The sequence below is a fragment of the Grampus griseus genome, assembly GCF_964374135.1.
Source record: "Grampus griseus genome assembly, chromosome: 16".
In the NCBI taxonomy this organism is placed as follows: Eukaryota; Metazoa; Chordata; class Mammalia; order Artiodactyla; family Delphinidae; genus Grampus; species Grampus griseus.
This window is the reverse complement of record NC_139010.1, coordinates 43,974,690-44,118,868: the sequence shown is the minus strand read 5'-3', so window position 1 is coordinate 44,118,868 and position 144,179 is coordinate 43,974,690. Positions and strand designations below refer to the sequence as shown.

Genomic DNA, 144,179 nt, shown 5'->3' with positions numbered 1-144,179 from the left:
AGTTCCTACAAACCAGTGACTAATGTATACCCCACATGTTCTCCCATTTTTCAAAGGAGAATGCAATTCTATTCATCCTGTCTCTGTTCTACCATGTATATTCAGCATATGAGGACAAATATCTTTTTTTTTTTTAAGTTAATACATCTACAGATGGAGAGAAGCAACTCAATGGGCTGAAACAGAGACAAAGATTATAATTTGGTATAGCAAATAATATTAGCTTTATAACAAAGGGAACAAAACCATTTCTGCAAATTTGAGTTTATATCTTATCTTAGCAAAGCTTACACAGAGCCAGCAATTTATAAAAACTTTTTGTGGGCAATCGGTGGAATAATGCATTAGACTTTGAACAGTAATTTGTTTAGACTAAGATTGCATTGTTCCATTCTAATTTTAAGTGCTTTAATGTATACCAAACTCACTTATAATTAGGCTTCTTAACAATGCTCTATCTTGTTTTTTGAAATTCTGATGCACTGAAGCCTCTTTTTGCTTAGAAATGTCCCCAAATATAAAGCATTTTCCTTCCTCCAAAAACATTTTCTAAGTTATGTTTAACTTTGTATCTCAGTCATTAACAAAGAAAAGTGTTAGTATAAAATCACCCTGAAAGTTTTGAAGTTGAAAGAATTGTGAATGCCAGACTCTACATTTCTATATACTTCAGAGATACTTAGACATGGCAAGGCTATTTTGACCAATCTGCCATCTATTTGGCATTTTCAAACATATTTAAGTGTGAGCTTTTGACACACGTTGAAGTTTATGCCTTGCTTGAATTCTATTTTCAGATACAGAAAATCCCTGGCTTGTTAGCAGTCTCTGTTTTCCTGATTCTTACATTCCATAACCAAGATCTCTTTGTATTATCTAAAATTCACAGCAAATGTCCATTACAAAAATTATCCCTCCTTAAAAGTCACAGTAAGAATATATAGACTTTGATTTTAAGGGTTCCAAAGCAGGCAGGATAACCTTGAAACATGAAGGCTAATTACATTAAAAGAGTGGATCAGATATTCTCTCTTGTTGGGTTCTTTCTTATCCAGGAAAAGTAGGTTTAACTCAACATGACGGATTTTAGAAAATCACACATTAGAAAGGAGTACAGCAGTCAAATTGTCATAGTTATTCCCCAGAAATTACTAAAGTGAATGTACACATAAGATAAAGAGAGAAGCCAATGATTTCCACTTATTTTAAAGGAATTCCCAAGGATGACATTAATAAAAGAAAGAAGACGGAGTGGGCTTCTGGCAGATCGTTACTGTGAATTTATATATAAAATTCAAGACCCACTGTACTTATTCACTTTTGATAAATCAGGTAGTTATTGAGTTAAAATGTGCTTAAGCTCATGTCTGGAAAATAAATAAGAAGGCCAATAGAATTTCTCCAGGTTTTTATGAAATATTTATGTCAAACTTGAAGATTCAGATGAAAGCCAAAATATGAAGCCTAACTGCTATTCGTAAGGTGAAAGAAACTATTGTTCACTAGCCATAAAAAATAATATTAACATATGTATCACTCTTTTAACTTTGCTAGTGAAAATTCTTCAAATTCTCAAAGCTAGAAATTATTTCTATTAGCAAGTAGAGAAAGAGTCATAATCCATGATATATAGAGAGCTCATATAAAGCAATAATCAAAAAAATCAGCAACCCAAAAAAAATATGGTTGTAAGGAGGAGCTTCAAGATGGCAGAAGAATAAGACATGAAGATCACCTTCCTCCCCACAAATACAACACAAATACATCTACATGTGGAATATCTCCTATGGATCACCTACTGAACGCTGGCAGAAGACCTCAGACCTCCCAAAAGGCAAGAAACTCCCCACGTACCTGGGTAGGGCAAAAGAAAGAAGAAAAAACAGAGACAAAAGAATAAGGACGGGACCTGCACCAGTGGGAGGGAGCTGTGAAGGAGGAAAGGTTTCCACACACTAGGAAGGCCCTTTGTGGGTGGAGACTGCAGGTGGCGGAGCAGGGAGCTCCGGAGCCACAGATGAGAGTGCAGCAACAGTGGTGCGGAGGGCAAAGCGGAGAGATTCCCACACAGAGGATGGGTGCCGACCAGCACTCACCAGCCCAAAAGGCTTGTCTGCTCACCCGATGGGACGGGTGGGGGCTGGGGGCGGAGACTCGGCTTCAGAGGTCGGATCCCAGGGATAGGACTGGGGTTGGCTGCGTGAACACAGCCTGAAGGGCGCTAGTGCGCCACAGCTAGACTGGAGGAAGTCCAGGAAAAAGGGACCTGCCGAAGAGGCAAGAGACTTTTTCTTGCCTCTTTGTTTCCTGGTGCGTGAGGAGAGGGGCTTAAGAGCGCTGCTTAAAGGAGCTCCAGAGACGGGTGCGAGCCGCGGCTAACAGCGCGGGCCCCAGAAACGGGCATGAGAAGCTAAGGCTGCTGCCGCCACCACCAAGAAGCCTGTGAGAAAGCACAGATTACTATCCACAACTTCCATCCTGGGCCCCCGTGCAGCCCACCACTGCCAGGGTCCAGTGATCCAGGGACAACTTCCCTGGGAGGACACACAGCGCCTCAGGCTGGTGGAACATCACCCTGGCCTCTCCCGCCGCAGGCTCTCCTGGAACTGCGTACCTATCCCTCACCCAGGCCTGAGTGACCCAGAGCCCCCGAATCAGCTGCTCCTTTAACCCCGTCCTGTCTGAGAGAAGAACAAATGCCCTCAGGGGACCTACATGCAGAGGCAGTGCCAAATCCAAAGCTGAACCCCAGGAGCTGTACGAACAAAGAAGAGAAAGGGAAATTTCTCCCAGAAGCCTCAGGAGCAGCGGATTAAATCTCCACAATCAACTTGATGTACCCTGCATCTGTGGAATACCTGAATAAACAACGAATCATCCCAAAATGAGGAGGTAGACTTTGGGAGCAACAATATACATATATTTTTCCCTTTCTCTCTTTTTGTGAGTGTGTATGTGTATGCTTCTTTGTGTGATTTTGTCTGTATAGCTTTGCTTTTACCATTTGTCCTAGGGTTCTGTATGTCCGTTTTTCTGTGTGTGCTTTTTGTATTTTTTAGTACAGTTTTTAGCGCTTGTTATCATTGGTGGATTTGTGTTTTGGTTTGGTTGCTCTCTCTTTCTTTCTTTCTTTTTTATATTACTTAAATTTTTTTTTAACAATTATTTATTTTTATTTCAATAATTTTACTTTATTTTATGTTATGTTATTTTATTTTATATTCTTTCTTTCTTTCTTTTTCTCCCTTTTATTCTGAGTCCTGTGGATGACAGGCTCTTGGTGCTCCAGCCAGGCATCAGGGCTGTGCCTCTAAGGTGGGAGAGCCAAGTTCAGGACATTGGTCCACAAGAGACCTCCCAGCTCCACGTAATATCAAACGGTGAAAATCTCCCAGAGATCTCCATCTCAACACCAAGACCAAGCTCCACTCAACGACCAGCAAGATACAGTGCTGGACACCCTATGCCAAAAAACTAGCAAGACAGGGACACAACCCCACCCATTAGCAGAGAGGCTGCCTAAAATCATAATAAGGCCACAGACACCCCAAAACACACCACCAGACGTGGATCTGCTGACCAGAAAGACAATATCCAGCCTCATCCACCAGAAGAGAGGCACTAGTTCCCTCCACCAGGAAGCCTACACAACTCACTAAACCAAACATAGCCACTGGGGGCAGACAACAAAAATAACGGCGACTACGAACTTGCAGCCTGTGAAAAGGAGACCCCAAACACAGTAAGTTAAGCAAAATGAGAAGACAGAGAAACACACAGCAGATGAAGGAGCAAGGTAAAAACCCACTAGACCTAACAAATGAAGAGGAAATAGGCAGTCTACCTAAAAAAGAATTCAGAAAAATGATAGTAAAGATGTTCCAAAATCTTGGAAATAGAATGGAGGAAGTATAAGAAACACTTAACAAGGACCTAGAACAACTAAAGAGCAAAGAAACAGTGATGAACAGCACAATAAAAGAAATTAAAAATCCTCTAGAAGGGAACAATAGCAAAATAACTGAGGCAGAAAAATGGATAAGTGACCTGGAAGATAAAATAGTGGATATAACTACTGCAGCGCAGAATAAAGAAAGAAGAATGAAAAGAACTGAGGACAGTCTCAGACACTTCTGGGACAACATTAAATGCACCAACATACGAATTATAGGGGTCCCAGAAGAAGAAGAGAAAAAGAAACGGACTGCAAAAATATTTCAGAGATTATAGTTGAAAATTTGCCTACTATGGGAAAGGAAATAGTTAATCAAGTCCAGGAAGCACAGAGAGTCCCATACAGGATAAATCCAAGGAGAAACACGCCAAGACACATATTAATCAAACTATCAAAAATTAAATACAAAGAAAATATATTAAAAGCAGCAAGGGAAAAATAACACACAAGGGAATCCCCATAAGGTTAACAGCTGATCTTTCAGCAGAAACTCTGCAAGCCAGAAGGGAATGGCAGGACATACTGAAAGTGATGAAGGAGAAAAACCTACAACCAAGATTACTCTACCCAGCAAGGATCTCATTCAGATTTGATGGAGAAATTAAAACCTTTACAGACAAGCAAAAGCTGAGAGAGTTCGGCACCACCAAACCAGCTTTACAACAAATGCTAAAGGAACTTCTCTAGGCAAGAAACACAAGAGAAGGAAAAGACCCACAGTAACAAACCCAAAACAATTAAGAAAATGGGAATAGGAACATACATATCGATAATTACCTTAAATGTAAATGGATTAAATGCTCCCACCAAAAGATACAGACTGGCTGAATGGATACAAAAACAAGACCCATATATATGCTGTCTACAAGAGACCCACTTCAGACCTATGGACACATACAGACTGAAAGTGAGGGGATGGAATAAGTTATTCCATGCAAGTGGATATCAAAAGAAAGCTGCAGTAGCAATTCTCATATCAGACAAAATAGACTTTAAAACAAAGACTATTACAAAAGACACAGAAGGACACTACATAATGATGAAGGGATCAATCCAAGAAGAAGATATAACAATTGTAAATATTTATGCACACAACATGGGAGCACCTTAATACATAAGGCAAATAATAACAGCCATAAAAGTGGAGATCGACATTAACAAGATCATAGAGGGGACTTTAAATCCCACTTTCACCAAATGGACAGATCATCCAAAATGATAATAAATAAGGAAACACAAGCTTTAAATGATACAATAAACAAGATGGACTTAATTGATATTTATTGGACATTCCATCCAAAAACAACAGAATACACTTTCCTCTCAAGTGCTCATGGAACATTCTCCAGGATAGATCATATCTTGGGTCACAAATCAAGCTTTGGTAAATTTAAGAAAATTGAAATTGTATCAAGTATCTTTTCCGACCACAACGCTATGAGACTAGATATCAATTACAGGAAAAAAATCTGTAAAAAATACAAACACATGGAGGCTAAACAATACACTACTCCATAACCAAGAGATCACTGAAGAAATCAAAGAGGAAATCAAAAAATACCTAGAAACGAATGACAATGAAAACACGATGACCCAAAACCTATGGGATGAGGCAAAAGCAGTTCTAAGAGGGAAGTTTATAGCCACACAATCCTACATTAAGAAACAAGAAACATCTCGAATAAACAACCTAACCTTACACCTAAAACAATTAGAAGAAGAACAAAAATTCCCCAAAGTTAGCAGAAGGAAAGAAATCATAAAGATCAGAGCAGAAATAAATCAAAAAGAAATGAAGGAAACAATAGCAAAGATCAATAAAACTAAAAGCTGGTTATTTGAGAAGATAAACGAAATTGATAAACTATTAGCCAGACTGATCAAGAAAAAAAGGAGACTCAAGTCAATAGAATTAGAAATGAAAAAGGAGAAGTAACAACTGACACTGCAGAAATACAAAGCATCCTAAGAGACTACTACAAGCAACTGTATGTCAATAAAATGGACAACCTGGAAGAAATGGACAAATTCTTAGAAATACACAACCTACCAAGACTGAACCAGGAAGAAATAGAAAATATGAACAGAACAATCACAAGCACTGAAATTGAAACTGTGATTAAAAACCTTCCAACAAACAAAAGCCCAGGACCAGATGTCTTCACAAGTGAATTCTATCAAACATTTAAAGAAGAGCTAACACCTATCCTTCTCAAACTCTTCCAAAATATAGCAGAGGGAGGAACACTCCCAAACTCATTCTACGAGGCCACCATCATCCTGATACCAAAACCAGACAAAGATGTCACAAAGAAAGAAAATTACAGGCCAATATCACGATAAACATAGATGCAAAATCCTCAACAAAATACTAGCAAACAGAATCCAACAGCACTTTAAAAGGATCATACACCATGATCAAGTGGGGTATATTCCAGGAATGCAAGGATTCTTCAATATACGCAAATCAATCAATGTGATACACCATATTAACGAACTGAAGAAGAAAAACCATATGATCATCTCAACAGATGCAGAGAAAGCTTTTGACAAAATTCAACACCCATTTTTGATAAAAACCCTGCAGAAAGTAAGCATAGAGGGAACTTTCCTCAACATAATAAAGGCCATATATGACAAACCCACAGCCAACATCGTCCTCAATGGTGAAAAACTGAAACCACTTCCACTAAGATCAGGAACAAGACAAGGTTGCCAACTCTCATCACTACTACTCAACACAGTTTGGAAGTTTTAGCCACAGCAATCAGAGAAGAAAAAGAAATAAAAGGAATCCAAATCAGAAAAGAAGAAGTAAAGCTGTCACTGTTTGCAGATGACATTATACTATACATAGAGAATCCTAAAGATGCTACCAGAAAACTACTAGAGCTAATCAATGAATTTGGTAAAGTAGCAGGATACAAAATTAATGCACAGAAATCTCTGGCATTCCTATATACTAATGATGAAAAATCTGAAAGTGAAATCAAGAAAACACTCCCATTTACCACTGCAACAAAAAGAATAAAATATCTAGGAATAAACCTACCTAAGGAGACAAAAGACCTGTATGCAGAAAATTATAAGACACTGATGAAAGAAATTAAAAATGATACAAAGAGATGGAGAGACACACCATGTTCCTGGATCGGAATAATTAACATTGTGAAAATGACTGTACTACCCAAAGCAATCTACAGATTCAATGCAATCCCTATCAAACTACCACTGGCATTTTGCACAGAACTAGAACAAAAAATTTCACAATTGGTATGGAAACACAAAAGACCCCGAATAGCCAAAGCAATCTTGACAAAGAAAAACAGAGCTGGATGAATCATGCTCCCTGACTTCAGACTATACTACAAAGCTACAGTAATCAAGACAGTATGGTACTGGCACAAAAACAGAAAAATAGATCAATGGAACAGGATAGAAAGTCCAGAGATAAACCCATGCACATATGGTCACCTTATCTTTGATAAAGGAGGCAAGAATATACAGTGGAGAAAAGACAGCCTCTTCAGTAAGTGGTGCTGGGAAAACTGGACAGGTACATGTAGAAGTATGAAATTAGAACACTCCCTAACACCATACACAAAAATAAACTCAAAATGGATTAAAGACCTATATGTAAGGCCAGACACTATCAAACTCTTAGAGGAAAACATAGGTAGAACACTCTATGACATAAATCACAGCAAGATCCTTTTTGACCCACCTCCTAGAGAAATGGAAATAAAAACAAAAATAAACAAATGGGACCTAATGAAACTTCAAAGCTTTTGCACAGCAAAGGAAACCATAAACAAGACCAAAAGACAGCCCTCAGAATGGGAGAAAATATATGCAAATGAAGCAACTGACAAAGGATTAATCTCCAAAATTTACAAGCAGGTCATGCAGCTCAATAACAAAAAAACAAACAACCCAATCCAAAAATGGGCAGAAGACCTAAATAGACATTTCTCCAAAGAAGATATACAAACTGCCAACAAACACATGAAAGAATGCTCAACATCATTAATCATTAGAGAAATGCAAATCAAAACTGCAATGAGGTATCACATCACCCCGGTCAGAATGGCCATCATCATAAAATCTAGGAACAGTAAATGCTGGAGAGGGTGTGGAGAGAAGGGAACACTTTTGCACTGTTGGTGGGAATGTAAATTGATACAGCCACTATAGAGAACAGTATGGAGGTTCCTTAAAAAAATACAAATAGAACTACCATATGACCCAGCAATCCCACTACTGGGCATATACCCTGAGAAAACCATAATTCAAAAAGAGTCATGTACCAAAATGTTCATTGCAGCTCTATTTACAATAGCCAGGACATGGAAACAACCTAAGTGTCCATCGATAGATGAATGGATAAAGAAGATGTGGCACATATACACAATGGAATATAACTCAGCCAGAAAAAGAAACGAAATTGAGTTATTTGTAGTGAGGTGGATGGATCTAGAGTTTGTCATACAGAGTGAAGTAAGTCAGAAAGAGAAAAACAAATACCGTATGCTAACACATATATACGGAATCTAAGAAAAAAAAGGAAAAAAAAAGGTCATGAAGAACCTAGGGGTAAGATGGGAATAAAGACACAGACCTACTAAAGAACGGACTTGAGGATATGGGGAGGGGGAAGGGGAAGCTGTGACAAAGTGAGAGAGTGGCATGGACATATATACACTACCAAACGTAAAATAGATAGCTAGTGGGAAGCAGCCGCATAGAACAGGGAGATCAGCTCGGTGGTTTGTGACCATCTAGAGGGGTGGGATAGGGAGGGTAGGAGGGAGGGAGATGCAAGAGAGAAGAGATATGGGAACATATGTATATGTATAACTGATTCACTGTGTTATAAAGCAGAAACACACCATTGTAAAGCAATTATACTCCAATAAAGATGTTAAAAAAAAAGAAAGTTAATAATAAAATAAGTAACGAGATACTTGTATTTATATATATTTTATATGTCTGTATATTAGGAAAGCAATGCTACCTTTCTTAGACTGTCATCTTGATATTGACAAACTTCCTCACATAGTCCCTGAATATAATGAGAAGTCTGGCATTTTCAGTAATAAACTCTAAGGAAATACTAAAAAGTGGGAACAGAGGTGAATAGAAGCAGGTAATATAATTAATATTTAGAATACGGTGTAGCTAAATGGCACCCTTACTGTTCATTTATCACAGTAACCAGTGAAGTGCCAAGAAGTATGGGTTGAACATCTCCCTTGCACATTCATTCAAATACCGGTATCACATGATCACTAATTCTTGGCATGGGAAGATTACTGCCCATAGTTCTATAAAAGTACCAGGAAGGCAGGTTATGGTGAAAACCTGATCACAGTGTGGAATTTGTTTAAGGTCATGCTTTAGTATTTTAATTTCTAAGAAAATGTAGTTTGTTAGCAAACAAAAGGTTTTTATATTTAGAATCTTCACCAGTAAATATTAAAGGTTGTTATTAAAATGCTAATAATTGATTGGGCTTTAAAATAAGAACCAGACTGTACTACATTAAATTTAGGTATAATGTAGCATAATATCAATGGACAGTGACTTCACTCAATAATATGTTTCATAATTTTAATAAGAAAAATAACCCTAATTTTAGACTCTAAAATCTGTTACATTAATTGTCATATAAGATTTTAAAATATTTAATTAAAGGTTAAAAGCATGCTTGTATCCTTGTAAAATGTCAACAGAATAATTATGGTAATCTGATACATATTCTAATACTTCATGAATAGAAATATATTGGGTTAGTTTAAAAAGCATTATGATAAGACTTTAACCATGCAAGCTGTAATCTAGGTCAAAACACTGCACCCGTAGGAACCTCAGCAGCCTCTTTTGTAAAATGAAGGGTTTTATCTGTGGTCTCTAAGGATCCTCCTTTGAAAAGGTAGCATTTTAGATTCTAGAGGAGGAAATTACACATTTCTAATAAGAACTGAGTTGAATAATAATATTTTATCTAATAGTTAATCTAACTAAAATAAGAACATTTCAGATTTTATATGGCAAATTTAGCCAAATTTTTTCAAGTTAATTTGTCAATACTGATTGGATGATTATTATAAATATAATGGGTGCCCTGTCCAGAATGCTGGAGGTGAATTACTGAAGATCTTGCCCCTTGAGAAAATTATAGTAAAGCAGTCACACATACAAGTTAATCATCTAAATTAGTCTGTATGAATCTATTCTAGACAGGTGAATAGATGAATATAGATTGATACACCAAATTTTGTTCTATTTTTTCATATACCAAGGCTTTTTCCAGCAGTAAAATTCTAAACTCTTTAAAATATAAAAATCTGAATATAAAGTCCTTTGGTTGATCTTAGTAACGTGTAATATATTTTATCTGAACTTTAGTTTTGTTCTTTTGTCTTCAAAGTTTCAACAGGCTTCTTTCAACTTCAGACCTTAAGTTTTAAAACCTACACTTTAGTAGTTAAATTCTTCTCATTTAATTTAATCTATATCTATCTTTGAAAAAGCTGTAGTGAAAGCACCTGATTATATATCAGTGAAAGTTTTACTTGTCTTTGAAAGTAATATAACTTATGATTCAATTTATTCTTGGGTTCATTCCAGGTTAACAGTGTAATTTACACATAAGCTATAAAGTAGGGCCCTGAAAACAGGTTCAATCCAATAAAATTCATCATTTGTTTTTCTTGTCTGCTATAGGTATTTGTAAGGTTGGTTTGGGTTTTTGGGGGGCTTTTTTGGTCATTTTTTTGTCAATTTGGCTGGACAATGAGGTGTCCAGATATTTGGTCAAACGTTATTCTGGGTGTTTCTCTGTGGGTGTTTTTAGATGATAGTGACATTTCATTTAGTAGTTAATGTTTGGTAGTCTTTGAGTAAAGCAGATTGCCTTCCATAATGTAGGCCTCATCCAATCAGTTGAAAGTCTGAACGAAACAAAAAGCCCAGCCTCCCCAGAGAAACAAAGAATTCTTCAGCAGATTGCCTTCAGACTTCACCTGCAACATTTGTTTACTGTTTCTATAGCAGATAGGCTTCAGACTTGAATTGGAACATCAGCTGTCCTAGGTCTCCAGCTTTTTGGCCAATCCTGCAGATTTTGGATGTTGGACTTACCAGCCTTCATAATTGTGTGAGCCAATTTGTTTAAAATAAATCTATCTATATCTGTATCTATATTTATATCTACAGCTATAGCTATATCCTATTGCTTCTGTGTCTCTGAAGAAACCTAATACAGATTTGGTACAGAGAGAGTGATTATAGAGGAATGAAATCTTAAGGATGAACTTTCAAATTAGTTCTGGGTGTTCTGGATCCTACAAAGTAGAAAGGGATAGTACAATAATGAGAAAACAAAGAAAATTGAAGTTTTCCTTATGATAAGTATGGTAGGCAAATTTCAAAATCCTCTCCTGTCTCTTGCTACCACAACTTTATTTAATCCCCTTCAATTTGTGTTTAATCTGTACCTAACCACTTGCTTCTCTCAAAAAGAATAAATTATAAGTAAAGGGATATCACTTTCATGTTTAGGTTACAAAAGACTAGATAGTCCAGGCCTCCCCGGTGGCACAGTGGTTAAGAATCTGTCTGCCAATGCAGGGGACACGGGTTTGAGCCCTGGTTCAGGAATATCCCACATGCTGCAGAGCAAATAAGCCTATGCGCCACAACTACTGAGCCTGCGCTCTAGAGCCCATGAGCCACAACCACTGAGCTTGCGTGCCACAACTACTGAAGCCCACACACCTAGAGCCCATGCTCCACAAGAGAATCCACCACAATGAGAAACCCATGTACCGCAACAGAGTAGCCCCAGCTCGCTGCAACTAGAGAAAGCCCACACGCAGCAACAAAGACCCAATGCAGCCAAAAAACATAATAATTAATTAATTAATTAATGAAATTTATTTAAAAAAAGTATAGATAGTCCTCTTACTAGAATCCCCTCTAAATTTTGCTGGCATTCTCCCTTGCCTTCTTGCTTACTTGCTCTGATGAAGATACTTGCCTTTTTTCGTGTGTGTGTGTGTGTGTTACGCGGGCCTCTCACTGTTGTGGCCTCTCCCGTTTCGGAGCACAGGCTCTGGACGCGCAGGCTCAGTGGCCACAGCTCACGGGCCCAGGCGCTCCGCGGCATGTGGGATCTTCCCGGACTGGGGCACGAACCCGTGTCCCCTGCATCGGCCGGCGGACTCTCAACCACTGTGCCACCAGGGAAGCCCTACTTGCCATTTTTTGAGACGCTCCATGGAGAAGTTCATGTGGCAAGGAACTGAAAGAGACCTCCATCCCATACATTCTGAATAACTGAGGCCTTAATCCAACAAAACACTAGAAACTGAATCCTGTCAACAACTATGTGAATGATCTTGGAAGTGGATCTTCTCCAGTGGAGACTTCAGATGAAACTACATCCCTGGTTAACACCTTGACTGCACCTTTGAGAGACACAGGCATCTAGCTAAGTTGTGTCCAGATTCCTGACCCACAGAAACTTTGAGATAATGTGTTTGTTTTTTAAAACACTAAATTTTTGCATAACATGTATTTATTATGCATTAATAGATATACTATTATATTAATAGAAAACATAATACATAACTTAAAACAGGTTATTTCAAATGTATTTAAACATATGTAATTTGTTCCTCATTTGTAGAATGGTTAACTGGTAAAATAAATTATTTACACTGGAAAACAATACCTCATTTAAATTAAATAATTTGTAATGCATTAAATTTGTGCTTGAGTACAGGGTTAGATGAGTAACAGCCTTTGAATGCCCACCCTTATTTTCTACTCCCATTTTAAACACTGATTATTAATTTTAAATAGTTATTATTATTAATCAGAGAAAACAATTTCATGATAGGCAAATGTTTTCAAATTATTTTTCTGTAGCAATTTTTTATGCTATATTGAGTGGGAACAATAATTAAAGTTAAAATACAGTCAGTATTATCCCAAAAACATGCAGAGGAAAACTAATTATTCTAGGTTTAATGAAGATAATCTGGTAGGTATGTAAATGTTTAATTGGACCTGATGTCCTGTTAAAAACAGAAGAAAAACAGAGGAAATTGATACTTTTAATTCCAGAAAATACTTGCTCAGTTTTTTTTTACTAATCTTCTGTTACTATAACCTGGTTTAGAGTTTGTAGAATTCTATGTAAATAAAATTATGGATTCTGTACATTTGTGTCTTCTTTCATTCAGAAAAATTATTTTGGGATTCATCTACCTCATTGTGTGTGTCATTAAGTCCATTCCTTATTATTGCTGAAAAGTTTTTAATCGTATGACTATACTACACTTTGTTTATCCATCTACCTTTTCATTGGCATCTGAGTTGTTTTCAGGTTTTAGCTAGCAAAAATAAACCTGCTATAAATATCCATGTACAAGTCTTTGTATGGATATATGATTTTATTTTTCATGAGTAAACACTTCAGAGTGGAATGATTACAGTAGATGCTAAGCATGTTTAAATATTTTACAATATAAGAAACTGCCTCACCTTTTTTCAAAGTGGTTGTACTACTTTACATTTCCATCATATATCTATATCTATATCTACATCTAAATTTATACGTGTGCGTGTGTTTTTATTTGGTAAATTTGGCAACCCTACCTGAGTTTAAATTCTGCCCTAAACTTAACACAATGTTATATTAACAAGTTACTTATTTTCTTTAATATTCATTTTCCTAATGGTATAATAAGGAGATAAAAACATATTTTGTTGTAATAAGTTTATGATATGTTATAGAATTAATATTTTCTAAGAACTAAATAATAAATTTCATATAAATCTTATCACAGTGTATGACACAATAACTAATACTGAATTGTAGGCATCATGGTATTCTTAAGCTCTCACAACATTATTTTTCCTTAATTATAAAAAAAAATGCCTATTTTTCTTCAAGAATAATGGAAAACATAATGAATTATATATAAAATAGCAATGGGCATCAGATCCTGCTGACTTCTGTATACTTTCTGCTACTAGTAAGACTTCAGTATACTTTCTCCCAAACTGTTACCATGCCTCTATTTTCAAATTTACGTCATTTGTTAGAAACCACTTAAATCTTTTTCTGGTTGTAGGCATCATTATATTTTTTCACACTTTGATAACTTCTCTTAAGAATTGTATTTTTTTTTTAACATCTTTATTGGGGTATAATTGCTCTACAATGGTGTGTCATCCTCTGCTCTATAACAAAGCGAATCAGTCATACATATACATATGTTCCCATATCTCTTCCCTCTTGCGTCTCCCTCCCTCCCACCCTCCCTATCCCACCCTTCCAGGCGGTCACAAAGCACGGAGCCAATATCCCTGTGCCATGCGGCTGCTTCCCACTAGCTATCTACCTTACGTTTGTTAGTGGGTATATGTCCACGACTCTCTCTCGCCCTGTCACAGCTCACCCTTCCCCCTCCCCAAATCCTCAAGTCCGTTGTCCAGTGGGTCTGTGTCATTATTCCTGTCTTACCCCTAGGTTCTTCATAACATTTTTTTTTCTTAAATTCCATATATATGTGTTAGCATACAGTATTTGTCTTTTTCTTTCTGACTTACTTCACTCTGTATGACAGACTCTAGGTCTATCCACCTCATTACAAATAGCTCAATTTCGTTTCTTTTTATGGCTGAGTAATATTCCACTGTATATATGTGCCACATCTTCTTTATCCATTCATCCGATGATGGGCACTTAGGTTGTTTCCATCTCTGGGCTATTGTAAATAGAGATGCAATGAACATTTTGGTACATGACTCTTTTTGAATTTTGGTTTTCTCAGGGTATATGCCCAGTAGTGGGATTGCTGGGTCATATGGTAGTTCTATTTGTATTTTTTTAAGGAACCTCCATACTGTTCTCCATAGTGGCTGAACCAATTTACATTCCCACCAGCAGTGCAAGAGTGTTCCCTTTTCTCCACACCCTCTCCAGCATTTATTGTTTGTAGATTTTTTGATGATGGCCATTCTGACTGGTGTGAGATGATATCTCATGGTAGTTTTGATTTGCATTTCTCTAATGATTAATGATGTTGAGCATTCTTTCATGTGTTTGTTGGCAGTCTGTATATCTTCTTTGGAGAAATGTCTATTTAGGTCTTCTGCCCATTTTTGGATTGGGTTGTTTTTTTGTTATTGAGCTGCAGGAGCTGCTTGTAAATTTTGGAGATTAATCCTTTGTCAGTTGCTTCATTTGCAAATATTTTCTCCCATTCTGAGGGCTGTCTTTTGGTCTTGTTTATGGTTTCCTTTGCTGTGCAAAAGCTTTGAAGTTTCATTAGGTCCCATTTGTTTATTTTTGTTTTCATTTCCATTACTCTAGGAGGTGGGTCAAAAAGGATCTTGCTGTGTTTATGTCATAGATTGTTCTACCTATGTTTTCCTCTAAGAGTTTGATAGTTTCTGGCCTTACATTTAGGTCTTTATCCATTTTGAGCTTATTTTTGTGCATGGTGTTAGGGAGTGACCTAATCTCATACTTTTACATGTATCTGTCCAGTTTTCCCAGCACCACTTATTGAAGAGGCTGTCCTTTCTCCACTGTACATTCCTGCCACCTTTATCAAAGATAAGGTGTCCATATGTGCATGGGTTTATCTCTGGACTTTCTATCCTGTTCCATTGATCTATCTTTCTGTTTTTGTGCCAGTACCATACTGTCTTGATTACTGTAGCTTTGTAGTATAGTCTGAAGTCAGGGAGCCTGATTCCTCCAGCTCCTTTTTTCTTTCTCAAGATTGTTTTGGCTATTCGGGGTCTTTTGTGTTTCCATACAAATGTGAAATTTTTTGTTCTAGTTCTGTGCAAAATGCCAGTGGTAGTTTGATAGGGATTGCATTGAATCTATAGATTGCTTTGGGTAGTAGAGTTATTTTCACAATTTTGATTCTTCCAATCCAACAACATGGTATATCTCTCCATCTATTTGTATCATCTTTAATTTCTTTCATCAGTGTCTTATAATTTTCTGCATATAGGTCTTTTGTCTCCTTAGGTAGGTTTATTCCTAGATATTTTATTCTTTTTGTTGCAATGGTAAATGGGAGTGTTTTCTTGATTTCACTTTCAGATTTTTCATCATTAGTATATAGGAATGCCAGAGATTTCTGTGCATTAATTTTGTATCCTGCTACTTTACCAAATTCATTGATTAGCTCTAGTAGTTTTCTGGTAGCATCTTTAGGATTCTCTATGTATAGTATAATGTCATCTGCAAACAGTGACAGCTTTACTTCTTCTTTTCCGATATGGATTCCTTTTATTTCTTTTTCTTCTCTGATTGCTGTGGCTAAAACTTCCAAAACTATGTTGAATAAGAGTGGTGAGAGTGGGCAATCTTGTCTTGTTCCTGATCGTAGTGGAAATGCTTCCAGTTTTTCACCATTGAGGATGATGTTGGCTGTGGGCTTGTCATATATAGCCTTTATTATGTTGAGGAAAGTTCCCTCTATGCCTACTTTCTGCAGGGTTTTTATCAAAAATGGGTGTTGAATTTTGTCAAAAGCTTTCTCTGCATCTATTGAGATGATCATATGGTTTTTCTCCTTCAATTTGTTAATATGGTTTATCACATTGATAGATTTGCATATATTGAAGAATCCTTGCATTCCTGGAATAAACCCCACTTGATCATGGTGTATCATCCTTTTATGTGCTGTTGGATTCTGTTTGCTAGTATTTTGTTGAGGATTTTTGCATCTATGTTCATCAGTGATATTGGCCTGTAGTTTTCTTTCTTTGTGACATCCTTGTCTGGTTTTGGTATCAAGGTGATGGTGGCCTCGTAGAAGGAATAAGAACTGTATTTTTTGATAATTGTGGTAATAGTGATAAAAGTTAATATATAGTGAATGTTCACTAAGTGCTTTATCCCTTTCATTAATTTGTAAGTTGAACACTATAATTGGATTATTTCATTTGATCTCATGACCAATATATTTTCCTTGACTATTATCTTTCATTTTCTGGTTGTTCTTTTATTTCCATTTTACATTTGATTGAAAATATTTTATTAGTTTCAAGTGTACAACATAGCAATTTGATATTTTTATATGTTATGAAATGTTCATTATGAGTCTAGTTATTTTTAGAAATGCAGCCTCTTCCTACAAAGTCACTCATATTAACTGATTATTTAATTATTAGAAATACATATATTTTCCAGTAATTAAATATTATATATATAATGTATTCATTTTGTATACATATGTATAAAACACACACATATACTCACACACACACACATATTTAAGACTCTTGCCAAGTGGAATTTAATCATGTCATTCTCAATAAACCCCAATCATAGTTTTCTTTTTTACAATCTGTATATTGTTCCAGTACTATTAAAATTAACCTACTTAGAAGTGCAGAGATCACGCACATTTTTCACTTGAAATTTGTTAGAGTACATAGAGCCATTTTATCCACAAAAGTAGGTTGGTGGAGTTAGGGTTCACTATCAATGATTAGTATTACAACATCCACGAGTAAGATGACTGTCAACATATTAACTTCAGTGTATACCAGAGAGAAGCCGCAAATCAAACAAAATGTCAGTGTGAAGCAGAGCATGCTATAAAAATGTTGAGTATTAATTCAGAGCATAGCATTAATACATAATGTGATATAGAGAAATATAGCATTATTCCACATGAAAAATGACTTAGATTTTTAGATGATCAAAGGTTAAGTATGTGCAACGTATAACAAAACTGCTACAAGCTTACATAGACCGAACATTTACAATAGGTTAAAGTAGAGTAACTAATGTGAGTGGGATTTTGAAGCCTTATATAGAAATGATCCCTGAGGAAATCAAGATTTAGTCTCAAAAGGAATAGAAGTCCTCCCTGGGAGTAAGTTGTAAAATTTTTACTTAACTAATTATGTTTCCCTTGACAAGTTATTAAACTTTTCATTAGTACAATCAAATGTGTGGATGATATGATTTATAAGCTCCCCTGAAACTCTAAAATTAGACAATAATTATGACACAATTTTGAAGAGCACTCACTTAGAAATGAAGTAGACTATTTCTTTCATTCTTTAAAATATGTATTAAATGACAAGAAAGTACAAAGCAGAGGTCTGCACATAAGGGAAATTGAGAATGATGAGCAAAGCTGTCTGCACTCATAAAACCTAGAATAAATAAGGGGATGAACAGCAGTATACAGCAGTAAAATTCCTATGAAGTATTATGTCATTTAGTTCTAGAAAAGAGCATGGCCTTCCCCTTATACAACCTCCATCTCCCATAGTTAAATGATAAGTTAGACTGAGGAAGTGAATGTTTGGTGTTGGGAGAGGTATAGAAGAGTGGAATGGGACTAAAGAAGTTTATATAAATTTAGAGCTTATGAAATGGATAAAAAGCCCCCATACCGAGCAATATTTGGTAGGGAATTTTACATAAAACCAGTAATTGGCGATTATCTGTAGTTAATAAAATCTCCTAAGATTCTGTTGACGAAATGGTTGCTTTTTTCATTTATCCTGCTCCAGGAAATTACAGAAGTTCTTTATTACTTCACATAAAACTATATTTTGACTATTTACTTCATGTGGCCTTGGTTTTCATTTCAAAATAAACTAAATATATACCTATATAGAGACAAACTCTGTTTCATGATTGTTTTCTATTTTTCAGAATAGTTTTAAACACATAGTAGGCACTTAATAAATACCTGTGGTCCCTCCAGAAATCCCTCTCAAGCAAAGAATTTTTTTAAAAAACTAATGAATCTACTCTCTATACTGTATCATTAACATGTGCTAATTTCTAAACTGTCCTGTAAAGAATCGTGTGTGTGTGTGTGTGTGTGTGTGTGTGTGTGTCTGTATTTTGGAAGAAGTTGTTTATTACTAAATTTTAAAAATCTATTTGCTTATTTTACAAAAGTGATCTCTTCCCCATTATCTAATTATAATAGTACTATTTCTAGATAAAGCCTAGTTTATTATTGTTATCTAAGCTCTATACTCCTCAGTAGCATTAAGCATACAAGAATCAACTATAAATAGTTGTATTTTGTCATAAAAATCGTATTAAATTTAAAACTAGTGATTAAGTTTGGAAGCATTACCTCTTATGTAGTATAATTAACATGTTCATTTTGAGTAATTTACAGAAGGAAACGGTGTGTGTGTGTGTCTGTCTGTCTGTTTGGACTTGAGGTGCACAACAAAGAAGAAAGGAATGGTGGTCACAAAGAAAAGCAATGGACATTTGAACTTCATGTTGTTTTGTTAAGCTTTATAGTAAAGAGGCATGAATAGTGAGAACCACAAGTAGGTGATTAGTGATATTTCAGGCTCTAAACCACAGTGCCTATCAAACAGTTGATATTTTAAAAATATTTTAAATAAAATAATGCACCAACGTGTATCCTCAAAAAGTTCCAAAAGATTCATAGTCCTCTTATAGTGTTGCTTTTTAAAAGTGTTCAGATATTTTTTAAAAAAATATATAGGGGAGATTAAATTTTAAGAAAAAGATACTGTTGTTATGAGGAGCAAAAATTGGATCTTTTATTACAAAGATAATTATACTACAGAATGGTAGAATTGTTCCTATGGCAATGATTTATTTTTTCATATGCTTTTATATAAAATATCAGAGTCTAGCAATTAGTTCATCTTTTTTATATTTTTCCATAAAGAATTTAGCATATTTAGAAAAGAAGGAAGATGCAAAGATATTTGTTAGACACCCGTGTTTAAATCAAGATGCCCTGTGAGGTCACTGGTGCCTCCAAATGATTGGCAGTCAAAAATAAAGACAGCTTTTGTTCTGGGAAGATCTATGAATTTCAGTATTTAGGATTAGTTATTTTGTATTAGGATGTGAATGCTATTTATAAATTAGAGAATGTCTTCTAAATAGTACTAATTTTGTTATTGATGGTATTAATAGGCAGACAAACCTGAAGGGTAAGAAGCAATTTGTTACAGTTACTTGAGTAGAAGGGAATTTCAGGCAGTAGAGATAGCCTCTGTAATTGTTTAAATGAGTAAGAAAAATTGGGACACACCAAGAATCACAAATAGTTCTGTATAGCACATGTCAGCGTGGCTATGGACTAAACTGTAAAAACAGGAAAACAAATGGCTGTGGGAAGTAATGGTTGCCCAAACAAAATATAATCTTTTAACCCATTTAAGAGTTAACATAATCTTTTTCTTTTTTTTTTTTGATGTATAATTGATTTACGTTATGTTAGTTTCAGGCATACAGCAAAGTGATTCAGTTATACATACATACATATATATATATAGCTTTTCAGATTATTTTCCATTATAGGTTATTACTAGATATTGAATATAGTTCCCTGTGCTATACAGTAGTTCCTTGTGTGTTTCTATTTTATTTTATTTAGTTCTGTGCAGCATTTACACTGTTCTTTTTTGGGGGAATTTTATTTTATTTATTTTTTTATACAGCAGGTTCTTATTAGTTATCTATTTTATACATATTAGTGTATACATGTCAATCCCAATCTAATTCATCACACCACCACCTCCCCTCCCTGCTGCTTTCCCCCCTTGGTGTCCACACATTTGTTCTCTACATCTGTGTCTCTACATTTGTTCTCTACATCTGTGTCCATACATTTGTTCACTACATCTGTGTCTCTATTTCTGCCCTGCAAATCAGTTCATCTGTACCATTTTTCTAGGTTCCACATATATGCGTTAATATATATTTGTTTTTCTCTTTTTGACTTACTTCACTCTGTATGACAGTCTCTAGATCCATCCACGTCTATACAAATGACCCAATTTCATTCCTTTTTATGGCTGAGTAATATTCCATTGTATCTATGTACCACATCTTCATTATCCATTCATCTGTCGATGGGCATTTAGGTTGTCAATTTTATATATATAGTAGTGTGTATCTGTTAATCCCAAACTCCTAATTTAACCCTCCCCACCCCCACTCCACTTCCCCTTTGGTAACTGTAAGTTTGTTTTCTATGTCTGTTAGTCTATTTCTGTTTTGTAAATAACTTCATATGTATAATATTTTAGATTCCACATCTAAGTGATATCATATATTATTTGTCTTTCTCTGTCTTCACTCAGTATGATAATCACTAGGTCCATCCATGTTGCTACAAATGGTATTATTTCATTCTTTCTTATGACTGAGTAATATTCCATTGTGTGTGTGTGTGTGTGTGTGTGTGTGTGTATATCCTGTAATTTAGAAACATTAATTACATAGAAGTGTATTAATAGTTACACTTCTAAAGATTTACTCTGAAAGTGAAACAAAGCAAATTATTTTCTGAAGTTATCTGAAAAAAAGAAAAGTATATACATGTCAAATGCAGTGTTACATGTAATAACAAGGAAAAAGGACAGCAAATGTCAAAAATAGGGTTATACTGTGCACATAATAATAGCCCCAAAGATGTCAATCTCCTAACCCCAAAACCTGTTATTATAGTGTCTTACATGGTAAAAGGAACTTTACAGGTGAGATTTAATCAAGAATTTTGAAATTAGGAGATTGTTCTGGATTATTCCAGGATAATCAGGTCGCCTGATACAATCTCCAAGGGTCTTTATGAGAGGGAGGCAGATCAGAGAAGAAAATATGCTAGGCTGTTGGCTTTGAAGATGGAGAAAGGGGTCACAAGCTAAGGAATGCAGGCTGCCTCTAAAGTGATAAACGCAAGGAAACTGGTTCTCCTCTACAGTCTCCAGAAGAAATGCCAGGTTCTAAACTCACTTTATTCTTTTGACTCCCATAACTGTATAAGAATAAATTTATGTTGTATTAAATTACTAAGTTTTTGGTAATTTGTTACTGGCTATATAAGTTTTTGTGGTCATGATATACTGTTTATGAGAACTTTAAAAATTATATGACGTGCTTACATTACACAGCTAAGTGAAAAATAAATTATTGTATTTGTGAGCTACACCAGTACTAAATAGTAAAAATTATAGATGTACCACAAACTTGGAAATCTACTGTAACATTGTATTTATAATTGAGAAGTAGAATAATGGGTACTTTAAATTTCTTCTTTATATCTTCAATATTTATCATTTTTCTCTAATGAGTATAATAAATAATACAGCAAGTCATGAATAACTCTAAGATTCTTAAGAAGAGACTAAAGACACCTGGTAACTTATGTGTGAATTGATTATTTATCAGTTGGGCCTTTTCTAACCCCTTTACCTTTAAATCATTTAAGTGCCTGATAATTAAATAAGCAAAATCTCACCTTATCTGTAGGGGGTCAAAGTACTAAACATGTTAGGAAGGTGATTTTTTTCTCAATATTTAATATCAGTGTATTTAATATCAGCCTTGCCAAAACTACACTTCTACTGTGATAATACATTTCTCACTTCCCCAGAGGAGACAGGTCTCTACCAAAAGGATCATCTACTTCCTATGACATACATTATTTTTCAGGAATAGAAGCTAAAAATTATAGCATTCTGACACTTACTAAAAAATAAATGAGGATGCTGAGACTTGAGAGGTTAATTGACTTGGTCAAGGATTCTTGTTAAGAAAAACTACTTCTACCAAATATTATAAGATGTTGTGAGTCTCAGAACAGCAACTGGTGCTGAGAAGGATATATAGTCAGCAAGAGATGTGATTGCAATCTGGCCAGTCCAAAACAGCAGATTGTGCAATTTAGCTTAAGCAAGGATTCTAAGACTGTCCAGGGGAAACTGGTCTGATTAGCTTTTCTATGATTTATTCACTTTAAGTTGTCACTAAGACCTTGGCGAATTCAGAGTGGCAATGCTTTGCTAGTGGAGATTCCAGGCCATCTGATTTTTACCTTAATTGACATGACATTTCAGCCAAAGCATTTGGACACATTATACTACTAGGTATAATCAACACATATCTTAAACCATCTCTCCATGGAATGGAATTTTTTTCTAAATAAATGGATGAAAGATGAATGAATAACACATTTGAAAAATCATTAATTTTACTTCTTACACTTAATTACAAATTGATGCATAATTTAACCTGGTATTTTCTATAAGTGAGTTTATTTTGATCATTTAAATATTGTACTTACCTAATAAATTAATTTTTGTTAATTTTTAAATACTGCTCTTACTACCTGAATATCAAATGAATTTTACAACTCTGAGTTAGCTAAACATTTTTCTAAATTTGGCCATGTTACTGCCATGAAGAACATGTTCCAGATTTAAGATCAATCTAGGCTTGTCTATATTTTAGTCAGACATGTTTTATTTGAACATTATTTATGTTTTATAAAAATTAGGTCAATTAAAAAAATTAAGATTTTCACTTAGAATAGAGACTTCTAGTTTTTCTTGAAAAACTGGAATTTCTGGCAACATACAGCTCACAAAGAAGTATAGCCACAATCAGAACACAAAGAAAACTTTCATGTCTTAAAAGACAAGTACACACATTCACACTCAAGTTTCCTTCAATGACCATCATTCATACTACATATGTGCACAGTTAATTTATTATCTACCTGATCCTTATAGGCTTGCATTTTATAGTTGTTTACATTTGGCATCTTAAAGTATCACAATGAATAAGGATACAAAAGGTGAAGGGAGATTTGCAAAAGAGTATGTAAAGGTTCCAAATAAAAACTTAACCTTCTTTGCAATTTTGTATTACTCTTCATTTGTCAGAAAGCATCAGGCATGGATTTGACATTTGCAGAGAGCTGACACTGTCTCTCTCAAATGGTCTTAGAAAAGTTCTGTCAATAAGGAGTTAGACTACTACCTGTACCTTTCTTTATTCTTTTTTTTTGTCTGATCAAGAATTGACATTGCTTTTGGGCCCTGACCTTTCAATTCACCAAATAGGCAAGCATAAGTTCAACTGCAGGGTCTTAAAGAGAGTATTTCTGTTAGAAATGGTCATTCTTAATACATAACACTAAAGTAGTTGACAAAAATGCTATGGAATTTCTCAATTATATTTTTAATAACACACATTGCCACCATATGTTAGTCAACAATTCACTGAAATGAAAGATATAAAAATATATAAATGTGACAATTCCTTAACTGCAAAGGAGAGTTCACAAAATCTACACTGTGCAAAATACAGACATGTCAAGAGATCTGGAGAAACAGATGACACACTTTAATTTTATAGTAAAGGAAAGACAGTGCCACTTGACAAGGCTTTGGGGTTGTGGTATATCTGTGCAGGGTGGAGGAGTTTGCTCTCCAAGTTTCACTGATTGGAATTTAAGTGATAATTTCATTACAAGGAAACATCTAATTTACATAATCAAAACTAACAAAATAATGTTTTTTCCTACAAAGTGAATATTTGTATTTATCAAGAAACACAATGAATCTGTATTTTTTGTTTACATACTGTTTTCACTTATAATATCCCATTTCATGTAATTCTTAAAAACACTGAAGGCAAAACTACACAGAAATGTCTACATTTTGGAAATATACTTTCTACGAAGACTATCACAAAAATAATTCAAAAGGTAGAAAGACGGTAAATAAATTCCTGGGTGATATTTCAGTGAGGTGTTGAGACCGACTATGTATTATCTGGTCTAGATTACAATTCTTCTAGGGTCAAAAATCTATCTTATAGATTTTTATTTAGTAGAGATTCAAATAAGTTCTGTCCAGTGGAACAGATAACTCCAATGGTAATAGTTTATTGGTCTTTTTGGCTTAAATTTTCCAGATTAACTTTCTATGATGTTCAAAAAATTTGCCTGGTAACACTTTTACTTCACAGTTTTCTTGATCTTGAGAGCAACATACAACTCTATCAGGGAGACACTATTACCATCTCCATTTTATGAATGAAAAATTAAAACTCAGAGAGGTGAAGTAATTTACCAAGATCATACAGCTAGTGACTAGCAGAGCCATATTAAATAAGGTTCTAGAATCAGACTACATGAATTTGAATTTTTGACCTGAATGACAGTTGTAGGCAGCCTTTAAAATGTACCCCTGGGACATTATTGCTTCCCGGCATTCATTCCTTGTGTAGTTTTCTCCCTCTCTGAATAGGGCTGACCTGTGTAACCAACAGGATACTATAAAAATGACAGATCTGACTTCTGAAGCTAGGTCATAAAAGTCATTGTGGCTTACGCCTTGTTTTCTTGGGTCACTTGCTCTAGAGATGATTAGTTGCATGTCATGAGGACACTCAAAAAGTACTATGGAAATCCCCACATGGCAAGGAACTGAGGCTTCCTGTCAACAGCATGACTAACTTGCCAGGCATTTTGAATGAATCACCTTGGAAAAAGACCTTCCAGTCCCAGTTAAACCTTCAAATAACTTCAGCTCCAGCCAACATCTTCACTGCAAACACATGAGAGACCCTAAGACATAATTATTCAGTTAGCTACTCCTAAATTCTTAACCAACAAATACTGTGAGAGATAATAAATGCTTGTATTTTTGAAGTATTTCTTTAATTTAAGCTTATTTTTTTCTTTCCTCATCAAGACTTTGAGAGTCTCAAAATTAAAATGTACTGATGCTATGATAATATTGCAATATATTGCCATTGTCAATTTATATAAATTTATATGAAACAGCTTGGTGTGATTTTGAAAGATTAAAATATAAGACATTTATTAAGCCACAATCTATTGAGTGATATTATTGTGTGGACAGTATCTCTAGTGGGTTTTTAGACCATAAAGCCAAAAAAATTCATAAGTTATTGAAAACCTTACCACAGAAGTCAGTCAATAATTCAGTTAAAAAAATATTGTAATTTGTGACTTTATTAGGAAGTGATAGAAGCTATAGGTGAATAGAGGAGGGATATACAAATCAAACTGGCAACTGAAAATTGGCTTGGGAAGTACTGCTAAATGGGTCACTATTACCTGGTCAAGGAGGCTGTGCATATTTGGGGGCAGGGGTATACAGGAACTCTGCACTTTCAATTTTGCTATGAACCTAAAATTTCTCAAGGAAAAATTATATTAAAAAAATAGGTATGTCAGGTGGTGGTGTAATATACCAATGAAACCATATCATATGTGTATCTATCTGCCTACATATGTATATATATATAGACTTTATATATTATTATATGATTATTCATATATAATAATATACATTATATACAGAGAGAGACATTCATTCACTATATATATTGACATTGATGGTTATTATATATTATATAATACCATTATGTAGATAAATATATATATATACACACATAAAATAGATATATATGAGTTATATGCTATATATCTATTATATATTTAATTCAGTTGAACAATACAGTTATATATGAAAACTAAAATAATCTGAAATTATAAACAGAAGGAAAACAATACTGATGGGAAAACTCAGAAAACTTGATATAACTGCTTATAGCACAAGACCATGCATAAAACCTAAAGGCCAGTAGATGTCTGAAAAATGAAAATATTTTTAAATATATTAGAACATAGCCTCTGTTTATGCATTTTGACTTATTTGTATATTGCACCTCAAAACTCTTTCTACTTCCTTGGAATTTCTTTGATCTTTCCTTTCCTTGATCAGGAAAACTGAAAGAGTATCAGTGGCACCTGGACACCTCCAATGTCACTCCCACCCCTCTCCAAAATGATGCACCACCCTGGCTGGCACCAGTGCCCCCCAAATGAGGCCTTCGCTCCAGGAGTCCAGCTTCACATAACAATTGCCAGCAACAGTCATGACATGGCTTCACAGCCAGCCATGCTGAGGAAAAGCCCCACACGAGTGCTCATGCAGCAGTTGATGCCGGGTATTGCACAGCCAGCCCAGGAACAAGCCCACCCACCAACGTGCCCACAGAAGTCATGGGCAGTCCTCACAGACAGGTAAACTGGGGGCCAACGCCAGCGTGCTCACAACAATTACAGGCCAAACACAACAGGAAGGTACACAGGGTCTTCAGAATTGAAAGAGAGATATCAAGTTTCCTGGACAAGCAAAAGCTAAAGGAGTTCATCAGTACTAAACTAGCCTCTTCAATAAATGGTGTTGAGAAAACTGGACAGCAACCTCTAAAAGAATCAAACTGGACCACTTTCTTATCAAATATTAAACTCAAAATGGGTTAAAGACTTAAATGTAAGACCTGAAAGGATAAAACTCCTAGGAAAAAAAAACCCAAAAACCTAGGTGGTATGCTCTTTGACATCGATCTAAGAAATATTTTTTGGATCTATCTACCCAGGCAAGGGCAACAAATGCAAAAAAATAAAAAATAAATGGGACTACATCAATCTAAAAAGCTTTTGTACAGCAAAGAAAACCATTAATAAAAGAAAAGGCAACCTACTGAATGGGAGAAAATATTTGCAAATACTATATCCTATAAGGTGTTTATATTCAAAATTTATAAAGAATTCATACAACTCAATATCAAAAACAACAAACAATCTGATTAAAAAATAAGCAGAGGACCTGAATAGACATTTTTCCAAAGAAAATATACAGATGGCCAACAGGCACATGAAAAGATGCTCAGTATAACTATTCATCAGGGAAATGCATATTAAAACCACAATGAGGGGCTTCCCTGGTGGTGTGGTGGTTAAGAATCTGCCTGCCAATGCAGGGGACATGGGTTCAAGCCCTGGTCCAGGAAGATCCCCCATGCCATGGAGCAACTAAGAACATGTGCCACAACTACTGAGCCTGCGCTCTAGAGCCCAAGAACCACAACTACTGAGCCCACACACCACAACTACTGAAGCCCGCGTGCCTAGAGCCCATACTCTGCCACCAGAGAAGCCACCGCAATGAGAAGCCCGCTCACCACAGCAAAGAGTATCCCCCGCTTGCCACAACTAGAAAAAAGCCCATGTGCAGCAATGAAGACCCAATGCAGCCAAAAATAAATAAATATACATAAATAAATATACAGTTTAGAAAAAAAAGAGATATCACTTCACACCTGTCAGAATGGCTAATAAAAAGACATGTAACAAGTATTGGTGAATATGTGGAGAAAAGGGAACTCTCATGCACTGTTAGTGGGAATGTAAATTGGTGCAGTCACTATAGAAGACAGTATGGAATTTCCTTAAAAAATTAAAAATTAAACTACCATATGATCCATAGTTTCTACGTCTGGGTATTTATCAAAAAAAAACCACAAAAACATGAATTCAAAAAGGTAAATGCACCCCTATGTTCACTGAACCCTTATTTACAATAACCAAGATATGGAAGCAACCTAAGTGTCCATCAGTTGATAAATGGATAAGGAAGATGTGTATGTGTATATATATACACATACACACACACACATACACACACACACACACACATATATACAATGGAATATTACTCAGTCACAGAAAGAATGAAATTTTGTCATTTGCAACAACATGGATGGATCTAGAGGGTATTATGCTAAGTGAAATAAGTCAAACAGACAAATAGAATATGATTTCACTTACATGTGGAATCTAAAAAACAAAACAAATGAACAAACAAAATAAAGCCAAAACAGACTCATGGTGGTTGACAAAGGGGTGGGGATTTGGGTGAAATAGGTGAAGTGGATTAAGAGGTGTAAACTTCCAGTTATAAAATAAGTATAAGTGAACACTAATTTGAAAAGATACATGAACCCTGATGTTCATAGCAGCATTATTTACAACAGCCAAGATATGGAAGCAGTCTAAGTGTTCATCAAGAGATGAATGGATAAAGATGTGGGGTACATACACACACACACACACACACACACACACACACAATATTACTCAGCCATAAAAAAGTATGTAATTTTGCCATTTGCAACAACATGGATGGACCTGGAGGGTATTATGCTCAGTGAGGTAGGTCAGACAGAGAAAGACATATACTGTATGTTTTCACTTATATGCGGAATCTAAAAAATGAAATGAATGAATATAACAAAATAGAAACAGACTCACAGATACAGAGAAAAAACTAGTGATTATCAGCGGGGAGATGAGTACATGGGAGGAGCAAGGTAGGGGAAGGGGATTAAGAAGTACAAACTACTATGTATAAAATAAATAAGCTACAAGGATATATTGTACAGCACAGGGACTAAAGCCGATATTTTACAATAACTATCAATGGAGTATAATCTATAAAAATTTTGAATCACTATGTTGTATACTGAGACTAATATTATATTGTAAATCAACTGTACCTCAATAACAAAATAAGTCAGAAGAATGTAATGTACAGCATAGGTAATATAGTTCATAATATTGTAATAACTTTATATGGTGACAGATGATTAGTAGGCTTATCATGGTGATCAATTCATAACGTATATAAATGTCAAATCACTATGTTGTACAGCTGGAACTAACATATAGTTGACTCTTGAACAACAGGGGTTTAAACTTCCTGGTACCACTCATACATGTATTTTTTTAATAGTAAATACTACAGTACTACAGAATCCGAAATTGGTTGAATCTGCAGATGTGGAACCACAGACAAGTAGGAACCATGTATAATGAGGAACAGAGTGCACTGAAGGCCAACTATAAGTTATAGTTGCATGGAGGGTTGGCACCCTAACCCATGTGTTGTTCAAGGGTCAACTGTAATATTGTAAGTCAACTATACTTCAGTTAAAAAAAAGGAAAAAAAGAAAATAAAAGAAAGAGTAACTTAAGAGTGACCTCTTCAGAAACACTTCCCCAATCTATGAAACCATGAATGTAAATCAGCTAGCAGCTTCTACTATCTTTGAGGGCCTACTCTATTTAAGGTGAATTATGTGACTAATTTAAGGGGTCCCTGAAATATACCTAATCCTTATACTAAGGGATAAATGATATCAGAAAGAGAAACAACTTTGCTGAACTCTGATATATTCTCATATCACTACTGGAAATTAAATGATTTGATTCTATAGCTATTAAACTTTGCATATTAATAAGGTAAGTATAAAATGTGCACCTCCATTTTAGACAGATGCATTAAGTTTTGCCAGTAAGTGGAAAAGATAAGTTAAAATTTTAACATTTCCCTTTTGGCAATATATGCACAGGGGTGCCAGACTGGATACAAATATTATCAGAAAATTATAATATCCTACTTGTCCAATAAAAGAGGAAATAGATGACACATTCAACAATTCAAGTTACTTTTGTTTTCATAAATGCTCTTATTGCTACAGTTTAAAACACAGAGTGCCAAAGTATTAATTTCAATAAAAAATTAATTTCAAGTGCAGTAGATACCCAGATTTGCTTATTTGCATGTCTTTGTCTTCTAGAAAAATTTCCATCAAGAAATCAAACTATCATCAGTGTTTGGATAATGAACATGAATGTAGAATCAGGAGAGTTGATTTATCATTCTTAATGAATTATTTAAAAACATGATGGTACTCTATGCATTCATTCTACTCTAGAGAAAACCTGTGAGACACAAAAGATCTTCCTTTTTATAGTTCTTGGATATTTTTTTTTTCACAGAGAGTGTTAAATTTAAAGACCCATACTCTTCTATGAATGTTTTATATCTCTTACAATTGAATTTCAGCCCTAAACCTTTGGTCTCATTTCCTTTTCTCTAAATATTTGCACAATTCTGACATAAGAGTGAAAGTTACTTTGACAGCTAACCTTCTCTTTATCAAAGACACCAAGCTTGTTTGACATGAAGAAGTGTTAGAAAGGCAATCACTAAATTTCACAGGAGACTGACAAAGAAGATTCCATACTCAAGGATAAACTAAGTAGTTCATTTAGGTGACCATCATGCTTCCAATCTCTTGAGTTCTAAAAATAAACAGCAATGCTGGTGAATATAACTGGTGAATATAAACACAAGACATTATCTATTGTCTTTTGTTTCATGTTTCTTTTAATTTCTCTATAGTTCCTAAAGCTTCTGTAAATCAAAATCCTGTTGTATAGTACATTTTTATTTCCTTTTATAAGATGTTGAACAATGTAATTCTGAAATATTTTTAATTGAAAAAATTGACTCTGGGGAATTGAATTTTTAAAAAATCTAACTTTAGTTTAAATGCCACTTGGAAAATATCAAAGCTGCATTTTTATTTAATATGTGCTTCAAGACACATGATGAATACTTCATACCGAAAGGTATGGCAAGAAGGTAGAGTGCCTATATCACTAATATTTTATTCTATTGTCTAAGTACTTCCATAGTATTCTACAAAAAAGAAAAAGTATATATTACATGTTACAAAAAATAACTGTATATTATACGCTTTGATATGTTTAAAGAGTAATAGACTACTTCTGACATTGATCTTTTTAGTTTTATATTAAATGCTATAAACATCAAAGGGAATCAAAATTATCTGTGCATATTTCTATCTACTTTAACATATATATATATATATATTTTTGTACTTATTTCTTATATGCAATGATGAGAGAGATCTGAAAGCCACTGACTGACCTCCCATTCAAAACTCTGATGATATTAATGTCAGAGTAGTAAATACATTCCATGCTGGTGATGATTTTGAAATATAATAGAGATTGATTTATTACTGTATTGATGTTAACATTTTATTCTAATTATGTTTTAAAAAATATTATTTTGGATGCTGGGCATTAAGATTTGTTTTTCAAATGAAGAAAAGAATGTTACCACGTAAGAGATTCATACCATACTAAAATAAGAACTTGGCAAAGTGACCCATTATGATAAACATTAAAACATTATACAGGTTGTGATGTCACATGTTATTTTTCAAAATTTAATATAATGAACTTTTAAAAGTAGTCCTGCTCTCAAATGAGATACTCAGAGGTATCCTCTATTCCATTTATGCAAGTTATAATGATAAAAAGCATAAAGGGAGAAAACTAATACTGTTGGGATTTAGAGGGAAAATAAATCAATTGTCTTAGAACTCTGTAATTTCTTAGAGTGACCTTTCTTGGTTATTTCAAATTCCAATGAGATCTATGAATAAACACTTATCCTGTCATTTAAACTGCGAAAAACTGAACATTAGGTAACATTTTTGCATAACTTGAAGATGTTATCAAGAGGAAAAAAAAGGCACAGAAAAACCCAAACTGAGTTTAAGAAATGTAGCAAAATTGTCACCAAGGGTGAACACATCATCTGTCCTCTCAGTTTTCTCTATGCCTTTCAAGAGATATTCAGATTCCACAAGCCAGTGTGAACTGTCCTCCTCTCAGAATAACAAAGCATTAGTTTGTACAGTGTTATCAAACAATCTAAGATGTAAAATATTACTGAGTTAGTTATTACAAATACAAAGCAGCAGCAGACTTGGAGAAAATTAAGAATTTAAACCGAATAAGGGAGTAAAATAACATGAATGACTAAAACTAAAATTAGTTGTGTCTTCAGAGAATCAGAGATTCAAATATCAGCGTTATTTGACACTGTGAATCCTAACCATCTAAATAAGGGGTTGCCAAAACTTCTGCTCTGAAGGGCTAGCTATTAAACATTTTAGGTTTTGTGGGCCCTATGATCAATGTTGCAATTACCTAACTAAGCTCCTGTACCACAAAAGCAGCCATAGGAAATACCTACAGGGATGCACATGGTTGTGTTCCACTAAAAGTTTCTTCACAAAAACAGACTTGTTCCCATGTGTAGTAACTTCATCCCTGATATACATGAATAAATTTTGATCATAAACTTTAATCTTGGGTCTGTCATGTGTAGACCTAGCCTTTATTCCTTTTAATTGTAATCTTCCTACAATTTAGCAAACACAACATACACACATGCACACACACACATACTATACATACACATAAATATTTATTATACATATATTATATTAACATGATATATGTGCACACATATATTATAAATTTATACACACACACACACACACACACACACACACACACACTATACCTGTTTGCAATATATTTAACTAAAAGTTAGGACAGTAATTTTTCTCTAAAATATGGGAGAGGTTCAGTTTCAAATATTTAACCAGTGGCCTGTTCATATCTTTTGCCCATTCTCTAATTGTATAGTTTAGTTTTTACCATTGGATATTGGTAGTTCTTGATATGTTCTAGATACTGAGTCTTTACAGGATTTGTAGTTTGCAAGTATTTTCTCCCAATATGTAGCTTGGCCTTTCATCCATCTCACATAAGCTTTCACCTAATAAAAGTTTTTAATTTTTATGGGAGTCAGAACCTGGACAGCATAAGAAAGGCATGCGTATAGGGGGAGGGAGATAATATGTAGGCTGAGGAGGACCAGCCCGCAGAGGGTAGGATCAGCATGGGGTCTCAGAGAAGGATGAGTAATGCATCCACATGGAGAGGTAGCCTAGGGCCTGAATATATAAGGGGAGGGAGTGTAATGGCAATCCCAGGATTTGGCTACATATATACAGGTAGAGTTGCCAGATAAAACACAGAACAGATAAATTTGTTTATCTGTATTTCAGATAAACAAATGCAACTGGCAGCCTTGATAAGTGGAGTAATGAGAGCTGGGTTTCTAGAGGTACAGAAGAAATTGCAAATATGGAAAGAAAGAAAACTACAATGATACTGTAGCAGAGTTGGGAATATTGGTGTATAATACACAGCTTTTCAGTATATATAAGTGAATGCACTTGCAATATATATATTTTTTCCCTAACTCTTTTCATTCAGAAGATCTGGGAGCAGTGGCAACCCGACAGCAATGTGTAGAACTAGCTCCAGATCTTGACTTGTAAATACCATTCTGCATCAAAAGGAATCAAGGATACCTTTAGAAATGGTTATTTCCCGGCCTGGGACAAAGAAAATATAAGATGAATTGGACATATTTTGCTCTGCCAGGAATAAAAAGGATGTAGCAAAAATTTATGAGGATCATTTTAAAGGAGTTGTGACTGTACATATATGGGAAATATTCATTATCAAAATGATAATTATATTAATAGACTGTTATTCTCTGTATAACATAGGAAACGATGAGTTCATGTTGATATAAATTAATAAAGTTTAAATTGAAAGTTTGATAGGAATAAAATATTTATATCATCTCAAAGTATCTCCTCAAAAAAAAATTAATTACAAAGCAAAAGGGAATACATTTTACATCAGAGAAGCCCTGCAGACACCACCTACTGGAAATGATGAAAGTAAACATCCTCATTAACAGGGCAAGTCAAAATCTGGGAAGCAACAAGAGAAGCAAAGAATCATTTCTCTGACATTCCTGCCGACGCACAGCTTTAACCTAATGGTGAAGAAAGAAGACAAAAACCCAAATTGAAGGGAGATCTATATAAATGTCCCATAATTTTTTCAGGTGTCAAGGTGATAAAAGTTAAAAGAAAAAGACATTCTGAATTTGATCTATTAGATATGTAAGATGTTATATTGACACTAGGCAAAACTCCAGTGGTGTATAAGGATTAGAAGATAGTAGTGTATTAATGCTGATTTCCTGATTCTAGTGGTTACATTGCAGTTGTGTAGAAGAATATCCTTGTTTGTAGGAAATATACACCGAAGTCTTCAAGAGTTATGGGTTATCATGTTGCCAACTTACTTCCAAATGATACAGAAAATATAAATAAGTTTTGTAACTTTTAACTTTTCTACAGGTTTGATTTTAGTTCATTTTTTTATCTGCAAAAAATTATATAAGCAAAGGAAATATCAAACATTTGTTGCAGGATTTTTTAAATCCTAATTTTGCTATGATATAATGTGTCAAATATGACCTGACTCCTGACATTTCTGATTACCTCTGAAGAAAACATACTGGATTAGCCAAGATATGATGGGTACTTATAAACATTGGAGTCTCATACTTTTATTTTTCTCAACAATTTGTCTATAGATGTAAAGCAGTTTGCATCCTGCATTTCTCAGATATCTGTCATAGTAAAGGAAACCTGATGGTTCAAAGGAAGACAAAACCTGCCTTCTCAGTCATGATGAAACATGCTCTTTTCTCTTATTTACTTGCTAACACAGTTTTCCTTAATGACAGTGCTGAGTTTCATTGTTGTTGTTTATTGCTGCTATAATTGTGATTCTTGTAAATTAGGCAGATGTGAACCTTTCTGCTTGTCATTCAGAGAATATTGTTTGTTACATCTGCTAAGCTTGCCCTTAAGGATGGAAAGCCCAAAGAATGCTATTCATAATCACCAGCTCATTCACCTCTAGTCTTACGATATTTCACATTTACCCAGAAGAAATGAAATAAAAGCTTTTCACCACACAAACACAACAGAAGTTGTGGACAGGCAACAGAGAAGCATCTGGATGGTTCAGGAAGCATCCAGTACCCACAACACCTGGATGATCTGACATAAACTTCACACCCTTGCTTTGTGCGCATTGTGTTTCCGTTTCTCTCTGGTAGTATTCTTGGTAGTTATTTTGAGTAAATGTGACTATTAAATAAGCTTTACTCTTAATCAGTCAAAAAGAAATCGAAAGGTATACAACAAGAAGTTTTTGAAGAAGGGCTGGAATAGAGAAGAGTGACTACGAGTTGAACTGTTAGTCCTTGAAACACATTTTTCATGGAGGGGGGATGTAGAGACTTGAACTTGGGTTTAACATGAACAGATACTTATTTCCATAAATAATTATAGAATAAAATTTCCTCCTTCCATTCCATCTCTTTCTTTCCCACTCTTCCTCCTCTCCTTTCCTACTTGCTACTCTTTTCTCTCCCTGCCTGCTCCTCCCGTTCTCCCTTCTTCCCGCCCTCCCTGTATTCCCTCTTTTCTCTCTTTCTTTCCTTCTTTTTCTCTCTTTTTTCTTTAAATATAAGCAGAAGAATTTATGGGAGAGTTATAATGAACTCATCTCAGTATAATTCATTTAGATTAAAGCTTGAACCCCTGCTTTATTTACTTCTTAGTATAACCTACTTTTCCCTAAAGGACTGTCTGCATTTGAGAACGTATTTTTCCATAAGGCAAGGATGCAAGTCTATTTGAAGATGATCAAGTGAAGGGAAGACATTGGTGGTTGACTGTTTTTTCCATTTACTTTTTTGCAATATAAGAGCAAAAAAAAATTGAAGGTAAATATAAGGCAAACATGCTGAGAAATTTAAGTTCATGTGTTATTTAAGCAATATCTATGTAAATCACTCTATCACTGATGTCTTAATAGACAATTAATAAGAATATACCAGAATAAAATCTCAATCACTATTGGAAAATATTAGACTCAAAAAATGAAAATAAGAATTTTAGCCTTTAGATTGTAGAAGTCCATAATTAGCATAAGAAATAAATATTATTAATCAGTGGACATTCAAATTAAGAGCTGTAACTGGAGTAACTGGATCAATACTTCCAAATTAAAAAAAAAAAAAAAAACTATATATCTTTAGTCTCTGTACACAATAGCCAAAAATGTTGGCAATGTCTTTTCTGTCCCTTATAGTAATTTCGTGTTTGAAGTAATAATTATTTAATATGCAATTAAGCAAACACTATTTTAAGAAGTCATTAAAAAGATAACATCTAAACTTTTCCTACAGTCTTCCATACTACAACCACCAGAGTTGATTTAACTAGATTGAGGCAATTACTTCAAATAGAAGAGTGAAATTTTAAAAAATGGTTTTTAATTTCTTGAACTTCAAAAGAATGGGTGTACTCCAGTTCACCATTTTTATGGTTAAAAGGATGATTGTTTTTATAACTAAAACTGTTTCCTAATTCTAAGCTATCCTAAGATTCTGTGTTATTTAGTATAGGGAACATTTTTGAATTCTGACTTTTCTGGGAAATCCAAAGAAGTGGCCATCTAAGAAGTAAGTATTAATGAATGAATAAATGTTTCAATGCTAGTTTAAGTTTAATGATATATGCAGCCTTCAAAATGTATTTGTGATTCTGATTGTTTTTCTTTGTTTCCTTTAAATAATTCCATGAAATATTAGGATGATAAGATGTTTATTATAGATACTTAATAATTCATTTTATCTCATTATAATATACATTTAATTGATAGTTATTTCAATTATGAATGCATCTACCTGCAACTGCTTACATGTGATATAAATTTAAAATGTCAAGATTTTGAAGGTAAAATTAATTTGGTTCTTATAATTCCTAATTTGGATTATTTTTTGTTTTATTTATGCTTGACTTTTCATGTGTATAACAAAAGAAGCCAAAAGAAAAATTATTTTAGTTGTTTGACAAAAGCATGGTAGTTCTAGGTGCAGAGGAAAATAGTGGAGAAGGGTTGAGAAATGGAAGGCTTTGCAAAATTTTTTTTCTTAAAATAACTTCATATCTAAGAAGCAGATCATGGCACAAGTTTTAACCTTTCTTCTCTACATTCCCTTCTTACTTTTATCTCATTTCATAAAATTTATTCACATAAAAATAGTTGACATCTGTAAAATTGTGTATTCCTTTACACACCATTCCATTACAATTCCATTACAGTGTGAAACTTCTTTGGGGAAAATAGCCCTAAGTCTACCCTACTTATGACATCACTCTATGCACATTTATATCACGATTACTTTAGGATATACTCAGATCAGTTTTTCTTAGTATTTTCATGCTACCTCTCTGGGCATGGAAAAGGGAAAAGCCTTCATTCACAGTTCTCATAACTTTCAAACAGTTCACAATCCCCATGATACTATCAAGAACAAGTTAGTCCTATACAACAAACTAGTGAATATAACATAAAAGAAGCAGACTCACAGATATAGAGAACAAATTAGTGGTTACCAGTTGGGGGGGAGGGGCAATAAAGGATGGGGAAGTGGGAGGTACAAACTACTGGGTGTACGATAGGCTCAAGGATGTATTGTACCACACAGAATACAGCCAATATTTTGTAGTAACTGTAAATGGAAAATAAACCTTTAAAAATTATACAAAAATAAAATATTTTAAATAAATAAATAAATGCAAAAAAAGAACAGGTCAGTCTTTCTCTTTTTATCTTCTTTCATCAATAAACTTCAAATAAATATGATACATATTGATATATGATCATTCATCTAATGCTCAAACATGAATATCTGTGAAATTATTCATTTTACTTATTTAAAAACAAAATAATTCAAACATAGAGAATATAAGAAACAGGGTTACACTGTTAGCAAGTGGTTGAGTCAGAATTTGAATTTAAGCCTCCGTACTGCAGCCCCCTCCTGTCAGAGGACAGCCATGGCTCTTTACGACCAGACCCCCACAGTCCAGACCTCCCTCTTTAGCTGGGGTGTTTCCTAGCATGTCCCTTGCCAGAGCATCCACATGGATTCTTGCATTCCACTTCTCATTCCATGCTAATTTAAGAAACCCTGATGCTCTCTTCCTCTCCATCAAGACTACTGACTCCTTGAGTAAAGATACCCTTCATCTATTTCTCCTAGTCACACTGTATTGAAATCATTTTTTATCCTGTGGATACGAGCTACTGCAAGCCTCTTAATTTCCAAAAATGTAGAGACGTTAGTATCAAATATGCATCCACGTTACAGTCAGGAAGGATAAGGGGAAGCTTACATGCAAAATATCCTCTTGACTTTGTATTTCTGCTTGTGATTCTTTTATGAGAGCTGCAGCACAAGGAAACTTCTAGCTGAAAACATGCCCAGGAATTTAAATATTTTTGTTGTTTTCTTCTCGTTTTTTTGTTTTGTATTGTTTTTCCAGTGACTCATTCCTCCTCCCTTCAACCAAAATAAGGTTTGTTTTTAGAAAATTAGGTGAGGCTAGTCATTAAGTATAGAAGGCGATCAACTGCCTTAGTCCATTTGGGCTGCTATACCACAAATACCATAGACTGAGGGGCTTAAACAAGAAACATTTATTTCTTATAGTTTTGGAGGCTGTGAAGTCCAAGATCAAGGCACCAGCAGTTTTTGGTGTCTGGTGAGAGCCTATTTCCTGTTTGCAGACTGCCTGCCATCTTCTTGCTGTGTCCTCAAAGGCAGAAGGGGCAAGAAAGCTCTCTGGGGTCTCTTTTATAAGGGCACTAATTCCATTGAATAGGGCTCCACTCTCATGACCTGTCTAACCTATCAAAGTCCACACCTCCTAGTTGCCATCAGTTTGGGGGTTAGGATGTCAACACATGAATTCTGGAGGTGAGAAATATCCAATCCATAACATCAACTCCTTTGCTTGTTTAAACTTTCTTAATGAAATATCACAACTTAAAATACCATAAACACCATAAAACCAATTCTTACTCAGCCCTTTTAGCCATTACTGTAACTTTATTATTTTTAAATTCTATTTATTATTCATGTTGCTCACAAGGCCACGTGGTGGTAGAGGCCCTGCATGTTCCTCATGTTCCATATATATTAAATTTGCCTAACAATCAATTTTACTGTCTTTTTCTCTAACCTAAGTTCTTTTAGCCTTTATATAATGTATTTAATTTTCAGACCATTTAATTTCCTTGAAGGCCCTCCTCTGAATCCTTTCGTGGTACTTGAGCTCTCTCTATTTACAGAGGCCAGAAAAGAACAATCATCACTTCTCTCAGGTGTTTAAAGATACATGAATGAAAATAAATGAAGCACTTGAAATTCCTAAGGCTGTCTCTTTGTAATGTAATTTCCATATATATTAACAGATGTGATTCTAAAAGAATATTGTGACATTGCTGGAAACAGGGTTATTAAATTAAGCACATTTGTTAAACATAAAGAAAACATAAAGGTAGGGTCATTTCACACAGGGTCGAAGGCCAAGTTATACAAGAAACCAAGACTAGATTCCAGGCTTTGCTTCTGTTGCTAAATTCTTTTCTAGAACATGTTGAAGTTAATGTTTTGTCTATTGCATTCTTAGTAATAGGGCTCATATAAGAAGCATAGGCTAGGTTCTTTCTTTGGCACTTATTTAACTATGGGATAAATCTATATTAAATGTTTGATTATATAAATGAAACAACAATGTATTTAATTATTTTCAAATTTACAATCATGACATTTGTAAGTAACTCTTAAAACAACTTTAAATAACTAATCTGTGTAGCATTAATATCAGAAGTATACTTTTCTCCAGTATATACTTTTTTGGTTTATTTCACCATTTGGCACCTCCCTATGGGGCAAAAAAGAACTATGATTGGATAACCAAAAAAACATAACAAAACAAAAAGAAAACAAAAAAAAACACACAGACAAAAAAACTAATGTGATGCACTTGCTCTGTGTGTGTATGTGTGTAATCTCTGAAAATATTACCTCATATTCATAGTGTTTGTTACAGTTTTCCAAACACTTGCAAATAAAACACATTGATGGGCATGGAAGGCAGACAGTAGCTATTCTTTTATGCCTTTTGAATACATTAAAACTGATTCATGCCCAGATAATTTAAGTAACTCATTCAAAATCTAACTTAGGTCTGTGCACCTATTTTTTTGGTAAATGCCTGAGACAAATATTCATTGATTTCCTTCTATGTGCCAGGCAGTATTCTAGTCCCCTGGAATACAGCAGTGGAAAAAGAAAGAATAGTGGCTTTAATCACTTTGCCAAAGCCATGGACATATCTCTCAGACAGAGAAGGTGGTTAAGCAGATTTAACAGATACCTGTACACAACCCAGGTCTGTACAACTAGGCAATAGTCTGGTATTCCTAGTCTAAACCCTTATTTATATGTGAGTAAAATCAATTATATGTATTTAAGAGAAACTGAACATATCTTCAATCTCAACCCCCACTGAATATGTCTCAAAATCTAAGCAAGTTTTTTCCCCTGCCTTGGGGCTTGAGTACTTAATTTTTATTTTATCATTTTTATTCTTAAAGTGATATAAAATTATAATATTTCCAAGGACTATCATATCTGAATTCAGACTGTCTGATACTTTATGGAATTCAAATTGGTATGGATGTTCATTGAAGAGAGCAGACATTAAAGATCACTAAGTAAAATGCTACACTGGACCAGGAAGATCAAGATAGTGCAGAAGGAGGATGTTGAACTCACCTCCTCCATAAACACATCAAAAATACATGTTAAGCAAGTCTCACTGAAAATTAACTGGAGACTGGCAGTGAGACACTTGTACAATGAAGGCTGTAAGAAAGATCCACACGGAATCGGGAAGGAAGGGAAAAGAAGCAATCAGGTCAGGACCTGTGCCCCTGAGAGGGTACACAGCTAAGAAAACTAGACTCTTCTCTTGAAGAGCGCACACTCACTTACCTACTCCCGAAACAAGGCTGAGAAAGCATATTGAAACTGCACAAGACTCTGGTTGGTTCCCTGCAATCACTCTGGCGCAGGCAACAGTCTAAGCCTAGCACCCCCTCCAGCCCCACGTGCTTCAGGATGCAGCTCCATACAAGGGCAAGGGCTGGAGCAGCCAAGGGGAGTGTTCAGCTGTGAGGGACAGAGTCAGCTCAGACCCAGGAGGGAAAGTGAAAGGGGCAGCGGCAGCCATTTCTGGCACTTATGGAGGCAGTACATCAGGGGCAGTCTGGAACTCTGACTGGGTCCAGGGCTACCTCAGTCTGCACCCTGACCCACACTGAGAGCCAGCTCTACGCCCTCTTACTCCAGCAATGCTTCCCTCTGGAGCGAGGGTGCCAGTGCTGGAAAGAGCACACACTTAGAGGGAATGTTACCAACTCAGACCGGACCCTCAGGGATTCTGCTCCAGCAACTTAGGACCCATCCCGACTCCCAGGGGAGTAGTGTTAGCCACTGAGCAGAGAAGGAGCCCCAGCCAACAAATAGCTCTGGCTCTAGCCCCTCCATCTCCAGCCCCACCTCCTACCAAGGTAACAGCTGCTAGCCCATCCTGGGGAAAGACGTGATTGGTGAGCACATCAGATATAGCTCTCCCACCAAAGCCATTGGTCACATGCAGACTACATAGGGATGCTCCCACACAAGGATACCCCTTCAAGACCACAACAGCCAAGACACAAGACATTGCTTAAAGAAAATAATTAAGGTATAAATATTTGGAGAAGTATGTCAAGTTCATTGGTAAAAAGACTCAATAGTGTAAAGACATGTATTCTTTCAAAATAGAGTTATTTCAGCATACTTTTTTCCAGATATTCACAAGCCAACACTAACATTTTTATAGGGAAATAATACTTTGTAAAGGCAGATCAAGTTCAGGGAATTAATGCTATGTAAATTTGTCTTACTATAAAGCTAAAATAAGGGAGTGTAGCATTGGCATAGAAAAATCAAAGAGTTCAATAAAACAGAAAACACATTCCCACTCTGTGGTTAAATATTTAACAAAGACACTAATTCAACTAAGTGAGAAAGAAAAAAAATCAACAAATGAAACTGTATCTACTAGCTTTTTTTTAAGGAAAGGGGCTTAACCTTGCATCATATTATACATAAAAAATTAACACAAAAATATACAAGCTAAAATTATAGCTCCTAAAAGAAAACATAGATGGATACTTAAGTAAACAATCATAAAAAACAACATGCTTATCAAAAGATCCTGTTAAAGGAAATGAAAAAGCAAGCCACAGATTGAGAAGAAATATTCACATATACATTTCTGATATAAACTTATATATCCAGAATACATAAGAACATGCAACAAATCAATAAAAATAAAAGAAAACCAATGGGCAAAAAAACTTGGACAGGCTCCACAAAAAAATAAAATATATAAATGGCTAATAGCTAATAAGCATGAAAATGATGGTCAATATCACTATTCATCAGAGAAATGCCAATAAATTTCACAATAAGATACCACAGTGCACCACTACTGTGGAAAAAAAGACTAATGAGTAATAAGCAAATATCAGAAGATGTACTAAGTAATTTGATTTTCACACATTACAGGTGGGATGTAAACTTGTACAACAACTTTGGAAAACTGTTTTTTTTTAAGTTTATCATATACATTTTATGATGCAACAATTCAATCCAAATGTTATTTTTAGAAAAATAAAAATATATACCCACAAATATAGATTGATTACAAGAATGGTCATTGCAGCTTTATTCTTAAAAGTAATATTTTGAAACAACTCAAATGTCCCTCACAGGAGAATAGATAAACAGATTGTGATATATTCATATAATGCAATATTACTCAAATTATGAGAAATGAACTACTGATTCACACAATAGCATGAAAACAATTATTTAAATGCTGAGTGAAAGAATTCAAAACAAAAGACTGCATACATTCTGAGTCCATTTCCATAAAGTTTAAGTAATCTAAAGAGATAGATACAAATCAGCATAGTGATTGTCCCTGTGAGATAAGAAGAAAGGAATGGGGGGAATCTCCAGAGTGAAGGCAATATTCTATACCTTAATTTGTGTGATGCTTAAACATGTGTATACATTTGGCAAAACTCTCAGAACTGTCTCCTTAATACATGGGCATTTTATAATATATAAACATATATCAATTTTAAAAATTAAAAAATAAGAGTTGACAATATACATATCTACTTTCATTTATTAAATAATTATCACTGGTATTAAGCAGCTAGTTAATTTCTGCTCATTTGCTCTTCTTATGTGGTTGATACATTTAAAGTTCAATTTGTGGTCTCTGAATGTGTCCAACAGCATATCCTTCTATGTTTTAGAATCCCTGACACTAACTCCATAATGCCTTATAGGTCTCCCTAGTTACATGCAGCTCATTCCAATGTTCTTATTTATTGCTGAGTTTATTAGAACGCTCTCTGTGTTTCCTACATTGCTTTCTCTAACTTGTCCTGGTACTTCCCCATGGACAAAAAGGAAGTGTTTGAAATTATTAATAAATACTTTAAAGAGAATGTTTCACCTCTATCTAGAAATGTGTCTCCTTAATTTATAATAATATAAATGCACCTCATATCAAGCTGTCTCTTCTAAAGCAACTAAACAATATTTTCTAACATTTTGTCCCCCTTTCTAGAATGTGAGAGCCAAATTAATTTTTCCCTTTCAAAGTGTTAACAGCTTGAGAAATTGGACTCAGTGAGATAGTCTGGACAAGCCGTATAAACTTCTTCCCCCAACCAAACATTCTTCTATTTAAGTGTACTATGCGCTGTATTTCAGAACCACAGAGCTCTGCAGAGACAGGAGGGGATAAAAAAGGAAGAAAAGGAAAAGAAAACACACGCAAGAAGGACTTGTATTTAAATAGAGATAACTAAAGTTAGCGTAAGAAATAATCAGAATAAGAAATTGCAGGATAGCCATGAAGAATGCACAATCTATATAATTTTGAAAACAACAATAAAACCCAGTTTTGCATATTTGAATGTCCCCCTTATGGAAGAGAAAGGACTTTCATGTAGTTTTTTTATCATTATTCAATATCAATATGAATTGGAAAATGACATGTTAAAGTGTTTCCATTTATAGGAATATAAACAAGACTGTAAAGTGTTTACATTTATAGGAATAAAAACAAAGTACAGGTAAATGTTATTGGAGGAAAAACATGGTTCATATCAGCCAGTGTCTCCACATTAGTACACTCATTTGGAACAGGGATTTTTTCCCCCAAATCTGCACAACTTCATGCAAATAAAATGAATATGGAGCAGAATGGTTGAGATTTGTAGATGTTCATATTAATAACTGCAAGATTGAGAAGTTGAGATACAATTTTATCTAAATGAGTACTTCATATAAAAACCAAATTGTAGGGCTTCCCTGGTGGCGCAGTGGTTGAGAGTCCGCCTGCCGATGCAGGGGACACAGGTTCGTGCCCCGGTCTGGGAAGATCCCACATGCCGCGGGGCGGCTGGGCCCGTGACCCATGGCCGCTGAGCCTGCGCGTGCTGAGCCTGTGCTCCGCAACGGGAGAGCCGACAACGAGAGGCTCACGTACCGCAAAAAAAAAAAAAAAAAAAAAAAAAAAAAAATTCGTAAGCTACCAGCCACAGAAGCCCTTTAATGAGTGGTCAATATATCTGAACTCTGTAAAATTGCTTTTATTTATAAATATTCTAACTGGATAACTCTGTTCTTAAGAATGCAAAAATTGACCAAATCAAACTTTTCTGAGAAAAGCTTTCACACAATCTGCCCAAGTGTACAGAGCAAGGCAGACTGCTATTGTAGGCCTTTTTTTCCTCCTTTTTTTTTTTTGTATGCCTGCTCTATCTAACTTGATACAGAAGAAAAAATAGGAAACAAAATAATTGTCTGTTATCTTAATTGCTTCTGGTATTATGTGGACTCCTTCTATCCCTGAGCTATTTCAGTGTGGGCAGAAAAATCAGTTGACATATTACCCAGTGGTATCACTTGAACACTGACACCTTCCTCTTGCATTCTGTCCAACTCTTTACACTCAACAGGAGACACAGGATTCTGAATAGAAATGCTGGCACAATCTGATGAATGCTGTCAGAGCTCACCAGTGTGAAGTCCATGGGTACTAATGATCATGCCACAAGCTGCTGGTGGGAAATTATTAACAATATTGCCTGAGATCTGCAAACCTCTGGCATATCAATTAGCAGAAGCATACACCGTCAATTTTAACCTCCAGATTAAACACCCAGAATAAAAGAGAATCTTATATGAGGGGCATGGCGATTTTCTGGATATTCTGAGCATTTGGTATTGGTATCATGTTTGTTTCATACTATTATAATTACTGTGAAATGGCTCAAATTAGTCTGATTCCTCAAATCCAATTTTGATGATTTACTGATTTTGAGGATACCAAGGGGGTGGTGTTAGGAGCAGGTTGGGAGGGGTCTAGGGGGTGACTAAGAAAGATGCTTATAATAATTTAAGGAGATTCTCTCCCTTTTAGGAAAATAGCTACAGATAAGGGCACTTAGAGTTCATGATAAATTTGTTCAAATTGCTTCTTGATCCTTCTTCGTTACCTACCACAATCATTTGCACATAGACTGCACAAACACCTGCAATTCCTTGCTTGGTAAACATTCACTAAGTGCCTTCTCAATTTCAGACATGGTCCTAGTGTTTGTGATAGGAAATAGGTAAGTAAGGCAAGGTTCTAACACTGAGAAGTTTACAATTGGGTTTTTGCTTTTTTCCCCACAAATTAATAAGTTGAAACAACCAGCGTTAAACCATCTCAATGACCCCTCTTTCCAACTGTGGACTTATTTCTGTATACTGAAATACATTTTCAATCCATAAACCCCTCCATTCTACAACAGGCTACACATGCAGAGGCCGGGGGTGGCTGTGGTTCATGGTGGGGACAAGGACATTGGCAGCAGTAGTTATGGGAAGTATTCCCTGGCGTGAGCCCTCCCAGAGTCTGTCATTAGCCCCATCAGAGAGCCCAGGTGGTCTCCAGTGTTGGGTTGCCTCAGGCCAAACAACCAACAGATAGGGAACCCAGCCCCACCCATCAACAGTCAAGTGGATTAAAGTTTTACTGAGCTCTGCCCACCAGAGCAACATTCAGCTCTACCCACCACCAGTCCCTCCCATCAGGAAACTTACACAAGCCTCTTAGATAGCCTCATCCAACAGAGGGCAGACAGCAGAAGCAAGAAGAACCACAATCCTGCAGCCTGTGGAACAAAAACCACATTCGCAGAAAGATAGACAAGATGAAAAGGCAGAGGGCTATGTACCAGATGAAGGAACAAGATAAAACCCCAGAAAAACAACTAAATGAAGTGGAGATAGGCAACCTTCAATAAAAAAGAATTCAGAATAATGATAGTGAAGATGATCCAGGAGGATCGAGAATATGCAAGAAATGTTTAACAGAGACCTAGAAGAATTAAAGAACAAAGAAACAGAGATGAACAATACAGTAACTGAAATGAAAACTACACTAGAAGGAATCAATAGCAGAATAACTGAGGCAGAAGAACGGATAAGTGACCTGGAAGACAGAATGGTGGAATTCACTGCTGCAGAACAGAATAAAGAAAAAAGAATGAAAAGAAATGAAGACAGCCTAAGAGACCTCTGGAACAACATTAAACACAACAACATTCGCATTATAGGGGTCCCAGAAGGAGAAGAGAGAGAGAAAGGACCCAAGAAAATATTTGAAGAGAATATAGTCAAAAACTTCCCTAATATGGGAAAGGAAATAGCCGCCCAAGTCCAGGAAGTGCAGAGAGTCCCATACAGGATAAACCCAAGCAGAAACATGCCAAGACACATAATAATCAAATTGGCAAAAATTAAAGACAAAGAAAAATTATTGAAAGCAGCAAGGGAAAAACGACAAATAACATATAAGGGAACTCCCATAAGGTTAACAGCTGATTTCTCAGCAGAAACTCTACAAGCCAGAAGGGAGTGGCATGATATACTTAAAGTGATGAAAGAGAAGAAGCTAAAACCAAGATCACTCCACCCAGCGAGGATATCATTCAGATTCGATGGAGAAATAAAAAGCTTTACAGACAAGCAAAAGCTAAGAGAATTCAGCACCACCAAACCAGCTCTACAACAAATGCTAAAGGAACTTCTCTAAGTGGGAAACACAAGAGAAGAAAAGGACCTACAAAAACAAACCCAAAACAATTAAGAAAATGGTCATAGGAATATACATAGCGATAATTACCTTAAACGTGAATGGATTAAATGCTCCAACCAAAAGACACAGGCTTGCTGAATGGATACAAAAACAAGACCCATATATATGCTGTCTACATGAGACCCACTTCAGACCTATGGACACATACAGACTGAAAGTGAGGGGATGGAAAAAGGTATTCCATGCAAATGTTAATAAAAAGAAAGCTGGAATAACAATACTCATATCAGATAGAATAGACTTTAAAATAAAGAATGTTACAAGAGACAAGGAAGGACACTACATAATGATCAAGGGATCAATCCAAGAAGAAGATATAACAATTATAAATATATATGCACCCAACATAGGAGCACCTCAATACATAAGGTTACTGCTAACAGCTATAAAAGAGGAAATCGACAGTAACACAATAATAGTGGGGGACTTTAACACCTCACTTACACCAATGGACAGATCATCCAAAATGAAAATAAATAAGGAAACAGAAGCTTTAAATGCCACAATAGACCAGATAAATTTAATTGATATTTATAGGACATTCCATCCAAAAACAGCAGATTACACTTTCTTCTCAAGTGCGCACAGAACATTCTCCAGGATAGATCACATATTGGGTCACAAATCAAGCCACAGTAAATTTAAGAAAATTGAAATCATATCAAGCATCTTTTCTGACCACAATGCTATGAGATTAGAAATGAATTACAGGTAAAAAACGGTAAAAAACACAAACACATGGAGGCTAAACAATACGTTACTAAATGAAAAGAGATCACTGAAGAAATCAAAGAGGAAATCAAAAAATACCTAGAGACAAATGACAATGAAAACACAACGATCCAAAACCTATGGGATGAGGGAAAAGCAGTTCTAAGAGGGAAGTTTATAGCTATACAAGCTTACCTCAAGAAACAAGAAAAATCTCAAATAAACAATCTAACCTTACACCTAAAGGAACTAGAGAAAGAAGAACAAACAAAACCCAAAGTTAGCAGAAGGAAAGAAATCATAAAGATCAGAGCAGAAATAAATGAAATAGAAACAAAGAAAACAATAGCAAAGACCAATAAAACTAAAAGCTGGTTCTTTGAGAAGATAAACGAAATTGATAAACCATTAGCCAGACTCATCAAGAAAAAGAGGGAGAGGACCCAAATCACGAAAATTAGAAATGAAAAAGGAGAAGTTACAACAGACACCGCAGAAATACAAAGCATCCTGAGACTACTACAAGCAACTCTATGCCAATAAAATGGACATCCTGGATAAATGGACAAATTCTTACAAAGGTATAACCTTCCAAGACTGAACCAGGAAGAAACAGAAAATATGAACAGAACAATCACAAGTAATGAAATTGAAACTGTGATTTAAAATCTTCTGACAAACAAAAGTCCCGGACCAGGTGGCTTCACAGGGGAATTCTATCAAACATTTAGAGACGAGCTAACACCCATCCTTCTCAAACTCTTCCAAAAAATTGCAGAGGAAGGAACACTCCCAAACTCATTCTATGAGGCCACCATCACCCTGATACCAAAACCAGACAAAGATACTACAAAAAAAGAAAATTACAGACCAATAGCTCTGATGAATATAGATGCAAAAATCCTCAACAAAATACTAGCAAACAGAATCCAACAACACATTAAAAGGATAATACACCAGGATCAAGTGGGATTTATCCCAGGGATGCAAGGATTCTTCAATATACGTAAATCTATCAATGTGATAAACCATATTAACAAATTAAAGAATAAAAACCATACGAAAACCTCAATAGATGCAGAAAAAGTTTTTGACAAAATTCAATACCATTTATGATAAAAACTCTGCAGAAAGTGGGCATAGAGGGAACCTACCTCAACATAATAAAGGCCATATATGACAAACCCACAGCAAACATCATTCTCAATGGTAGAAACTGAAACCATTTCTTCTAAGATCAGGAATAAGACAAGGTTGCCCACTCTCACCACAATTTTTCAACATAGTTTTGGAAGTCCTAGCCACAGCAAGCAGAGAAGGAAAAGAAATAAAAGGAATACAAATTGGAAAAGAAGAAGTAAAACTGTTACTGTTTGCAGATGACATGATACTATACATAGAGAATCCTAAAGATGCCACCAGAAAACTACTAGAGCTAATCAATGAATTTGGTAAAAGTTGCAGGATACAAAATTAATGCACAGAAAACTCTTGCATTCCTATACACTAATGATGAAAAATCTGAAAGAGAAATTAAGGAAACACTCCCATTTACCACTGCAACAAAAAGAATAAAATACCTAGGAATAAACCTACCTAGGGAGGCAAAAGACCTGTATGCAGAAAACTATAAGACACTGATGAAAGAAATTAAAGATGATACCAACAGATGGAGAGATATACCATGTTCTTTAGTGGAAGAATCAATATTGTGAAAATGCCTATACTACCCAAAGCAATCTAGATTCAATGCAATCCCTATCAAATTACCAATGGCATTTTTTACAGAACTAGAACAAAAAATCTTAAAATTTTTTATGGAGATGCAGTCATAAAAAGGAAACACAAAAAACACTTGTGGCAATGGAAGTGTTTAGTATCTTGACTGTAGTGATGAATACATGAAACTACACATGACAGAACTGTATAGAACTATATACACACACACGTAAAAGTAAAACTGGAAATATCTGCATAAAATTATTTGATTATATCAATGCCAATATCCTGGTTGTGACATTATACTATAGTCTGAATGTGGTTATACATTCTTTCAAAAAAGTTCAGTTAAATATAAAAATGATAATATTTCAAATATATTTCCCAGAACTAAAACATAGACATTTTTTAGATTATAATGGTAATCTGAGTTCTTCCCAAATTGAATGAAAGTTAATCCACACAATATTCCATCAATATGAAATTTCAGAACTCAGTACAAAGAAAATATGTTCCAATTATATAATTTCATACAAAGGATCATGAATCAGAATGGCATTGGAATAATAGCAGCGCTAAAAGCTAGAACATAATGGAACATGCCTTCTGTATTCTGTGGGAAAATTGTTTCCAACCTACATGTCAATATTCAACCAAACTCCCTTTATATGTTTGGCATGTAAAATATCTATAAATAGGGCTTCCCTGGTGGTGCAGTGGTTGAGAATCTTCCTGCTAATGCAGGGGACACGGGTTCGAGCCCTGGTCTGGGAAGATCCCACATGCCGCGGAGCAACTAGGCCTGTGAGCCACAACTACCGAGCCTGCGCGTCTGGAGCCTGTGCTCCACAACAAGAGAGGCCACGATAGTGAGAGGCCCGCGCACCACGATGAAGAGTGGCCCCCGCTTACCACAACTAGAGAAAGCCCTTGCACAGAAGCGAAGACCCAACACAGCCAAAAAAATAAAAAATAAATAAACAAATGTTGGGTTTAAAAAAAAAATCTATAAATAGTATCTTCTATGTTTGAGGTGGGCATATAGTGATATTTTCAAACTATTAAGTTTCAGAAACTTTGCTACCCAATGACCGTGTCTCGGTATCATATTAGAGGATGTTTCACACCGTAATAAAGAAATAAATGAGAATAAAGAAGTCACGGGCCTCAGGAAACAGGCAATTCAAATACATAACAGACAAGAGCAATTCCCAGAATAAGGTTGGAGGAACATATCTCTATGACAACTCTTCATCAAGCCTAGGAAGCCATTGTATGAGAGTCAAATGGTCAGAGGGCCCTCGGAGAGATTTCTTCAAAAAGAAAAAAAATAATGGATTATCTAATCTATCAACACATATTACAAAGAAGCTTTACAAAACTGAGAATCATGAGTTGAATTTGTGATATGGACATAGAAAACTATGTAAGTGGAAACATAAAAGACCACTGTAACCAAGAAACAAAATGATGTAAAGGAAATAAAGAGCAATCATAGGATACTGCATGGCATAGATCTGTATAGCTTTTCTTTGGAAACAATATAATAAAATTGCACAGTGACTAAATTTATGATATAGTGATAGAGGGAAGATTAGTACAGGAAAGTATGTGTGGAGTAGTTAAGGGATGCTAAATCCTAATCTTCCATAGGAGAAAATCAATACATAATATTTATAAGTTAAAAATAAAAAAGTAGAAATGGAGGGACATTGTTCAAAGATATGAAAGGATACGAAAATCAACTAAAGGATTTGAAAATGATTGCCTCTGAGGAAAAGGAAATGGTAAAGGAAGGAAACATATGACAGTACAGCTTTATTAAAACATCATTTAATTATTTGATACTTTATATATTCTGAAATCCATATATCTCTATCTATATATCTATATCTAGATATACACATATATACATATATACACACACATTTAGATATTAATGCACGTATAGATATACATATTAACATTTAATATATCTTACAAATTTCAATTCATTCTAAGAACATTTTAAATTCATCAGAAATTAACTTGTCTTACATAAGGCTATATGAATTTCACATTTTAGTTATAACTTTAAGAACATAATACTAAAAATATTTACTTTCCCATAAAAAGAAAAAGGCTTTTAAAGCTACTGAAACACAAGTCAAATAGGATGTTTATTACTAAAGAAAATATAACAGAATTAAATGACAGTAATTTTTACCAAAATGGATGGAAAATTGATATAAGATAAATGGATTTATATACATAATAACCCATTCATAAAATATTAAAAAGAATATGCCTATGGGAAAATGTTATGAAAATAATCTACCTTCCCTATTTCACAGTTAAGCAGAATTATGGATGGTACTGAGAGATGTCGCATATCAAAGCTGTGCCCTGCAATGTTCACTATAGCATTCAAATAAAAACTAACATTGAAAATATCATTCATCATCAAGGAATTCAGAAAGTATTTCTGAGGTTATCTGCAATATTTTGATCTGATGTCCTCATAGAAACTTCATTTGGAAGACTGGTAGAGAAAAGTATCTGAATTATAGCTAATAACTTTATATTTTAATGTCAGCTTTAAATTTTATAAAGGTATCAAATATTCATAAAATTAAAAATATGCTTATATTTTTTGAGCAACTAAATTTTAAGTGCTTTTATTAGGCAGAATGATTTTTACAACAAATAACTGCCACAATCTGTTTTCTTTTCTTTTCTTTTTTTTTTGATAATACTTATAAAAAGAAATCACCTGAAATGCATGGAAAATTTTAATTCATAATGAAAACAATATAATCAATAGTTATAAACAAAAGGTACACTTAGAAGACTTCTGTCTCTGCTAACAATAGATCATTTGGTATTGAATCTATCCTCATATCAAAAACAACTGGAAAAATATGTAAAAAGTTACAGACTCTGTAAACCATGCATTTTTCACAGAAACAGAACATGAACTGTAAAATTTGTATGGAATCACAAAAGACCTTGAATAGCCAAAACAATCATGAGAAAGAAGAACAAAGCTGGAAGTACCACACTCCCTGATTTCAAAACTATAATTATCAAAATAGTATGATATTGGCATAAAAAAAGGACACATAGATCAATGCAACAGAATAGAAAGCTCAGAAATAAACCCAGGCTTATATGGTAAATTAATTTACAACAAAGGAGCCAGGAACATACAATGAGGAAAAGACGGCCTCTTCAATAAATGGTGTTGGGAAAACTAGACAGCCACATGAAAAAGAATGAAACTAGACTAAAACCTTATACCACACACAAAAGTTAACTAAAATTGAATTAAAGACTTGAATGTAAGGCCTGAAACCATAAAACTCCTAGAAGGAAACATAGATGATAATGTCCTTAACATAGGTTTTAGCAATAATGTTTTGAATCTGACACCAAAAACAAAAGCAGCAAAAAAAAAATAATAAAGTGGGACTATATAAACCTAAAAATCTGCTGCACAGCAAAGGAAATCATGAACAAAATGAAAAGGCAACCTACAAAATGGAGAAAATATTTGTGAATCGTATATCCAATAAGGGGTTAATATTCAAAATATATAACAAACTCATACAACTCAATAGTAAAACAACAATCTGCTTAAAAAAATGTACAGAGGACCTGAATAAACATTTTTCCAAAGATATACAGATAGCTAACAGGCACATTAAAAGATGCTCAACATGACCAATCGTCAGAGAAATGCAACTCAAAACCACAATGAGATATCACCTCACACTTGTCAGAATTATAAAAAAAGACAACAAATAACGAGTGCTGAAGAGGGTGTGGAGAAAAGGGAACCCTTGAACACTGTTAGTGGGAATGTAACTTGGTGCAGCCACCATGAAAAACAGCATTAAGTTTCCTCAAAAAATTAAAAATAGAACTACCATATAATAAAGCATTCCATTTCTGGGCATTTATCCAAAGAGAACAAAAACTGTAATTTAAAAAGATATATGCACATCCATGTTCACTGCAGCATTATTTACAATAGCCAAGATATGGAAACAACCTAAATGCCCACTGTTGGATGAATGGATAAAGAAGATGGACTACTACTTAGCCACAAAAAAGAATGGAATCTTGCCATTTGTAACAACATGCTGGACCTTGAGGGCATTATGCTAAGTGAAATAAATCGGAGAAAGACAAATACTATATGATTTCACTTACATGTAGAATCTAAAACAACAAAATAGAAAAACAAAGCAAAACAACAACAAAACACAATCTCATAGATACAGACAACAGACTGGTAGTTGCCAGAGGGGAGGGGGGTGGGGGTGGGCAAAGTGGGTGAAGCAGGTCAAAAGGTGCAAATTTCCAGGTATAAAATAAATAAGTCATAAGGATGTGAGGTATAGCATGTACTGCAGTGCATATTTGAAAGTTGCTAAGAGAATAAATCTTAAAAATTTTCATCATAAGAAAAAACTTTTGTAACTATGTATGGTAAGGGATGGTAACTAGACTTATTGTGGTGATCATTTTGCAATGTACCCCAATACAAAATCATTACGTTGTACACCTGAAACTAATATAATGTTATATATCTATTATATCTCAATTTTTTAACTATTAAATTATATCATTTCACAGGTGATAGAAAGATCCTCTTCTCCTTAAGTATGTCTCCCACAGTTCTTGAAATGCCACCATTAGGTATCACTTATGATAGGAAACAAGACAAGAATGAAACGTGAATTTAAAGACTGCACATTGTTCTAAATTATTTTTCATCTAGGTAAAGATAGGATCATGATAAGTACCAACAGGAAAGAATGAATTATGCAAGTATAAGTAGAAAACTCCCCAAAGCAAGATACCCTATTTCACATATTTTTAACACTGATTCCAGTCATATGATAAAGGACCATCACAGACACTCGCTTTTAATATTTGTAAGAGGAAATCTAGAATCTCAGACACAGATAAGGATGAACAGTTCAAAGTACTCCCAGGTCAGATTTAATTGTTTAGATTCTCTTACAGGTGAGGCCATTGAAACTTCTGTGGCTCCAACTAAAAATTTACCCAAGAATGGGGAATCCAGCATCTCAGAAATAATAGAGGTAGACGTGAGGTTGTATTTTTTTTTTAACCTCTGTTTTGTTTTTTTTTCCTCTCTAGGAAGAACTCTTAAGAACATCTGTAATTACTCAGCAACTGTTCATATTCCTCTTTTCTTATCAGAATGGCCTGGAATGGGGAAAAAACTAGAAGAGAAAGAACCACGTCTGGAACAAAGTGAGCAAACACACTGAACTTGTGTTGCAACTTATCACACTTTGCCATGGCAGACACTGCTAATCCACCTCTGCAGTGGTTCCTACTGGGCTCCTGTTCAGTGACACAATCTTTATTAACACATTCACCAGGAAGCACCTACACATCAGGGGCGCTGGTGCCCAAGAGATTAAATAATTTTTCTACTTCAGCTCATGTATGAAGTTTGACTTAATTATAAAACTGGAATGTATCAAAAGTGTATTCCTATTCTTGGCAATAAAGTTTAATCATCACTGTACTTCCTTCACATCCACCATCAAAAGAAAGCAGAAGTTCATGTGGACCTAAAAGTACCAGCAGTCTATACCTTGCAATATATTTGTTAATTATTAACAATAACTAACCTGGGGAGAATTTGTGCTTTCAAGTGCTATACCAAGTAATTTCATGGATTATATCAAGTATTACTCACAAGAATATTATGAGAGAGGAAACCTAGAATAAGAGAATTTATAGATGAAGAAACCTAGAAGAAGAGAAATTATTTGACTTCGTGAAAATAATACAGATATTGAGTGGTGGAATCATCATATTAATCTGGTCAGTCTAAGTCCAAAGCTTTCATTCTTAAGATTTTGAGGTTTCATTAACAACTGCTATTTTGAAAATTTGCACCCTGATTATGTTTTTTAAATCTCTCTCTCTCTCTCTCTCTCTCTCTCTCTATGTGTGTCTCCTTCTCTCTCTCTCACTCTTTACATATATAAATACTTCTATCATTTCTTCAGTTAAAAAAAAAAAACACTCTGTACCTGAATTTTATAATCGAGAAACTGGAAAAAAGCAAAACAAATTATAAGACAAAGGACTGTAGAGGTGAAATTCTCCTTTAATGTTTAATCTCAAAAGTGCTATTTTCTAAATAGGATTATGAATGCTGGAACTTTGTTCAATAAAACATTTATCAGGCCAAGGTGACCGAAGCCACACTCATAAAGTGCTCTTCATACAAAACATACTGCACAACACCTAAATAAAATGGAATGTAAACACGGTTTCCATACAGACAAATCAAAGAGACCTAAAAAGATGTGACAAAATAATAGAGTGAAAGAAAACATCATGAAAATACAGAATGGTCTGAACGAAGGCCTTTATCTTTTATTTGTACCTATGAACAAACGAGGCAGGCTTACTGTGAAGAGATAAATCGTCTTGAAATGAGTGATCCTCAAAGAAAAACAACAATTAATAGCTATTATGCTTTTAGAAGATTTTTATCTTCTGTTTGGACATTTAAACAGAACAAAGTATGGTGAATTTGCGAAGCCCCAAAAATTACCTCAAATTTCAACTTGAAGTACTTATCATTTATATTAATTCTGACTCACTGAGGACATTAACTCTGAAAGAGATTGTAAATACTGGATTTATAATTGTTTTTTGGAAACAACAGATTAAGGAAGAGCTTAAAATGAGCAATATTCGCTTTGATTTTTTTTCGGGGGAGGGTGCTGCGCTCTACAGCATGCAGGATCTTAGTTCCCCCACCAGGGATGGAAACCATGCCCCCTGCAGTGGAAGTGCAGAGTCTTAACACTGGACCACCAGGGAAGTCCCTGCTTTGCTTCTTGAAATCAAGATTTTTTAAATACCACAAATATGTAAAACAGCTAGAGATAATTAATTATATTATGAATGATTATTAACCACGGTGGAGAAAAAGAAGAAAATATAAAACATGACTTCATTAGTTGACATATCATTTGTTCCAAAATGCCTCCTACTATTTAAAAGAGAAACCACCACATCTGCTTAACTGGATATTTTACTATGCTTGCCCTTGTTTTTCAAAACAGCAACAACATAGACACACACAAAGATTTGAGGACAAACATTTAATTTTCATCACTGGCATTAGTAAACCTCAGTGGGGCAGATATATTAGAAATCGGATACTCCTTATCCATCTGGGAGAAGGGTATTATTTTCCTAGAGGGTAGAAAATGTTTTTAGATCTATTTCTAAAGGTGTGAATGGACAAGCTCAGAGCTGTGAGCTCAGATTGATGCAAGAGGTTAAACTCTAAAACGAAAATGATAACCTCTTATTAGAATGGCAGGTCTAAAACAGATAATCATGGAAAAACTTCAGCTTTTTAGAGCTGAAGCCCTTTCTTTGAATGTGCCCAATATTTAGAGGCTTGATATTTCATTTTTTACCCAATTTGGGGAGAATGTAGAGATATAACACAGACTGATAGAGTAATGCAGAAAGGCTTATTAGAACTTAGAATGTGATGTAACAGCTAGATTCATCTGCGAAAACAGTTGTTATATTATCGTCTGAGAGCTCTGCTGCTTTGTATTTTAGGGGTGTAAGGCCTGTTTTTCTGGATTGAAGTGATCTATGTTAATTTCTTTTCATACCTGTATGCTACTAATCTATTTGAGAATGAACCTTTGGTGGGATGGGACTTAGATTAAACGAGAGATTTAAGACTTAGTTACTACTAATCACTGTAAATACCTGCCAAAGGCTGGCAGCTTCTCAAGCGCATAAAGTCCAGAGAAACAGCCTTATCAAGAGTATTATGAATTTAGAACTCCATAAGATATCTTTTCAGAAAGTAGAAATTTGAGATCACCTAGGACTAGGCAATATCTCTGCAAGTTAGAAATCACAAAGGTTGAATGTGGTCAAGATACTATGTTTCAAAACAATTGCTCACTGCTACACACAGCAGTCCCAAGGCACCTCTACACCTCAGGATATAGTTCTCAGCATTCCTTGCTGAATTGTTTTTCATCTAGATTCTTCTCCTTAGGAGACTAATGCTGGAAGTTTTCCCCAAGCCAAATAGAAAGAAAAGACGTTTTTGCTTTCTGTCATTTGACACACCAACCTCAAACTTCTTTTTAGATATTTTCTCACATGTGTGTTGTTTTCATTCTCTGTGGTATTTTTATCTGGCATTTAAAATTCCCAGCTGCAAACCAGTTTTCTGGAGAAAGCTCAGCGCTGTGTCTCTGAATTTCCTATTTATTTTTCTTTCTCTCACAGATATAATTTCATTATCGAGAGGACAGGAAAGGACATTTGATAATAATATTCATTAAAACATATTACCTTCTAGACGACAATCTAAATAAAATTAATTTACATGAATATTTAGTTTTATTGCTAAAATATGAATATGAATAGAACAAAGCTTTATTAAGGAAGATGAATGTCATATAATGCAGAATGGTGAAATGCTATTGTAAAGCTGTCTTTTGTTAAAGTCTGAGAAGAGTGTGAAAAAATAAAAACAGATTCATTACAACTAAGCTGTCTAAGCGATAGCTGCCAGTAGGAGAACTGTAGACACAGACATTAGATATCTGATGAAGTTACCCAACTGCCCATTTTCTCTTGTAATGTTGATGCCAAAAACATTTTTCCTTTAGTGTAACACTTTGCTTTCTCTTGTATGTGAGAATCTGAGTTATTCTTTTATGATGTCAAGATAGTTATCTGTGTAGTAGCTTCTGATAATCATTTACTTATATTTAGCTTTTCATGTATTTGTGTCTTTAGTCTCTAAACCAAACTATCTCAAAGTTTATAGGCTCTCGAATTTTTTTCTTTATTTTAATTTCCCTTACCACCTAGGAAGGTGGCTTGCACATCACAGCTTCTGATATTTTTGTTTGGTGTTTGAGGACATGTTTTATATTTCCAGGATAAATGTATTTCCTCTACTAAATGCTACTTCTTGATTAAATGTTCCTGTATTCATACATTTTTGACACTGCCTATTCTATGAAACCCTAACATTTCAGAACAAACTGGTATTTTGTCCTATCAGGTTAAATTTAGCTGTCTAGAGTCTAAACTCTGGGATTTACCCCCAAATTTAGTAATCCTTTACTTTTGTTTGCTGTGAAGACATCTGATGAAAATAATATCAGGGCTCTCTAGACTGTATGTTTAAAAGGATTTGGCTAGGATAACAAAATTTCACCTTTCTAAATAAAATTATAAATATTACATTCATCTTTGGCCTTAGTATCCTTTCATTGATTTAATTCTGTTTTTGAAAACCATTTTAGACTTTGTGATTTCCCTAATGGATATTCACCCATTCTTAAACTTCTGAACAAAAAGTGTAACCTGGTGTCCCTCAATTCAGAGTAACCTGGTAGTCCTAAGAGTATTACTAATTTTCAACTCACAAAACTCAGGCTGCAGTATTATCCCTACTGAGGCTTTATCAACTTGTCAGATCAAGTGAGCACTTAATTTGTAAAGCACAATAACAAATTCCTTTATATAACCATCTAACAAGAATTATCACCATTCTATACAATATAATGGGCTCTTGACTTTGTTCACCCCATCTGGTAATGATAACCTGGAAATATATCCTCTGGTAAAATTAGTTCAAAATGATATCTGGATAGTGTCAATGAAATCAAGTCTTTATAAAGTAGGCTGGGTCACAAGGCAGAATATTATATTGATCTTGAAGCCTATATATTAATTTTTGCTATTTCATAGTTGAATAATCTACACATGCAATAAATTGATCATTCAAAGAGCAAATTTATTTTCGGTCCTCACAAGAAATTATGTCCTACAAATGTGTAATCTTCCAAGGGACTCATTTTCTGAATGGTGGTTTACTTTTATATCTTGAGCATTTATCCCAAGCATGCATTTCCTCACTCCCTTGCATTTCTGTCAGAAATACATCCAAGTGACCTGCTTGGTTTTTATTTCTATTTTTGAGTTCTAAGTAAATAAAGTATTCACAAAATAAAGGTAACTTATTTGACAGCTCTATCAAAATATGGGAAGAGGAAAGTCCCCAAATCCATTTCCAACAATGTCCACCCCGTCCTGATTAGTTTTGGAGACTGACTTACCTACAGGGTCAGGTCAAACCCAGAATGTGTAGCTTTTAAGAGCAACATAGATGAGAGACAGCAGGAAAGGGGGCATGGGTCTAGCAAAATTATATTGATTACTGAATGAATCATGGATCATTAGTTAATAATCTGTTTTTTGAGGCAAAAGTTAGTAATGATTTAAAAATGAACTATAATATAAAAATTGGGTATTGAAATGTAATCAGCACAAATCTGATTAGTTTGAAAGGTCAAAGCCTTTCAAACCTGGAAGTGGCTTAAAGTTAGTATAACAGAGTACTTTTCTAGAAATTAAGACAGCTTCTATTAAAGAAACATGCTTCCAGAACAAAAACAGAAAAAAACAGACAACTCTTTAAAAAACTATAAGTATAAAAGTTGAAGGATAAATACTTTCTAATTTTTGAAGATTGGCCTGAAGCCTCATGTCTCTCATTAAAATCTATGTTCTTCAGTGTTCATAAGTGAATCTCGAAGGTCACCAAATTACAACTTGCAAGAAAGAGATACGGTCTCCTAGGACAAAGAATTAAAGTTGCAACAAGCTCTGCCTTTCCTAATAAAGGTACTCTCAGTCCCTCCCATCTCCACAGGCCATGCCGATACATATCCAGAGGCCAATTCCGTTGTTTGTAAGAAAAAGAATATAAATAATGATAGGAAACTTAGGAGTTATTTTAATGTTAGACTTTGCAAAATCTAGTAAAATCCTCTCTAGGTCCATTTTGATACAGACTTTACTTGACTACTATAGCATGGTGAACACTTTGTGGTCAATCAAATATTCTGAAATTTTGATGAACAAATGGTCTCTGTCTTAACTACAGGAACCCAGAAAGCATTACTATGAAAGAGACTGAAGATAGGGAAGAGGTCTAGGTCCTGCATAGCCACACTGCAATTACAGGATCTATAACTGATGACTTGTGACTTGTAGACCATTACCTTTTAATTCTTATTTAAATAAAAATTTGTTCAGTGTTTGAGAAAATGAGATACCATGCTAAGCGGTGTCACATGTAAATAAGAAATGGATCAGAAATGTTAAATCTGGAAATATAACACATTAGTGCATTAAGTGAAAGAGATAGAACAATGTAGAAGTGGAAAAATAGAGAAAAAAGAGATGCAACAAGGTTTACACAAGTAAAACTGAATATATTTACTAATTTCATGAATACTGAATTTCAAAATCTTCTGGAGTATTACTTTTACATATAGCATCAACTGTTTTTCTGGTCCCTGGGTCAGTTTTTACAGCTTCAGAGCAATTCGACTCATGACTGAGTAGAGAATCATAGCAGCTTTAAGGACCAATGTTTCCTTTCTAAACTTATGTAGCCAAGAGTCTCTCCACGTGATGTGCAACCTGAAAGCAGTCCTGACTCAGGGCATGCAGGAAATGGACAACTAAGTTATTCGACAATAAGCAATATCACAATGACTGATTATTCCAATATATCTTATGCATATGTATACTTGTGAAAGGATGACTTAAACACCTCCATTTTTCTACTTTGTACTACTCTCTGCTCCTAGTTTTGACATCCATAAGCTATCCCCTGATGATTCATTCAGCTCCCTCACATAAACACCAAATAATTGCCCTTTTTGACTATACTTCATTTATGAAACTTACTGAATTTTGCTCTTCTTCATAAACAGTAATCCCACGTTCCATTCCTAAAAGATTTCTCCATAGAAAACATCTAATTTTTAAATCAATGAGAATATATAAGCATTGCCTCACAAAGATTGTTTCCTCTAGAAAATGCAAAATTATAATGTAGAAATAGGGCATTTTGACAAACCATTAAAATCCACTGAATAAATATCTTAGGCAACAGGGCTCTTTAGAAGCCATTACATCACACACTCTAATAATCTTCCTATATAAGACTCATGCTGCTTACCTACCCCACAATTAAATCAAATTCTTATTATGAAAATCACTCCCTACAAATCATTTTGAGAGTACAACTTAAAAATAACAATCTATTACAGAATCATCATTAATGAAAGATATTTATATCCCATGATCTTAATACATACCATGATCTTAATTTTTTTCTAAATGTTTAATTTTTTAAAATTTGTCATTAAATTGCATCCCAGAGATACAAGGATTTAAAAATAAAGCTTCAAGCAGGCTATCAAAACTCTAGGAAATAATATAGTATATATGTAGTAATCTTCAGTGAGGAAACTATGGAAAAGAGAGTGAAAGTAGCTTGTTCCAATTTAACTAAAAACTTGAATGTCCCTCCATACTTATTCAAAAGTACTATAAACTCTAGGCCTCAGTATTAAAACATGGCTTTGATTTGCCACTTCCTACTTTTTCCCCAATCTCTCTCCATTCCACTCCCTTACAGTCAGTTAATGTTATTGAATGTTTTCAATTTTAAAGTAGAAATGTAGTTTGAAAATATAATAATGAAATACCCTATAAGCACTGCAAAAATCAATCAAGGAACCAAAATTAAATTGAGTTTTTCTAAATATTGCCACTAAAAAATTTGTATCAAAACTTTAAAAAAAACTCCTTATGATGCACAACAGAAAATGGAATCCATACTTTTTGGGAAAATACATAAGCTCCCTCTGTAATGGGCAAGCACAGTCCACAAGCTAAGCTATAGCTTTGATTCTAAAGAGGAATGCCTGAGTTTTTATACCTGGGAAGTATATAAAATTAGGAGAAAAAAATGTGTTTTCACTTTAGTATTTATCTACCACATAAGTACAATTTATATATTTGTTATTTCCACAGTTATGTCTGTACATCACTTCTACCCAAGAAAAAAGTAAATTAAAATGTTAAACATATGAATGACCAGCACAGTATAGGCACATTCTCTATATAAGCTATTTACCCATATTTCACTGATCTATGTGTTTTCTATACTGTGTCTTAAAGAAAAGATGTTTTATATTATATATTTCATCAAGTTAGTGTTATTTAATGTCTTTTAAAGAAAAAGAAAATCTTAACATATAATATTTAGAAACAAAGGGGAATTTAGTGAAATCTTGTTTTCCATATAATTTTTTAGTAAGAAATAAGTTATAGTGAACTAGGTAAAGGTAAACAGTAATTGATAAAGTGTACAGATGATATTTTTAAAAATCCTTAAGAAGATAGTTGGGGAGAGAAAAAGAAAAAACAAAATGGGGAAGTGCTATCAATCCAGGCTGGCATCATACTTTTAGGAGAAAAAATGTACAGGTGATCACTGATGGCTGCAATTAATCTGTAATCATTGTCTATTACTTGTAATGGATTTGTATCTCCTCAAAATTAATATTTAAAAATACTGATTGTAGGCATTTAGAAGTCTTTTAGTGAAGGGACAAAGTCAGAGAACAAATGAAAAATGATGAACTTCATTATTCATCAGCCCTCTCACTTTTCTCTGCAATTACTTATTCAACTCTCCACCCTTCATATTTTCATCATCCTGCAATGTGTCCAAAATTCATAAAGTTCTCCACAATGCAATCTTCTTCTTCTTCTGACAGCAATAGTGATATACTCCCTTTGTTATAATTTGCTTGTTTCTCTGACTATACTGAACACGTAACTGTGAGACCGTCATGATGCTAAGGGATTTAAACCCAAGACTGTGCAAGACTTAAGTCTTAGTAGGATTTAAATCCAAGCATAAGAGGTATTTCAACTATCCTAATGTTACAATGTCAAACTTGAAAACAAAAAGTTATCACCACTTACTTAACTATTGGATCTATGAAAATGTTATGTCCCCTTGAACCTCTGATTGTGACTTTGTTTGAAAAAAAGAGCATCCTAGATTAGGGTGTGCCCTAAACCAGAAATGAGAGAAAACACATAAAGGAGAAGGCCACATGAAGACAGAGGCAGAGACTGGTGTGATGCTGTCGCAAGACAAGAACACCTGGATCCATGAGGAGCTAGAAGAGGCAACAAGGAAGTGCAGCCCTGCCCGTGTGACTTCAGACTTCTGACTCCAGAACAATAAGAGAACACATTTCTGATATATTAAGCTACCAATTTTATCATAATCTGTTATGGAATCCCTAAGAAACTAATATACAACATACTTCCATTATAAAGTAAACAGAACTAAAACAAATATTTGGCACATTTGGCAAGTGGGATCATGTATGTCACTGTGCTTTGAGAGCCATCAACATAAAACTAATCTAGATAGCGAATAGCTAGTGTTTTGGTGAGAGAAAATTGTGGCCTGGACATTTGTTTGGGGAGTGGAAATAGAGAGAAACCTGATAAATACTTAGGAGGCAGAAGTATCAGGATATGATGATTACTGCGATGCCCAAGTTTGAGGAAGAAGGACATATCAAGAATGACTCTCAGGCGTCTGTATTGAGGAAAGTTAGATATATTTAAATTATACACCCACTACTCAGTGTGTACATGACAAATTAATGTTACACCAAAGAGTAAATTGTGTGGTGGTAGGTAATATGCCATACTCCATAAAACATCAAGTTTAGAGAACTTTTAAGGAAAACAGGAATAGCAGTTATGCTTTGGACCATTTGGCTGAACAGTTGCATATTTAATATCACCTTTGATTTCCTCAGAAACATTGCTTTAGCTCTGGAACAATGGTCTGAACACAGATATTTTATTTAACATTTGAAAATCCCATTGTATTTTATTATTTTTGTGCGGCTGAAATTTTAAGAATTTATATTGTTAATGTAAATGTTATTCCTCTTCATTGAGTAGGACCTTTGCTCATTCCTAATGCTTAATGCATTACAGCATGACAGAACATATCTAAATAATGCTCTGCATCTGACCCTTGTTTCAGAACATTCACATATGCACAGCGCAGAGGTAAATCAAAGGCTCCTTGTTGTAAGCACTACAGAAAGCATTGAAAAAGAGTGAAATAAAGCTTAAAATTAGGCTTCTACTAAAGAGATTTAGATATAATCTAGTTAATAATCATACAGCAGCATCAGTTTGCTAAGCTAGTCAAGAACCCTGCAGGTGTAGTGTATGAATGAAGGTTATCTCCCGGGAAAGCACCTGATGACAAGTACTTCTCCTACCTGATCTAATCATTAAAGAAGAAAAAGAAAAAAATAATGATGTGAAGCCTTACAATGCAAGCTTAGAAAAACAAAACAAAGTTGGACAGCATTCCCTTAGAGAATTATTAATAAGATAGAAAAAACTGTTCCACTTTTCCCAGTTACTATTTTTAATTCTGAGTCTACTCTGACTCTACTCTCCTTCTGCACATTCATTTTACCTCCCACTTGCCTTCAGAAATTCACCGATGCCTCGCAAAAGTGAAGTCAGTTGTATTTTCTATTTACTTATCCCAAAGAAATCACTTGCAGGTTTTTATTGTTATTATCAGTTTACTTGTCTTTTTTTTCTAAAGTGAAAGTATCCTTAAGGCTTCACTCCTCTATTCCCAATCCCTAACACAATACCTGGTGTTTATTGGCCATTCAATAGGTATCTGCTAATTTGAAGTAAAGGCAATTCCCTTCTTATTCCATGAGATGGTCTGCTTCCATTCTTTTGTTCTTTATACCTCTAGTTCATCCTGAATATATTCTTAGAACTACCCAGGTTCATAGTGACTTAGCTCTCCACCAGCCTCTTAGAATTATAGCAACTACTGATCTTAGATTTTCCAAGACAATCCTAATTTTATTTAAGTTTACTATCTATGTAAATAAACTAACAAATGTGTTGCTTCATCTTTATCTGCTATTGCATTACACAAAAATTACTGAACAGATTTTACTAAATCTATTTGACTCTCAGATCAAATTAAACTAAGGGTCCAGTCAGAAACATCATATTAATCAGTAGTCAAATACTGCAGCATTTAACCTGAATGAAAGACAGAGACAAGAAACTGGAGTTTAAAGGAGGGATTGGTAGTCAGAGAAGAATGTAAATCAAGAAATAAAATATTTGGAACAAAGGGGAGTCTGAGAAATTGAACCCAAATATGCAAACTGATGTGGGTGTGTGGTTATATGTACTCCAACCAGCTCTGAATGTTAGTACAAGGCATAAGGCACTTTCAGATAATAGTATGATTACAGAAGTTCTTAGAACTGTACCAGATTTAACTGTTTTACCTCCATCTATAGCTGCTCTGTCCAATATAGTAACCATTAGCCACACATGGCTATTGAGCACTTGAACTATGAGTAGTATGAACTAAGAGGTACCATATGTATAGAACATATATATTTTTTGAGGACTTTGTACTAAAAAATAATTCATAATATTGCATTAATAATTTTATACTGCTAATGTGTTTGATAGATAATATTTTAGATACATATTTACTTTCTAATATAGCTACAGGAAAATTTTCAATTACATGTCTAGCTGGTATTATATTTCTATTTGACAATACTAGATCAGAGAGCAGCTCAATCTTCCAAAATAACTTCTTCCCTAAGTAATTCATTTGATTTCAGATGTACTTAACAAAAATATCATTAAGAACATAAAAATGTATGCATTATAATAATGGTTCCATATAAATTATATTTTAACAAAACTGGAGGAAAGATATACATTTTTATTTGAAACAGGCCTATTTTACCAAAAATTCCCCTAATAATTGCATACAAATTAAAACTTAGACATTTTATAATGGTTCTTAGAACAAATAATATTAGTTATATACTACAATTTTCTTTTTTTTTCATCAGTTGGAAATATTTTATCCAGAGTGGGGATATATGTATACTACAATTTTCTTTAATTACTAAAATCAAAGAATTCAACATAATAAAATTTCTGAGTAAAGTTCTGTTAAACAACAGAAGTGAAAGGAGAGAAAGTTCCGTAGTGAAACATAAAAACCCTGAGAGAGCCAAATTCAGAAATGGAATATTTCAATAAAGCGAAGAATAACTTAATGCAAATATTGTATGTAATTCAATCTAGGTATGAACAATTTAGGCCTCAAAGAAGAAAACTCTCATTAGTTTTAGTTGAATTCACTGTGAGTGATATGGTTCATTTGATCTTGAAAAACATAATATAATACGAGTTTGAAACCCATGAAAATCAATTTGGGAAAAATCCTTTTAAGAGGGTGTTTCATGTTTTTACATAGTCATGCTTGATGTGTTTTGGGGTTAAGGTAAAAGTATTCTGCTTCTCTTGGTTTATGGCAAACTTCCTCATTACCATTTTCTTTCTGTAACATACAGTCTCTCACATCCTTGGAAAAAAATAACAGGTTGATTTTGTTTTAGTTTGATAGCCATCAGTTTCATAATTTGATTCTATATTCACATGCAAATGGCCAAAGTTTTCCATAACTAGGTATAAATATGAGTGAACATCTGAACGAAACATAACTAAATGACAAAGGTAAATGAAAATATATGTTAATAAAGAGGGCTAATATCAAGAATATTCCATTTAAATATGAGTCTTTTCTAGATAAAGCAACTTTGTTATTTAAAAATAAATATATAAATAGCAAAAAAGCCAATTTTCCCCTGCGGTCAAGAGGTAAATTCAGATGTAATTATCTGACATCATAGAAATTGATTTTTTAGGCTACTAAGGCCCCTATCATTACACTAATAAATGACTTTCACACAAATTTCTCAAAGGACATTTAAATATAATTAATTAAAATTAAAATACAATTTGTAAAACTGCTTTATATTGTGCTTTAGGGGAACATGATAATTACTATATTTATCCAGAATTTATTTTCTATAGAAGTAATGAATAAGTAGATATTAAAGATGCATTTTTACATAAGCCACACGCTTAACCATGAGGAAAACATGAGTTTCCTTGGTAGAAGTATGCATTGGAATAAATCAGGACCAGGATCAGGGTTAGAGGAAGTGACTGTCCCCAGAATAGCTGTAATCCCAGAAGTGAGCAGCAGGACATGTTTATGCATAACATGGGTTGATGCCAATATCCAAAACAGCAGATCTGGTAGCTAGGTACTCCACATTATCGTCAATATTCGTAAGCAGGAAGATGGGCCAGTCTTTCTCTCTGGGTCCTGAACCCAGTGTAAAGACCATAGCCAACAGCAATAGACACAAACTGTGATCTCCATGAGACCAGATGCTTTAGCAGAACTTTTTGCCACGGTTTATTTTAGAGCAGGATTGCATTTTGTTTTGAGTATTAATAAGATTAAAAACTGAAAGTCAGCTCAACCCAAGATTATCCAAAGAGAGTATTCAACCTTCAACTAATTTCTTTACCAATTCTCAGAAAGTTCTGGATGCAGCCTTCTGAATTCACTTGTAGAGATTCCTTAGTGAAGTTCATTGGTCTGAAGTTAGAAAACGTGGACTGAAATATAACTGTCATCACTTCTTGATCCTCATTTCCCTCATAGAGAATTAAAAGATAACACTGACCTGTATATATATACCAAGAGGGTTTATAAGGGCAATATGAAAAACTTATGCAAAATCACTTTGTCTAGGCAATTTTTTACAAATCTGCAATACTTTTCATTACTACTATTGTCGCGACTATGATAATGGTGATTTTGCTGCTAGACACCAGCTAATAAACCTGTCAATATAAATAACTAATTTTGCATGAACTTAAATAAATGTTTTATTCTATCATACCTTTTTCTAATCTTTTACTTTTAAGTAATAAGTTACCTATTTACTTGTCATAGTGTTTGTGTGGAGTAGGGGAGAAAAAGTGGTTTGCTTGGTGATCTTAAAAAGAGAACACAGATACCTCCTCCACAATTTTTTTAGTGTCTAGAGCCCACCCATGGGATTCAGTCTGCCTATTAATGGCTGCTTTCAGAGTATAGCCCTGACAATTTGATTAATGAAAAATGTTTGATTTTGAATGCTCAATCTGTGATGAAGACAATATAGAGCAAAGGCAAAATCTTTAAATTAGAGCACATAGCAAATTTACTTGACATTATAAGAAGGGTATAGACAAAAGCAAGAATGGAGAATAAATGGGACAAGAGTACAAAGGGTGGATAATGGGCAGTGATTACAAAGCACTGGAGAAAGTACAAGGTAAGGAAATGAGAACAGTTCTGGAGACAGCACCAACAATGTGAACCTACTAAGCATGTTGTTCTTATATATGGCCCAACCAACTTCACTTAGCAAGAGGTGAGTTCTTTATAAAGGGGTTAATGAAGGCCAGAGTATCAGATGCTCACTTAGCATGACAAATACATCTCTCAAGTCAAATCTAGAGGCTTCTTTTACCTTAAAGATTTCTCTTAAGGAATGCTGCCTACATCACATCTTAAAATCCAGGACTTTTGGCAAGCAGATTTTCAGGTTAAATACACTTCCAGAGAGAAAAAGACCACTTAACCTAAGTATATCATGAGAGTACTTTGGAAAGAGAACTATTTCCTCACAATCTAAACTATTTAAAAGGATGTCTATAAAATACAATTTATAAAAGCAAATAGATGGCTTCTTGGGTTGTCCAGGGGATGTAAATAAAGGCCAATTCTATCAATTTTGAAAATCACCATAGTTAAGTTTTCACTCTAATAAAATGCTTTGCTAGAATAGGATGCAGAAATAGTATTGTAACAAAGAAGAACCCTCACTGATCCAGCAAATCTGTTCTTCTGCATAAAATTAATATTAATTTGTTTATGCATCTATGACCAGAGAATATAACTATAAATCATTACTTATGAACACTTTAATACAAGTACAGACTGTTGTCAAAATATTTAAACATGGACAAAAGCTGTATTTATACGAAATACTTCAAACCTAACAGCTAACTAAAATTAAGTCACCAGTGCTGAAATAACAATGTCCTGTAGATGACCAACCAACACAGGTTGCCTGGGACTAAGATTCCCAGTTCAGCAGACTTTTCATGCTAAAATCAGGAAAGTCTTGGGCCAACTGGAACAAGCTGATTACCCTAGTGGTGCAATGCGTTAGTCAGATGTCTGTATCATGAAATCAACTTCAAAACACTGCCTATAACTGTAATCAGAAACATTATTTCTGTTTTATTTTGGTCTTTGTAAACTATTTTATATACTAAGCTGGAGTCACATGATGCTGTCAAAGATTTGAAATGACTGTGCTCCAACTCAATTTGCCCTAAAAGCAATCAATTTTGCATATTCTGAAATGATCAGAATACTCATAAACTTCTTTTTCCCAAAATACAGTGAAATCTCTGCCACATTTATTCAGGCAAGGGTCAGAACTGTTTAGAGAAAAATGCTAGAAATAGATAATATATATTTGATATTTAAGAACTGGAATCAACAATTGATACTTATAGCAATCCCTTATAGCCACTCTCAATGTATCTATTACAAAAGCTTCCTCTCCCTTGACAGTTTGAGTGATATATACCATTAGATTCTTTTCTCCATTAATCTTGAAAAAACTCATGAATCTAAATAGGATTATTTTTTGTGCCATGCCTTGTGCTATGAATATGGTATGATGTAATGAATAAGGCATTTGTTCAACTAACATTTATAGAGCTTTTGTACACATCACTGGACTACACACAGTTTTGTGCTTGGCACTTAGGTAAATTATCCAATAGATAGGGAGCCCTTGATACATAGCTGTTGGTACAATAAATGGTTCCCTAAAGAAATACAAAGTACTAATTTCATCTTTCAAAATCTTATAATTCCCCTGGAGAAACATATCATCCATTAAAACCAGGTTTTCTCAACTTCAGCACTACAGGTACTGACATTTTGGGCCAGATAATTCTTTATTGTGGTGGGCTGTTTAGTGCATTATAGGCTATTTAGCAGCATCCCTGGCCTCTACCCACTGGATGCCATTATCCACCCCCCCCTCAAACAACAATAATGTTTCAACATCCAAAAGTATCTCCAGACATTGTTAAATATTTCCTGGGTGAAAAAATCACCCCAGATAGAGAACCAGTAGTATAAAAAGTAAGTTACTAAGTCTGAGAAAATAGACTAAGGACAGTGTACTCCTACTCTGAATCTAATGTGAGCCCTTAGAGGGCCACTTGACTTTGGACAGTAGTGAACGAAGAAAGGGATCAATCTGTGTTGCAGGACCTGGGGAGAAATATCTCAAAACCAAGGGGAATAACCAAGTTAGTTCAAAATCTTCTGGGGCTGGGCAGGGGAATAATTTATAACATCATATCTTCTGTCAAGGGTCAATTTCTAAATTTATTTTGAAACGGCAATTTTTGCATATGTCAAAATTATTCTTAAAAATACTTAGAACATTACTACTCTAAAGGCCAATATTCTATACTATTTCTCAATAAATCTAACACAGCCAGTGTTGTTTTGTTTTCCCCAGCATTGGCACAGTTTACTCTTTCTTCAAGTATCAGCACATAAAGTAGTTGGCTTGATCTTAGTAGTTATGCTGAATTTAAAAGTGAGAGTTACATTCTAGGGCATAAATGCTTTAGGTGGGATAGTGACTAGAACTACCCACACTATTTAACACATTTTTCATTTTTTCATTTTTTTTCTTTATGGTTGATGATATAGAGCTTCATTTGTGCAAGTAGTATGTCTTTGATGTAATTTTCTGTGTGGGATAGAGTATTGAATAAAAGACTACAATCTAGGCCAAGAAAGATCAAAGCTGAGAGTGCAAAGTAGAGCCTGGGGGAATTCCCAGCATTGGGGAGATGCTACAGGCTGTTGTCAAATGTACTCCAGTGGTCTTGGTTAATGTGAGGATGGAACTATTAAATTTGCTGATCTAGTCAGAATAACAATGCAGGTACATGGCCCATTTGAGTGAAGGGAGAGAGTAGTATGACCTGAAGGGCTTAATGAAATTCTGTTTAACAGACTTAGAAGAGGTTTATATTTAGATCACGAAGAATGTGTTTGGGAAAAATTGCAAGCAACAACAAAATCAAGAATGCCAAAGCAAATCTATGAAGAGAAGCATATTTTGGTTCTTTTGAAAAATCATTGTATAGGAGTTAGGAAGGGTGGTATAAAAGAAAAATCTTGCACAAGACACTTATTAAAAACAAGATAGATTTTATTCAAGGTATTGCAGTAGAGGAGAGAGGATTCACTATATAACTAAGCTCAACTCTGAATACAGCAAAGACAGCTGAGGATTTATAGTCAGTGAACAGAGTAAAGGTGTTGGTGGATGGAAAATTACTAAGAGGAACTTGATTAGATATGAAGGAGGGGGGTACGTTTGCTAAAGGTGAATTAATAGATTTCTTGCTAAAGCCAGGCCAAGGACTTAGATATCAATGGTGAGGGATAAGGAACTTGATTAGAAATCAAGAGTGGGGGAATTCTTGATTAACTGCTTAACAGGATTTTTTGTTAACCTGGGCTCAGCAGGTCAAGCATGGGCAGGAGGCCAAGGTCAACGCCTAGCTGGCAAGAGGGCTCAAAGAATTTGAATAAAGTTTGGTCTAGGAGGGAGCCCTCATCAGTAGGCTGGGACCTGATGACAGATAGCTTTACAGTCAGGAAGCAGCTTCAGCTGTGCAACTACAGAAAAGTTTTCCTTCCTTTATTCAGGTGGTTATGTTTGCCCCTGGATATCACCCTGAAAATTAGACTTTCCCCATTTTTTTCTCTTCCCTGTTACCTGTCTTCTAGTAATCCCAGTTTCTATACCTTGTTTCTGACATCCAAGATACTGAACTTATTTATACCCACATTCTTGTATAACACTAAGATTGAGAATTTGCTCTATAGACAATGGGAGCAAGCAGAATGATTTTAAGAAGATTATGGGCAGTGATAGGCCATTACAAATTTTAAACAAATATCAGCATGAATTACATAAATATCAACTAATTGTTGATCAAAAAGTACTTTTATGCTAAATTTATTTAAATTCCTATTGCTTGGAATTCCCAATTCCTTAAGGCAACACAATAGAAATAACGTAGACTTTGATAATAGGTCTGGATTGACACTGGATCCACAGACAAACTGGCCCTTCCTTTGTCAAAATTCTGCACTACAAACAAACAAAAAATGGCAAGATTGGGCCTGAAAGAATCCAATACTTTTTAAAAATCTTTTCCAAAAAGGGAATGTTTTCTTTTTGCCCAGGTATAAACTTTATAAATTTTTATTGTAATAAATAATTCAGAAAACTCAAGAATACAAATTTAAATATGAAGGTGTTAATCTTCCAAAATCACACCCTCAGTAGATACTCAAGAAATATATTATTTTACATCCTTGGAGTATTTTCAATGCCTATATATTTAATATAAGGAGGAAAGAGATGTTTATATGTTGCCCTGTAACTTGCTGTTTCCATTTAACAATATATTTTTCTCTATCCAGATGTATATATCATCTGTATTTTTAATCACTAAATATTATTTTATTGCATCAATATAGTATAGTTTATATAGTTTATAGTCCATAGACGGACATGAGATTTTTTTTAATTTTGAACTTTATTCTAAATACTTCAATGAATACACTACTATGTAGGTAATTTGCATATTTGCACACATGTCCTAGAAGTAGAATTCTTTTTGTCAAGTCTCACTTTTCCCTGGGTAGTTCCTCTGAACATCCTAGCCCACAATGAATTCCTACATTTATATACTAATAAAAATCTTAAAGTGTTTATAATATAATATAAAATAGCAACAATATTTACAAAAATTACAAATTTTTTGTTAATCTTCTACCATGACCTATGGTAAAACAGGTTAAGAGAGGATACAGGTCAGACTGCCTGGAATATACTAGTTATATGACCTCAAGCAAATATTTAAATTCTCAAAGTTCTCTCATCTCTAAATAGAGAAAACAGTAGTTTCTATCTCATTTCACGATAAAAGAATGAAATTATATAATACATATAAAATGATTAGTACAGTGACTGGAACATAGTAAGCGCTCAGTAAATGTTATTTATAAATTTTATGATACAGGAATTGAAGAGCAGAGAATCTAAGACACATTCCTAGGAAGCAGTGGGATGGAGTGTCTAACTCAGATCATCTTAGCTTCGAAGATCGCACTCGTTTTATCATTTTCTGCTGGCTCCTTGTACTGAATTAGTATTTGCTGTTTCACAATGTTCAGACACTGAATAGCCTTGTAGTTTCGAGCACTAACTGCAAAGTTGTACTGATGGGGTTAAAAATCTCAGCTCCACACCTATGGGTTGTGAAGCTTTAAGTAAATTACTTAATATCACACTGTCTCAGTTTTCTCACCTGCAAAATGTGGCTCATGTCAACTAAAATTTTGGTGGGAATTATACATATAAATGTTATACATTAATTAATTATATATATGAATAGTACCTATCATATACTTAGTATGGGTAAAAAAATGGCAGTTATTATTATTATCAGTGACCTTTTTCTCTTTGGTATATGGTCAGTGTTTACCACTATGTAACATATTCATTAATAGCAGAAGTTTTATCTCATACAGTATTGTCATACTCTTAAAACTGGTAAGTACATAGCATTTTCTCACTAAATATTTACTGATCTGCATCAATGACTAGATTCATCGATAATGATTCATATCCTACATAGGGACACCAATTCTAGAAATACTTAATTTTATTTCTTGACCCTAAGGACATCATAGAATGGTATTAAAGTCATTTCCTAAATATATACCTCTGGGCCTTAAAATTAATATTCTATTTTCTTAAAAATAAGAATTGATCTCAGTGCTATTTTACAATTCCATCATCCATTAGTAATGTTCACACTCTCATTCTTGAAATCACATTACCTCAATGCTTAAAAATTAGCTAATATATTCCTCCAAAAATTTCTGATTTTAATAGTGAGGTGAGCTTAGGAACAAAAAGAATGTTTTTCTTGAGAATTAAGTTTAAATAAATAAATTTCTTAGTTTCACATACATACACACAAACACACAGGAGGAAAGATTTTTTTAAAGAATTGAATTAGTCAGTCTTTCCCCAAGAAATAGCCCCTTTGAGAGTTCTTAGTAGTGAAGCTGGTAAACAGGAAAGACTAAAGGTATGCCGCACAAAAGAAACTGGATATGTTAAAGCCTAGAATGAATTATGTGCTACCAGTGGCTATTTCTTAGAGGTGGAATCAAAGCTTCCCAAAAGCTTAACAAGAAACTGCCAAAAGTCCTGAACTTGGGCAAGTTCATATACCAAGACTCCAGAGGAAAACAGAGAAACACTGAAAGAAATGCCTTAAGCTGAAAAATCACCTTCTGCCCCAGCAGGAATCCTGTTCTTTCATTTAAGATGGAAAAAGCAAAACAAGTTCATCTTTTGTTTATTATTTAATTCACTTGTTGAAAGGAAGGGAATAATAGGGGCTCAGAGAGTTCAAATACTGGTCTTATTAAAATAACATTTAGGTGGAAGAAAAAACATTCAGCATGAAAAATGCAGGAATCACAACCTAGAAAGAGTACCTACCCATTTCACTTGGAGGAAGAGAAACATAGGCTCATAAAATGGTGGATTATCAACAATATAGGGGAAAAAATAAACACTAAACACCTGGGCTACAATCCCATCAAATACTAAAAGGAAAAACTGTCTAATTTTGTTATAACTTCAAAAGACACATATATTGCTTTTAAATACTATTTGAAAATAATTAAACAAAATAAAAACATTTAAATGAGAAGGAATAGGTTAGTCAATAAAAGGCAAAATCACACCCTAAGGTGAGGTAAAAAATGGGGACTATTTGGGGAAACCATAAATGTAGAGTTAGAAACTTTTATATTTTCCACACAAGTGTCCTTACATTTTCCAGTACTACAGAATTATACCTTAGATATAGCCTTTTTTCAAAAATACCTGAGACAATTACCTGAGACAACTGTCCTTCTCACATTAGCCTCACTGAACAAAATATTTTTCTCTTTCTATAAATCTACCACCTGCTTTATGAACTATTGCTTTATCTTGCTGAAGGTTGGCATAAGCAATCCACAAATCTCAAAGAAAGGTCAATAAAACAATAAAAAAAAATGTATGTACATTGTTAAAATCCACTGGACCAGAAACTTTAGTTAAAAATAATGATATATTTTTGTTTTCCTCCTGGAAGTATATCTTAACATTTCCCTAAATTACGCTTTCACAAATAAGACAGATCATGGAATTGGCTTGCAGTGAAGTTACATTACCTTTTATTTTTCTTCTCCTACTGCTGTTATCACAAAACTCTCATGTAGGTTGCTCTTTCATAAATGTTTTGCCTACATGGACAAATGCAACTTCCTTAACATAACTACTGTTTTCCGGCCAATGAAAACTGCTTGACCGCGGTCATATTTTAGATGGCTGTTGACATGTTTAACAAGATGCAAACATATTCCTCCACATTTTATTTCATATTCTGAGGGAAACTTCTATTCTCAATCAGTTTTAGCTTCTGCATTACATATTTGCTAATATGTAATGCCTTACATATGTGCTAATATTTCATTTTTCTTCCAGGACAAGTTTTCCATAGTAAAAAAAATTTTATATATATATATATATATATATATGTGTATATATATAAATTATATATATATATAATCTCTATTTGCATTCTTCAGCATCAAAATAACATTTTTAACAATTCTTTGAGTAATCATCAGGCATTAGTCTGGTGATACCTAAATATGCTGGTCCTTCAAGTGATTATTATTAATATGTACTTACCATAGTATAAGCCTTTGAACACATTTCAAGTGAAGAATAATTGAGAGATGTAGGTAATTGAGAGATGTAGGTAAAAACAACAATGTATAAAAAGTATGACCAAGTGGGATTTAGTCCAGATATTCAAGTTTGGTTCAATATCCAAAAAAATAAAAAATTGACCCCATTAACAGCCTAAAGAAAAATCATGTGATGATATCAACTGATGCAGAAGAGACATCTGAGAGGATCCAACACTCATTCACAAAAAAAAAAAAAAAAAAAAAATCCCAGTAAATGAGTATAAAGAATATCTTCAAAATTCCACAGCTAACCACATACTAAATGGTGAAAAAAAATGAATGCTACTCTCTGAAGAGCAGGAGGAAGGTAAGGATGCCCTCTGCCACCAAACCAATTCAACAATGGACTGCAAATCCTAGCTAGTGCAAGAAAACAGACCAAAAAAAAGAGGAAATAACAGTATATTCTTTCATATATGACATGACTGTCTATGTAGAAAACCTCAAAGAAAACCAAAAAAACTTGCAATATAAACAAAAATAGCAAGGTTGCAAGATACATGGTCAATATACAAAATTTATTGTTTTCTTATGTATCAACAATGAATAAGTTGACTTTGAAATTTTAGAAAATATTCTTTACAATAGTACAAAAAATGAAATACTTAGGTATAACTATAAAAAAGTGCAAAAAGGTTCTATGTGCAAATACTGCAAAATTGATGAAGAATCTCAAAGAAGATCTAAGATATCAAATAAATATCTTTCATGTTCATGAGTCAAAAGAGTCACTACTACTGATATCATTTCTTCCCCACTTAATCTCTAGACTCAATGAAATCCAAATCAAAATTCCAGAAATCTATTGTGTAAATACTGACAATCTGATTCTCAAGTTTATACGAAAAGGGAAAAGGCAGAATAGGCAATACAATACTGATGAACAGAAACAAAGTTGGATGATTCATCTTATCTGATAAAAGTAGAAAAATCAAGACAGTATAGTACTGGTGAAAAAAAAAATAGGCACATAACTCAATGGACTAGAATAGAGAATCAAGAAATGACCCCTACAAATATAGTCAACTAATTCTTTTTTTTTTTTTTTTTTTTTTTTTTTTTTGCTGTACGCAGGCCTCTCACTGTTGTGGCCTCTCCTGTTGCGGAGCACAGGCTCCGGACATGCAGGCTCAGGGGCCATGGCTCACGGACCTAGCTGCTCCGTGGCATGTGGGATCTTCCCGGACCGGGGCACAAACCCGTGTCCCCTGCATCGGCAGGCGGACTCTCAACCACTGCGCCACCAGGGAAGCCCTCAACTAATTCTTGACAAAGGAACAAAGACAATTTAATGGAGAAAGAAGGCTTGTCAACAATTGGAGCTGGAAGAATTGGGTCTCTGTATGTAGAAAAATGAACCTAGATACAGACCTTATACATTTTATAAAAAAAAATCTCAAAAAGGATCAATCGGGCTTCCCTGGTGGCGCAATGGTTGAGAGTCCGCCTGCCGATGCAGGGAACACGGGTTCGTGCCCCGGTCCGGGAAGAGCCCACATGCCGCAGAGCAGCTGGGCCTGTGAGCCATGGCCGCTGAGCCTGCGCGTCCGGAGCCTGTGCTCCGCAATGGGAGAGGCCACAACAGTGAGAGGCCCGTGTACCGCAAAAAAAAAAAAAAAAAAAAAGTATCAATCACAGACCTAAATGTAAAATGCAACACTATAAAACTAAAAGAAAACATGGAAGAAAATCTGTATAACCATAAGTTTGATAATGAGTTCTTAAATACAGTATCAAAAGCATAATCCATGAAAGAAAAGAAAAAGATAAATTGTTTTTTGTACAATTAAAAACTTCTACTCTGTGAAAGACACTGATGAATGACTGAAAACACAAACCACAGACTGAGAAAAAATATTTTCAAAACACGTATCTCATAAAGTACTTGAATCCAAAATATACAAATACCCTTAAAACACACAATAATAAAAACAAAAAAGCATGTAAATTGGCAAAAAATTCTGACCAGGCAACTCACCAAAGAAGATATTCAAATGGAAAATAAGCATATGAAAAGATGCTCACATCTTTTGTCATTAAGGAACTGCAAATCAAAACAATGAGATACCACTACAAAACTATTAGATTGGCTAAATTCCAAAAGACTGACAGTACCAACTGCTAACAAGGATTCAGACCAACAGAAATTCTCATTCATTGCTGGTGGGAATGAAAAATGGTACAATCACTTTTGAAGAACATTTGTTAATGTCTTGCAAGCTAAACATAGTCATATAATCCAGCAATCATGCTCCTAGGTGCTTATTCAATGGATTTGAAAATTTATGTACCCAACAAACTTGCACATTAATATTTGTAACAGCTTTATTCATAATTCCAAAGAACTGGAAGCAACCAGGATTTCCTTCAAGGAGTGAAAGGACAAACTGCTACAACTGTATAAAGACTACCATTCAGTGATAAAAAGAATAAAAATATGACAACAAATAACAAGTGTTGGCAAGGATATGGAGAAAGGGAACCCACATGCACTGTTGGTGGGGATGTCAATTGGTGCAGCCACTATGGAAAACAGTATGGAGGTTACTCAAAAAATTAAAAATAGAACTACGGTATGATCCAGCAATTCCACTTCTGGGTATTTTTCCAAAGAAAACAAAAACACTAATTTAAAAAGTTATATGCACCCATATGTTCACTGCAGCATTATTTATAATAGCCAAGATATGGAAGTAACCTAAATACATGTGTGTATGTATATATATATATATATATACACACACACACACAATGGAATATTAGCCATAATAAAGAATGAAATCTTACCATTTGCTACATGTATGGACCTAGAGGGCATTATGCTAAGTGAGATTCAGACAGAGAACAACAAATACTATGTTTTCACTTAAATGTGGAATCTAAAAAATAAAACAAATGAACAAACACAACAAAATGAAAACAGAGTTATAGATATAAAGAATGAAACAGGTGGTTGCCAGATTGGGGGGGGTGGGGAGGAGGAAAGAAATAGGTGAGGGGATTAAGAGGTGCAAACTTCCACCTGCAAGATAAATAAGTCACGGGTATGAAATATACAGTGTGGGGAGTACAGTCAATAACTGTAATACCTTTGTATGGTGACATATCATAACTAGATCTACAGTGGTGATCATTTTGAAATGTAGAGAAATATCAAATCACTATGTTGCACAACAGGAACTAACATAATGTAGTAGGTCAATTATACCTCAAAAACAAATAAACTCACAGAGTTACCAGCGAGTGGAGTGGGGGGAAGGGAAATGGATGAAGGCAGTCAAGGGGTACAAGCTTCCAGTTATAAATAAGTACTAAGGATGCAATGTACAACATGATAAATATAATTAACACTGCTGTATGTTAATATATGAAAGTTAAAGTTAAACTCTAAGAGTTCTCATCACAAGGAAAAATTTTTTTCTATTTATTTAATGTTGTATCTATATGAGATGAATGCTCACTAAACTCACTGTGATAATTATTTATTATTTCATGGTGTATGTAAGTCAAATCATTATGCTGTACACCTTAAACTTATACTGTGCTGTACGTCAATTATATCTCAATAAAATTAGGTTACTGTGAGGGTGACATATAATCAAAATGCAACTCAAAAAATCAAAATATGAAATACAAATTGTTTGCCAGTTTAGGTTTTTATGTTTCCCAAGTCCATTTATTCTTTCTCTCCAAAGAAGTAACACTTGTTTAAAAAAAATATTCAAAATATAAAACCATGAGAAGACCTGTATGAAACTTGAATGTATATTTCTACACAAAAGAGTCAATTTGAACAAGGCTACATATTGTATAATTTTGATATTATAACATTCTGGAAAGACAAAACTAAAGAGATGGTAAAAAGGTGAATGGAGGCTAGGGTTCCCAAGGGAAGTAGGGAGAGCTTAACAGATGAAGCATGAAAGATTTTTGGTGTTGAAACTGTTCTGTATGAACAGAAATGTTGGATAATAATAACCATTTATCAAAATCCTTAGAACTTCACAGCACAAAGAGTGAACTATAATGTATGCAAATTTTAAAATAATCATTTAAAAGGCCAGAGGATCCCAGGATCAAATGTGGAGCTATAAAACAAACTGTACTATAACTACATACAACAACATCACTGAATGGCAAAGGGGAAAAGGGTGCCAACCTAAATAACTTTGGAAATGAGTGGAGTTTGTAAAACTAAATGCAAAAGAAAATGTGCAATAAGCACTGTACTCTAGTTGAGGAGGTTGATTGCCACAGCGATACGAGTTAACAATTCTGATACCACTATACACGTACACTGAAACTTAAAAACTAATAAATGAAAAAAATTGAAGAGCCAAAATTCATACTGCTGGAGTGGGGAGTTACGTGGAAGTAAGGGGAAGAGACTAGAATCATCCATGCAGTGATGTCTTAGAATTGGAGACATCAGCATGAACTCATGTTTAGCTTTACATAGTACAGATAGTTAGACATAAACATATTTATAGATATGTGTGTATGCACGGGCTACTATGCTCACACGTATTTTCTTGCTCTGTCAGCTTAAAGGGCCTAGAGCAACACAACTCCAGTCAAAATTAACACATCCAGTGCCCAGATCTTGGTTTCTAATACAATTCTCCAGTAAAAGGAACCAGTTTTGGGGAAAATGTCTGATTCTCATACTGGGCAGGAAATACAGGAAGTACTCAAAACACATACCAACAAACCCCACACTGATAGAGGTATGTCAAATGGGCACTGAAGCAAACTGAAAGAGCTCTCAATGGCCAGAAATGGACCCATTTTAGCAGCAAAATAAAGTAGTATTGGATTATAACAACATTAAAATAAATATCCATGAGTCCATGGAAATAAATAAATTATTAAATAGATAAATAAATTGGAGAAAGAGGAAAAATCACCCAGCACAATGAGATATCACCTCACACTTGTTATAATGACTATCATCAAAAAGACAAGAGATAACAAATGCTGGTGAAGATGCGAAGGAAAGGGAATCCTTGTACACTGTTGGTAAGAATGTATACTAGTACAGCCAGTATGGAAAACAGTATACAGGTTTCTTAAAAAATCAAAAATAGAACTACCATATGCCTCAGAAATCTCACTTCTGTGTATATATCCAAGGAAATGAAACCATCATCTTGAAGATTCATCTGTACTTCCATGTTAATTGCAACATTATTCACAATAGACAGGATATGGAAATAACCTAGGAATTTGTTCACAGATAAATGGATCAAAAAATGTGGACGATATATATGGTGGAATATAATTCAGCCTTAAAAAGGAAGGAATTCCTGTCATTTAGGGCAGCAGGAGTGAAACTGAAGGGCATTATGCTAAGTGAAATAAGCCAGACAGAGAAAGATAAATATTCATGGTATTACTTATATGTGAAATCTAAAAAAAAAAAAAAAAAAAAAAAGTTGAGCTCATAGGAACAGGGAGTAGAGAAGAGGTTGCCAGGGGTTGGGAGTGAGGGAAATAGGGAAAGTTTGGTAAAAGAGTATAGACTTTCAGTTTTAAGATGAATAAAGTCTAAGGATCTAATGTACAGCATGGTGACTAAAGTTGATAACACTGTATAGTATAATTGAAATTTGCTGAGAGTAGAACTTAAATGTTCTCATAAAAAAGGGGAGGGGTTTTAAAAAAGGTAAAAAAAAAAATCTCCAGGGCAGAATGTTTCCAAATAATTTATATAGATAGTCCACTCTCAAAAGGTAGAGCATAACGTCACACTTCCTATGCGAGGGCTGTGCAGTGACTTCCTTCCAAAAAGTACAGTAAGAAAAAAGGGAGGAGTAACTATATAGAAGACAAACCTCACAAATGCTATCTGAGTCAGATGTCAAGGTTTACATCAACAATGACACATCTTATTGATAGTATATACCTTTGAGATGATGTGATGAAAATGATAACCTATCTCTATTGTCTTCCTCCCCAAAGCATTCAACCCCATTATAGCTATGAGAAAATATCAGACATATATCAGTTGAGGGACATTCTACAAACTATTTGGCCAGGAATCCTCAAAAACATCAAGGTGATCAAAATCTAGGAAAGTCTGAGAAACTGTCAGAGCAAAAAGGAGTATTAGGAGACAGATAACTAAGTGTAATGTGACATATTGGATGTGATATCCCTAACATAATACCATATTAGGAATGGATATGATGTCCGTGATAATCAAGACTGCCGTTTTGTTGGACGTTCATGGTTTAAACTTTTATCACTGAGGTTTTCAGTTTTAGGATTGAAGTCTCTTTGGTTATCCCAAGTGATAATGTAGATAATAATGTGAAGAAATTAAGACATTAATGAAGTAGTCATTATTACCTTAGTATTTAAACTTCACTTGTATAAATCAACTGAAAACTAGCTGAAACTTTGGAAAATAGAGGACAAAACTGACAGTATAATATTCAAAGCAAACACATTGCAGTAGAGAGAAAGGAATACGTCTTGATCTAGATAAGAAAGTGTAATGGTACCTTTTAATAGTAGGGCTTCTGTAGAAAGAAGATAAGTTTAAAATTTGATCCAGTTAAATAAAGGACAGGAAAGGATGTACAAAATTGACAAAATACCATGTTCTCCATTGACAAACATTTCCTTGCATTTCAATTTTACCTGAGGATGGTTCTGCTGGGATTTTAGAAGTATAAATGAGGCAATTCACTTTTTTTTTTTTTTTTTTTTTGTGGTACGCGGGCCTTTCACTGTTGTGGCCTCTCCCGTTGCGGAGCACCGGCTCCGAACGTGCAGGCCCAGTGGCCATGGCTCATGGGCCTAGCCGCTCCACTGCATGTGGGATCTTCCCGGACCGGGGCACAAACCCGTGTCCCCTGCATCAGCAGGCGGACTCTCAACCACTGCGCCACCAGGTAAGCTCTCATTTTATTAATGAAAAATAATAGTAATATATGATGAAATGCTTCTACACACATATAATTTTATTTGGTAAAAAGCCTTTGGAAGATGTAAGAAAAACCGATGGATGCAAGTATTTAAGTATATTTTAAGTGTTTGGTTGAGTTATTCAAATTAATATGATAAAGAAGAAAAATTTGCATTGGTTATTGGCACATAAAACTAAATTACATTATACAGTTGTGCCCTCAAGACTGAAATAAGCGGAGTTTTCCTGGATTAAGTGTCTCTTGACCAAGTTAATGATAATATAAAGGTTTACCTATCAGCTCAATTAATTAAACAGTAATTATTGACTGATCATAGGTGGAATAACAATCTCATCCTTTGTCAAATGTCTTGACAAGAGTTTGTGAGGAACTGTGAGGAGCAGAAGATGCTATCTCAAGGGGATGAACACACATTGTAAATAAAAAATTGTTGAGCCTGTTTCCTTGAGAAATTCTGGGGTATAATAAAGGTGAGTTATTTCTTCCACTGATTGAACACAGTCAGTGTAAAGAAAACAAGCAATCTTGTGGATCCTTGTTAGCCCAACTATTCTTCCTGTCAGTTTTGTTATATGGAAAGGAACATGTTCTGAAACACAATAGAAATTACTCAGTCTTGTGTCTGTGCGAATTGCTGAACAAGCATAGCAAACAGTGGAGACTACTTTATAAGGTGTTTTCCTGTTTCTTGCTTTTGCCAGAGGGTCAAGTCCCCTTCAAAAAGTGGCTGTAAGTACAGAACGCAAGGTCAACATGCTATAATTTTAAGTTTCAGTTTAAAAAAAACAAAAAGAAATCTTTCATGAGCTTAGGGAAATTGGAGAAATATACTCCAAGTAACTTGGGTTTCTAAAGATCTTTTTAGAAAATCAATAGCAATATCAGGCAGTACTATACTAAGAGAAATTTCTAAAGCATTTATAAAATCCTATATCTTTCAATAGAGAGCTTTGATGTTAAGTCCCTGTCCCATTGATGCAATGTATTGATTTTTCTTCCCACTGTTCATGAGGTCCTTTTATTTTTATAAGAATACCACTAAAATGTGTCCATCAGTTCAGGAAAAGAGGGTGAATATACAAAACTACAGTCCAGAAAAATCTTCACTCTGTAAAAATATGAAAGAATATAACCTATGCTTTCACACTTTATGGTCAGTCTATATATTTATGACACATAAGTACTGTGTGGTTGGTCTAATAGGAAACTAATTACTTTTATCATTCCTCCAGGACCGAAGGCAAAAAAAAACACTCACTGATCATTAGAGAAACGCAAATCAAAACTACAATGAGGAATCACCTCACACTGGTCAGAATGGCCACAATTAAAAAATCTAGAAAACAATAAGTGCTGGAGAGGGTATGGTGAAAAGGGAACCCTCCTGAACTCTTGGTGGAAATGTAAATTGATATAGCCACTACGGAGAACAGTATGGAGGTTCCTTAAAAAACTAAAAATAGAACTACCATATGACCCAGCAATCCCACTACTGAGCATATAGCCTGACAAAACCATAATTCAAAAAGAGTCATGTACACAATGCTCATTGCAGCACTATTTACAATAGCCAGGACATGGAAGCAACCTAAATGTCCATTGACAGATGAATAGATAAAGAAGATGTGGCACATATATACAATGAAATATTACTCAGCCATAAAAAGAAACGAAATTGAGTTATTTGTAGTGAGTCTGATGGACCTAGAGTCTGTCATACAGGGTGAACTAAGTCCAAAAAAGAAAAACAAATACCGTATGCTAACGCATATATATGGAATTAAAAAAAATGGTATTGATGAACCTACTGGCAGGGCAGGAATAAAGATGCAGACATAGAGAATGGACTTGAGGACACAGTGGGGGGAAGGGGGAAGTTACGGCGAAGTGAGAGTAGCATGACATATATACACTACCAAATGTAAAATCAGCAATCCCACTACTGGGCATATACCCTGAGAAAACCATAATTCAAAAAGAGTCATGTACCACAATGTTCATTGCAGCTCTATTTACAATAGCCAGGAGTTGGAAACCTAAGTGTCCATCATCGGATGAATGGATAAAGATGTGGCACATATATACAATGGAATATTACTCAGCCATAAAAAGAAATGAAATTGAGTTATTTGTAGTGAGGTGGATGGACCTAGAGTCTGTCATACAGAGTGAAGTAAGTCAGAAAGAGAAAGACAAATACTGTATGCTAACACATATAGATGGAATCTAAGAAAAAAAAAAGGTCATGAAGAACCTAGGGGTAAGACAGGAATAAAGAAACAGACCTACTAGAGAATGGACTTGAGGATATGGGAAGGGGGAAGGGTAAGCTGTGACAAAGTGAGAGAGTGGCATGGACATATATACACTACCAAACGTAAAATAGATAGCTAGTGGGAAGCAGCCGCATAGCACAGGGAGATCAACCCGGTGGTTTGTGACCACCTAGAGGTGTGGGATAGGGAGGGTGGGAGGGAGGGAGACGCAAGAGGGAAGAGATATGGGAACATATGTATATGTATAACTGATTCACTTTGTTATAAAGCAGAAACTAACACACCATTGTAAAGCAATTATACTCCAACAAAGATGTAAAAAAAATAAATAAAGTAATTTGGATATTAAAAAAAAAAATAGCTAGTGGGAAGCAGCAGCATAGCACAGGGAGATCATCTCTGTGCTTTGTGACGACCTAGAGGGGTGGGATAGGGTGGCTGGGAGAGAGGCTCAAGAGAGAGGGAATATGGGGATATGTGTATGAGTACAGCTGATTCACTTTGTTGTACAACAGAAACTAATACAGCATTGTGAAGCAATTATACTCCAATAAAGAGGTATAATAAATAAATAAATAAATAAATGTAAAAGAAAGAGAGTCCAGAAATTAAAGGCAAGTGTGTTGCTCTAAACCCTATCCTTCACTTCACCAGTGGCCACAACTGAGCATGATGCAATTTCAATTTTTTAAAAAATTCTTAATTCATGGTTTAAAGACTTATGTTAGTTCTGATGCCCTTAGGTAAAAAAGATTTGCAAACCTCTGGACTAAATTACCTGTTTTTTTTCTTTTTTAAAATAAATCTAGACCTACAGGAAACATTTCTCTGGAACTATCTTAATCTTAAACCACTGTTTCCAAGAACTAAGAGATGCTAAGTTCTGTCGTATTCCCTGCCTCATCTCTCTGTTCTTGTTCTATTTTCTCAAGACCAAATAAGAGACTGTAAAATAATTCCTACTAACTGCCAGAAGGTAAGGAGAGTCTCTCTTTTTAACTGACCATTCTCTTCTCTGGTGGTCTTCCTCTAGGACCTTCAACTCTGCTGACATTTGTAATCTCTTGAAAGAAGTATGGTATGAAGATAAAGAAGGTATACATATGCAAAGACCAGGGCTTTAAAACATAGTTTTGGCACTTAAAAGCTTTTAATTTGCCTAGCAGTGTCATCTGGATTATATGTTTTATATTGAGTTATTCTTATTTCTATTTTAACATAGTGATTGAAAAAGTTCAATTTTGAAGGACTAAACAATATTTTATGAGACTATCTGATAGTTTCTTAAAATATGTTATATTTGGGCATATAGAAATATTTTACATAGTCTAATTAATTTGAAATTTGAATTTAATGAAAGCAAAAATATATTTTAAAGTATATTTTCATTTTAAATGGTATAATATTTTTAAATGATAGAAAAATATAAAGAAAATAAAAACCTGTTTATAACCATCCCAACTGGAAATTATGATAATTTTTAATTCTTGAAATATTTAGCCTATTTGTATATGTGACAAAAGTTGGAAACATATTTAACATACATTTTTGAAAATGGCTATTTTCATTTAACAAAATATTGTATTCTCATGTAATTAAAATAGTTTCTAAACCGTGTTTTAGTGACTAATATTAACTTTATATGACTATAACTCAATTTTTTAACTATCATCTATTTCTAGGCACTATTAGTGTCTAGTTTGTTCTCAAGTTTCTACCTTATAAAAATAATGCTGCAACTTTCAGTTTCCAGTTCCTCATGTAAGGAGCTTGGAAGTTGCCACTGCATCTTAACAATATGTAAATGTTGGACCAACAAAAAAATCTATAAAAATTCTTGGATCCCTAAAAGAGGGGAGGGCACAAGGCACACCATTACTCCCAAGATTAGAGAGACAGACAGGTGAATACATAAAGTCAAGGTAGGATTAACAGAGCAGAGACTCATAAGCAGAAACCACCGAGGGAACCAGTGCCAGGGTAGGCAAACCTGAACTATAACTGGCAAATTGCTGGAGGCTCAGTGTAGACAAGTCTGAAAATTTAAAATTCCCGAGGTACTCAGTGATAGAAAGGATCCCACAATATTGAGAACTAGTAAGCAATACAACAGATTGCAGGATACAATTTTAATATGCAATAGTCAATCACATTCCTATATACCAGCAATAAACAAACGGAATTTGAAATTAAAAACATAATACCATTTACACGAGCTGCGAAAACACCCAAAATATTTAGGTATAATTCTAACAAGATATGTACAAGACCTATATACAAAAAAACTACAAACCTCTGGTGGATGAAATCAAAGAACTAAGTAAAGGGAGAGCTCTTCTATGTTCATGGATAGAAAGATTCACTGCCATCAAGATGTCAGTTCTTCCCAACTTGACTCAGTACAATCCGACCAAAATCCCAGCAAGTTATTTTGTGGATATCAACAAACTGATCCTAAAGTTTGTCTGGAGAGGCAAAAGACTCAGAATAGTCAACACAATATTATAAGAACAAAATTGGAGGACTAATGCTATCTGACTTCGGTCTTACTATAAAGCTACAGTAATCAAGTGATATTGTCTATAGAATAGACAAATAGATCAATAGAACAGAATAGAAAGCTCAGAAATAGACTCCCATAAATATAGCTAATTGATATTTAACAAAGGGCAAAGGCAAGACAATTGGGCAAAGATAGTCTTTTCAACAAATGGTGCTAAACAACTGACAACGGGACATACACATGCAAAAAAAAATTTTATATATATATATAGACACAGATTTACTCCCTTCACAAGAATTTACTCAAAATGGATGACAGATATAAATGTAAAACGTAAACCTAAAAAACACCTGGAAGATAACATAGGAGAAAACCTAGATGACTTTGAGTATGGCAATGGCTATTTAGATACAATACCAAAGGCGTGATCCATGAAATAAATAATTGATAAACAGAACTCTGTTAAGATTTAAACCTTCTGCTTTGCAAGACAATGTCAAGAAAATGGGAAGACAAGACAGACTGAGAGAAAATATTTGCAAAGGAAACATCTGATAATGTACTATTATCAAAATATTCAAAGAACTCTTAAAACTTGATAAGAAAATAAACAACCCAGTTTTAAAAAATGGACAAAAGACCTTAACAGACACTCTATCAAAAAAGATACACAGATGGCATATAAGTATATGAAAATACATTCTACGTCATATGTTATCAGGAAAACACAAATTAAAAGAAATGGAATAACATTACATACCTAATAGAATGGCCAAAAAATTGAACATTGGCAACAGCAAATGCTGGTGAGGATGTGGAGCAACAGCAACTGGTAGGAATGCAGAATGGTACAGCCATTTTGGAAAACAGTGTGGCCGTTTCTTACAAAACTAAACATACTCAGACCATATGATCCAGCAATTGTGCTCCTTTGTATTTACCTAAAGGAGTTGAAAATGTATATCCAGACAAAAGTATGCATATGGGTGTTTATTGCAGCATTATTCATAATGGTCAAAACTTGGAAGCAGCAAAGATGTCCTTCAGCTGGCATGAATAAACAAACTGTGGTATATATAGGGAATGGAATTCTATTCAGCCCTAAAAAGAAATGAGCTATAAAGCCATGAAAATACACAAAGGAACTTTAAATACATATTACTAAGTGAAAAAAGTCAATCTGAAAAGGCTACATATTTTATGATTCTAACTATATGACATTCTGAAAAAGGCAAAACTATGAACACAGTAAAAAGATCAGTGGTTGCCAGAGGTTAGGGGAGGCTGAGAGGAATAAATAGGCAGAGCACAGAGGTTCAGGCAGTAAAAATATTCTTCAAGATACCATAATGATGGATACATGATATACATTTTTCCAAACCAATAGAATGTATAACACCAAGGGTGAATCGTAATACAAATTATGGACTTTTGATGATTATGATGTGTCAATGTAGGTTCATTAATTGTAACAAATGTACCATGCTGGTGGGGTATGTTAAGAATGGAAGAGACTGCATGATGTGTGGGAGCAGCAGGTATATGACAGATCTCTGTACCTTCTTCTCTAATTTGCTGTGAACCTTAAAGTGCTATTAAAAAAAATCAAGTTAAAAAAGTAATAATGCTGCAAGAAATGTGATTTACATAAACTTTACCCAACTTTTCTGATATTTTGTTAGAGTTCTATTACCAGTCGTATTACTTTCCCTCAAAATTCCTACGTCAAAGCCCTAACTGCCAGTACCTTAGGAGTTAAAGGTATTTGGAGACAGAGCCTTTAAAGAGGTGATTCAAGTAAAGTGAGGCCCTTTGGATAAGCTCTAAACTACTTTTATTGGTGTCTTTATGAGAAAAGGAAATTTGAACACATAAAAAAGAAACACCAGGGATGCATTCATACAGAGGAAAAGCCATGTGAGGACACCAGAAGGCAGATATCAGCAATCCATGGAGAAAGACCTCAGAAGAAACCCAAACTGCTGACATCCAGCCTCCAGAGCTGTGAGAAAATAAATTTCTATTGTTTAAGCCACATTAGTCTGTGGCATTTTGTTTAGGCAGCTCTATCAGTCAAGATTCTACCTTTCATCTGATATATTTGTTCTATCTATAACACAGCCCAAAGCAATTTCTTTTCTAATAATGAACACATGGAATAACTACAGCTTACTCATACACAGAACATAGGGCAAGGAGTTATACAGATCTCCCTTCCTAATAATTACAATGTACAGAATTTACAAACATCAAAAAGATAATAAATATTATGTGACCCTTTGAAAGGAATCTCATCAGGCAATCAAGTAAGACTTGCCTGTTCAAGGATAAACAGTGGCAAATAAACTTATATTTTAAAAAATGCCTTACTTTATACTGTAGTGAACTATGATTGGTCCTTTCCCAGAACTATGAGAATCTGAAGAATTATCACACCTACTTTTGTATAAAACGTTATGATCTAAGGCAGTGAAGTAGAAGAGAAAGGGGAAATAATTAGCCAATAAAACCTTGGAGGTAGATTTTTGAGAATATAAACTGAATTTTTATGGTATAATGGATATTGCTATTTCTTATATTCTTACTATGTTTCTCAAATGTCACTGCTTTAATAATTTAGAACTAAACCTGGTAGTTAAGTATTATGCTGGCAATGTAATGCAATCTCTAATTTTACAAAATCAATAATGGAGTAGACATATTTAAATGAGTGTTTGAGGACTGAGAAAATATTTGAAGAGATTATAGTTGAAAACTTCCCTAATATGGGAAAGGAAATAGTTAATCAGGTCCAGGAAGCACAGAGAGTCCCATACAGGATAAATCCAAGGAGAAATACGCCAAGACACATATTAATCAAACTGTCAAAAATTAAATACAAAGAAAACATATTAAAAGCAGCAAGGGAAAAACAACAAATAACACACAAGGGAATCCCCATAAGGTTAACAGCTGATCTTTCAGCAGAAACTCTGCAAGCCAGAAGGGAGTGGCAGGACATATTGAAAGTGTTGAAGGAGAAAAACCTGCAACCAAGATTACTCTATCCAGCAAGGATCTCATTCAGATTTGATGGAGAAATTAAAACCTTTAGAGACAAGCAAAAGCTGAGAGAGTTCAGCACCACCAAACCAGCTCTACAACAACTGCTAAAGGAACTTCTCTAGGCAAGAAACACAAAAGAAGGAAAAGACCTACAATAACAAACCCAAAACAATTAAGAAAATGGGAATGGGAACACACATATCGATAATTACCTTAAATGTAAATGGACTAAATGCTCCCACCAAAAGACACAGATTGGCTGAATGGATACAAAAACAAGACCCATATATTTGCTGTCTACAAGAGACCCGTATGCTAACACATATATATGGAATTTAAGAAAAAAAAAAAAAATGTCATGAAAAACCTAGGGGTGAAACAGGAATAAAGACACAGACTTACTAGAGAATGGACTTGAGGCTATGGGGAGGGGGAAGGGTAAACGGTGACAAAGCAATAAAGAGGCATGGACATGTATACACTACCAAACGTAAGGTAGATAGCTAGTGGGAAGCAGCCGCATAGCACAGGGAGATCAGCTCGGTGCTGTGTGACCGCCTGGAGGGGTGGGATAGGGAGGGTGGGAGGGAGGGTGACGCAAGCGGGAAGAGATATGGGAACATATGTATATATATAACTGATTCATTTTGTTGTGAAGCTGAAACTAACATACCATTGTAAAGCAATTATGCTCCAATAAAGATGTTTAAAAAAAAAAAAAAAATGAGTGTTTGAATTTCAAGAAGTTTGCTTGAGGGAGAATCTTTTTTTTTTTTTTTGCGGTACGCGGGCCTCTCACCGCTGTGGCCTCTCCTGCCGCAGAGCACAGGCTCCGGACCGCAGGTTCAGCGGCCATGGCCCACGGGCCCAGCTGCCCTGCAGCACGTGGGATCCCCCCGGACCGGGGCACGAACCCGGGCCCCTTGCATCGGCAGGCGAACCTTCAACCACTGTGCCACCAGGGAAGCCCGAGGGAGAATCTTTTTATAGTCAAAAAGTGATAAAGTAAGTTAACATTTGTATTATAGGGACGTGAGTACAATATTAGATCTAGATGCACTAGAAGATGCTACATTATTATTAACAGTATACTAGTCCTAAGGCATGTTAATTACACGATTTTATGTTACTTTGTAGATGTGATAAGGCAATTAATTTTTATTTTTAAGCCGACAACTATGCTCAAAAGTAATGATTTTATACTGTTTTTGTCATTTTATAAAGCTGAAATAAGTTTTCCAATAATAAATATTTACTTACAGTGTTATTGTTTTATGTAACTGCATTTAGTTTTAATTCTACACTAATAGGACAGAATTGTATCAACAGTCTTTTCTTATCTTCAGCTCACAATATATTCATTCTAGAACTATACATTGCATAGTGTTTATAGTTATGTAGAAATTTTATGTTTTAGCAACATTTACTTTTTACTTGAAATATTTTTACTTGGTAGATGTTTTATGAAAAAGGGCCCCATGATGAAACAAATTTGGAAATTCTGGAAAAAAGCAGTTAACCAGTTTTTCTTTTTCCTTGAAGGAATTCTCAGAATCACTAATATGTTAAAATACATTGGAAATCCCCAAAGAAGATAGACTTTTCATTACTTGCCAAAGGTCAGGCTGATAGTGTTAATAACTGTCCCATGAGATTTTGATCCTAACCCTATTGAATTTATTTTATCACTGTTAAACACATAACACTTAAAATTGTGTTCTATTGATACTACCTAGGAAATAGCTCTAAATTCTGTCAATTCTGTTTTCACCCCCACTGTTATTATTCCGGTTCTAGCCCTACTTACCTTATTGCTGGCTTATACAACAGCTCTGCAAACATGCTCCTCCCACTGAAATCAATTCTTCCCACAAATTATCTTTCTAAAGTTAGATATCATCAAGTAGCTTTTGACACTTTCAAGGAAAAGTCTCAATATAGCAATTGGCATAACTGCAACATGGCCTCTATCATCTTTGGCAGGAGCATCTCTCCATACTCTGCCCTTAGTCAACCCCATATTTTGGTCCCTCATATTTACTAATGATTTTCTAACAGTACAACAAACTTTCATGCCTTTGTGCTTTTGTTCTGAAACATGACTACCTCGCTTGACCCCTCATATTTCAAGGGTTAACTGAAAGGTAATCCTGTGATGCCTTCATCTTCATTCCTCCTTTTGAATTAACTGATTTTTAAAATATCTTTTTGTAGCATTTTATATTTACCTTATCATAAAACGTACCGCAGAGCTACATGTCTCTCTTAGTATACTGTAAGGGTATGCCAGCCAGCAGATAGGATATTTTAGGGAGAAGATGTCTTTAAAAGACATCTGGTTCATTATGATTTTTTTACTAATTCTACTGCAAAAACACTTCCCTTATTTTTAAATTCTAGTTTCACCTACTGTCATATCCTAAACTTTGAGATGAGATATCTGCGTAATTAGAGTAGGGAGACCTGGGTATAGAAAGTAGGGAAATGAAGAATAAATAAAAATGGAGTTATAATCATACTAGTTTGATTATTTATTGGGTGCTTCCTATATGCTAGGCAACTTGGTAAGCACTTCATATACACTATCATATTTATGAAATATAGAAAGACAAGAAAACACTAATAAAAGGTGAAATAAGAGGGCATCCTATTTGGACCTCAGAGTGCTGCAGTCCAGTCCTACATTCACATAACCATATGAATTTTTGAGCTTTCACTAGGTGTCAGGCACTATGCCAAGGGCTAGTGATAAAAAAATGAGTAATTCCAACCTTCACAGAGCACACAAACTAATGTTATGTGAAGGCTATTATATAAGAGGTCCATAAAAAAAAACGTTATGAATGACCATAGAAGCTGACTGTTATTGGATGAATTGCGTCTCCTCACAAAAATATGTTGATATCTTAACCCCCAGTACTTCATAATGTGACCTTATTTGGAAATAAGGTCACTGCACATGAAATTAGCTAAATTAAGATGAGGTCATACTGGATTAAGATGGCCTCCTCATCTACTATGACTGTTGTCCTTGTAAGAGGAGGAGAAGAAACAGAGCCCAATACATGAGGGGGAAATTCCATGTGACAACAGAGGCAGAAATTATTTTTGTGTCACTAGCTCTTGGCGTAGTGCCTGACAGAATTTTAATAGCACATTTTCTTTCCTACAGTTTCTGCTATATAAGAACATTTAAAAACTGCTTCGTAAGGTTTAGTCTGCAGAAGGTTAACAGCTTTTTGCTTTCCAGACTAAAAAGTCTTCGTTGTATTTACCTTGTCATTAATCAGTGCAAGCACATAAGGTAAATGTTCATGGGTACTTATTGCTTGATGGCGTTTATACAATTCTTGGAATACAATTGACATTTGTGTTATTTTTCCTTCTTATTTATAATTTACTGTAACCTTTGCTTTTCAGTTTCTGTTTTTTTGGGGGGGTTGGGTTTTTTTTTTAGAAATTTCCTTATATTTACTGGCTAGTGTTAATATGCTTCATTTGTCAGTTCTTAAATCATCAAGTAACCATGTAGAAATAGGAAGCAAATTATTTAAATAGTATCATATCAGCATCCATTTCGGAATGACATTTTATAACATCTTGCCTAAAACTGTCATCTGTTCTTTCATGTCCCTCAAAATGTCAAAGGTGAAATTAGAACTTGCCATATTTAAGTAAAGGTGTAATTGAAAACATTTGATTTATTTCCATCTGATCATGGCATAATGAAAAGGCCTTCCTTGCTTCCACTGAATGTTCCTTTGCTTAAAGGCACACTCCATATATGGTTTGGCAGCACAGATTCTGTCAGGCAATATGCTGTATACAGCAAAGAAGCAGGATATGAAGTCCTAGTATTTGATGTCAAGGTATATTCATTGGGGTGATCTCACTTAGCTTCCTAGTAACTACACTATTTGTTGTATCTAGAAGGAAAAATATAGTTCAAAGACTTCTTTGTTAATTTTTTAAAAATATAATTTACATAAAATAAAAATCAATTTTAAGTGTACAATTGAATGAGCTTTGACTACTGCATATAACTGTGTGATATAGAACTTCAAAGGATATAGTATGACACAAACAATTTTGAAAAACAAGACCAAAATTGGAAGACTTAAACTGTCTGAGTACACTGCTTATTATAAAGGTACAATAATTAAGACTTCATGCTATTGATTTAAGAAAAATGCATAGACTAATGCAATAGAATAAAATCTAAGAATTAGATCTATACATGTGGAATCAATCATATTTTTTACACAGATGAAAAGAGAAATCATTTAGTGAATAATAATCTTTTCAACAAATAGGGCTGGAATAATTGTATATCATGTGAAAATAAAATAAAACATAAAAAATCACCTATCTAGACTCACACGTCATGCCACATTAAAAAACTAACTGTAAGTAAGTCCTAGACCTAAGTAAAAGGATTAAAACTGTAAAATACCTGGAAGAAAAATTTTAAGTATAATGACTTTGAGTTAAAGAAATGTTTCATAAACATAAAAGAATGAAAGAAAGATTGATAAATTGTACTTTATAAAAAAGACATGTTAAGAAAATAAATTGACTACCCACATAATGAGAAAAAATGATTGTAAAACATAGAGGTCTTATTTCTAAATAGATAAAGAATACTTTTAACTCCATAATAAAAAAACACAAATAATTAAAAACGCAATGAATTTAAATGAATCTTTCACCAAAGATTATACATGGATTGGAAATATGTAGGTGCAAAGATCTTTAATCATTAGAGAAATAGCTATTAAATCTACAAGACACTACTATACACCACTATAATGGCTAAAATTTAACAGACTGACAATGCCAAATACTGGCAAGGATATTAAGTGGATGAACCTTTCATATACTGCTTTTGGGAATGCAAAATGGTACAGCCACTTTGGAACATAATTATGCAGTCTCTAATAATGGCAAATGTACACTGACTTCTCATCCTCTCCACTCTCCTCCCAAGAAAATAAACCTGATGTGTGCATACATATCAATATCAGGTTTATTCATAAAAGCCTAAAACGTGAAATAATGCAACTATCCATTGGATGGTGAATGCTGCTCAACAATAAAAAAATGTATGTACTGATACATGCAACAAAATAGATGTATCTTCAAAGCATTATGCTAAGCAAAGAAATCCAGGTATAGCCACTAAATAAAGTCATATAACACACCCTTTGCCTTCATGGGAAAGCCCACACTCCACTCACCTGTATTAGACTTCGGTCTCAGTACACCGGCATCTCACATAGTGCTCAAAAGAGAACATTTCCTGATGGAGGAGCTTGGGTGAAGGGTCCAGCTACCCAATTGCAGGGTGCTGGGCAACTCAGCTGTTTCAGAAAAAGAGAGCAATGACCTGAGGCTGTTCTTCAGAGAAGAGGCGGCAGTGGTCTCCTAGGACAAATCCTAGATACCTCTCCGCTGCCAGTAGAAACAACTGCACACAGCGCGTGCAGTGGAACAGCACAGTTCGGGTTGTTGCGGCGCTGGACCTTGGCAGACATAGCACTGCGGCCCCACGTTCTGCGCCAGAAGGCCGCATCACTGTCCGGGAGTGGAAGGCTAAAGATTTGGGGCCCAAGCATGAGCAGTTCACTCCCCCTGCTCTGGTCTATGGCTGACGGTCCTGCTTCTACACAGCCTTTGGGCCACAGCCTGTTCTCACCCGGCCAGTCCCCTGTGGCGAGGCTCTGCTGCGCTGAGACTCTGGAGGTGGCAGACAGTGTCCGTAAGGATTGGGGTTTGCTTTATAGACTATGTGAACCAGACTCCTTACAGATGAGTCTTGACGAGGGGCCTCTGGAAGCTGTGACATCTGCACGTTTCTCATCCCAGGACTCCCCTTACGCCCACGTAGAATTCCCAAGATCCCGCGAGATCGAACTTCCCTGGGAAGAACGGTTGCTGAGCGCCGCGTCGCGCCGTGTCGCGCTGCGTCGCGCCGCGTCGCGCCTGATTCCTCCGGAATTCTTTGAGCCCCTGACGGCTCTGGGCATCCAAGCCCATCTTCACCCTGCCCCATCAGGACCCACAGTTACCACCCCCTACACACCCAAAGCTTCACAGCACACCTTGTGGGCTCTAACTGAGCTCTCTTTGCCTTCCTGGAAAACCTGCACACCACCCACCTGGACCAGGACTCACCCCTGTCTGTGGTCAGTGAGTGTCCCCATTGGCGCTCAAAAGAGAACATTTCCTTGTGGAGGAGCTTGGGTGAAGGGCACAGCTTCCCCCATCACATGGTGAAAAAAAATTTTTTTTTTTTTAGCTATCAACAAATGTCTAAAAACTGTTATTTCCTTTTCTTCTTCTGGTTTACTAATTGTTTAAGGCAGGAGGGTAACCCTGTTATTTTTCCATAACTATAAGTCCAAGTCGTAAGGGCATATTTTAAGACTGAGATTTTTTCTATTGCTTTGTATATTTATTACTAAACTTATACTTCTATTTTGAATCATCTGTAATCAGTGCAAGTAAATCTGTTCTGTGCCTTGACTTCATGACTTCCTTTAATGTTTGCTGTACATATACTTACTGAAAATATTTTATATTAGACAAATATATCAATATTTCATGTGTTCTATGCTGAAATTTAGTGAAAAAATATTTTACAACTACTTAGTAAAAATATAAGAGAATGTAATGTTGGCATACAATACTAAATAATTTCATATCAATAAAATTCTTTACCCTAGTATGATACTTAACATAATAAAATTGACTTAATTAGAAGTTCTCATATTCACCAATAGTAAAATGCTGGTAACACCAGTTATCTCTAGGAGATAAATTCAATGAATCTCCTGTCATGTGAGCCTGTAAACATAGTACTGGCAATTAATATAATAGGCTTAGATTTGTCATACATATATGACTGAGCAATATGTGTTACAGGATAAGTTGATAAATATGTGATCAGATAAACTGATCGTATTGACATGTCTACCTGTAAGTGTATAGTATATGATTGTAACTCTGCTAAAACCTAAGAAATTATTTTGCTGAAAAGATTTTTGACCCAATAAGGCAGATTTGACAAAATCCACTGCAAAAAGGCAAATAAAAAATATTTCTTTACAAATAAAACATAGAGACCTCATAGGGTACTGATTTACTTTAACTTTGTATACAGTGCTAATAAACTTGGATATTTGGTTTTCCTGAGTTTCCAAATTAAAGAAAGCTAGCTAACTGAAATGACAGGGGAATTGAAGAATTAAAAAGTGATCTTTTAAAGCAATAGAAGAGATTAAAATTCTACATAACTTTGACCCAACAATCCCTATGTAATTTGAGATTGTTAGCATAGCATTAATCAGCATTATTCACATTACTCTCAGAGGTGTCACTTATTTTATTGCTGTTACAACACAGTGCTACAAAATTATATATTTCTTTGGTAAAGAGTCATAAAAAAACAATAAATATAACATAGCATTGCCGTTATACCCTTCTGAAAAAGCAACAATTGCTTTGGATAAATCCTAGACAAGTTGAAATAACTTTCTGGCACAAAAGACAGTAACACTTTGTCTAAAAATGTACATATGTGCCATTATGCAGGAATTTCAGGAAAATATAAAAATATGCATACGCTTTTATATGAGCAAACTATTAGAGAAGAAATAGCTAGATTTGAATTTTCATATTAATAGGTGGTTAAACTGATATAATTCTCACAGGTTCCTTAATAACAAAAGATCTCCAAAGTATTGATTTCTTTTTGTCATTAAAAATTTATAAAGTAATAAACTATATCCTGGCTTGTTATCTATCATTAACTGCTTATGTATATAAAACATCTGTTTCTAAATTCAAACTGAATTTCTGAACTGGATTTATTGGATAAATCATCATTTTGCCAAGGGAGAAACTCCTCTAAATATCATACTCAATGTGTAAAATTGGTTAGTTTTCTTATTTCCCTGACATTCCTCACATTTTAAATAGCAAAGTTTTAGTGATACATATTATTTCACCATTTCTGGTGCTCTTTTCCAAATCTTTTAAAAATTCAGAATAATGTAAAACTGATAAATTGAAACAATATTTTCATTTTAGGCTGATCTTGCAATTTTAGATACTCAACCTACTCTCATTGATAGCTTATAGTAGAATGGCCGAAAACTTTCTCAGTATAATACTTTAAATTTATTTTTAATCTCATCATTGTTCTTGTGCTAATATATTGAACTAATATATTTATTGAGTTTATTCACATTTTTCACCTTTCAGGAAATAGCTATTAGATATGAAGTTTATAAATTCCACGTAGCAAAAGTGAAGCCTAGTTTTATAAGACAAATGAGAAATACTGAAAATTTTGTTCAAAAAATTAGTTCTTCCAGATTTCTTGGAATTCACTACCAAAAAAAATGACTATAGATTACATTTGTAGCACCTTTTTCTTATACTGAAGGAAAACCGTCCAATTATTTTGTTCCTCTGTAATTTCTCACAATTGAATAAACAATAAACCGTAAACTTATTTAGATAATCTTCCTTCCAAATGAAAAGGTCACAGAAATTGTACTGGTACAAAGAGGATATACTATTTGTATTTAGTTTTCTACAGCTAAGGATTCTGATATAAAACGTGACCAGAAAATTTCCGTGAGCTTTCAGGAGACTGGGATTTACCCTGTGGCTCTACATGTGAGCACTATGGCAAGAATAATTTCTAGTCTATGCACCTCATGTCTTACCAACCGATTTTCAACAATAATATATTATTTAACCTTGTAGTTTGTAAGTAACACTATCCAGCATAATAGAATTTATTTTCTATCCCAAATGGTTTCTTAATGTTTATACAAAAAGCTCTGAAATGCACACACTCTACTGGGAAGGTGAACCAGAATTGACTTTGGGATAAGGTAATCCTAAAGTGCCAGTTTCACCTCTGTCATTCCTTGTTCACTTCCCTTATGTTCATCTACTCCATTGGCTTTATTCTCTCAATTGGCTATGTAATATTTTGCTCACCTGCCTTCTTAATTTGCCTCTCCACCCTGCCCTAAACTGCCCAGGGAGAGACATAATTGTAGCCCCCTCTCACTTCAGTCTAGATAAGAAGACTTTGATTCTGGGAAGAGGGCCTGTCTTGATGATTTAGGAATGACCTGGAGGACTTCCAGGGTGTAATGCATCTGCTAAGCCTAAAACCTGGCTCTTCCTCTGAATGCTAATGCTTTAGCTCATAATATAAAATTCAAAACCTAAGGTTATTTAATAAATTAAGCATCACATTTCAAGAAACAGAAGATGATGAACCACAGGCTAGGTAACACTTGATTCCTATGGGCAATGTTTTGGAGTGGCCTACCTATCCCTCTTCCATTGGAGTTAGATCAGTTAAATCAAGAGTCCATGGAAATAAATTGGCTTGATGTGATGGAGAGAGGAACAGCCATTTCTCCATCTAGTACACATTGGGCCTAAATGATGGTGGTAGCTTTAAGAGAATTAAGAGATCACAAGAGAAGAAAAAAGATTGAATGAGAAGCATAAACATAATAAGTATTGACTGTATAAGGATGATGTGGCAAGCAGCTAAACTGAGATGTTTACAGTCCACAGCACAAAAAAAAGGTGGTTGGGATAGAATTATGGTTGTTACTTAATAGCCATTTCCTCATCTTGTTTTATTTGCAAAGACCCTTTTTTTTTTTTTTCTTCACCAGGGAACTCAGGGGGTAAATCCTGATGATTCAGACTGTTAGGCTGTTCCTATTCTCTTTGACAACAATAGGTGCTGTACTAAAAGTCTAGATAGAGTGAGTGTCTGAATTAAACAGTCTTCCAAAGTGACTTTTGTTAATCATAATACTGACTTTTATGAGCAAGTTCTGTTAGACCTGCTTTTCTCCACATATCAGGGTCATACCAATGATTTATCTTTCCCTTAAAGGCCTGATTCAGAGGTGGTCTCTTCTGTGGAGACTCCCACATGCTCCTTTCCCCCTGAGGCTAAATGTTGCCCTATAGTATGTAGCCCATTTGTAGACCAAACAATGACCCCTAAAGATGTCTATGTCCCATATCATCTGAGTGGACCCAATGTAATCACAAGGGAACTTATAAGAGGCATGCAGTAGGCAAAAGTGAGTAGTAGAACATGTGACAAAGGAAGCAAAAAGTTGAAGTGATACAAGGAGTAGATCATAAACCAAAAGAATGCAGGAGGCCTCTACTAACTGAAAAACGCAGTCTCAAGAAGGAATGCAGTCCTGCCAACACCTTGATTATAGAATTCCAATCTCCACAACTATAAGAGAATAAATTTATATTTATTTAAGCTACTAAGTTTGTGGTCAATGTGTTATAGCAGAAATAGGAAACAAATACACCAATATAATTATTTTATTTATATCCATATCACATATTACCATAATTACTTATTTGCATGTCTGTGACCCCATTCAATCTGAGCTACTACACCTAGGGATCCAACCTTATTGGCCATTTTCTGTAGACTAAACATATTTTCTAGTACAAGGTAGTCCCAAAATTGTCTTTTCAGTAAATGTTTATTTGATAAGATCATCTAGTGTTACCTCGGGGCACACTGGATTATGTATAAGGTCAGATAATTCAATGGAAGATATAAACGATACAGAATATAGTAGTTCTAATTCCTGAGTGGTTAGAAAACACAGTGGAACCAATTTAATTATATTCATAGTCTTCTCCACAAATTTTCTCTATTTGCTAACCCTGTGATGTCCATATGTTGGGATGTTCCTGAGGAAGGAAAGGAGCATTAAAAGATTAATGACAATGCCACTTTCTCACTTCGTCCCAGCTTACCCTTTCCCCTCCCCATGTCCTCAAGTCCATTCTCTACGTGTGCATCTTTATTCCTGTCCTGCCTCTAGGTTCTTCAGAACCATTTTTTTTTTTAAGATTCCATGTATGTGTGTTAGCATACTGGGAAGCAGCTGCATAGCATACTGGGAAGCAGCTGCATAGCACAGGAAGATCAGCTCGGTGCTTTGTGACCACCTAGAGGGGTGGGATAGGGAGGGTGGGAGGGAGGGAGATGCAAGAGGAAGAGATATGGGAACATATGTATATGTATAACTGGTTCACTTTGTTATAAAGCAGAAATTAACATATTATAAAGCAATTATACTCCAATAAAGATGTTAAAAAATAATGAGTGCACAAGAGGAGGAAAGGAGTACACAAAAAGAAAAGTTTATTCCTTCAAACTTCATTATTTAATGATTAGTCAACTACAGTACACTCTTGCAGCAAGAAAGGCAGAAAAGAAATTCCAGTGCAGTAACTAACATTTTTTTGTCCTGCTAAAAATGTACTTGAAATGGTAGAGGGGATTTAACTATATTTGTTGAAATCTTCATTTATTCCTTGCCTTGCTTTTCAAAAATGCATCTCCATGTAGTACTTTGGCATTCCAAGTAAGAAGTACTTTTTTATTCTAAATAAAAATAAATCTTTCTACATCTCCATTCAATTATATATTAAATCAGAAAAAGTATGACTTCCTAGGACAATCATGTGTTCAGATTGGTTTTGAAATAAGCAAATATGCAAGATAAACCTGAGATTTTAATTTTAGAAAGCTTTAAAAAGCTTCTATAAGACAGAGAGACAAAGAGAGATAGTCCAAATTGTGAAAGTTTTCTCTAGTGGCCATAAATATCACAGGATAATTTAGTCATATAGACTGTGCACTAAAATACAGAAATAAAGTATTTAGACAAGCATATAATACTTATTTTATTCATATGATACTTATTCATATTATAGAGAAAGAATATACAATTATTATTCTAATATAGCCACTCCTACCCAGTAATAACAAATGAGGTAACCCTTTCAAATTTCTATTGAAGTATGCCTTCTTAGTCACTCCCATCATTAAGAGAGTAAATAGAAAGTGGATTTGAATGTTAAAAGAATTACAAAGTATAAAAAAATATTAAGTATTATTTCACTTCTAAATTAAGTTCCTTATGTGTACTTTTTAAAATTTTCAGAGTTGTTGTTTGCTGTTAAAAATGTGACCTTTGGGGCTTCCTGGTGGCGCAGTGGTTGAGAGTCCGCCTGCTGATGCAGGGGACGCGGGTTCGTGCCCCGGTCCGGGAAGATCCCACATGCTGCGGAGCCGCTGGGCCCGTGAGCCATGGCCGCTGAGCCTGCACGTCCGGAGCCTGTGCTCCGCAACGGGAAAGGCCGCAACAGTGAGAGGCCCACGTATCGCAAAAAAAAAAAAAAAAAATGTCCCATATGTATTTCAGTTGTCCTAAAGAAATAAACTGATTGAATTGCTGAACTCCCCTTGTTATCCAATGGCATGCACCTTCTATCTTCTTCAAAAGGTAAATATCATCCTAAAGCAGGTGTTAATCTTTTTCATCTATGTTCTTATAATTTTATTCTAATAGTACATAACCCTAAGTACTAAATGAGATACACATTTTTAAAAAAAATATTGAATAACATAAAACTTTTCAAGAAAGAAGAGAATAAAAACAGATGAAATCTCTAATTATAAATTATAAGGAAATGCTGCCTTAATTTTCTAGGCTTTTTAAGCTGTCTTTTGTTTCTGTTTCCTGGATAATTGCCATGTTACTTAAAAAAAAATTGTCTTGGCCTGTGTGATAGTTTTCTAGAGCTGCCATAACAAAATATCACAAACTGGGTGGTTTAATCAAGATGAATTTATTGTGTCACAGTTCTGGATGTTAGAAATCCAAGTTTAATATGTTGGCATTGTTGGTTCCTTCTGAGGATGTGAGGGTGAAGCTGCTCTGTGCCTCTCTCCTAGCCACTACTGGTTGCTTTGTCAGCACTCTTTGGAGTTCCTTGGTTTATAGATGCATCCCCTCAATCTCTGCCTTCATCTTCACATGGAGTTCTCTCTGTGTCTCTTCGGATCATTTTCCATTTTTGCATGTTTATCTCTGTGTCCAAACATCCTTTTTTTATAAAGGCACCAGTCATACTGGATTAGGATTTACTCTATGATTTCATTTTCACTTGATTATTTCTATAAAGACTCTTTCAAAGTAAGGTCACATTCTGAGGTCCTGAGGGTTAGGGGATCAAGCTATGCAATCCATAATCCAATTGACTTACTGCATAATTACATGAGAAAAATCAGCCCCTGGCTGAAAATGAATGGGTTTAGATATCAAATGCTAAGTCATATGCTGTTAAAGAGAATCATCTTTACATGTCAGCAAAGTTTTACACATGAGTGTTTACAAGTTTGGAAAGGGTAATTTCTAACCTTTCACCCATCCACCCGCCTAGAAAATCTTTCAGAAGCATTTACTTTACAAGTAAAGATACATGATAGCATAAACTATTTTAAGATTTTTTTTTAATTCCCTCAAGGAGCAGAGACTGGATATGTGATAGTGGTGGTGAAGATGGGAAGAGCATGGAGCAGAGGGCCATTTCTACCTATATCTCACCATCTTCAGGAATGTTACAAGTGTCAGGGGTTACACTGTGGCCATAAAACCATATGGTTAAATGACAGCTACACATTTTATATCCACTGGTCAATAAAGAACTTCTAGTTAAGGAACTCAGCCCTAAGTTGGATTCAATGAAGCCTTAAAGTAATAATTATGCAAGAAATTAACATCAAAAATTTTAAACTATGAAAATTGAATAGGCTTTTAAAATGTCACTTTTTAAAATTAAGGCATTAAACTTTTTACGTTAAAGTCACATTTTCTTTATTTCTTCCTGTGTCAAATGCTTAAGTCCATATAGGAATGCAATTTTCATACATGCTTTCATGTAATGAAAGGGGAAAATTTTTCCAACTGTGGAATGCCATCACTAAGTTGCTAAAAACTCATTGTGCCTGGATGAATTCTGGTACAAATGGATGATTTTGAGCTCATGTAGGTAATTTTATGTAATTTATTTCATAAAAGGTTTAGTTGAACGTTTTTAAATATGTAGCCTTTCATATGTCATGTTTTAGAGGCATGGTCAGGTACTTTGACAATAAACCAAGTTACAAAAGCACTACACAGATATTGTCACAGAGGTGTGGAAAGTAGCAGAAACTTCAAATAACTAAATTGAAATTATTTTTATCATAATTTATAATAATTTCCAGTAGCAATTCACTCATATAGCAATTAAATTATAGAATATTTAATTTAACTAAAATTAATATTTCTCAAGCTTAGAGATAGTGTATCTCACATTTTGCATATCACAAGGGACAAAGATATTCACAAGATGACACTACTACTTCATGGATGAGCTTGGAACTCAAATCGTGATTATTCTAAGACACATTTTCTTTATTTGTAAAATGAAACAATTGAACTGAAGGACATACAAACTCCCTCCCAATGCTTTTGTTTGGGGGAAAACTAACTCTCAGGTTACATTTATGCAGCTTCACTCACTTACCCAACCAGCGAACTATCCTTCCATCCATCTTCTGATTCATTCTGTCAAACATTTAAGTGATTACTGTGCGTCAGGCACTGTGCTAGGATAAAATTCTGAACAATACAGTTTTCCTTCCACTATGGAAGTTATTTTCATAAGAACGCAGACTGTCAATTCTACTTGTGATTTTTATTTTACTCCTGCTTCAACAGTGTTAGACCATCTATTCCATCAACAATCTATTCCATCTGCAAATTGAAAATCATCACTTTTAATTTACATCGGAGTTTAGGCACTGCCTGCTCCTAACACCCGTTCTGCTCAAGAAAGAAGTTTGTAATAAGTTATTGGATCAAAGAAATTTTGCTTCACCAACAACTTTAATCCCTTATTGTTGCTATTTTAACATCACTCCACTGATTGCCTGGATTCCTCAATCTCAGCTTGTGTGTGATCAGAGAAAACTCTTCACTTTTTTCAGCCATACTTGATTATCTTATATACTTTGAACAACACAGGTTTGAACTGCATGGGTCCACTTATACACAAGTTCTTTTTCAATAGTAAATCCTACAGCACTACACAATTCACAGTTGGTTAAATCCACAGATGCGGAACCACAGATATGGAGGAACTGCATATGTGGAGGGCTTGCTATAAGTTATATATGTATTTTCAACTGCAGGGATCACCGGCATCTCTAACCTTTGTGCTGTTCAAGGGTCCGCTGTACTCCTCTTTGCCTGTTGCTCTTTTATTCTACACTGGATGCCTGATTTTGGAACTCTAAAAGCTTGGACCCCTATTTCCAGGTATTCCTGTTGGAGGAGGTAATCAAGAGGAAGAGACAAATGGTTTGAACCACGAGATGTACCCAGGAAATTGGAGGCTTCTCACCCCCTCCCCTGTCCTTGGAATATGTGTTCCACTTGCCTTCCCCACTCCCAGAAGCTGCCCCAAGGATAAGGCCTTGAGATAGTAATGGGGTAATAAGACCGTCTGGACTGTGTTCATGTTGGAACCCAGTTAAGGCCTCTTTATAAATGTTTAAGATGCTGGAGGCAAGTACTAGTTTTGTGGCCACCCAAGGTAAGCCTCGTAAGTAAGTTCCCTTGCTTATTAAACCTGCAACTTACCAATCTGAAATGGTCTCTCTCTTTCTTCCTCTCTCCCTGCCCTCCGTGTAAGGGGGTCAGTTTCAGGTTACACCCTGGAAGTTCCATAGGATGTAAACCAACAACTACCTGACTCTGTGATGCTGTAATAAGTCCTATTGTTTCTGCTCTATTCAAACATACTCAAAACAATCATGAGTCCTAATATAATAGTCAATTTTCTTCTTGTTATCCAATCAGATAACCTGTGCAATGTAATACCAAAGGTATGATTATTAATGATCAAACTTTTAATCCTGATTCTTTATTGAAGTGAATAAAAGATGCCAAAGTGAAAATATTCTGCAAAATTATTTAGATAACCCACTCACAGACTGTTAGGAATGAGGTCACTTCTGACTTCGTGTGTCCAGTTATTATTTATATTAATTAGGTTGGATGCTGTTCAATTCACCATTCCATTTCATGGGAAGATGAATATGGACCAAACAGCCAAAGTGTTTCAGAACAAAGACATTACGAGGTTTTTAAGCTAGCTTGTCATCAGCATTTTTATATTTATAGCTTGGTTGTTAAGAGCCAGAAAAGCCCGTTTTTAAATTTTTTTCCTCTATTGATTATTATCAGACTGATTTTGGCAAGTTACTAAAATTTTCTGAGGGTCATTTTCTTCATCTGTAAAGTAAGAGTAGTAGATTGAGTTTATAAAGTTATTTTTATGAATATATGGAAACACATATTTAAATCCTTCATCCTAGGGCTCAAGAAGATGTAGGTTATGTTAATATTGCCAATGTTACCATCATCCTTATTGTCAGTAGGCAGACACTCTATGAGTTTACAACTTTGAAGATTAATTTTTCTTTAGTTCTTCACAATTTGGAGCAGGGGTCAGCAAACTTTAGCACACAGGCAGAATCCAGCCCTCTATCTGTTTTAGAAATAGAGTTTTATTGACCATACTCATTTGTTTCCATATTTTCTGGCTGCATTGGCAAAGTTGTGTAGTTGTGACAGAGAACTTATAGTCTTTGGAGTCCAAAATGTTTAATTTCTGGTGCATTCAAAAAAGTGTGAAAAATCCCCATTTAAAGGAAAAAGGAGTTCCCAGTATAAGCTTTTGTGTCACCAAATTCCCTACTAGCATTGGTAACCAGGAATGGTGAAAAACCCACAGTCTGCTTCTGAGGGGAGTAAGCAGAGGAAACACTTCTTTGAAAAATCATATTGACAGATCAGAAGTGAGCTATACTGATAATCCTTACCTTATTAAAAAAACAACCAGGATTACTTCTCAAATGGATTGTCAAATTGTCTCTTTTTCAAAAGAAAGAAAAATAAAAAAAATTATATATATGACAAGGACTTTGACAGAGGTACATTTACTGGATAACGTGAACTAACATGGAGGTGACAAGTATATATTTGTTAAAGAGAAAGTGGTGTTGGCTTAATTCAAGAAGTAAAAAAAAATATTCTTTAGAATTGCAACTAAAACAATTAAAAGTTTTGAAAGAAAACTATTACGTTTTATGTTAAGGCAGAGGAGCCTTAACATAAAGTAATGTTTATGTTTAAAGTAATTTAAAGTCACTTCCCCTCTCCAAGTCCGCTATTTCTCACCTGTTATAGGAACAGGTTATGCTAAATGAATTCTATACTTTCCTTGAATTGGGTCTTTATATGTACTTACTTTCATTTCTCTTGGGTAAATATTCAGGAATGGAATATTTAAATTTTTAAGGTGCAGCCAAACTCTTTTCCAAAATGGTTATAACATTACGTATCCCCATCAGCACTGCATGAGAGTTCCAGTTCACCTACTTGCTCATAAAAACTGGGTATGATAAGTCTTTCAATTTTAGTGATTCTAATAGATATGTAGATGTATTTCACTGTGGTTTTAATTCACATTTCCTTAGTAAGAGATCTTTTCATATGCTGAGTTGCCATTCGTATATGCTCAGTTAAATATCTGTTAAATATTTTGCTTATTTTTAATTTGTTTATTGTTTAGTTTTGATAATATGTTATGGATGTAAGTTCTATATTAGATATATGATTTTCAAACATTTTTTCTAGGCTTGTATGGTCTGTGGCTTACAGTTTCATTGCTTAACAACATATTTTAAAAAGAAGTTTATAATTTTGATGAAGTACAATTTATCAATTTGTTCTTTTATGGATCATGCTTTTATTATTGGTTCTAAGAAATGTTTGCATTACTCAAGGCCAGAAAGCCTTCTTTTTAATTTTCTTTTAAAAATATTTTGTTTTAAGTTTTACATTCATGTCTGGAATCCAGTTTGAGTTACTTTTTATATAAAATGTGACAGGTGCATTACTGTTAATTTCTTGTTTGTTTATGAATTTTTCCATGACTATTTTCCTTACCCAAATTTTTTTTTTTTTTTTTTTTTTTGCGGTACGCGGGCCTCTCACTGTTGTGGCCGCTCCTGTTGCGGAGCACAGGCTCCGGACACACAGGCTCAGCGGCCAGAGCTCAGGGGCCCAGCCGCTCCGCGGCATGTAGGATCTTCCCGGACTGGGGCACGAACCCGCGTCCCCTGAATCGGCAGGCGGACTCTCAACCACTGCGCCACCAGGGAAGCCCTCCATACCCAATTTTTCCAGCACCATTTACTGAGAGACTAATTCTTTCTGAGTTGCCTTTGTCTAATATCAGTTGTCCATATATATGTGACTCTTTCTGAACTCTATTCTGTTTCATCGATCTATCTTTATGTTATTTTCAGTCTTGATTATTGTGATTTTACAAAAAAAATCTTAAAGTCAGGTATTATTAGTCTCTGATTTTGCTCTTTATCTAAAATGTTTTGCTCGTCTAGGTCTTTTGAATTTCCTCTGAAATTATGAAATCAGTTTGTAGATTTCTACCACAGAAATCACAATGGTCTTTTTGATGGAATTGAATATATTCAATTTTTGGAAAACAGGTATCTTCACAATACTTGGTCTTTCAGTCTATGAACATGGTCTTAATTTAAGTCTTAGAATAATTTGTGCTCTAGTTGTTTATTTCTTTTACATCTTTTGTTACTTTATTCCTAAATAGTTCATATTGTTGATGCAACTGTTCATGGAGTCTTTTGTAAATTTTAATTTTCAATTAGTTTTTACTAGTATGTAGGTAGGTATACAATTGATATGAGTATAAGGATCTTATATCTCACAACTGTACTAAACTCATCAGTTCCAGTAAAGTTCTTTAGGTTCCACTGGAATTGCTGTATAGATGATCATTTCATTTGTCAATAAATTCAGTTTTACTTCTCTCATTTAAAACATGGATTCCTTTTATTTCTCATTATTTCCTTATTGCATTGGCTAGAACATCCAGGGCAATATTGAATAGAAGTGGCAGGAGCAGATATCTTTGTCTTCTTTCTTATCTTTGAGGGAAAGCTTTCAGTCTTTTACCATTAAATATGTCAGTTATAAGTTTATTTTCTAGATGTCCATTGTCAATTTGAAGAAGTTCCATTCTATTCCAATATTGCGGATAATATTTTTATCAATAACAGACTTTGGGTTTTATCCATTTTTTGGAGTTAAGTGATTTTTTTTTCACTTTGTTGAAATGGTGAGTAACATTATTTACATTTAGTTGCTTAACCAACCTTGCATTCATTGGTTATGATGAATTATTCCTTTCCTATATTGTTGGATATGATTAAAATTTTGTTTTGATCTTTTGATGTTAAAGTGGTGTATTAGTATATGGATCTCTTACTTGTCTTTGTCTGATTTTGGTATCGGGGTAATGGTAGCTTCATAAAATTAGTTGGGAAGTGTTCTCTTTTTCAGCTTTCCAGAAGTTTTTGTAGAATTGGTATTACTTCTTTACATGTTTTATAATTTACTAATAAGGCCAGCTGTGCCAAGAGTTTGTTTGTGGAAAGTTGTCTTTACTACAAATTCAATATCATTAATAGATACAGTGCTATTCAGTCTATTTCTTTCAAGTAAGCATGGTAGTTTGTGTCTTTTAAGGAACTTGTCAATTCCTTAAGTTCTAAAATGTATTGGGAATAAAGTTTTTTTATAACCTCCCCTTATTTTCCTTTTAAAATCAGTATATTTTCTAGTGGTAGGACCTTGCTCAATCCTGATATTGGTTAAGTGTCTTCTCTGTTTTCCTGATCAAAATGGGTAGATAATGGGTGAGAAAACAACCAAAATCTTATCATGATCTGAATTATAATCATTGGAGGGAGATACATATTATCTATCTTTTCAAATAATCAGTCTTTGGTTTCATTGGTTTTGTCTACCATTTTCCTGTCTTATACCTGATTTCTAATTTGATCTTCATTATTTTCTTTCTTCAACTTATGGTGGCTTTAATATGCTTATCTTTTTCTAGTTTCTTAGATCTAAGATCTTTGATCTGAGGCCCTTCTTTTCTAGTATTGACATTTAGCACTAAAATTTCCTCCAAAATATCACCTTAGCAGCATCACACACATTTTGATAGGCATATTTTCATTTTAAGTTCATATATATTTTCTAATTTATTCTTTTTTCAGTGAATAATGAGTTATTCAGAGTTACATTATTGAATTTACAACCTTGGGGGCTCTTCCAGAAGTCTTTCTTTTATTGGTTTCTAATTTGGTCACAGTGTATAATAGTAGAATACTTTCTATGGGTTTGAATCTTTATTTTATAGAAGCTTGTTTTAGAACACAGTATATGGTCTATCTTGATAGATGTCCAGTGTGTACTTGTAATACAGTTATAATAAGGGTTTTGATGTTATTGTCTGATAATTTTATCACCTTTGTTAGTTTTGATTAATTTTCTCCTTTTATGGGTATACTTTCTTCTTTCCTTGAAGACTAGTGATTTTTAATAGGATGCCAGTCTGAGCATTTTACCTTATTGGTGCTAAATAATTTTGAATTCTTGTGGTCACAATATTTTTCTTGAACATTGTCACACTAGTTTTCCTTTAGAGTCTTGCTCCTAAGATTTTTTTAGACAAGGCTGGAGTTGTTCTCTGTCTAGGGCTAATCACTCCCCACTACTAAGGTTAAAGCCTTCTTTATACTCCATCCAGCGCCTTGTGAATCATGAGGTTTTCCATACTATCTGTTGGGAACAGGTACTATTCCAAGTCCTGCATCTCTGGGAATTTTTGCCTCTATTCCTTTTTGGTGATTATTTCTACAACCTTGGATAGTTTAATTTAATGAACATGTTCATCATGCTTAGCTAAACATGTGATAGGGTCTCTGAAGATCTCTGAAATTCTATCTTTATACAGCTTTCTCCTCTCAGATAACTTTGCTGTGCAAACTCCAGTTGCCTTGTTATCCCCAGGCTCTTGGCTCTTATTTCTTAACTTAAGGATTCCACTTGGATTTGCCTGGATTCCTGCACCTTGTGCCTTGGCCTGGAAAGTCTCTCAAGGCAGTCAGCTGGGTAAACAGAGGGCTTACTTCATTTGTTTCTGATTCAACTGGGTAATGATAAAACTCACCTCATTTCTTTCTCATGTCTCAACAAACACTGTCTTTTGTTACCTGATAGACATCCTGAGAAACATCCGTTCATGTACCTTGTGCATTTTTTTTCAGTTTTTTTCAGGCAGCCCAGTAAATTCAGTCCCTAATATTCCATCTTGCCCAGAAGTGGAAGTTGTGCATTTTATCTGTCAATGCTTTGTTGCCAGGATAAACTTTTCTAAATGATTCTATTGAAATATGAAAACATTGAGAGAAACTTATTAAGTTTTGGATCAGCAGCTTCCCTTACCCCATTGTATTACTAAGAGATAGGAAGAGGTAATTAATCTAATGAGTTAACTTTTTTTCTATTTCCCAGCACTCAACTGTAATTAATCTTGCAATGAGTATATAAGAAATCATGTATTTTACAAGTACTTGGTGGAATTACACAGATTCATTAGTAAAAATATGACAAATTAAAAAATCTTTTTTATGTGTTTCCTACCTGAGAGTATTTTTATACAGACTGCAAGCTTTGTAAAAAGCAATTATTGTATGTTAATTGTATTCAAATAAAATATGATATCGATTTTAATTTGGATCATATATATTAAAACAATATTTGGATAATGCTTTTTAATTGTTTATTGACCTTCTGTTTATGTACATTATTGCTAGAACAATTACTAGTATGTAAATGTGAGGAAATATATCTTAATATAACAAAATGAATTCAGACATTAGAGTTACTAATACTTTGAAAACTTTAAAAATCACATCTAAATAAATGAACTTTATCATTTTTAAAGTTGTTCATTGAATAGTTTTACTATTGTATCTTCCTGAAGATTATGAATACTCTTTTGAGAAAGTCAGTGCAGTTTTTGGTAACATGGAATAACAAACCAAAGGAAAAGTGAAACATCTTTATTTATTGATTTTTTTGTTGATATTATTGTTATTGTTTTTCTTATCTATGTTATCTGCCGGAAGACACAGCCAAGTAGTTGTCTCAACTAAAAAGTGAAATATGCAAATGCATTCAGCTTCAGGAAGAAAACTGAGTTTCCACTGGACTTTTGACCTCTCAGTTTTCCTTTATACAAAAGGTGATTAGGTCATCTCTTAGAGCTAAAAAGAATCATGTGGACTATTAATGAGTCATAGTAGAGTGGAAAAAAATCACATAAACAAATTCCTATACTGACAGTAGAGATAAAATTTTTAAAAACAAACAAAAAACCAACATTAAACTCCTTGGATTTCAGTATAGACTTCTATTTCCTTGGCTAATAAGTAAGTATTAAAACATGGGTTTTACAAATGGGACATAACAAACTTACAAGCTTTTGCACAGCAAAGGAAACTATAAACCAAATGAAAAGAAAACTGAGGGACTTGGAGAAAATATTCACAAATGATGCGACTGACAAGGGCTTGATTTCCAAAATATACAAACAGCTCATACAGCTCAATATCCAAAAAAACTCAAACAACTCAATCAAAAAATGGGCAGAAGACCTAAATAGACTTTTCTCCAAAGATGACATCCAGATGGTCATGAAAAGATGCTAAATATCTCTAATTATTAGAGAAATGCAAATCAAAACTACAATGACATATCAACTCACACCAGTCAGAATGGCCATAATCAAAAAGTCTACAAATAATAAATTCTGGAGAGGGTGTAGAGAAAAGGGAAACTTACTATGCTGTTGGTGGGAATGTAAATTGGTGCAGCCATTGAATAATAATGGAGAACATTATGGAGGTTCCTTAAAAAAATAAAAATAGAGCTACCATACGATCCAGCAATTCTGCTCCTGGGCATATATCCAGAAAAGACAAAAACTCTAATTAGAAAAGATATATGCACCCCAAGGTTCACAGCAGCACTATTTACAACAGCCAAGACATGGAAGCAACCTGTGTCCATGGACAGATTTTTAATAGATAAAGAAGTGGTGTATATATATATATATATATATATATATATATATATATATATATATATATATAATGGAGTATTAGCCATTAAAAATAATGAAATAATGCCATTCACAGCAACATGGAGGGACCTAGAGATTATCATAGTAAGTGAAGTGAGTCAGAGGAAGAAAGACAAATATAGATTCACAGACATAGAAAACAATCTATGGTTACCAAAAAGGAAGGCAGGGGAGGGATAAATTAGAAGTTTGGGATTAACAGATACACACTACTATGTATAAAATAGCTAAACAACAAGGGCCTACTATCTAGCACAGGGAACTATATTCAATCTCTTGTAATAACCTATAATGGAAGAGAATCTGAAAAGTATATATATATATATATATATATATATAAAATTACATGTATATTATATGTATACATATATATATAAAACTGAATCACTTTGCTGTACACCTGAAACTAAAAGAACATTGTAAATCAACTGTACTTCAGCAAAATTTTTTAAAAACATGGGTTTTAGTTCATAATAGAATAGTATTTACCTACTAAACACTTTACAACGTGAATCTAAATAATCTAAAACTCTTTAGCTCTTTTATAAAGATAATGGGACTCTATTAAAAAAACTTTGACATTAAAAATTTAAACAGAAATAAAATTTTGTGAATGTATTATCAGATTCTCAGGGTTCAGACCTTAACTGTAGTTGAAACTAATTGTTCTTTTTCACGTGTAGATCATGTTTGTGCTTTGATATTTATGCTATAATTAATTCAAAAACATATAAGATTGTCTAAAAAGTATTTCCTGTAAAGGAAATAATTTTGTGTCTCAAGAATATCACTTAATAAATTCATTCAAAAATTATTTTCTGTAGTTTTATATAATTTCACATATTACATTTTTAAATGATACTATTTTCTAAGAATAATTTAACATGTATGTCATCTAAAATGTTTATTTAAAGGTATCTCAAAACTGCACATATATAAATATTTGCATCTCTCTTCATATATATTTTCTCTTTATCTTTAATAAAAATAAGTACCATTGACTAAGTGCCTAGTATTTTTCAGAATATGTTATCCTTATCTCAATCTTCACAACTGAACATTTTACAGAAGAAAAAACAGACAGAATAAGAATCTGCCTCCATTATATTTGTATGAATAATATCTAAATTCATTTCTGTCCAACCCTAAAGTATTTCTGGCCAAATCAAAGATCCATAGTAAGAAAATACTGAATGCCCACTACTATTTTGTTCCATTTAACTTGGCCCAATGTTATTTGCCTATAATCCAGTTTCTTCATGGCTGTCCTTATTGCGCTAACATCTATTAAAATCACAGAGTTAGGGCTTCCCTGGTGGCGCGGTGGTTGAGAGTCTGCCTGCCGATGCAGGGGACGCGGGTTCGTGCCCCGGTCCGGGAGGATCCCACATGCCGCGGAGCGGCTGGGCCCGTGAGCCATGGCCGCTGGGCCTGCGCGTCCAGAGCCTGTGCTCTGCAGCGGGAGAGGCCACAACAGTGAGAGGCCCACGTACCGCAAAAAAACCCCACAAAAAACCAAAAAAAACCCACAAGACTATAACACAAGGCCAAAATCATTTCATTCATTCCTCAGAGAGTGATGTCAACATCAGTTGTGCAGGCCGTGGCTGGAGGGACCCATTTATCTCCAGCAGCACCTGGATTTCTAAGGAAGGACCTCTGTGACTGGGGAGAGGTAGAGAAAAGGAAAGGAAGCTGACAAGAATATCAAAGTGTCATGTTTCCTGCTGTCTGCTTTGGTATTTCAAAGGAAAACTGCCCACTGCCTCTGGGTGTGCCCCACTTGAGGATCCCCCACTGACCCTGTGGACACCCCCAAAACCCTAAGATTTTGCTAAGTCCCCACCTCCCCAACTCCGCTGCGGACTCCTTGTGCCCACTGCCTAGTGCATATTTAAGAGCCAGTGCCTATAGAAGAAACCACAAACTTGAGCTAGAGCGCCACCTTCTGGAATAAAAAAGGTTTCTAATAGCCAGCCTGTTGAGACATAAGACTCAAAGTAAACAGAAAGCCTTAGTTTAGTAAAATGTCTGCTACTTCAAATGCGAAAGGAGAAATGCATACCTTCAAACACTACGAAAAATCAAGGAAAGATGGTACCACCAAAAGAAAATGATAATTCTCCAGCAACGAAATTCAAAGGCACAGAATATTGCAATCTAACTAATAAAGAATTCTAAATAGTTGTCATGAAGAAATTCAATGAGCTACAAGAAAACCTAAAAAGCAATTCCATGAACTTAGGATTAAAAATAATGAACATAAAGAGTTCTTTACCAAAGAGACTGAAATTAAAAAACAAAACAGAAGTTCTGGAACTGAAAAATTCAGTGAATGAGATGAAGAATGCAGTAGAAAGCACTGATAACATGAGAGACAGGAAAAAGAAAAAATAAGTGACTTGGAGGATAGGAATATAGAAATAATTCAATTAGAAGAGGAGAGAGAACTGAGATTTTAAAATAGTGAAGAAACTTGAATACTACTCAGTCATAAAAAAGAACGAAATAATGCCATTTGCAACATGGATGCAACTAGAGATTATCAGTAAGTCAGAAAGACAAAGACAAATTCCATATGATATCACTTACATGTGGAATCTAAAATATGACACAAATGAACCTATATATGAAACAGAAACAAAATCAGGAATATAGAGAATAGACTGGTGGTTGCCAAGGGGGAGGGTGGTGGGAAGGGTAGGAGGGGGAGTTTGGGATTAGCAGATGCAAACTGGTATATATAGAATGGATAAACAAAAAGGTCCTACCGTATAGCACAGGGAACTATATTCAATAGCCTGTGATAAACCATAATGGAAAAGAATATGAAAAATAATGTATATATATATATATATATATGTATAACTGAGTCATCTGTACAGCAGTAATTAACACAACATTGTAATTCAACTATACTTCAATAAAAAATAAATTTAAATAAATAGTGAAGAAACTCCGTGAGAGCTATCATTTTCAATCAGAAAAGCAAATATAGGAATAACTGGTGTTCCAGAAGGAGAAAAGAGGGAGAAGGGAGCAGAATATTTATTTAAAAAACAAAAGTTGAGAATTTCCCAACCTGGGGAAAGAATTGGACATACAAGTCCAGGAAGGTAACAGAGTCACCTTATTATCTCAGTGCAAAAAGACCTTCTTCTCCAAGACACATTATAAAGAAACTGTCAAAAATCAATGACACAGAAAGAATCTTGAAGGCAGGCAGGGAAAAAAAGAATAACCAAAGTAACCTACTAAGAAACCCCCGTTAGGGTATCAGCAGATTTCTCAGTAGAAACTTTATAGGCCAGAGGAGAGTAAAATGACATATTCAGTTGTTGAAATATAAAAATTACCAGCCAAGAATGCTTTATCTGGCAAAGTTATCCTTCAGAGATGAAGGAGAAATAAATGCTTTCCAAGACAAACAGAAGCTGAAGGAATTTAGCACCATTAGACCTAATTTGCAAGAAATACTTAAAGTTCTTTAACCTGGAATGAAAATATGTCAATCAGTGACACAAAAACATATAAAAGTACATAACACACTGGTACCAGTGGGGAGAAAGAAAACAGTCAGAATTAGAAAACTGTAAGTCTATATTAGAATGGTGTTTTAACCAGTTAACTATATTATAAGGTTAAGGGAAAAGAATATTAAAACTAGCTAATTGTTAACTAATTCACAGCATAAAAAGACCTATATTGGGGGAATTCCCTGGCGGTCCAGTGGTTAGGACTCAGTGCTTTCACTGTGGTGGCCTGGATTAATCCCTGGTCGGGGAACTAAGATACTGCAAGCCAGGTACTCCCCTGGCAGTCCAATGGTTAAGACTTTGCCTTCCAATGCAGAGGGTGCAGGTTTGATCCCTGGTTGGGGAATGCCTTGTGGCCAAAAAACCAAAACATAAAACAAAAGTAATATTGTAACAAATTCAATAAAGACTTTAAAAATGGTCCACGTCAAAAAAATCTTTAAAAAATAAAAGAGGTAAATTGGGACATCAAAAACACAGAAACGTAAAATATACTTAATAATACTGTATTACATATTTTAAAGTTGCTAAGATAATACATCTTAAAAGTCCTCATTGCAAGAGAGAAGAAAAATTTTTTGTAACTATGTATGGTGACAGATGTTAACTAGACTTATTATGGTGATCAATTTGCAATCTTTATGTTGTACACCTGAAACTAATATAATGTAATATATGTTAATTATATGTCCAACAAACCCAAAACCTAAAAGAGGAGCAGTAGAAGGGTGGAGCCTTTATAGGAGAGTGAAGATAACTTGTTTTTAGTACAAAATGGATTATTTTATTTATGAGATATTTTATGTAAGCCTCATGGTAACTATAAAATATATTCATAAAACATTAAAAAAGGTGATACTGAGCATACTACGACAGAAAACCACCAATTTACAAAGGTGGACAGAAACAGAGAGAAAAAAAACAATGGAGTTACAAAACAACATGAAGGTAAATGATAAAATGGATTAAAAAAAAATAAGACCCAACTATATGCTGCCTACAGAGGACTTATTCAGATCTAAAGACACACATAGGACCCGGATGTTCATAGTAATACTATTTACAATAGCCAAGACATGGAAGCAACCTAAATGTCCATTGACAGATGAATGGATAAGGAAGATATGGTACACACACACACACACACACACACACACACACACACACACACACAGGAATATTACTCAGCCATAAAAAAGAATGAAATAATGCCATTTGCAGCATCATGGATGGACCCAGAGATTATCACACGAAGTGACGTAAGTCAGGCAGAGAAAGACAAATATCATATATCACTTATACGTAGAATCTAAAAAATGATACAAATGAACTAATTTACAAAACAGAAAGAGGCTCATAGACATAGAAAACAAACTTTTGGTTACCAAAAAGGAAACGGGGGAAGAGATAAATTAGGAGTTTGAGATTAACAGATACAGATTACTATATTTAAAATAGCTAAACAACAAGGACCTACTGTATAGCACAGGGAACTATAGTCAATAACTTGTAATAATCTATAATGGAAAAGAATCTAAAAAATAATATATAACTGAATCACTTCGCTATACACATGAAACTAACATAACATTGTAAATCAACTAAAGTTCAATTGAAAAAAAAGATACACATAAGTTCAAAGTGAAGGAATGGAAGAAAATATTCCATGCAAATCAAAAGAAAGCAGGGGCAGCCATACTTATACCAGACAAAATAGACTTCAAGCCCAAAAGAGTAAGAGACAAAGAACGTCATTATATGATAATAAAGAGGTCAATAAATTAAGAAGACATAACAATTGCAAATATACACACATCCAAGATTGGATCACCTATATATATTAAGCAAATATTAACAAATTTGAAGGGAAAAACAGACAATACAAAAATAGTAGGGGAATTCAATACCCCAATCAGCAATGGATAGATCACACAAACAGAAAATCAACATAGAAATGTTGGAACTGTACCATACTTTACAACAAATGGACGTAGCATACATATATAGAACATTCCACGCAGCACACACTTCTTCTCAAGTGCACACAGAACATTCTCCAGGATAGACAATATGACTGGACATAAAAAACATTTTAGCAATTTTAAGAAGACTGAAATCATAATAACTACTTTTTCTGACCACAACAGTATGAAACTAGAAATCAACAAGAGGAAAGTTGGAAAAATCTACAAATAGGTAGAAACTAAACAGCTATTGGATCAAAGAAGAAATCAAAAGAGAAATAAAAAATTATCTCGGGCTTCCCTGGTGGCGCAGTGGTTGAGAGTCTGCCTGCCGATGCAGGGGACACGGGTTCGTGCCCCGGTCCGGGAGGATCCCACATGCCACGGAGCGGCTAGGCCCGTGAGCCATGGCTGCTGAGCCTGCGCATCTGGAGCCTGTGCTCCGCAACAGGAGAGGCCACAACAGTGAGAGGCCCGCGTACCACAAAAAAAAAATTATCTCAAAACAAGTGAAAATGGAACTGTATCATATAAAACCTTATGGGATGCTGCAAAAGTAGTTCTGAGAGGAAAGTTTATAGCAATAAATGCATATATTAAGAAATTGAAACAACGGTACACCTGAAGGAAATAGAAAAAGAAGAAAAAAATTAAGCCCAAAGTTAGAAGGAAATAATGATCAGAGTAGAAATAAATGAAATATAGGCCAGAAAAACAATGGAAGGATGAATGAAACTAAAATCTGTTTTTTCAAAAAGATAAACAAAATCTACAAACCATAAGCTAGACTCACTAAGAAAAAGTGAAAACTCAAATAAATAAAATTAGAAATGAAAAAGGAGACATTTCAACCGATATTACAGAAATATATATGATCATAAGAGATTACTATAAACAATTACATGCCAACAAATTAAATTACTGGGAAGAAGTGGATACACTTCTAGAAACACACAACCTACCTACCAAGACTGAATAAGGAAAAAAATCGAAAATCTAAACAGACCAATAACTAGTAAACAGACTATATCAGTAATCAAAAAACCTCCTAAGATTAAAAGTCCAGGACCAGATGGATTTATTGGAAAATGCTACTAAACATTTAAAGAACTAACACCAATCCTTCTCAAATTTTTCCAAAAAGTTGAAGAGGAGGAAACACATCCAAACTCCTGCTATGAGGCCAGCTTTAGCCTAATACCAAGGCCAGGTAAGGACACTATAAGAAAACTATAGACCAATATCCCTGATGATACAGATGCAAAAATCTCCAAAAAATATTAGCAAACTGAATTTAAGAAAACATTGCAAGGATTATACATCATGACCAAGTGGGATTTATCCCTGGGATGTGGGGATGGTTCAACACATGCAAATCAATAAATATATCACATTAATAGAATGAAAGATAAAAACCATATGATCATTACAATGGATGCAGAAAAGGCTTTTGACAAAACACAACATCATTTCATGATAAAAACTCTCAACAGATTGGGTACAGAAGGAACATACCTCAACATAATAAAGGTCATATACAACAAACCCAGAGCTAACACTATACTCAATGGAGAAAAACTGAAAACTTTTCCACAAAGATGAGGAACAAGACAAGGATGCCCACTCTCACCACTCTTATTCAATATATTAGGGGAAGTCTTAGCTAGAGCAATTAGGCAAGGAAAGAAAATAAAATGCATCTAAATCAAAAAGGAAGAAGTAAATTTTTGCTGTTTACAGATGATACAACTTTCTATACACAAAATCCCAAAGAGTCAATCAAAAAACTATAGAAACTTTCAGTAAAGTTGCAAGCTATAAAATCAACATACAATAATCGGTTGCATTTCTACATACTAATGATGAAACATCTGAAAAAGAGATAAAGAAACTATCTCATTCACAAGAGCATCAAAAACAATAAATACCTAGGACTAAATTTAATCAAAGTGAAAAAACTGCACAATGAGAAATATGTGACTTTGCTGAAAGAAACTGAAGAAGACAAAAACAAATGGAAAGACATTATGTGTTTATGAATCAGGGGAATTAATATTGTTAAAATGTCCATGTTTCCAAAGCCATCTATAAATTCAACACAATTTCCTCATCAAAATTCCAAAGTGAGATCATGTGATCAAATTAAAAGAGAAATATTTTCTCAAATTTAATTAGCTATGCAAATTGTTATAAAAACCAAAATCAAAAAGAAAAATATTCCAATGGCATACTTCACTGAAATAGAAAAAACAATTCTAAAATTTGTACAGAACAATAAAGGACCCTAAATAGCCAAAGTAATCCTGAGGAAGAAGAAAAAAGCTGGAGTATCATACTTCCTGATTTCAAACTATACTATAAAGCTACAGCAACTAAAAACAGCAGGTGCTGGTATAAAAATAGGCACACAGACCAATGGAACAGAATAGAAAGTCCAGAATTAAGCACCAACATATAAGGTCAACTAATATTTGACAAAAGAGCCCAAAACATCTAATGGGGAAAAAAGAATCTCTTCAACAAATGGTGCTGGGAATACTGGATAAACACATACAGAACAATGAAACTGGACCCCTACCTTACAGTACTCACAAAAAGTAATTCAAAACCTAGAAGAAAATGTATGGAAGAAGCACCTTGATACTTGATTTGGCAATGATTTTTTGGTTATGGCACCAAAACCACAAACAACAAAGCAAAAATCAACAAATGGGACTACATCAAATGTAAAAGCTTCTATACTGGAAAAGAAACAATTAACAAAATGAAAAGGCAACCTACAGGATGGGAGAAAATTTTGGCAAACAATATATCTGATAATGGGTTAATATCCAAAATATATTTAAAAAAAAAACTCATACAACTCAATAAAAAAAAAAGTGTTTAAAAAATGGGCAGAGGAATTAAATAGACATTTTTCCAAAGACGGCCAACAGGTACATGAAAAGATGCTCAACATCACCAATCATCAGGGAAATACAAATTAAAACCACAATGAGATATAACCTCACAACTGTTAGAATGGCTATAATTAAAAAGACAAGAGATAACAAGTGTTGGTGAGGATGTAGAGAAAAGGGAATCCTTGTACATTGTTGGTGGGAATGTAAATTGTTTCAGCCAATGTGTAAAACAATATGGAGGTTCCTCAAAAAATTAAAAACAGATCTACCATATGATCCAGCAATTTCACTTCTGGGTATATACCCACAGGAAATGAAAACAGGATATTAAAGAGATATATGCACCCCATATTTATTGTAGCATTATTCACAATCGACAAAATATGGAAACAATTTTAGTGCCCATCAGTGGATGAATGGATAAAGAAGATGTGATACACACACACACAAACTGGAGTATTATTCAGCTGTGAAGAAGAAGGACACCCTGCCATTTGCAACAACACAGATGGACCTTGAGGGCATCATGTGAAGTGATAACTCAGACAGAGAAAGCCAAATACTGTACTATATCAGTCATACATGGACTCTAAAAAGCTGAACTGGTAAATACAGAGAGTAGAATGGTGGTTTCCAGGGGATATGGGGTAGAGAAATAGTTTGTACCTTGTTTAAAGGGTACAAATTGTAATAAGTAGTAAACAAGCCCTAGAGAGCTAATGCACAAAATAGAGAATATAGACAACAATATTGTATTATAATCATCAAATTTACTAGGAAACTAGAGCTTAATTATTGTAACCACTAAAAGTAAATGATTAATTATATAACATGACAGAAGTACAAATTATTGCTACAATGACAATCACATTACAATGCATAAACCTATCAAATTAACATGTTGTACATCTTAAATTTATACAATGTTATATGTGAAATATATTTTAATAAAAGAAATAGAATACTACCTGGCATATAGGTACTCAGAAAAGTTTGCTGTTTAGGCATTGAATGAATACTAATAGAAAAAATTATCAGGGTAACAAATCTATATGTAATCAACAACTTAGTGTCAAAATATAAAATAGCACACCTTATATGAATATGATTAGGTATCTGCACACAAACACACAAAATTTTAGAAGAACAAGGCAAGACATTTGCAAGAAACTGTGAGCCTTATAAACAAATCCTTACTACCATCTGCCAGACTGTGCCACTTGTTTGAGTTAGACAATGTGATTGCTAAATTACATGTACCGTGACATACCAATAACACTGTTGTGCAATATCCCACCCCACCCCCCAAAATTATCTTATTTAGATATAAAACAAATTTCAGGCACATGAAATCCCAGTTTTAGTTTTTCTTCTATACAAGAGATATACAATATTATTAGACTATTAGAATTAACTGATTATCTACTAGCCCTTCCTTTTCATTGTAATAAATTTCTTTTTCAATAACTACTTCTACTTCTTGAGATCACCACCACCACCACCAGCACCACCACACACCAACAGAGTTAAATTTAGCTATTGAATTAGTTTCTGAAAATTCCTGAGATATAGGAGTAGAGATAGGGGTGGAAGAGTAAAATAGAAAATCTCTTATGATACCAGACTTTTTTTTTAACCAAATAAGACTTGTCTTTTTCTTTTCCAAAAGAATAAGAACTGTCTGTTGTGAGTGCCAAGGGTGACATAGGCACCTAATGGAAAGCTTCTCTTATCTTTACATTCCAGTAATCTCTGAATATTGTTCAACATAATTGCTAACATTAAAATTATGGTAGTCATAGGATACTGTTTAAAAACCATACTCATTTTCTAATTGATGTGAAGTAGGTCACTATTATTTAATATAAACATTTTATATTAAGGCTGAGCTTCTTTTCCCCCTCCTATTTTCAATTGTTAATCCCTAAAACCTTGATAAGTAGAATATTTCTCAGGCACGATGAGTGATTTTCCATTGCTGAATATGTTTTCCGATGTTCTCAAACAGTCATGAGCCTTCAGTGACTAAAGGCTTTGGTGACTTCTGTCACCAGAAAGCACTGAGCTCTGGGATAGGTGGTTCATTAGTTTCTAGTTGGTGTGTACTTGTTTGGATTGGTAACTGTCATCATCCATGAATACTAGTATCACTGAACTGCTTTAGTGATTATTTTAGTGGGTATAATATGCAGCTACTAATAACTATGATCATTGTATTATACTTATTTTTAAGTACCAACAGTCTAAAATAGAGGTTCCATTCTCCTGCTACTCCAATGTTGCTTTAATATGATATCTAATTGCCTAAGTGGATTTCAGCTCTTTTGCTGCTGTCATTATAGCAAGTCCCAATAATAAGCAATGGTTAGACAGGGAGATACGTTTAGCTCAGGAGGAGGATGAAGGCATTTGTACTGCTTTCTAAATGTGCATTCTGCTCTAAATTCATAAATGTACTCACCAATGGTATGACTTTCTGAGAGTTCTACTGCAATAGATTAAAATGTACTTGAAAATTTTTTACCCAAGTAGGAAATAAAATTTTGATAGGTTTCCTTGGCTTCCAGGTGTAGGCTTTGACTTCCTATAGCCAGCAGGGTAAAGGTAAAAGGCTCTCATGAACTCACTACTCCCATTTCCTCCCTTATATCCTATGCTCCAAGCACTGATTGTCAGGAATTTGCATTCCTGAAATTGCCAGTTTCTCATTTCCTATACTTTACTTATAATGTTCCTTCTGCTTAGTATGCATGATTATCCTTGGTGCCACCAAAACATTTCAATTCTTAGTCCTTAATGACAAAGATAATTTTTTGTTAAAATTAGATTTTTCCTTCCTATCTCTAAATTTAAACTCAGATTGTTTTGTTTTGTTTTTTTAAATTCTCAGAACTGACATTCAGTAATAGCCGACATTCAATAAATGATGAAATCTGCCTCTGGATAATTTCATTTATTTGAAATTGAGCTTAAGAGGCAGCTCTTTGGGAAATCTTCCCTGAAGATGATCCAATGAACATTTACTAAGTACTTTTAAAGTGTGAAGGTATTGTTATATGTTCATTTGTGGATGCAAAGATATATATATTCCTACAGAGAGGAATCACAGAGAACAAATGGTTATCTGAAAAAAGAGGTCAAATATCTGTCATGCAGTCACTCTCACTTCCTCCAGCTAATCTACATTATCCCTGCCAATTTTATATGTGTATGCACGCACACACACACACACACACACACACACACACACACACATACACACACAAATGCTATCTATTTTATGACTAAATTCCTCAACTAAATTTACCATTTCTTTCCTTTTCCCCTTCTTTCTCATGTTGAAAATGACATACTGGAACAAAGTTAGGCATTTCAATCATCATCAAGAGTAGAGTTTTCAACCAAGAAATTAGTATATCTTGCCCAAAACGCTATTATCTTCATATAATATCTTCACTTGGAGTAATCAAATGAAACAACCAGAGATAATGCTGAATTTCGGTAAATAAATTCTTGCAAATTCTTTTTTATTTCTAGAATACCTGGCCAGGTAAATCCAAGGCTTACATATATGGAGACTGTGGACAGGTCCCTGTCCCTAAAGAGAAGTATTTTCCCTCAAAGATACATATAAAGCATAACTTCTTGTCTACTAAGTTACATAAACAGGACAAAAATTTAATACACCTAGTATTTTTATTAATAAAATTGCTATTTATGATTGGTTATTAAGATTAGACCCAAAGTTTTTGCAATATAATTTCATAACACGGAGACTCTATAGGATATTTTAAACAAACTTTCATAAAATAAACCCTATTTTGATTACTCCAACTTGTGTTTGTTTTTCCTAATATTACTTATAGTACATAAACAATTTGTGCACTAGATTATATAATTTTATGGTTTATTTCTTTTATAATGTTTGTGATAATCTTTTATTTCCAAAAGTTCTGTCACCATCTGAAAGCATATTTCTAGATTTTCCCCTTCTTTTTTCTATCTCAAAACATGATTTTAGGTACACAGTAATCAACTCATTTAAATAATTATCATATGGGTATAATCACTATAAAATGTATGATGAAATGAATTATGCATACCTTGCGTAAATGTGCTTGCTAAAGTTCATTTGACAACTTAAAATTTTAGAAAGGCGTTTGAATATGGCATCTAAAATTGCAGAGCTCCATAAAGATTAACAAGTTTTTTTATAACTATGTCAACAGTTACACAAATTCAATTTAACAACATAAAAAGAATTTACCTCCCCCCCTCCATGACAGTTTAAAAAGGCCTCAAGATGTTGATTCCTGAGACTATAGTTTTCAGACTTAATGCCTTGGTTATTCAGGGTTTCAAGAGGAAAGTGTGTCAAAACTCACTAAATTTTTCAGAGCCCAGTGTTTGAAGTATCAAAAGGGTCATTTAAATACTGTGCTGGGAATAAGGAAACTAGTTGATTTAATACCACAGTTTATATTTTAAAACTTACACATATTTGGCCCAAAGAGGAGATGTAAAAATTGTAATATAAGAAGTTACATAATTCTATAAGACAGGATGGGGTTTATTAAGGACAGATTCTAAAATGGGAAGATAGTTTTCATTACAGGGTAGAATATTTGAAATGAGCTTAGTTTCACAAATTTCAAGATTATAAAGATAGAATGAGGGGGATTAGCTTTGCTGAAACTATCCAGATGTTTGTAAGAGAAAAAAACAAATCTACTCTCACTTGGAGACTTGAACATACCCCTCTCAGAAGATGATATTCAGAAAATAAAAAATATTAATGAAAATCTGAAGGGATGTATAAAGGAAAAAATCAGTAAAGCACAAAAAAAGTACCAGGAATATAACATTAGGCCATCCTAAAACAGGCTGCAGATTTAGATTAAAAAGATTACGACAACTTCATACCAATTTAAAAAGATTAGAAACAAAAAATTCCTAGAAAAAATTGACAATACCTAGAAAATATGAAACAAACTAGAAAAAAATAAACAAAATAATGTTCAACCATAATAATGTTAAACAAAATTATCTTTAAAAAGGAAAAACATCGGGCTTCCCTGGTGGCGCAGTGGTTGAGAGTCTGCCTGCCGATTCAGGGTGCGTGGGTTCGTGCCCCGATCCGGGAAGACCCCACATGCCGCAGAGCGGCTGGGCCCGTGAGCCATGCCTGCTGAGCCTGCAAGTCCAGAGCCAGTGCTCTGCAACGGGAGAGGCCACAACAGTGAGAGGCCCGCGTACCGCAAAAAAAAAAAAAAAAAAAAAAAAAGGAAAACATTATTCTTAAAGAGAATAGAAAAAGAAAGTTTTCCTATTGGTTTAACAGAGTAAGCTTAATTTTCACTTTAAGTTATCAAGAAGACTTCTGGTCAAAACAGAGCAACAGTGTCTTGACTGTGCTGATTCACTGGCTAGTCTCCCCTCCGCCCCCACTCTTCACTGGTTTCTGTGTCCTTCCCTTCAATAGAAAAGAGGAAGAGAAAAAATTCTGGCAGGCAGCAGGGCCTTTTCAGCAGCTTCTGTGGACTCATAGATTTCCATGTCTTTGTGTAAGAGATCATGATTTCCCAGGGGTAGTATTCCTCCTTGCACACATCTACCTTGTGCAAGTATCAATGAACAAGAATAGTCTTTAAGGGCCTAACAGAGGGCTGAGAAGAGCTGGAAGCTGAAGTCCATCTTCTATCTGATAGCAAGTCCCAATTCCTGAGCTGGTCAGTCAAGACACTTCCGGCCAACTTGAGGCTCCAGCCACATGGGCAAATCAAGGGCTTTGAACATAACAGATAATCAAGCCTCCCCTCCTCTTTGGCCTCAGTGTGGACTGATGCATTTCACAGTCCTTTGTGTGTCTGCAAACTTCTGGGAACCACTCCTGGTTCCCAGAAGTTTGCAGACCTCTGTGCTTGATTACTGTACATCTGCCCAATCTCCTTCCCCTGTCCCTGGCTTGGAGTATCTCAGAGTATTATCCTTCACCCCCATCTTGGTGGGCTTCATGTGAGTGTCTTCTCTTCCCTGCTGACTTTCTGACAGCCATACTGTATGCAAAGATAGGGAAACTCCACAACATCCCAACCCACACCCCAGTGTCCCTTAGTAGACATTCTTTTCCTGGGGTGGATATATATATATATATATATATATATATATGTACTCTTGCTCTCTCGTTTGTGCTGCAGACATTTTGGAGAACATGAGACTAGAAAGGAAATGAGACTGTAGGGGTAAGGGAGCCTATCCAGTAGGAGGGAGGGAAAAATGGGACTGGATATTTGGGTTACTAGAAGGCTACAGCAGGAACCATGTGGGAGGGAGGGGGATGAGTAGATTGAGGAAGTCACTCTGTGGGCATTTGTGTGCTCCCTGGTGGAGTATCCTCAATCCTCTCTGAGCCCAAAGACCTCTGATAATTATCCTATTTCATACGTAAAAAATGGGGCCAACACATTTGAAAAGACAATTTGAGAGAAAACTAGGGACACCTTAGTAAAGCAGGGCAAACCATCAGAATGCACAAGGATCTCAATCTCCACCTGAGAGAAGGTGACCCAGTCTGAGACAGACAGGGAACACTGACTCTTAAAACTTTCTCTCACCAAAAACAAAAGGCCCCAGTGTCTTTCTCATGGGGATGTTTAGGTCTTTCTCTCACATGAAGGTCCTTTTCTCATATGGAAAATGAGTTTTCTACGCTCTGAGAACTGTCATTTTTCTCTCTTTCTCTCTGAAGTAGCAGTTTCCACACTCTCAATCAGGAATGCAATCTCTTTCTCAAACACAGTAGTGCCCGCCCCTGTCCACACACCCAGCGGCAGACACACAGAGGAATGGAGACTGAAAGCAACAAAGACACAGAAACACACACACACAAACACAAATAGAAATACTGACTCATAGACACAGGCCAATATACACAGATGGGGGTCTCTATACTCTCACTATTGATCTTCATTGTATTACTCTGTTTTAGTTTGCTACCCTGTTTTAACACACCCTGAAATCATCCTATTTATCTTTTCAATTGTTCATTCTCATTATGCTCCATGTAGGCAGGGACTGGTCAGATAAGCCTACTGCTGTAGCTCCAGTTCATAGCAAGGGACCTGGCACAAATCAGAGATTCAGTAAACATTTGGATCAGTAATTAAAATTATCCTCCCACATCTAATCACCTGCATAAAGCATTCCCCTTCTCCCTGAATTAAGCTCAGCATGTTTGTAGTATATCCCTTTGGGCAAGCAGCCCCTGATGCCCCAGGCCAGGGCCCCTTCCCCATCTGTACCCTCTCTATTCACACCAGTCCCAGCACCTATCTTGTTGCTGGCCTATGAGTGTGGTTCTTCCCACCAACATATGAAGATAAGCGGAAAAACAGGCAACTGAGAGAACTCCAGGGCTTTTAATAAACAGAATCCAGAGCCTGCCCCGACCTGGTATGTAGTCAAAAATCAGGCTGCACTCAAGGAATTTAAGTCCATCCTGCAATGTGGGTGAGGCCAGAGAGCTGGGGAAGAGGAAGCGAGGGATCAGCCCAGGGTAGGCTGGATATGGGGATAATGTACAAAACTTCATCCATAAGATAAACTCCTTGCTCCTCCCCATGTCCCATCCCCTCCATGAATAGCAGAGCACAGAAACAGAGACAGATAGACCAGAGACCCTCGCTCCTGCCATACCTACAGTCCAGGGACACCATAGCCTGAGTTGGAGTCTGACCTGATCTAGGATCCTTCCCCATGTTGTTGTCTCCCAGGAAGCCATGGTAAGCCTGTATCTCCAGTAGGCTGTGGGTTGTTGGCCTTGGGGAGACAAGGTATGAGCAGTGAGTAAGATTTATCTCCCAGCTTTTCTCTCTGCCTCCCTGCCCAACTGTTCCATCTTTCATTCACCTTGGAGGACACACATTCATCTCTCCCCATGGTGTCCCGAATGTTCTGCTCCTGGGGCTGGGTCAGCTGCTGGGGCTTATCCTTAGGAAGATCCAACTCTTGTGGCACCTCTGCCTCAGCCTCATGGAATAGCAGCTTACCCTGAAGGGTGTATAGCAGGTGGAGGAAGGTCTGGTGCCTGGAAGGAGGAGGTGGGTGTGAAGACAGGGAACCTCAGCTGAATCACCCTGGGTCTGTAGCCCATGTTCCCGGCCTCACCTCTGCAGCTTGTACTGCTCCTGCCCTGCCTGCTGCTTCAGGGTTCCAAGTTCCTGATATAGCTGTTCAAGCTCCTGCTGAGTTCCTGTCTGACGCTCCCTCACCTCTGAAGAAACCACTGCCAGATGCTGCAGACGCTTCTCCTACCAGGAGTGAGAATGTAGACACGGTTCCTCAGATGCTGACGTCTTAGAGCCATTTCCCCAACCCCTACAGCCTAGAACTAGCTGGGGGTTCAGACGCATAGATGGAAAGAGGGACTCTACTCACTTTAGGCAGGACCAGGGACTTAGAAAAAAGGAAGGGTCAGAATGTGTTGTTACAAGGTGAGGCGTTCTGGAGAAAAGGAGCACAAAGGTGATGATAACACTTACTTAGTTTGCTATGTGCCAGGCACTATTTTAAGCACTTGCTGTACCAATTACTTAATCATCATAATAACTCTATAGAGTAGATGCTATTATTTTCTTCTTTCACAGATGAAGAAACAGAAGCAGAGAAAGTTAGGTGACTGCCCAAGATCATGCAGTGGTAAGTGGTGATGCTAGGATTCAATTCCATGTTGGTACCCATGCTATAATGCCTCACTGGAGGAAATAGAATAAAGGTTTTCTAGGACTTGGCCCATGCAATAGCATGGTGGCGAGAAGAGGTATTTTCCTAGGTGAATGGACCTACCTGTTGTAGCTGCCACTGCTTCTGGACTATTCTGAGTTTTTCCATGGCCATTTGCTTCTGCAGGTAAACAAAGGAGGGGAACAAGGAGAGGAGGAGTGCATTTTTATGTTTGGATTTCTTTTTTTTTTTTTTATAGTAAGTCTTTGTTGGTTATCTATTTTAAATATAGCAGTTTGTACATGTCAATCCCAAACTCCCAATCTATCCCTGGCCCTCACCCTTCCCCCTGGTAACCATAAGTTCATTCTCTAAGTCTGTGAGTCTGTTTCTGTTTTGTAAATAAGTTCATTTGTATCATTTTTTTTTTTAGATTCCACATATAAGTGATATCATATGATATTTGTCTTTCTCTGTCTGACTGACTTCACTTAGTACGATAATCTCCAGGTCTATCCATGTTGCTGCAAATGGCATTATTTCATTCTTTTTAATGGATGAGTAATATTGACGGATGAAAGGATAAAGAAGATGTGGTACAGGGGCTTCCCTGGTGGTGCAGTGGTTAAGAATCCGCCTGCCAATGCAGGGGACATAGGTTCAAGCCCTGGTCTGGGAAGATTCCACATGCCGGGGAGCAACCAAGCCCGTGCGCCACAACTACTCTGCCTACGCTCTAGAGCTCGTGAGCCACAACTACTGAGCCAGTGTGCTGCAACTACTGAAGCCCACACGCCTAGAGCCCGGGCTCTGCAACAAGGGAAGCCACCGCAACGAGAAGCCCGCACACAGCAACGAACAGTAGCCCCCACTCGCCACAACTAGAGAAAGCTGGCGCAAAGACACGAAGACCCAACACAGCCAAAAATAAATAAAAATAAATAAATTTATATATATATATATATATATATAAAAAGATGTGGTACATATATACAATGGAATATTACTCATCCATGTGGTTGGATTTTAAAAGACAGCCAGTGGGTCCAACCCAGCATGTTCACCATTTTCCTCCTCCTCTCTGCCTGCCCTCTCCTCCCCTCATCCTTGGTTCACCTTGGCCTGGAGTTGTTCAAGGGCCTCCTGGAGCTTGGCCTGCTTCCTTTGGGCCTCCTCCACCTTGGACAGTGCCTGGGTCAGGGAACTTGTGATGGCCTCCACGTGCTCTTGGTAGGTGGCCTTCAGCTCTTTCCATTGCTCTTTGACTTCAATTGCCTTCTGCCCTGAGAAGAGCCAAGAGTGAGGGAATAAGTGAGGTTGGCCCACCTGCCTGCAACACTGGGGCTTCAGTCTTCCCGTCAGCCAAACAACTGACTTGACTGATGTCCCTCTTCCTTCTTCACTAGGGAAGCCCCTATTCCAACGCCCTGCCCACTCACGGCTCGTGTCTTCAGAAGCCAAGGGGTTCAGGTCCTGGGCAGTGCCTTCCTGAACCAAGAAATTCTGCAGGAAGTCTACTACTTGAAGCTGGCTGCAGAGGAGCTTGTCTTTCTTCCGGGAGTCCTGTTCAGAAGGAGGGTGGACGCAGGTGATATTCTTACCTCCTTGTACTGTAGGCCAACAAGGTTACCTTCCAGTCTGCTCACCATTATCGCTGCCCAGTGTCTCAATAGGAGGACCCAGGAGCAGTCCCTGGCTTGTGAAAGGCTAGCTCCCATCTTGTACGCACCATCACAAACTCAGCCAGCATCTGCACGGGCAGTTCTGCCTCCTCCTGAAGACCTAGAGGCTCCAGGATGTCTGCCACCTTGGCCAGGGCCCTGAAGGGGCAAGAAAACAGGAGAAACTGCAGACTCCTGGGGTCCTAGGTCTAGTCAATTTGTGTGCACATGCACATATGTGATTATGTGTATTAACGCTGAGTCTTGTCCTGCCTAGCACTGGCTTGAAGGGCCATCTGGGACCAGGAATGGTGTTTGTACGGAAGACACATGGAGGTAGTAAGTGCCGTGAAGAAAAATAAGCAAAGCAAGGGGAATAGGAGTGTGGGGAAGGAGCTGTGAGTTTAAATAGGGAATGTCTCACTGAATAGAAACCGTTTGAGTTTCTGAAATCAGTCATGGAAATATACAGGGAAGGGGGGAGCCCCGCCACGCAGAGGACACAAGCTTGGGGGCAGGGTATCAGAGTACTTGAGGAGGAGCTAAGGACAGGGGGCTGGACCCCTGGGTCTAGGCTCTCCAGAGTTCTCCCTTGTTAGCGGCCGTAGCAGTCCATTAGGAGGCGGGGATGGGGACAAAATAATCCACTGGGAGAGTGTGTGTTGGACAGGGGTGACAGAAATTGAATGGCCCTCTCAGCATGTCTCCTAGGGATGGAAAGTCTCCTGTTAGGATGGTCGATCTGCGAAGAGACATGGAGGGTTAACAGAGATGGAACGGTCCCCTTTCAGAACACACCTCTGGGGGGTGTGCGTACGTGGTGGGGGACGGACAGTCCCTCATAGCCCTTACTCCTGGAGAGACGCAACCGTCACCTCAGGAACCTAAGACTGGGGGCTGGGATCAGGATCACTTCACGGCTTAGTCGACCCGCAACCGCTGTAAGGGGTGGAGGGGAATTACTGATTTTACTTGGGACCGCGCAAGGTCCGCCCCAGCCCGCCCCCGGCTGCCACCTGGCGAGACACACTTACTCTCGGGCAGCGGCCTCCGCCTTAGTCTCTGCCGCCTCCATCATTCCCCGGGCCGCGCTTCAGCTCAAACCTCAGTCCACTTTGGACCCGCCGCGCACCGCGCGCCGGGACAGGCGATTGGATGTCCTGTCAGTGGGCGGGAATCAAGGACCATTGGGCACTCTCATTGGCAGGCGCAGATTGGCGCGTTAGCGCGCCCCGTTGTTTGGCGCAGGCGCAGTTGTTGCTGAGCCCTGCAGGCGCGCAGAAGTTCTACGCCTGCGCAGTAACCTGTAGGCGGTGCTGAGGTTTGGAGGTGCGGCTTGAGCTCGCTCAGTGGCGCGCTGCCTAGTTCTCAGAGTGAGAGAAAAGACGTTTGCTCTGTTTAGCTTTTAGGGGCAACTCTCAGAGTTACCTTTATTAAAAATAAGAAAGAAAAAGAAAAAAAAAATCTGCCCTTGAAGGAGAACGCTGGGTCTGTCTTCCGAGACACTTGGCATCAATAACGGATAACTAATCCTGGAGACTGAGGAAACAAATAATCAGCTCAAAATGCTTACAGCCTTTCAAAGATTTTCCAGGATGCGGGTTTGGGAGAGAAAACCTAAGCACAGCCCAGCGAATTGCCTGCGTTGACCGGTTGGAGCCGAAAGTTTGTGGGAGACCAAGGCAGGTAATGACCTCCAGAGTATAGCAGAAAGGAGAGGGTTGCTCAGAGAGAGAACTCGGAGTTCTGTAGAGTTTTCTCCAGTACTCTGCTGAGTTCTGAGCATCTTGTGTTTGAGGAAACTACCCCGAAGGGGTTTTAAGGATTCCCAGAGATCACTTAGGGTCAGTAACGCCTTCCACCAGTCAGGCTAGAAAACTTCATAATCCATGGGACGTTGGTTGGCGTACACAGACAGGTTTTGCCTTAGTAATAGGGCATTAGCCCTAGACACCTCACGCCTCTAGTGCCACCTAACAAATCTTAAAAGCAAGGCCCAAGTGGATCAAACGGTTAACAAATCATTTAAGTATATGATAGACCAAAGTTAAATAATATTTATAGAAATACAAAAATGTCCAGCAACCAGTAAGGTACAGTTCACAATGTCTGGCATCCAATTAAAAACTACCAAGCTAGAAAGAGAAAAACAAATATTGTATGCCAACGCATATATATGGAACCTAAAAAAATGGTACTGATGGACCTAGAGGCAGGGCAGGATTAAGACACAGACATAGAGAACAGAGTTGAGGACACAGTGGGGGAAGGGGAAGCTGGGACAAAGTGAGAGAGTGGCATGGACATATACACACTACCAAATGTAAGATAGATAGCTAGTGGGAAGCAGCCGCATAGCACAGGGAGATCAGCTGGGTGCTTTGTGAGGACCTGGAGGGGTGGGATAGGGAGGGTGGGAGGGAGACGCAAAAGGGAGGGGATATGGGGATATACGTATATGTATAGCTGATTCACTTTGTTGTACAGCAAAAACTAATACATTGTAAAGCAATTATATGCCAATGAAGATATTAAAAAAAAAAACCAAGCTTGCAAAAAAGCAGGAAAAGAAAACCCATGTTTAGGAGAAAAATCAATCACTGTTCAGAATAGAAATAGATGCTAGAATTAACAGACAAGGGTTTTAAAACAGTTATGTTCAAAAAGATAAGCAGAGGTATAATCAAAAAGATAATAAGAGGTAAGGATATGGAAAAAGTGGACTGCTCACGTTACTGGTAGGAATGTAAAATGGTGCATCTGCTTTTGGAAAACAGTTTAGCAGTTTCTCAAAATGTTAAACATATAGTGACCATATGAACCACAATTCCACTCCTGGGTATATATCCAAGAGAAATGAAAACATGCTCATAAAAACTTGTACACACATATCTATAGTGCAGCATTATTTACAAGGGCTGAAAAGTAGAAACAACCCAAGTCCCTTCAGCTGGTGAATGGAAAAAACAAAAATCTACATCCGTTAAATGGGGTATTTTTCAGCAATAAAAGAGAATGAAGTAAAAATACATGCTAAAACATAGATGAGCCTTGAAAACATGCTAAGTGCCAGTTGAAAGAGAGCAGATATTGTATGATTTCATTAATGTGACATGTCCGGATTAAGCATATCTGAAGAAACAAAATAGATTAGTGGTTGCCAGGGCTGGGAGCTGGCACGGGAATGGGGGAAGGTTGCTAGTGTATGGGGAGAGACTGCAAATGGACATGAGGTTTCTTTTACTGGGTAAATAAATGAAAATGTTCTAAAATTAGACTATAGGGAAGGTGGAACAATTCTGTGCAAAACAACCACTCAATTTACACTTTAAATGGATCTTAATAAAGCTCTGAAAAAAGTTAAGCAGAAATATGAAACATGTAATAAAGACCTAAATCAAACCTGTAGAGGTGAAAACTGCAATGTGACGGATGAAATTAAATGGAATTAATAGCAGATTAAACATTGCATAATAAGAGATAAAAGAAATTGAAGACATAGTCTTAGAAACTAACACAAATAGTAGAAAACTAAAACATAAAAAGAACAAAGCAACAGTGAGCTGTGGTACAATTTCTGACAACCTGTGCTTTCCATAAAGGACCTTCTTGCTTGACTGAGTCCTTCCTGCTTGATGAGTCTACTTTTTAGAACTTTCTAAATATTCTACATATACAATACAGTGGAGAAAATAAATGACACTTTCTGAAAAGTACATTTGATTGGAGTAACAAGGATTGACTATCAATCTCTTTATGTTTGAAGGTTTGGGTACCTTTGATCTATTTATCACAAATTCCCACAGAAATACTGCCTTTTGAATAAAATCCTTTTCAAATGTTTGAAATGACCTCACTTCACATCTAAATTTAAATATTTTAGGGTAAACTGAAGACCAAATCATTAAAAGAGCAAACAATAAATAGCAAATCAAAATGACATACTGCAAGTTGAACTTGAATGCAAGTTGACTTTGGACTATACATAGCACAGATTTGCCAGCTCTGGGAAATTCCCTGGAGGTCCAGTGGTTAGGACTCTGTGCTCTTCCTGCCAAGGGCCTGGGTTCAACCTCTGGTCGGGAATAAAATCCCACAGGTAGCGCGGCATGGCCCAAAACAAAAACAAACAAACAAACAAAACCCAAATTTGCCAGCTCTGTTTAACCTTCCACTTGGCTCTGATTTATAGAGATCTGACCTAGAATTCTAATGAAAATTACTATAGATAATAAAAAAGTATGATTCCAAGTTTCCTCCTCTTTCTCTGTTTTCTAATCCACAAGCCACAGCCACATGTGGCTATTTAAATTTAATTACAGTTAAATAAGATTAAAAGTTTATTTTCTAAATCACGTTAGCCACATTTCAGTGCTCAATAGCTATGTATGCCTAGTGTCTGCCATACTGGACAATGCAAATTTTGGAACATTTCCATCAATGGAAAGTTCAATTGGACAGTGATGATTCATAAACTTTTAGGTACATTAGATACATACATCCTGTAATTTATGTACAAAAAGTTTACATTAATTTCAACAAAACCAACAGGGTAAAAAACAATTCTGTAGCTTAAAAAAGTCACATTTGCAGTAAAGAGGTTGCAAGTGTATAAATTGTATGTGTTTTTAAATTTAAAGAGTTCTTGTTTGCAGCTTATCAAACTCTAATGCCCTCCATAAATTATATTAAAAAATTTTGTATTGCTCAACCGATCTTCCCCTGTTGTAGAAGGTAACAGCACAACCAGGAAGGATGTAAAGCAAATTCCCTTAAGCATATAATTGATATGGGCATTATATTTTCATTTATTAAGGTGGAAACATCTATTCAGTCATTGAACAAGTGGAAAATGTTTTAAAAAGCATATGTTCCTAGAAATAGAAAATTTCCTCACTCATTTTGACGCTTTCTTTGTGTAGTGCACGTGAAACAGTTCTGAAAATAGCACTTACCTTAACACTCAGATGGAATATCAGCTGCTTTATTGGGATGCATGAAATGATTGTTGGAGCAGATTCATCTGAGATTCATAGAGCATTAAGTAAATATAAGTAATAAGATAAGACATGTGTTTGCAATTGTCTATAGAAAAAATACCTCCAGTACTTTATAAAACATTGAAAACAAAATACTGTGCTTTGGGGACTGATTTCTATTTGTACAGAAGCTCTGTTTGGTATATCCAGTTCTGCCAGCATTGCTTTAGGATTTAAAGTTGTATTTCTACATCTTCTCTGCCCTGTCGCAAGGTCATCTAAATGAGTCACGGGAAATCCAGTGAATAAAACATTATATATAAATAGGTATATATAGACATAGATACACATACATCTGTCTATATCTCTATACATATCTTCATATGTGTTTGTATATCTTACACAGTAAAAATTAACTAAAAAGTAATATTTTAAAATCGATTTAATTTTCTCCTAGTATTTTAACACCAGGCTTTTCTATAGCTTCACTGATTTTTTGCTTTCCATGTCACAGTCACTCTCAGAGTACTAAATGTAATTCTCTTCTGATATTTATTAGCTCAGAGGCTAAAGCAATAACAATGCAGGTAAATAAAACATATGTGCTAGGCCATTTTCAAAGGCTGCTTGAAAATTTTATTCATTATGATAAAACTATCAAAAATATCTCCTCTTTTCTACCTTCCTAAACATAGGAATATTTCTGTGTTTATATCACTTTGACCATTAGTTGCTGGATGTTTTCTTCTATATTTCAACTATTCTCCAAGCAGGCCCTCCGAGAGCTTACACAATTTAGTCTGCTGATTTTTTTTTTAAATTGTTTTTGGTAATAGTAACTTTTTAGGGTTTTTTTAATTCACAAAATATATGATGAAAATTTTGTTTAAAAAGTTGGTAAATAATTATTGCTTTGGTGTAGGTGTTTTAATGCATTAAGCAAATTGTATATCTGATTGGAACATCTATGCAGTAAGCTAACTATGTGGCAGACAAAACAAATAATTAATCAAAAAGTGTTGACACTCAAACTCTTTTTTTTTTTTTTTTTTTGCGGTACGTGGGCCTCTCACTGTTGTGACCTCTGCCGTTGCGGAGCACAGGCTCCGGACGCGCAGGCTCAGCGGCCATGGCTCATGGGCCTAGCCGTTCCACGGCATGTGGGATCTTCCCAGACCGGGGCACGAACCCGCGTCCCCTGCATCGGCAGGCGGACTCTCAACCACTGCGCCACTAGGGAAGTCCGACACTCAAACTCTTGATGAGGAAAATACTTTTGCTTTTATCAACCAGTGAATATATGCTTTGGTTTTCGTGTGTGTGTGTGTGTGTGTGTGTGTGTGTATGTGTGTGTGTGTGTTTTCAGTCTTGCTCTGGGAAAAAGAAATTCCCATCGGTTTACTTACTTTTTAAAAACAGCTTTATTGAAGTGTGAATTGTGTGACAAAATTTATCAATAATAAATGTAAAATTCAATGATTTTATTATATTTACATAGAATTGTGCAGTCAGTTTTAAGACATTTTTATCACCCCTAAGAGATCCACTTTGCCTGTTTGCAGTGAATCCCTTTTTGTAGCCCCGGGCCCAGACTAACACTGATTTTTTTTCTTTGTCTCTGTAGACTAGCCTTTTCTGGACATTCCAGAAACATACAATATGTAGGTGTTTTTGCATCTGGCCTCTTTGCCTTAGCACAGTGTTTTGAGAATCATCCATGTTGTAGCATACATTGGTAATTTGTTCGTTTTTATTGATGAATATATTCCAATGTGGAGATATACCACAAACAATTTATTTGTTCACCAGTTGATGGAAATTGTACTGTTTCTGGTGATTGACATGTGAATAATGCTGCTGTGAACATTCCCAGAAAAGATTTTTGTGTGTGTGTGAACATATGTTTACATGTCTCTTGAGGAGATACCTAGTAATGAAATCACTGAATCACTTGGTAAGTTTATGTTTAACTTTTTAAGGAGGTACCAAGGTATCTTTCCAAAGTGGCGATACCATTTTATATTTTCCCCTGCAATATACGAGGGTTTCAGACTTCTCCACATCTTCACATGTTATGCTCAGTAGTTTTAATGATAACCATTCTAGTGGGTGTAAAGTAGTATCTCGTTGTAGTTTTAATGTGCATTTCCCCCAATGACTAATTATGATGGCCATCTTTTCATATGTTTATTATTCATTTATACATCTTCTTGGGTGAAATATCTATTCCAATATTTTACAGTCCTCACTTAGAAAAACAGGGTTAATTTTTTAATTAGTATTGAGTTGTAAAAGTTATTTCTATTCTCTGTAAAAGTATTTTTTAATCAGATACATGATTTGCAAGTATTTTTTCCCAGCCTGTGGCTTGTCTTTCATTTTCTTAACAGTGTCTTAAATATTAAGAACACTTTGCCTAGCTGAAGTTATGGAATGTTTTTTCCATGTTTTCTTCTCAAAGCTGTATAGTTTTAATTCTTACATTTACATTTATGATTCATTTTGAGTTAATTTTGTGTACAATGTGAGATAAGAGTCTAAATTCTTCTTCCTGTATATGGGCATTCAGTTGTTATAGCACTACTTGTCAAAAAATTATTCTTTTCTCATTTAATTGTCTTGGCACTTCTTGTCAAAAAATCAACTGGCTAAAAATGTATTGTGTTTCCTGGACTCTCAATTCTATTTCATTGATCAACATTCTTAGTCTTACAGCAGCACCACATTGTTTTGATTTTTGCATCTTTTTATAGTACCTTTAGAAATTGGGAAGTGTATGTCTTCCAAATACTTCTTCCTTTACAAATATGACTTGACTCTTCTGGTTTTGTTTTGTTTTTGGCCACACCACGTGGCTTGTGGGATCTTAGTTCCCCTTGACTATTCTGGATCTTTTGCATTTCCATATACATTTTAGGAATGGATGATCAATATCTATCAAAAGGCCTGCTGGGATTTTTTATGATTTGCATTGTATTAGGTTGGAAGATACGGATAATGGTTTTGGTTTGTCTCTGTTTTTTTCATTTATTTTTATTTTTACCACTGTGTGTTATTACAAAGCTAGGCTGCCAATAATTTTCAGGGAATACTTGGTATATTTATTGCATAAGACAGTGAACCAGCCAAGTGTCTCCAGGAATTCTCTGGAACTGGTGAGGCCGAGCTCTAGGTAAACACTTCTCTCTCCACATAACTATCTTAAACACCAACTAGAGGTGGACCAGTTAGACTTTGGAAAAAATTTAACGTTCAAATCAAAGTATTTGACACAATAACCTCACCTTGTTTAAAAGAAAGCAGGCAGAAGATTAAATACTTTATTAACAGGACACAGTAATATTTTATTGACAAAGCTAGATAATTTGCTCTGACACAATTAGGTGTTTTTTCCTTCATAACTGCTCTCTCTGAACATTTCAAGAGCTGATCATCTTTGTGTTTTGAAAAAGCGATGGCAACTTCTAAACTGATGTGCAAATTTTGAAATTTGGAAAAGAAAATGGATTAAGTCCTCCTTAAACCTGGCATCTGTGGGAATTTTGTTCTGCATGGATGAAATTCACATTTATTAATTCAAGGCACTAAGCTAGACTTAAAAAAAAATTCTTTCATTTAATTGCCACACAGAAACTCTCTGAACTAACTTATTATTCCCGATTAAGAGAAAAAAAACAGAAACTCAGGAAAGCCTAACTGAAGTAATTTTACCAAGGCCACAGAACTACTGTAGTAAGTTGCAAACCTAAATCTGAAATATGTCTGACACCAAATTAGCTCTTTCTATGTGAACTGATTGGAGTTAGACCTGAGAGATTTTCAGCAATAAAATTCAGCCTTTGTTGAAGGCCTGTTTTTCTTATGTCATCAGCATCTTATTCTCTACCTGATTCTCAGTAAATGTTTTTAAAATTGATTTGAAATTGCTTTGTTTTACATTTTTTAGAATTTTATTTTATTTATTTTAAATTTATTTATTTATTTATTTGGCTGCATTGGGTCTTCGTTGCGGTGCGTGGGCTTCTCATTGTGGTGGCTTCTCCTGTTGCGGAGCGTGGACTCTAGGCTCACGGGCTTCAGTAGTTGTGCCGCGCAGACTCAGTAGTTGTGGCTTGCGGGCTGTAGAGTGTAGGCTTAGTAGTTGTGGCGCATGGGCTTAGTTGCTCCGCGGCATGTGGGATCTTCCCGGACCAGGGCTCGAACTTGTGTCCCCTGCTTTGGCAGATGGATTCTTAACCACTGTGCCACCAGGGAAGTCCCTGCTTTGTTATTTTGCTTTTTTTCTGTTCTACCTACATGCAATAGTAGTGCTTTACCCCCAAAATATGTGTGCCTTATATTTATGGTTTCTGAAACTTTAAAAGCTTTATTTATTGGGAATTTCAGTTGAGAAAGGACATATCTTAGTACAAATAGTTTTTTAGATTCTCTTCAATTATAGCATTTCAGTGACTAGCATTTTCAACATTGTACATTTTCAACAGCTGAGAGAGTCATATTTCATCAGAGGAAATTAGTTGCCCCCTGAAGATGCTGAAAATCAGGTTTATTATAGCACAATTCATGGCAAAAGGCAAAGAACATGGTCTTTATAGTAAGAGATTCAGGTTCAATTTCAGTTCAACTACCTAGTGCATTTGTGACCTTGGACAATTTAAATGAAATCATGAATTCTGTTTTCTCATTTATTAAATAGGGATAATGATGAGCAGGTTTCTTGTGAAAAACAGAGTAAAATAATTTTTGGAAAATATCTTGATCTATGTTCGACACATAGTGGATGTTATTAACATTTTAGTTTCCATGTCCATCAGCTGCTTTTAGGAGTCATATTTAACTAAAGCCAGAACATGAATAACTGCAGAAATTATTTGGGAATAGTCTGTCATATAAGTACTCAGTAAATGCTTAAACGTATACAACATGGATTAGACTTGTTTTCCAATAAACTATCTCCTCCAATTGCATGGTTGTTTAACATGATTTACAATTTTTACCTTTCACAATGCCCTATTATTCATTTTTCAATGTCAACTTAGTCATTAAACTTAAAACTCTAATTTTGGGTTTCACTAAAACAACTAAGAAATACCCTTCCAAAGACTTAACATTTAGCTCATAAAGCTATTACTGTTTTACTATGAGCTATGATTCTGAGAATCAGTGATAGTTTGATGTTTGCTACAACTGTAGTTTGCTGGAATTTTCATATTAACATACGACATCTTGTTTTAGGAAGAATCTCCATGTTTAGCATCTAAATTGCAGAACATAAGGTATTGCCTTGGTTTGCTAGTTCCAGATGGATAGATTCTATCTTACACCCTGTTCCATTCCCTGTTTCAGTCTCATTCTTCTAACAATGCTAAGCAACCATGCAATTTGGATATGAACCATCAGAACCAAATTGCAAGACCCTCATGAGAAAGCATATCTTGCTAGGAGTAAATGCCCATGAAAGCCTTTTGAATCATTTCTAATCACTGTCTAACCCTCCAGCTTCTTACTCTTTGTTTTCTGACAGTAATGAACCAAATCAACATGGTGAAAGCCTGAAAGCTAAAGGGATTATTTTTCATTCTCAAACTCATTTTTATGTATCTGTTGCACTTATAATCATGTTTAGATTATTCCCATTGCTTTCCTCTAATTTTGAAGGGAGATAATTTCACCTTATCTATATAAATCTTTCCCTTTCAGTTCAAGAAGAGTTATCTGTTTCTCTTCGTAGATTAAGCTAAGTGCTAAATATATTTGTTTTTTACCACTCAACAGCTACAGAGATTTCACCCAGGGGCAGCTAATATCTCATAGGTGCACAAAGTGGGTGGCTTGGAAAAGCAAGGGGAAGAACAAAGACATAATCTAGGGATTTC

General features: G+C 35.3%; 1 protein-coding gene across 1 annotated transcript; it reads right to left on the bottom strand.

The window, feature by feature from the left end:
* Nucleotides 1-130,682: 130,682 nt before the first annotated feature.
* ZWINT (ZW10 interacting kinetochore protein) lies at nucleotides 130,683-134,402 on the bottom strand (the record flags this gene model as incomplete). The annotated part of the gene is made up of 8 exons (XM_082673020.1): nucleotides 130,683-130,760; nucleotides 130,851-131,028; nucleotides 131,109-131,251; nucleotides 131,787-131,843; nucleotides 132,780-132,946; nucleotides 133,103-133,226; nucleotides 133,393-133,483; nucleotides 134,359-134,402. The coding sequence occupies 8 exons, from the start codon at nucleotides 134,400-134,402 to the stop codon at nucleotides 130,683-130,685; spliced, it is 882 nt and encodes a 293-aa protein (XP_082529146.1).
* Between the last annotated feature and the right edge of the window lie 9,777 nt (nucleotides 134,403-144,179).